Source organism: Larus michahellis, chromosome 2, assembly GCF_964199755.1.
Source record: "Larus michahellis chromosome 2, bLarMic1.1, whole genome shotgun sequence".
Classification (NCBI taxonomy): domain Eukaryota; kingdom Metazoa; phylum Chordata; class Aves; order Charadriiformes; family Laridae; genus Larus; species Larus michahellis.
This window is the reverse complement of record NC_133897.1, coordinates 131,548,032-131,679,803: the sequence shown is the minus strand read 5'-3', so window position 1 is coordinate 131,679,803 and position 131,772 is coordinate 131,548,032. Positions and strand designations below refer to the sequence as shown.

Below are 131,772 nucleotides of genomic sequence, written 5' to 3'. Positions count from 1 at the left end.
TGGCAGTAGATGTAGTTACAAGATGATTCAACCAATTCGTAAGCCTGCTGTGAGGATCATTATGAAGAACACTTTTATCAGGAAAACCCAAAGTGCTGGTAGTTTTGGCAAATAGTAGAAAGTGCCCTTAAAATACCACGCTGTCTCCAAATCATTCCTTTCCACCGACTTTGTTCAGTACACTTTGAAACAAAAATCTATGTTGTAGGATTTGTTCTTGTGAGGGAGAAGTTGTTTGCTCACTGAAGCTAAATTAAATATAACAGTTTGTGGACCAAATTCTGCTTCCCAATACATTTTTTACCCCTGTAAAATGTATTTCATATATTTCAGCATGTATCTCATGTCCTGGGACATATAAGTGCTTTTGCAGTCCAAACAATGAAACATAGGCATGAAAATTTGGCTAAACAAAGACTCTTTCCTACTTGCTAGTCCATATAATGTGAAAAAATGGTCTGTAAGCAACAAAACATTGCGAAGACCTGAGCCACCATCTTTTATCAAATACCAGGATTGTCTTCAGCAGTATAACAAAAATATGCCTGGTAGTCACAGTTTTTACTATTCATGAGTTAAATTACTCATTACAGGTAGCGGGTAGTTCCTTCTTGTGGTTTCTCTGATGTAAGGCTTTACTAGAAGTGCGCTAAGGGACATCGTTAATTCTAAGTTCTCTTGATGTTGGTGATATTATCGGTGCTCACAAGATTAAAATAGTTTCTGGTTGGTTTGCAAATGAGTAGGATTAGATTTCCTGTCCGAAGATTTAACGTGATTTTATCAGAATGCTGTATTGATGAGAAACCATGGAGATGAAACTGAGGAGGCTGCGGATCTGGTTGCAAAGTCTCAGACGGGATAGTTGGGAATGCAGTTGCAGGTGGATACCAAGTAGAGCCTGTTTTTTGGTTCAGAAGCCAGAACACAGATAGCTGGTGAGATAGCAGGGAGGTTGGGATGACTGCAGGTCTTGCGGAAAGTGATTGGTAGACCGTAATCTATTTTGATCAGTTGACTGGCTGTGACTGTGTGGTTTCACTGAACTGATTTTGGGTAAACAAAACAAAGCTAAGCTAATTTGAGGCCTTCCCAAGTGCTTGATGCCTATCTTGCTATGCATTAGGGAATCAGGCTGAAAACAGATTGTGATATGGTTTGCTTTTTTATGAGCTTTACAGTGACCTGATTTTTTTTTTGGAGAAAGTTTTCTTGTAGCGTAGTCTTAATATTAGAAATACCAGCAATGGTGTGGCTTGGTTTTGTTAGGTGTTTTTCCGGAGAATTTAAAGAACAGAGTGAGAACTTTATCAGATAGTGATGGAATGAATGGTAACATGTTCTTTTTCGAGGGTCAGTCCTTCTTATCACCTGTCTAGAGTAGACCTACTTTTTGGCATAAGATTACTTCTACGAGTTTAAAAAAAAGCCAGCGAACACATTTCCTTCTTTTAGAAGAAATCTGTCATGCACAGAGATTTGCCCTTGATTAATTCTGCACTTGCAACCAGAAGAACAAAAATGGTTCTTCTGTTCTTGAGTTAGGTTCATGGTTAGAAACATTGCCGACATTGGGAGTGAGATGGAACGTGTAAGTTCCATCTTCATCCATGACAGAAAGGATGTGCCATAGTCACCACTGATTTTTATTGACAGAAGGACACAAGACAAATCAAGTCAAGCAAAAGGTTCAATACCGTGAATCTGAGAGTAGGGTAAATCTCTGTATGTCCGCTGACAGTGACTGTGCCAGCTCCTGTATTCTAACACTTTTGTGAGTCAGAAACAATCCATTTTCCTTAGAAAAGGCTTCTTGGGACATGTTTTCAATAGAAAATCTCAGCCTTTTATGTGCATGTACAAATACTGCATGCACGTGATTAAGCCTATGCAGATAACAGCATTCATGTGTGCAAGAGAGATCTGAACGTTGATTTTTGCTAAGGGGAAAAGGGTGATACTTCATCTCAAAGCAAGACAATGCGATGCATTTAGGACCACGATTCTTCAGTGACTTATTGGGGAACTTTCAACCTGAGGCTGGGCATAGATCCAAGCATCATTTCATACACACATCACAACCCATTTCACGCCCTACAGCCGCCTGAATCTTCTCACAGTCCTTGCTGGTTGACATGGAGAGGTATACTGAAGTGCTGCTTGCCAAAGTGTCTTCCGAGCCTTGCACTACTTGACAGTCAGCAAGGAAAAGTCTCCCCTAACCCAGTTTGTAACCTTTTATCCTCCACATTTCCATTCATCAGCAAGGCTGATCAGTCAGGGTGGAATGTTGTCCTCAATGGGTTTTCAGACTATTTTCAGACTACCTTTAATACCAGCGTAATGAAATGTGCGTTGAAGGTGGTGTGATGAGGAGTGGGGAATGCGCATGCGGGTCCTGCCTTGAAGCAGCAAAAGCATTTGTGGGTGCAACTATGCCTCCCACAAACTACTTTGATAATGTAAGCTCTAAGTGTCCAAGTAAAAGATATTAAGTGCTGTGCTTCAAATTTGATGTTTCAGTTACATCGCTTGCAGTCACTTCAAGGTCTTGCTAATACATTTTCAGTTGACAGTTATCAATGAAAGGGGAAAAAGTCTTGGGTTAGATCTTTTTGTACACGGGAATATGGCACTTTATAGGTTCAGTCCAAGATATTAAGGATGTTTTGAACCACATGTAACCACAGGTGACTCATGTAAAACAAGAATAATCTGTAAACTTGTGTGAGCTTGTACCTAGGATGTATGTTGTGGTTCCGAGTAAATTAGGGGAATTTTTGTCAAACAAATATTTTTCATTTTGAATGTCATACAGCCTAAGGCTGTGACTTTACGTCATTACCCAGTGACAACAGATTTTGTTAAAATAGTTCTTGTACTGGAAAAGAAGTCCTAGAGATTAACGCAGTCAGTTCACAGGTTTGAGACCATGCTCACAAGGTAGCTGAATCAGCATAGCTGAGGGAGGTAGCTTCTGGGGTGGGGTGGGAGTGTGAAAGCATGGCTAGGCATTGGAGAGGGAACAGTGGTCTCTCAAACTGGCTTTATCCCTGAGGGAATTAGCCACAGCTTGACTCACAAGCTGTGGGGATGGCTTCCCTTGGAGTAGCAGTTGTGGTTCATGGATACAGCAGCCTACCAAACCTCTTCTTGAAGAAGTCTGTCTTGTAAAGGTGGCATAACTGCTCATGTAGTATCAGAGATCTCCCATGTAGCAACCAGAGCTTACAGGCTGGTGTGTTAAGGGAAACTGGCAGCAATTTGGGGTTACCTATTATAATATACTATAAACAAAACCAGTTTCTACATAGGTCACTCAGTCATTCCTGCAAAGAGTTTGTGAGCATCTCAGAGGAGTGGTGGTGGGGGATAACTGGGAGCAAGAATGACGTTTGCCACCACAAGGTAACTTCCCTGCTGCTGCAGAATCAGAGCCCTCACAGCTGGGACAGGGAATTCCCTGTCCTAATCTGCAGTCAGAGCTCTTGGGTCCTTGGAGGGGATGAGTGATTCTCCGAGCTGCTCAGAGCCTCCCCTCGTGCCACCACAAAACCAAATCAGCTGTTCTGCACAGTGCATCCTTATTCTTTTAGTTTTCTGCAGCATGCTTCTGTTCATCAGCTGCTGCACTACACGAAAAGGGGCAAACCTATAAAATGGAATAGAATCTCAGTTTCCAAAATCATTCTACAGGCACTGTGGGAACTGCTCAGTCTTTAATTTTCCTCAGTTACCGAGGAAATTTTAAGGCAGGGGCAGGGCAACTCTGTGTGTAGCAGTAGTTAGGAGCAATAAAATGAAAATAAATAAATATTTTCACATAAGAAATGAAAGGTCAAATGAAAAGATTTGCTTCTTTAGCCAAGAGTGCATGAATGGCTTAATCTACTATACTGTTAACTCTTGGTTTAAAACCTGCAGATCTCTCATACAACTCATGTTCAGTCTTTGCTATTGGGACTACCTGTTAGCGCGAGGTGCTGTATGGAAATAGGAGTGTTTGCTGTGCTGTGCTGTTGCTTCTTTCTCTATAGTATTTACAGGGCCAGACATGCGCATTCTCTAGCTGCCCAAATATCCCAAATTCTGAGAAAGGACACCTTCCTTTTCTCTTGAGGAAGATCCCGCACCAGCCCCCTTTCTGGGCTTCCCAATGCTTGCCTCGCTCCCTCCAGACCCATCAGGAGCACCTTGGGGGTGCTCCACGTAACCCCTCATCCGGAGTCTTGTTTTACCCTCATCCCTTTCCTTCCCTTCCATTGTTCCTCCTTCTTCACTGCATTAATGCCAACATCTCAATTACATCTCCAAGGCCTAGTATTTCTGCTGTGTTTACTTACTTGCTCCTGTATTTGAAGCTGTTCATCATAGTCTCTGCTCTACCCTGATCATGTCCGTTGGTATTTCTAATTATTTCGGTGATGCACTGAGCTTGAATTCCCTGGATTTGTGGGGCAACCTTGGTCCAGCCCACAGCACGTCTCTGGATTAGTTTGTTGGTGGACAGAACAGCCATGTGCTGTGCCGAGGTGTGTCAAGACCGTGTATTTCTTGTGCAGGTCTACAGAGTACTCCTGAGGACCTGGAAAAAGTACTTACTGAATTGTGTGAGTAAGCCAGGCTTAACTTCCCTATAATGCGCTGATATAAGTGGTGCAATAAGTTTGAATGGTGCGGTAAGTGGGAGAAACAGGTGGTGGTAAGTTTGAGAAATAGTTGGTGGTAAGTTTGAGAAAGAGTTGATGGTAAGTTTGAGAAGGAGTTGAGTTGTGAATTAAGCTTATGACTCAACCCTTATTGATGTTACCAGTCAATTAGAGGATCATGGAAAATCCCAGCTGTACATTTGGTGTGGGCAGTGTTACGTGTTGGAAAGCAATTGCTTTTCACTCACTTGGTAAGGCCTTTCCTGGGCTTTGTGTCCTACATCAATGAAAGCACAGACGTCTACAATTGGAGAAAGTAGAGGAAAGAAGACGAAAGCTAAGTGGAAAAATACTTCATAAGCGAGTTTTAGAGTATCAGTAGGGAAGAAGGAGGAGAGCAACATCTCTTTAAATGAATGGTTTGAATGATTGCAGCTTTTCCTTCACTCCAATTTACTCAAGCTGTGCAAAACAGCTCTAGATAAAGCATATTCTCATTATGGTTTTGCTGATTAGAGAAAGAAAAAACCACCCTGATGATGGTTTAGGACTGGACTGAGGTTATTCACAGACCTTGGGAGATGCACTTGGTCATGCTATGGGTTATTATGATGGAAACATCTGACACTAAGCCTGTGTGTTCTAAATAAACCCTCTAAACTCAAACAATTTGAACAAAAAGAAAAGTAGATGGATTCTATCAAGTATCTTAGTTGCTAAAAAGACTGGTTTTGGATTGGGAATTCAAAGATTTGTGTTCATCATCTCAGTGGATTCAGCAGCAGTCTTCAAGATGGCATGAGGCCTTTGTTTTATGTATAGGAAAAATGCACTTTGACTGCAACATTGATTGCTGTCCTTAGAAAAAAAAATCTCGTTTTTATATCATCACATTTGAGTTTACATTTTCCATGTAAATTATGCTATTTTAACATTACATACATATAGAAATAAAATATGCTTTGAACCTGCCTTCCTGCCTACCTTCGGCTAGGCACATTTGTTTTGCAAGCTAACTGCCTGCATCTTTGTTTGGATTTTGAAGTTTAAACCCAGGCAGATAAAATTAAGCATGAATTTAAGAACCTTATGAACTAGAGCTTCCTTTTAGAAGCCCACCAGGCTTTTTTGTATACAGCTTTGCTGAGATGTAATCAAACAGGACACAGGCTATGATTCTGAGTTGGTTTAATTATAATTTTGGAAAATTCAACAGATTGTTGCAAACTTGCTCTTTGCAAAATGCGCAGATGTACAAGTCCCCAAAATCACTTGAAATACTTCTTTGTTCTTCTGTCTTTCAGGGTGGTAGCATAACAATTTTAAAGGAAACGTTGCTTTCGGATTGTCCTGGTTTCAGGTGGGATAGAGTTAATTTTCCACCTAGTAGCTGCTGTGTTTTGGGTTTAGTATGAGAATAATGTTGATGATAACATATACTGTTTTAGTTGTTGCTAAGTAATGCTTATATTAAGTCAAGGGCTTTTTCAGCTTCCCATAGAAGCTGAGAGGGAGCACAGACAGGACAAGCTGGCCGAAGGAATATTCCACACTGTAGACATCATGCTCAGTATGTAAATGGTGGGTGGCCGGGGGGCGGGAATCCATGATCACTGTTTGGGACAGGCTGGGTAATTGATCATCAGGTGGTAAGCAATTGTATTGCATCACAATTTTGGATATTCTTTTACCATTATTATTATTATTTTCTCTTCCACTACTGCTCTATTAAAATGTCTTTATCTCAACCCATGAGGTTTTTTTGCTTTTTTCTCCCTCTTCTCCCCATCCTACTGGGATGGGGGGGAGTGAGTGAACGGCTGCGTGGTCCTAATTGGCGTCTGGGGTTAAACCACGACAAAGATTATGCTTCTGTCTAAAAAAGAATGGGATGATAGATTTTTCAGAGTCCAGAAGACATATTTTAACTTTAAATCCTTAGCGAACTTTTGCTGTGGTGGCAAAAAAATCATGCAATTTCATTACCATTTGTGTTAGGATAGAGAAGAGCAAAATATAGCCAGGTTTTCCTTGTGTTGTGAGCAGTGAGTGGGGCTTGCCAAGATGATGAGAGCTAATGCTAGATGAGAGCTGTTCAGACAACCCAAAATATGTTGCCCGCTACCTTGCTTCATCTCTCAGCTTCATCTTAACTAAACTTGGTGGGAAAACTGTTGTTTGCAGCCTGATTCAGGAAGGTAATCATGCATATGAACAGTCCTACCGATTTCAGGGTTTGAAGCAAGGTATGTATTTAACTGCAAGTTTTGAATGCAAAATCCTCCAATAGTCTATCTCACTGAGCAAAAAATCAGAAGGCCCTACATTTTCACCATGGTATCGAAACAAAGGAGCATACGTGTCAATAGAACGTGGGCTGTTGGATGTATATTTTGTTTTCAACGTACATGTCTTATGGGAAGCACCCCACAAAGAAACTTCGTGTATTTATTCTGAGCTTGAACCTTAAAGCAGGAAAGTGGAAGTCTGCAAATACCTTCTATGTTACTTAATAACCCTTCCGTGCAACTTTTAGAGTTTCTTAATGAAATTTTTCTCGGCTAACATTAGTACCACAGAGTCCTTGTGTAACTGCTGGCCGTGTACATCACTTTATAAGAACTGACAAATGAAAGGCCAAATGGTATGTTAATTACCTCCTGTTGAAATGTAAGTGCTGTTGTGACCTTTTTCTGTACGGTACAAACTGCGTTTTTTGCAGTGTCTAAGAGAAGTTATTTAAATGCATTATGAAAGCTATGCAGGACCTGATCCTGAAAGCTTTTATGAACCAAATTCTCCCATTGCCACAGTACAGGTCTACAGCCTGATCCTTGACAGGTGTGACTTGTCATTGCCTGGGGTTACATCAGTGTTGCCAGCTATGTGTGCACAGAGTGTCAGTGGGACTAATTAGAGGGCCACGGATTTACTGAATCAGGCCAAAGAGTTACTCTGTGTTGTTTGTTTCTGAGGGTACAGTTAGGCCGCAGTTAGTTAGGTACAAGGATGTTAATAATTGTCTGAGTATCTGCAAGGTATAGTTAGGTACCCTCAGAAGGTGCAATTAGGCTAAGCTGTTGAAAAGGGTATGTAAGGGGAAAATATCTTGCAGATAACTCAGGCAATTATTAACATCCCTGTAGCTTGCGTTACATACCCCCACAAGCACTGTGAATGAGCCCTCAGCGAGGCGGCTTTTCCCACCTATTCCCTACAGTTCCCTGGGATCTTTAGAAGTTTCCCCAAGAGAACATGTTGGTGTTTGTGGGCTGGAAGGATTGAGTCAAGAATTCAAAAATCACACACTTGCGACACTGCAAATGGCGAGGACCTCCAGAAATGGCACTGATGGTAATTGTGCTGCTAACCCATCCTTGTCTGTGGTTGGTTCTCCAGACTTTTTATTCTTGTTGCTGTCCTCGGAAAGCTTTCAAATATGCCTACATCTTTCTTAGGCTTTGATACCTCAAATGAATATCAGTAACATACTTCCCAGATATTGTGAATGGCCTTCCTTTTAGTACCCCAAAGAATAAGATGAGCTTTTTTTTTTTTTCCAGCATCACACACCGTTGATTCTTATTCAGCTCATGAGCCAGTATAACATCGTTTTGTGCACAACTGCTGCCTAATGAGAGGTTCCCCCTTATAGAATACAGCACAGTACACAGTATAATATAGTACAGTACGCAGCCAGTCCATATTAGATTAAATTGAGAACAGTAAGCTGTGCATCTCAGTAACATATTAACCCTTTGCAGTCCTGACCTGTGAAGTGACTAAGGCCTCACAAACAACGTTAATTTTTCTGATGTCACACTTGCATGTAGTGTCAGAAGAATATTGAACGTGTAGAGCAAGTGAAGAGCGAAATAGCAAATAGAGCAAGTGAAGCCATCTGAATCCTTCACTCAGAAGTGAAACTGGCAGGGAATTGGGAGAAAGCTTCAGAATTTTCTAGGGTGCTGTGTAGAAATGGCAGGGTGAGTGATCCCTCCCGCTGCCATGAGCAGCAACTCCCATAGTACTGGTGGTGATGATCAACAACACTTTCTTGTGGAAACATGAAATAGACCACAAACTTCTCAACAAAGACATTTAGAAATGTCAAGAATGCTGCAATTGACAACAGAATGTCACTTGGAAAAAAACACATCTTGACACCAAAGCAGATGGCGTATGAGACAATTGAGCATTATGTCACGTAGCTGTACAATAAAGTGAAGTCATATGAATTTGAACAGCTACCAGCCTAATTAGTAACTTAATAATTTGTCCTCTAACATATCGTCCTCTATTGAGGATAACTTCTTAAGCCAGGTAATAGACAGCCCTACAAGAGGGGATGCGATACTGGACCTTTTGGTCACAAAAGCAAGTGACCTGATTGGTGACATCAAGATTGGAGGCAGCCTGGGCTGCAGTGATCATGCACTGGTGGAGTTCGCAGTCCTGAGGGATATGGGTCAGGCGAAGAGTAAAGTCAGGACCCTGAATGTTAGGAAAGTAAACTTCCAGCTCTTCAAGGAGTTGGTCAATAGGATCCCCTGGGAAACTGCCCTCAGGGACAAGGGAGCAGAACAGAGCTGGCAGATCTTCAAGGTGCTTTCCTTAGAGTGCAAGAGCTCTTGATCCTCAGGTGTAAAAAATCAGGAAAGGAGTGCAAGAGACTGGCATGGCTTAGTTGAGACCTACTGGTCAAACTAAAGGGCAAGAAGGAAATGCACAGGCAAGGAGGGACAGGTATCCTGGGAAGAGTAGAGGGACTTTGCCTGGTTGTGTAGAGATGGAATCAGGAATCACGGAATCACGGAATCTTCAGAGTTGGAAGGGACCTCTAGAGATCACCTAGTCCAACTCCCCTGCTAGAGCAGGATTGCCTAAAGCACATCCCTCAGGGCTGCATCCAGGCGGGTCTTGAAAATCTCCAGAGAAGGGGACTCCACAACCTCCCTGGGCAGCCTGTTCCAGTGCTCTGTTGCCCTCACTGTAAAGAAGTTTTTCCGTGTATTTGAATGGAACTTCCTATGTTCTAGCTTGTGCCCATTGCCCCTTGTCCTGTCACTGGGAACCATTGAAAAGAGCCTGGCTCCGTCCTCCTTAAAACCACCCTTTAGGTACTTGTAAACATTAATCAGGTCCCCCCTCAACCTTCTCTTCTCCAGGCTAAAGAGTCCCAGCTCTTTCAGCCTTTCCTCATAAGGGAGGTGCTCCAGTCCCATAATCATCTTGGTTGCCCTTCGCTGGACTCGCTCCAGTAGTTCCCTGTCCCTCTTGAACTGGGGAGCCCAAAACTGGACACAGTACTCCAGTTGTGGCCTCACCAGTGCAGAGTAGAGGGGGAGAATGACCTCTCTTGACCTACTGGCCACAGTCTTCCCTATGCAGCCCAGGATGCCATTGGCCTTCTTGGCGACAAGGGCACACTGCTGGCTCATGGATAATTTGCTGTCTACCAGGACCCCCAGGTCCTTCTCCTCAGAGCTGCTTCCCAGCATGTCCGCCCCTAACATATACTGGTGTTTGGCGTTCTTCCTTCACAGGTGCAGGACCCTACACTTGCTTTTGTTGAACCTCATTTGGTTCTTCTCTGCCCAGCTCTCCAGCCTGTCCAGGTCACGCTGGATGGCAGCACAGCCCTCTGGAGTGTCGGCCACCCCTGCCAGCTTGGTATCATCAGCAAACTTGCTGAGGATACACTCTGTCCCTTCATCTAGGTCAGTAATGAATATATTGAACAAAATTGGACCAAGTATTGACCCCTGAGGGACACCACTGGTTACAGGCCTCCAACTGGACTCTGTGCCGCTGATCACAACCCTCTGAGTTCTGTCACTCAGCCAGCTCTCAGTCCACCTCACTGTCACCTCATCTAGCCCATACTTCCTCAGCTTCCTAATGAGGATGTTATGGGAGACAGTGTCAAAAGCCTTGCTAAGGTCAAGGTAGATGACATCTACGGCTCTCCCCTCATCCAGCCAACCCGTTATAACATCGTAGAAAGCTATCAGATTGGTCAGGCATGATTTGCCCTTGGTAAATCCATGCTGACCACTTCCAATAACTTCCTGTTCCTCTGTGTGTTTGGAGACGACATCCAGAATGAGTCGCTCCATTACCTTCCCAGGGACAGAGGTGAGACTAACTGGCCTGTAGTTCCCTGGGTCCTCCTTCTTGCCTTTTTTGAAGATTGGAGTGATGTCAGCCTTCCTCCAGTCCTCAGGCACCTCTCCTGTTCCCCATGACCTTGCAAAGACAATGGAGAGCGGTCTAGCGATAACATCTGCCAGCTCTCTCAGCACTCGCGGGTGCATCCCGTCAGGGCCCATGGATTTATGAATGTCCAGCTTGGCAAAGTGGTCTCTGACCCGGTCCTCCTCAACTAAGGGAAAGTCTTCTTCTCTCCCGACCTTCCCCCTTGCCTCCAGGGTATGGGATTCGTGAGGGACGGCTTTATCAGTGAAGACCGAAGAAAAGAAGGCATTCAGTAACTCTGCCTTCTCTGTGTCTTCCACCACTAGGGCACTCGTCTCATTCATCAGTGGACCTATGTTTTCCCTAGTCTTCCTTTTTCTGTTGATATACTGGAAAAATCTCTTCTTGTTGTCTTTAACTGCAGTGGCCAAGCTGAGTTCTGATTGAGCTTTGGCCCTTCTAATCTTCCCCCTGCATAGCTTTGTTATATCTTGATAATCCTCATAAGTTGCTAAGGCTACTTATGGAGCAACTTAAGGCAACTAAAGTTGCTAAGGCAACTTATGGAGCTGAACTTGGCAAGGGATGGAAAGAATAATAAGGACTCCTACAGGTGTGTCAGCCAGAAAAGGAAGGTCCAAGAAAGTATGTGTCCCCTGATAAGCAAGACTGGCAAATTGGTAACAATGAACGAGGAGAAGGCTGAGGTTCTCAACGACTTTTTTGCCTCACTCTTCACTGACAATCTCTCTTCCCACACCTCTTGAGTGGATGGACAGGTAGGCAGGGACTGGGGGAGCAAAGTCCCCCCTCTCACTGTAAGAGAAGTTCTGGTTTGTGACCACCTGAGGAACCTTAATACATACATACAGAAGTCTATGGAACCTGATGGGATACATCCCAGAGTCACAGAATCATAGAATTGCCTAGGTTGGAAGGGACCTTTCAGATCATCTAGTCCAACCATCAACCTAACTCTGACAAAAACGAACACTAAACTGTATCTCTAAGCACTATGTCCTGAGCAAACTGGCCGAGGTAGTTGCCAAGCCACTCTCCATGATATTTGAAAAGTCATGGCGGCCAGGTGGAGTCCCCTGTGACTGGAAAAAGGGAAACATTGCACCCATTTTTAAAAAGGGTAGAAAGGAGGACCTTGGGAACTACCAACTTGTCATCCTCACCTCTGTGCCTGGGAATATCATGGAACAGATGCTCCTAGAAGCTATGGTAAGGCACATGGAGGACAGGAGGTAACTTGAGACAGCCAGCATGGTTTTACCAAGGGCAAGTCCTGCCTAACCAACCTCGTGGCCTTCTATGATGAAGTGACTACATCAGTGGACAAGGGAAGAGCTACAGATATTGTCTATCTGGACTTCTGTAAGGCCTTTGACACAATCCCCCACAATATCCTTCTCTCTAAATTGGCGAGAAGTGGATTTGATGGGTGAACTGTTAGGTGGATGAGGAATTGGTTGAGTGGTCGCATCCAGAATGTAGTTGTCAACAGTTCAATGTCCAGATGGAGATCAGTGACAAGTGGTGTCCCTCAGGCATCTGTATTGGGACCATTACTTTTTAATATCTTCATCAATGATGGTGTGATTGAGTGCACCCTCAGCAAGGGTACATCATTTAGCAGATGACACCAAGCTGAGTGGTATGGTTGACACGCCTGAGGGATGATTTGCCTCCAGAGGGGCCTGGACAAGTGGGCCCATGTGAATCTCAGGGGGTTCAACAAGGCCAAATGCAGGGTCCTGCACCTGGGTCGGGGCAACCCCTGGTATCAATACAGGCTGGGAGATGAAGGCATTGAGAACAGCCCTGAGGAGAAGGACTTGAGGGTACTGGTGGATGAAAAGCTGAACGTGAGCTGGCATTGTGCACTTGCAGCCCAGAAAGCCAACGGCATCCTGGGCTGCATCAAAAGAAGCACGGCCAGCAGGTCGAAGGAGGTGATTCTGCCCCTCTGCTCTGCTCTGGTGAGACCCACCTGGAGTACTGTGTCCAGCTCTGGAGCCCTCGGCACAGGAAAGACATGGACCTGTTGGACTGGGTCCAGAGGAGGGCTACAAAGATGATCAGAGGGCTGGAGCACCTCTGCTGTGAGGACAGGCAGAGAGAGTTGGGGTTGTTCAGCCTGGAGAAGAGAAGGCTCCAGGGAGACCTAATTGTGGCCTTTCAGTACTTAAAGGGGTCTTATAAGAAAGATGAGGACAAACCTTTTACCAAGACCTGTAGTGACAGGACAAGGGGCAATGGTTTTAAACTAAAAGAGGGTAGATTTAGACTAACTATTAGCAAGAAATTTTTTACAATGAGGTTGGTGAAACACTGGCACAGGTTGCCCAGAGTGGTGGTAGATGCCCCATCCCTGGAAACACTCCAGGTCAGGTTGGAGGGGGCTCTGGGCAACCTGATCTAGTTAAAGATGTCCCTGCTCATCGCAGGGCGGTTGTACTAGATGACCTTTAAAGGTTCCTTCCAACCCAAACTGTTCTGTGACTCTATGATTCTTATGTGAAAACAGGATACAGGAAACTCATCTACTATGAGTAGCTGGGGCTGACAGGACCTAATGTAAAACTGTGTTCTGCTCTTTTTTATAAATGAAGAACTGATACTGGAATTGTCTTTCAAGAAGAGGGACTAAGCTGCCAGAGTTTTAAAAACGGTGCATGAACAAAATCCTGTATATTCTGACTCTACAAAGCATGCAGCCATTTAAGTATGGAACACTGCTGCTCTTCTCCTCTATTAAAGATCTTCCTTACCCTGTGAGTCTGTGATTCCTTATTCTGTTTTCTCGTTCGCACAGTCCAGTGGATTTAAATGGATTTACTTGTGATTCACTTTGGTGTAAATAAAATGGGAATTGGGATCCTGAAACAGGAGTGAAAATTTATGTGCGACGGCCTGATTCTCATTTAGTCAGACATCACTTTGCACTTCTCTATCTGTGTAACAGGATGGTGAAATGAATGTGAAGGTGATCTATATAGCCAATGAGATGCAAAATAGATTTTGTATCAGAAAGCATCAAGGCTGAAAATGCCTTTGCTCCTTAGGACCTGAGCATAGATAAATTCATTTCTTCTCACATATGCGCTGTTACAATGAGCCAGAATCTAACTGGAGGCAGTTAGAATTAGAAATTAGTCTATTTACATACTCAGAAACTTAGTGTGAAAAGAAAATGCGATTCACCTAGTTCCTCATTCATTTCCAGGTGTCTTCTTACTAGTACCCTTATTTTAGCAAGTACTTTGTAAAACATGATTAGTCTTTACAGAGTACTGAAATCTCTCTGATTTTATTAAAAACTACCTTGAGTATCACTTGCATAACAATTCATTTATTGTGAAGCATTACTGAGAAGCGTTTGAAAATGAAGATCTCTAAATATTTAAAATTCCAGTGCTGGAGAGGGTCTCATCACATTAGAAAGCAATCAACCATCTTGAGACAGGTTAATAAAAGCATCTTAAACTCATCATCAAAAGGCACTCTCGACCTCCATTATCAGGCACAGGACTCCTAATGATTCATTGATCACATTTTCTCTGTTGAACAAAAATATCATGGGCCTAAAGGTTTCAAGATATCCAACGTGAGAGATATTTTGTTCCTGCCTCACAACTACATTTGACAGATGACCTTTAGTCTTTCTTTCACATTAGTGAGATATTTAACAAAGATAATCCGGCTACATTTTTCACAATTATCTGATGCACATGCTCACAGAATCCTATATTCGGTACCACACGGTAAACAGCTAAAAGAGTCTTGCTTCGGTAAATGCCTTCATTATAAATAAGTGCCCTGCTTTCAGCTTTCCTCTTCCAGTTAGATCACAAGGTTTAACAGCCTCTGACTGCATGTAGTCAACCTGGTGCTGTTTCACGGGGAGATTGGTGCATGTGTAGATACACAGGAGGTTTTCAGGGTGGATGTGTAATCTGTTTCCATCCCTTTCATCCAGTGTGCCAACAACCGCACTTGCGTTTCCAAATTACCAAGAGGTCCCATGTATTGAGCATTTTAGTTTACACCTTCGCTGCCCTGCAGTTCAAGTGGCAGACTGTGGCTCGCCTTTCCATCCTGAGCTCACCTGAGTTTTCCTGGCTTGCATACAGATAACAAGGGAGCTGTGACATTGAGGAACATCCACAGCCAAGTGCTCACCCAGGGTCCTGGGCAGATTTGCACAGTCTGTGCAGAAATGCTTGCTGTCAGCACCAGAGCTGGCTGCTGAAGGTGACTCAAGTGTGCCTAGAAGAGCTGCAGTCACACCTCTGGATCATGGCAATCTTCCCATTTCCACTGCTTCTTCGGCCCTGGCAAGTGTTTCCTGCTGAAATGGTGCAGGTCAGAGGTGTTGTGGAGGGCACGAAATTGTACAAAAGCATTAAAAGAGCTACATCACCCCAGAGCTCCCCAATAGTACTTCAGTGATCCTCATCGCACATCCCTGCTATCTGTTGTGTGGGTAAAACCTGAAGTTATTCCACTAAAGTCAATGAGTTTGAGAAGTGTGGCCTTGTCTATCTGAAGGCTGTTCTCTGCCGTGCAGAAGGGGGCAAGGGAAGTTGTCCAATTGGGATGAGCTGACATCCCTGTGCCCTGCAGGTGGGAATGAGGAGGGAGGTAAGAAGTAGGAAGACAGCATCACAGAGCAGCTGGCGGAACATGATGAGCTCAAGGTCACTTGGCTGTTGTCCCAAATCCATCAAAAAATACTGAAAGCCAACAATTAGTCAGGCCAGCAGCCCCAAAAAAAGAAACAAATAGCTGAGCCAAGGCATTGTTCAGCAAGGGTCTGCAGGTTCTGCTAGCAGCCTTTTGAAGGCCACCATGGACATAAACTGGGACCATCGCCATTCATGGCCTAACTTATCAGTGTGACTAGAACTCAGCATCATTTTACTTGAATACCTGCCTGAAAACAGATTCAAAAGTACATTCTCAAATGGATCAGGAATTCCTGGTAGCTTTTCAGCTTCTCTTGGGACAAAGAGGTGGATGACCAAAGGCAGCAATGCTTTGATGCAAGATACCTGTTAGAGCGGCAAGTACAAGCTCCAAACAGGAGCTTTTCCCAGCACTGAGGCTTTTACAAGGTTCCATCAATTCTGAGATAGTTAAGTCTTTCTTCCCGCCTCTATTAATAAACATAAATGTGTGGAAAATTACCCTAATCTTCTTCCAAAGAGGATGTGCCTCCAGAATAACTTCCAGTACCAGGAACCTCAGAATTCTGCTGCCATATTTAGAGGCGATAAAAACAGCCCTTAAATTTCTGACCAAAATCCAAATATAGTCTATTTCTTTCTGCCAACTGAAAATGTACCTTTTTATTTCATTCAGTTTTGTTTAAATCAAACTTTGTTCCAAACTTTTCATTCTATAAATGTCTCTTTCACTATAATTATTTAAATAAAATGGGAAAGTGCCCAGTTTAGTGAACTGAATTAGTATGCTACTAAATACGACTGCTATTGTCATTCTACTAGGGCTTGTGCTCTGTTGCTGTTACATCTTCTCCCTGACTTCAGCGGATTTACACAAGAGCTGAACCCAGCCTGTGAAGAACGGATTACCACAGGCAGTTGTGTTTGACATAATTACTTTTTCTACATGGTTTACCGAAGTCTTCATGGTGGGAGGAACACCGGTTGCTACTTGGCCAGGCATTGGCTTTATGGCTAGAAACTGGCGGTGCACGTCAGTGGTGCCCTGGGACATCTAAGCCTACTTGTCTTGTGTGTTGTGGTGTGCCAGGTCCTGGTTTCCCAAGTGTTCAGCTAATCTCCAACTTGGCAGTGTGACAGCTTTTGTCTGTGATGGGTACCTCTCTCTGAGAAGTGGGAAACATGGAACTCGAGAGTCCTAGAGAACACCAAGAAGCAGAAGAGACGATGCAGGAGTGTGGGGGATGTTACCATTGTATTAACCTCAACTAGCTTTAGGTGTCTACATTATAGGCATGCACATAGAGCTGGTTGTTTAGGCTCCTTTTGGAGCCAGTGGAGAGAAACAAGAAATACTAAGATATTCTGGATAACTTATTTGAGACAAGGCAAAGCTTGCCTGGAAGTGCTTGTTTCTCTTCAGTAAGCTTAGTGGCAACTTGAGTAACTCAGGTAGAGCCCTCATTGTATAGGTGTCACAGGTAGCTGAGATGATCCTGTCTTTTTTGTGTGGGACCTTGACACATAGAGACCATTCGAAGTAGTATGTTTATATTCCCTATCCAGAGTCTTTTTTTCTTCTTGTTTCCTTCTTTTTAGGTCATCTGAAGAAGCTTTTTTTTTGCTCCTCCACTCTCCTTTCCTGTTTGTTTTCTTCCCTTGCTTACATTTTTACTCCTAGTCTATTTTTCTTCTGCACTTTGGTGCTTTGAGATGATGACAGTTCTATATAAATGGGTATGGCAATCATACTACTTAAGGAATTCCTTGAAAATCTTTACTAATCTTTTGAGGGCTAAAGGTGGAAAGCAGGACAGTCAACTGGACAGACTAATTCGTCTGCCGTTGCTGACCGCTCCTTTCTTGTCCCACCTGTGTGTCACCCACTTGCAGTCCTTAACATGAGGTACCAGATGCAGCGGTCGTCTGACCTGTGATCTGGAGAAGGGGTTGTACATGGCAGTGAGACTGGTGTTATCCAGTGGACCCTGTGCTCAGAGAGGCTACTTCAAGGACTCTTCTGTCCTTCCTGGAGCCTGTCATGGCAGCTTCACGTATTTCATCCAATGCCAGGGGTCTCTCGGACCGGGATATTCAGGGTGGAGTGACGATACAGCTCACTGGTTTAGGGACTGGGCGCTGCCAAAAGAGAGTGGTGGTGACAATTTCTGCCCCTGCCTTCCCGGTTGTGGGACCTTGCCACTTCCCATGTGCCACTGGTGCTCGCCTGACCTTGTAGTGAGTCAGCTCAGGGGACGGACTGGCAGAAAATCACATTAAAAATGAATGAGTTTTTCTCATGAGGGAAAGAGGAAAGGTGGAGATTTCTGTTCTTTGTTCTCTTTGAAACTGCAGGCTTTCAGGTACTGCAGCGCTGTGCTCTGGGGTACAGTATAAAAGCAGTATATTCATCTTTAAAGTGTCTGTGAAGAGGTAGTACACAACAATCCAGTCCAGCTCCCTCAGAAATTTCCTGTTGGCTTCAGTGACTCAGGATTTAACTCTGTTTATTTGCTGCTGTGTTTCCCTGGTGCTGTCAATATTCTCTTACTTGTTCTGCATGGTCAAAGACAAAGATGCTGTAAATATTTCAGTGCAACATTAAAAACAGGGGGCTCCCCACACTGGAATGAACTTATACAGCTATGCTTTATGTATTGTTGTTACACTTGGCTGCACTCTGCTCTTGCTTATGCTCTGTCTGTAGGTTAGGCCTGTGGATCCAGCCATCAAGGGAATGCCAAAAAAAAAGAATAAGGTCTACAATATCTTTTGCTTCCTTCTCTTGCAACCTTTGAGGCAGAAATTCGGTGTGGCCTCCCTGAGTGCTGCTGGGGTGTGGGGACAAGTACTGTCCTGACCTGCCTGAAGGGGGAAGCCAGACTGGGGTGTCGTCCTCACAGATGTAGCCAGGTCTCATGGTGTGAGAAGGGGTGTCCATTATTAAGGTCATTGGCCAAAGCCCCTTCACTTCTCCACAGTAGACCTGAGCCTGCCCCACGCTCGAAGCACAGTGCTCTTTGCTCATATTTGCTTCTCGTTAAAGAATTCACCTGATTACTTGTCAGAGGTGAGCTAGGAGTGTAATCCCAGTGAATTTGTTCAAAAATGCAAATCAATATTCACAGCAGGTTTTGTTTTTTTTTTTTTTTGGGGGGGAGGTGGGGTAGTAACATTTGTTCAACTGTATTCCTTACACTTGAGCTATAAAAAGCAGCAGATTAAGGCTCAACATGAAATCCACATAACATAAAATCAAAAAGTGACAGCAGAAATGTTTCGGTATCCACCCACCACTTGCACAAGAGAATGAGGAACTGTGTCTTGCTTGTTCCAGAAGGACTATCATGGTGATCCAGCCTAACAAGCTGTAAAGTCCAGTCCTCCTTAGAGCCCTTTACAGTTTTGCAAGTCAAAACGTTTGTTTTTCCCTACAGTTGTAAAGGAGGATGCAAGGTGGTTCCAGTCAGTCCAGTTTGAAGGGAAAAGACTGTAGTTCCTGCCTCCCTCCAACTCTAAAGGAAGGCTTTTAGCATGGTGGATTGAGCACAAAAACTTTGCAGAAGTGGACTATCACAAACCCATGGGAAAATGGTATTATACTTGTCTGCTTAAATGGTAAATTTCTTGTACATGATAACCTACGTGCACATTCAATCAACCTGTTTGCAGATGTGGATGAGCACAGGCGATGCATTCAGCACATTCTGTCTTTCATTGCAAGCCCCCTTTCTGCCTGCCCCGTTTCTGACATGATCTGGGTGCACACATTTAGGGGTAAGGATCCAGGGACTCGGTTCCCCAGCTGGGGCCACTTTCTTTTAGTCTGCCAGATCTTCCATTACACATCTCGGGGACACGCAGCTGTAAGCCAGTCTGCCATTCAGGCAACGTCAGAGCCAGACACACCAGGGCATTCAGCATCCACCACCTGAACGGTCTGTCCTGGGCTCTGTTCCTTTTCTGGAGAACTGCATACATTTGGGATTTTTCATTCCTTGCTATTATAAAATCAATTTCCGTATGATCAATATGTTTTGTGAAGCAGTTATATTTCCCTAGCCCTAACCCTGTGATACCTCTCAAAAGAGACATGAAACTGAGATCCCAGTCCGTCGAATTTTTACAAGCTAATCTCGTTTCATTAGCATAGGGATATGGACCTATCCAAAAGCCTTTGGAAGTAATTCCATTCTTCATGCATACATCCGCCTGAATTGTCAATCGCAAAAGCCATTTGTCTTCATTTCCTGTGCCAAAATCGGAGGATAACGTTACTGTGTACCAATTACCGCCGTGGACTGCTCTCGACCTCCCAGGTCAGTTTCAGGTCCACCTTGTAACTCTGTTCCAATTTAGAAATGGTCCCAGCAGCAGTTATACGTGCTAGGTGACGATCATAATCTGCCCTTGCTGCTCCTTAAGGGCCACCGTAATGGATGCTGAAGGCATCTGGAAGTCATTGCAGCATGCCTTACCGCAGGGTAAGGCCTCGGCTGCACCAGAGCTCCTGCAGCTAGAGCTTGCTTGCATGACCTCCCAGCACAGGAGGAGCTCATACCTTTAGAAGCTGCATGGAAAAACATAGAGGAAGCAAAGATTGTCTTCTGTAGGAGCAGCTCTGCTCACAGACGACGTTTTTTTGTAGCAATGAACCAAATGGTGAGAATTTGCACCGCAAGTAGGTATTGCTTTTCTGGAAACATTTGTGGCAGAGTCAGGAGCAACCTGAAATATATAGTGCTGCTTCCCTTGTGCGACCACCCGTTCAAGCACTTCTCATGGCTGCTGGTGAGGTTCTGCAGTTTCTCACCACACTGTGCACAAAACTGACTGAAAAAGCAGAGCCGAGTTGGGGTTCTTCTAAATTAATAGAGTGCTAGAAAAAAAAGTTAATGAAGTTCATAACAATTTGAATCCCTCGTTTTTTGAGTATACCTACTTTCATATTGGGGATATCCTGGTCTGAGAGCCCCTTCTGTCAGTATAGGGCTTTGGAAACAAAAGATCTATATAAATATATATTATTTCCATAATATTAAAATAAATTAGTTATTTCTTGCTTATTATAATTTTGCATTAGATAATTTTCTCTTTTGTTTTTTCGGATTGATGAGAAAAATCATCCTGGAACGTATTTCTAGGAAAAGAATCAAAAGTTGGTAAGTCAAATGCTCTGTTACTGCACCAAACAGAGGGGAAGCTGCAGAAGGAGAAACCTCTGATGGTGCCAAAAGAAAAGCAACTCAAAACCTCACAACATAGCAAATTAACTATTAGGTGCATCTGACTTGATGATTGTATCTGTACTGTGGTCTGGACCAGACAAAAAAATAAAACAACCCTGTTTGTCCTCCTGTGATTACTTCTGAAGCACTTTAGTACTGTCACATCCCCCTGGCTTTGCTGTTTTCATTACTCCTGACAGAACGTTTGGGTAAATGCAAGAGGAGAGAGGGGGTAGTATAGCAGTTTGACAGCTCTAATTATGAATATTTAAGAGCTGCTTAAATGTGCTCTCTTTTATCACCTAATTTCCTATCAATGACAGCATTGGAAGCACTTGTCTCATTTTTCAAATCAAAGCTTCCTCAAGCAAAATGCTTGAAGACTGAATAGCTTATGCATTCTATTAATCACAGAGGGTGGGAAAAGATCCATCAAGTGCTTCAGATAGTTTGAGAGTGCTCCATCCTTGTAGAGCTTTCACCTCCCATTTCTCACAGATGAGCGCGTTTGCCTCCTGTGAATGATCTTTGTGATTCTTCCTCATGCAGAAATGGTTTCAGATTTATTTTCCTTCAGTAGTGCGTCAAATGATGCCTGAATATTTATAAAAAAGAGTAAATTCTAATTGAGGTTAGTCATAGACAGGAGGAAAGAGCAGTCATATGGTGTTTTCTTAAAGGAGGAGCTCTTAAAGGAGCTCTTATTCTGCTTCCAGTGGGTCAAATTTCATCAAAGAAGTGTTACAGTTCAGATGGAAAAGAATAATTGCTCCAACTTTGAAGTGAACTTTCTTGATTTGAGCCAGAAACAATATTGTTGCCTGATGTTTATTCTGTGAGTTCTGTTACTTTCTGCACTTAAGGTTGACTTTGTCCATCATGGTAAAATGATCCCAATTAATTTTATTGGAGTTGTGTTCTTTGTGTATATACTGAAGAGAAGGGTCTTCTCCTTACTAGATAACATTAACCAGACTCTTCCCAACAATGACATTTAAATTCTGCAGGATGTGCTTAACTGCTGCAGCTGGAGAAGGGGAATATCTTCAAAGATGTGCAGACCATATGTGGTAATAGCTAGGCTGGCCCATCGCCTCCTGGGGCACTTGCGCTGGCAGAGCAGTGTGGTAACTCCCGCAGCTCTTTGAAGGAGTCTGTGTCTGCAGTGCTTGTTCCCTCCTGTTTTGTCCTTACAACTTGTCAATTTACATTCCATATGTTACTGAGAAATGACACGAAATGAAAAAAGTCAATACTTCACCGAGCAACATCCTGTGGTATTTCCTACTATTGCTAGAGGGGAATATCATTCCTCCTGGTCTTATCAAAGAGTAGGAAGTTTGATGGTATAGCAAGGAGAGCCGGTCTCCAGAGTGGAGATGTGTGGGATTCAACAGATGATGTCTTTCTCTTTTGTTAAATAAGAGCAGGGGAAAAAAAAGGTTTAGGTAGCAAAGCAAAGATAAGAAGGAAGCTGAAAAGAAATGGTTTGGGAAAATGAAGAGCAGGTTCAAAACTCCTTCCTGTACATTGACACAGCTGGATAAATTGCCCTTGAGCTCAGAAATGCCTAATCCCACAACTCCCACTGAAATGAGGAAGATCTGCATCCAGTCACCTAAGAGTGAACTTCTTCCAAAATTCACTTCCAGCTGAAAATTTTGGATTTTCATTTTCATAAAGTGTTGTTTTGTATCCTATATTTAGTCTGCATCTTCATGGGTCTAAACTTAGAACTATTTTGGTCCAGCTACCAAACGAGAGGGAGCTACAGAAAAATAAGGCTGTAAACCTTTTAAATAGAGTTCTGCTATTAACTCTTTCTAACACTTATGCCATTGATTATATTTCTGATTTTCCAGAAAAATCACATTTTGGCCTCTGAATGATTGTTTGAATTTACTTCTGATGTGCAGTCAGTTTTCATAGCACAACGATTTGTTTCTAACCATTTCTCAGTGTTTAAGGGAGAATCTGTGTACAATTTTATACTCACATCGCTATGGGCATTGCTGTAATAAACACATTCCCTCAGACTGTCTTTAAAAACACCTTACAACAGAGCTTACGACAGTTTTAATTATGTAAGGCTTTTGTTGTTGTTGAGGAAATGAAGACCAGCTAACAAAGAAAAACAGGATGCCCTTTGTTGGAAGGACAAACTATGTCCTGAAACAACTACCAGGATTGCGGATTTCCCACTGAGTGACAGGTGAGACTTTGTAAGAGGGCAGGTTGCAGCCAAATATTGAATTTGGCCTCAAAGAGAGGAGACAATCCTAGCTGCACTTTACAGATTGACAGAAATTAATAGAGACCCCGTGCATTTGGCTGTGAGGGAGAATATGAGTCTGCTTACATTTTTCAGTCAAAATTATTAGGTTTTGTTAATTGAAATGATTAGCACCCAAGGCATATTAACTGCTCTGTTCAGCCCAGTGTAAATGAGCTCACCGAATCATGTCCTTTATACAAAGTTTAAAGTGGGTCAAAAATAAATTGAATCACTGACCTTTTCCAGTAGTTTTCCCTGGGGCAAAGCAGAAAGTGTCATGTGCCCGCGTAATCTATTTTCTTTTTACAAGGTTCTCTTTTCTGCAGGGGTTTTCAGCAGTCTCCGAACTTTGGTGCCTGAGTTCTGCTGGTCACAGCTCGTGAGGCAGCCTTGAAGCACTTAGATAACTCTACTGGCACAATGCAACTGGTGCTCCTCTAGACCCAGTGAAGGAAATAACCACAGGCTCACAGAATGGTTGACGCTGGACCTCTGGAGGGCATCTGGTCCAACCCCCTGCTCGAGAAGGGCCACCTACACCACATTGTTGCCCAGGACCACGTCCAGACAGCTTTTGGATATCTACAAGGGTGAAGACTCCACAACCTCTCTGGGCAACAGTGAAAAAGTGTTTCCTGATGTTCAGAGGGAACCTCCTGTGTTTCAGTTTGTGCCCATTGCCTCTGGTCCTGTCACTGGGCACCACTGAAAAGATCCTGGCTCCATCCTTGTTGCACCCTCCACCTTTACATCGCTCCATGCCAAAAGGCTGTGTTGCTGTGTTAATCACCTTAACAAACTTCCAGCCCTGATTAGTGGGGGTGTGTGATGCAGGGAGCAGGAAGAAATATTTCAATAGGCTTTTGATGAGTTGATCTATAAAGAGGCAAATGAATTATGTAATTTTTACTCATTTTTCACTGGAATCCATAGTTACTTGGGGTATAAGAACAAGAACAAAGAACTTTGATACCACAACTCTCTGTGCCAATTAATGTTTGTGGTTTATATCAGGCAGCCATTTGATGAAATAAATAATAGCTGATGCAGAAACTGAAGTGCTGATTTCTCCTCTCTCAGATGAGTGCTCTACACATCTGATTAGATGCTCTTCTGTATTCTTTCTTTCTACGGTTTCTTCTCTCTGCCTTTGGAGAGGACTCTGGAGAAGTGGTATGTAGGGCTGAGTGCAGGTCACTGAGCACAGGTTTCCCATCTGCTGACTGAGTGTTGCTTTGACTAAATTTCTGGCTTAAAATGAGGAAATTGCTCCTCTTTGCTGTTTTTGTGTGGGCCTTTATGTATTAAGGCACACACAGCTTTGCTTCTTCAGTGATTCAAGTGCCGCAGACAAAAGAGAGAGCTTTCAGTTTGTAGATCCTGAGAGGATGCAGACAGGAGCTAAGGAGCCAGGAGTTAAGGTTGCCAGGGCTGGGGTACTTCTGAGAAGACCCAGGTGCAGAATTTTACAGTGTAGGTGTTCGTGCAGTGTAGCTGCCCTCAGTGTTAGTGAGTCCTTGCACTAGGATCGTGGGTTGTAGTCTTCCCTCAGAATCTCTTGCGCAGCCACATCTCTAAAGACAAAGGATGGGACACACCTCGTTCAACTTTAGCTGGTTATTAGACAGCTGTCTCGTCTAATCATTCATCTAGGCTACTCTACACAAAGAGAGGAAGGCACCTCTAAGGAGAGATTTATCCAAATTACCCCAAATGGGCTGAACTTCCTCTGGAGCTGCTTCTCTGTCTCACTGCTGCCGGCAGAGGGAGTGCAGGCAGTCAGCTGAGGCAGGGCACCTGGAGTGGGATTTAGCTGCAGATTACAAGTAGGTGTCTACAAGTAGGGCTTTCCATGGTGTGGACTGGTGTCTAAGCTCTTGTATTTAGCCACTTGAAATCCCTCAGAGAATCCAATGGGTTTAGGGCTGGCAGATATGGACTGACTGGAGGTCAGCAAATGTGCTGACTGGAGGTTAGCAAATGTGCTGACTGGAGGTTAGCAAATGTGACACCCATCCACAAGAAGGGCCGGAAGGAGGATCCGGGGAACTACAGGCCAGTCAGTCTGACCTCGGTGCCTGGGAAGGTCATGGAACAGATCCTCCTCAGTGCCATTACACGGCACATGCAGGAGAACAGGGTGATCAGGCCCAGTCAGCATGGGTTTGTGAAGGGCAGGTCATGCCTATCAAACCTAATATCCTTCTAGGATAAGGTGACCCACTTAGTGGATGAGGGAAAAGCTGTGGATGTTATCTACTTGGATTTTTGCAAAGCTTTTGACACTGTTTCCCACAGCATTCTCCTGGAGAAACTGGCTGCTCATGGCCTGGACAGGTGTACTCTTCGCTGGGTAAAAAACTGGCTGGATGGCCGTGCCCAGAGAGTGGTGGTAAATGGAGTTAAATCCAGTTGGTGTCCAGTCACAAGTGGTGTCCCCCAGGGTTCGGTGCTGGGGCCGGTTCTCTTTAATATCTTTATCAATGATCTGGATGAAGGGATTGAATGCACCCTCAGTAAGTTCGCAGATGACACTAAACTGGGCGGGCGTGTTGATCTGCTTGAGGGTAGGTTGGCTCTGCAGAGGGATCTGGACAGGCTGGACCGATGGGCTGAGACCAATGGTATGAGGTTCAACAAGGCCAAGTGCCGGGTCCTGCACTTGGGCCACAACAACCCCATGCAGCGCTACAGGATTGGGGCAGAATGGCTTGAAAGCAGCTCGACAGAAAAGGACTTGGGAGTGTTGGTTGACAGCCGGCTGAATATGAGCCAGCAGTGTGCCCAGGTGGCCAAGAAGGCCAACAGCATCCTAGCCTGTATCAGGAATAGTGTGGTGAGCCGGACTAGGGAAGTGATCATCCCCCTGTACTCGGCACTGGTGAGGCCCCACCTCAAGTACTGCGTTCAGTTTTGGGCCCCTCGCTACAAGAGGGACATTGAGGTGTTGGAGTGTGTCCAGAGAAGGGCTACAAAGCTGGTGAGGGGCCTGGAGGACAAACCTTATGAAGAACGACTGAGGGAGCTGGGGTTGTTTAGCCTGGAAAAGAGGAGGCTGAGGGGAGACCTTATCACCCTCTACAACTACCTGAAAGGAGGTTGTAGAGAGATGGGGGCTGACCTCTTCTCCCTGGTGACAAGTGATAGGACGAGGGGAAACGGGTTCAAGTTACGTCAGGGGAGGTTTAGATTAGATATTAGGAGACATTTTTTCACTGAAAGGGTTATTAAACATTGGAATAGGCTGCCCAGGGAGGTGGTGGATTCACCATCTCTGGAGGTGTTTAAAAAAAGGGTAAATGGGGCACTGAGGGACACAGTTTAGAAGTGGCTCTTGTCAGGGTAGGCTAAAGGTTGGACTCGATGATCTTAAAGGTCCCTTCCAACCTCAACAATTCTATGATTCTATGATTCTATGATATGCCGTAGGACCTACAGGAGACACCACCCCTTCTGAAGCAGCAGCTGGAGGTCAGGAGGGGTACACTAGGATATCCTAAAGGCACAAGATGGACAGAGGAATCAAACCCTTAGTCAGTGCAGGCAGTGAAGCTTGCTGTCAGGGACCTGTGCAAATCCCTCTGAATCCTGGGGGTCTGGCAGCCTGGGGTCAAGACCAGCTTAGATGTGGTGCAGCTGTCTGACCCTGAGGATTCTCAGCAGGGTCCTGCTCCTCCTTCACTTGGGAGCTCTTTCCCTAGTGTCTAACAGACCTGCAGAGCAGGGGTGCCCCTGCCTGGTCTTGCAGCTCCCTGAGCCAGACCCTGGCTCCCTGATTTGCTTTTCTGGCCTGGCCTCAGGTCTGCCTTGCCACTACAGACTCGCTGGGGGATCACAGGGCTCTTGGCTAACGCTAGTTCCCATCACCACATCTGCTCAGCTCTTCTGGCCTGTATGCTCCAGGAAAGTACCCAGTGTCAGCAAGGCCACCCCTCTGCCTGCCCCGCTGCTACCCTTGGCTCCCAGCTCCCCTTCCCAAGCAGATCAGACTCTTGCGGTTCCCTGACACTCCAGGTATTAATTTAGCGCACCAAAAAGTGAAGAACTTCTGGCTGGGCAGTTCTTTACCTCCCCTGACTGTATTGATTAGACCTCCACTGATGATGGTGGGAGCTCAGACACTTGTCTCCCATGGCAACATCTGTCATAGATAAATTTAGGTGTCTTAAAGCAAAGAGGAATTTCACTTTTACCATACAGACAGCCAGGACAGTTCAGTTTCTCTGGCATAGGCCTTCAGACATGCCCCACCCCGTGGCAAAGCTGGAGGACTTGTCTTGCTGGAGCAGCACTGGAGGCTGGGTGGCAGAGCCTAAGGGACCTCACATGGCACCAGGTGCTCACAGTCAGGCATTCTGCCCTTAAAACCTGTTTTTCTATGCAAACTGAACGTAAAATGCTGTTGTGCACCCTGCTGCTGGGCAAAGCCGGCATGACTGTGTGGGACCAAGCAGGGAGGAACCATCCAGGAACCCATCGCCCCAGCCAGGAGCAGGGCAGCTGGGGGACACGGGGGCAGCCCTGGGCATCAGGTGTATCCTTGGGGACAGATTAAGGTTGGGACATGATGGCAGCCCATGGGTGGGGGTCAGGATCGGGCCTGGTGGTCAGACACAGCCCAGGATGGCCAGGTTTGGTTCTGGCCATGTCCTCCTTTGGACAGTCCGGCAGCCAGAGCAGGGGATGCGCTCAGGGCCCTGCTGCTCTCATTGCAGCTCCTTGTAGCTCTACAGCTCCTTCCCCAACCCCCAGTGTGTGCCCACTGCTCCCTTTAAAACACCTGAGGAGCAAATTTCTGCCTCTAAAATGTACCTCCTGCACCTTTTGAACTCTGTAAAGATCAGAGCAAATTCATAGAATCTGCTTTCTCAAATGATAAACTTGCTTCAGATACATTTTGTTGTTTTTTGACAGAAATGACAGTATGGTATAAGGGCATGTAATTATTTTATGCCCTCTGTGTGTGTAAAGCAGTGCATAAAATCTGAATTCTGCTACATGATGATATTTGGTTTTATATGCAAAACTCACCATCAGACTGCATAATTTCCTATTATACGTTTCTGCATCATTAGTGAGGTTTTGCAACAGTTTTCTGTATGAAGATATTCCTAAAATAACTGTATGGATCCTGCATCTTATCCACAGCTGTATCAGGGGATGTGTAGGAGGTGTCAACAAAGCCACTAGGTGAATTTGAATATCTAATAAGTGTAGCAGGAACTTTCTTAATTATTTGCAAGAATGTAACTATTCTAAAATTTGTTTCAGATACAGCCTCCATGCTTAATTTTTGTTATGGTCTTCTATTACAGACAAGATAATGGCATTGAGGAAATTTTCAGTACACCCACCGAAGGCACTTGCTTGCCCATGATTATTTTCTCATTCTTGTATATGGAACAAAATGTTGGTTTTACTTTTTGATTAAAACATTTTCTCTGCCTCAGGATCCTGCTATCCACCTGCTTTTTGGAAAGGAAAATAAAGGAAATCTTCAATATTATTCAAGAAATAAGACAAATGAATTGGAATATTTGGGTATTTGGACAGGAGATCACCTCAATATTTTATGTAGGTGTATAAACCTTAAGCTGTATTTGTAATGTAGTGTCTTTCAGTTTTCCTTCAAAATACAGATTCTGGAAGGTAACCTGACCTTTTTCAGGTAACCAGCTATTTTTCAGAATAGGGCAGTTGTGGTAAAAGCCAATTTTGTAAGAAGGATAGGTAATTTTTGTGGCTTTAGGTCAGCAGAGAAAGTGATAAAAACTTTCATAGCTAACTTCTCCTAATGAATAGATTCATGAATAAATATGCTAGGATTTTTCCTAATTTTTTAGCAGTTTTTACAGAATTTTCCATATTGAAGATATTGCAATATCTTTTGAACGTATTTGACTCTAATTGCATCAAAACTGGTGTTCAAAATGTTCTACGTTAGTTGATGTTTTCTGCTGGGGAGTTATGGAAGAGACTGGTTTTGATTAATTTTTTTTTAATAAATGCTAGTTTAAATAGGACTTTTCCAAGTTGATACTCTCTCCAGTTTGAGTGTGAGTCTTCATTTAGACTTGATTGGCTCCGCATTTTCAATAAGGTCTTGCACCAGGTTATAAGAAAGGATGTGTGAGATGGCAGTAAGTGAAATGCATGAAGTGTTCGAGCCAAGGAAAAGAAGGGGAAGTCTCAACTTTTGCGATGATGGCCACATGGGGGATGTAAGGCTAGAGGAAATCAGATCATGGGTTACCTGCCCAGCCTCTGGCCAATGTTTCTCTGCACCCCCCAGGAAGCCCACAAACAAGGAGTGGCCCCAGCTGATACTGTGACCTCAGTTCCATCTCCCACTTCATGAGGATGCGGCAAACAGTAAGAACTCACATTTTTTAAATTTTAAAAGAGTAATTGGTGCCACAAAGTCTGGAGAGACCTGAGATTGCTACCTACAGTTTCAGGTAAATGAGAATTTCCTCAATGTTGGTGTAGGCTACATTTAAAAAAAATTGATTTTCATGGTGTGCTTGGCACTGATGTGAAGCGGTCGTGTTCAGCCATGCTATCTAGGTTTAATTCAAATTGAATTTTCTCTAACTAGCCTTAAGTATAGTTTTACATGTTTGCTCTTCCTATTGCCTAGGCTGAACTCATCTGTTTCCACATCTCTAGAGCAAAGGGAATCATATCCATGCCACATCTCTTCAATAAAACAGCAATCTATATCCAGTTCTCTGTTACACTTCACATGTAATTACTTTGTCTAGGGTGGGAGGGTGTGGAAGGACAGTATTACTTCTGGGTGAGTCTCCAAAATGAGTTTTTCTAGCCTTTTCATTTCTTGATTTCCATTTTCCTTCTTCTGCAGTTCAAGCACAACCTTTGAGGCAGTACTGATGGTGTGGCCATTCATTGCTCTGACAGCTCCTTTGCCTCCTGATTCCTTCTCTGTATGCTCTGCATGTGGAAAAAACCCTCCTTCTTTTCCTGTGCTAAAAGACCTTTCTACTTGTCTTGCTGTGTTTGGCTGGAATTTGATCAATAATCAAAAATGCATTGATTCCTAACCCAAGCTTTAACTATTCAAACAATCAAGACCCTCTCCCCCTAAAAAAAAAAAAACCACCCTCAAACCCAAAGCAGGAGACGTATTTGAACAGTTACATGGGCTAGGGGAAAGTTAGGAGAAAGTAGGGGCTGGGTGAAATACATACTAGCTTTGAACAAAGGTGGAGGGTCTTCTGGGTTCTGTGCAGTGGCAGTTCCTCTGCTGTGTAATCCAAGATGCTCTGTTGCACGAACAAAATTGACAAGAGCATGTATGTGCAATAGGTCATGGGTTTGGATGTAACAGGAAGGGGCTGCAGTACTTTAGGAAGGGGAGGCAGCAGGTAACAGACTGCTAGAAGAAGTTCTCTGGCTCCCAACCTGCCCCTGACAATGTTTCTGGGTCTTTTGCAGAAGATGGATTAGTCTTCAGGCTGGCTGGCTCTAACCCAAAGATTCTAGGTCAAGTGCCCCCGCTATACATCATCCACACAGGTGCTCAGAAGCTCAATTAGGCAGGCTGTTTGATACCTGTATTCATAGCCCCTGATCCACGATTGTGGCCTCTCACGTTGAGACTCCCAAGGAAACTTGTTCTGATGACACGTCAGGGTAGAGAAAGAGTAGGTACCTAATGCTAGTGAATCGCCTTTGCAGATGGTTAGAATTAGCAGAACTGTGCTGATTTACAGTACTTGATAATCTGGCGTCCTGTAAACTGGAAAAAGGTATGCATGATGACAGGACAAGAAGTACTGGACCCAAGTTATTTCAGCGAAAATTCTGTCTGGATGTAAGAAAAAAATTCTCCACCATGACAACAATTAAACGTGGGAAGAGGCTGCCCAGTGAAGTGGTGGCGTCTCCCTCACTACAAGTGAGGCGCTCAAGCCTTGGCTTGGCAGAGCCCTTGATAACCTAATCTGAGGCCCTGCTTTCAGAGGGCACTTGGACCAGGTGATCTCCAGAATTCCCTTCCCACCTTGGCTTCCGCATGCTTTGCAGCTGTGCTATACACTTTTTGAAGGAGGGACAGAACTGTCTGAGTGGAAGAAACAGACCGGGAAGAAATTAGACCAGCAAAATGAAAGGGACAATGTTGCTGTGTGACTACAAGCATGGGATGAATTGTAGGTAAAAGCTGCTTGATAGGACAGAGCCTCCTGCATCGCCTAATTACTCTGTAGTCTCCTGCTCTTTAGAAGCTGTCTCTGTCATGCTTATGTTTGTAGTTGCAGCAAGACCAAATGAAAAATTAGAGAATGGAGGGAATGCACAGAGAAATACTCCAATCTTCCCGTAGACAGTATATATCATGGAAACGGCTTTTGATTATATTGTCCCATTGCTCATGTTGAGACCAATATCTAAAAATAGAAATCCAATTAATAAAGATAAATAAGTGGCATGTTTAACACAATCAAATTAAATGTATGAGTCTTAAGCAAAGATCCTTGTAACAATATTAATTCATTAAACTCACCATGAGGGCATTATATCATAGTGTCACTTATTAATAATCTATTCCTGTCACTTCTGAATTAAATAATTTATAGAGATCCTGCACATTTCCTCTGTTGATTAAGCAACTTGCTATTACATACTGCTGCAGGAGGTAAAAGTCCTGAATATTATCAAGCCTGAAGTGATTTCTGATTTACCTGAATTGCATCCTGTGCTTCCATTTCATGTGTCCTTTTGCCTTGCTAGTAAACTACAGCTGGTAATAGGCTTAGTAATACAAATTTAGATTTAGACTACAAAGAGATTTTCATTTTAAAATATAAAAGATTTCAGAATTAGCTCTTGCATCATCTAACTGCCAAATTCCAAGAGTAGGATCTCAGGCAGATATAAATCTAAGCAACTGCCATTTAAGCCAGTAGATCAGTGACAGCTTATTCCTGCTGAATGGCCGCCCATGCTTACCTTACAGCTACAGGCACAAGCATGGCATGAGAAGAGAGCGGGAAGTGACGTGTTAGTGGGGGCCAGAGGCAATTTTTTATTTGAAAGTTCAAATGTGTTTGTAACAGCCCTAAAATTACACCTTGCTCAGACTGATGGACCTAAAGCAGTTTGGAGTTCTAGGGTGAAGTCAATGGTGAAACGTCTGTGGGTTTCACCCATGACCTATTCATTGAATTACGGTTTGGATGCTGAGAGCCGTCGTTCTGCTGGTCTGCTTCCACCTATTTATTCCATTCCCACTTCCATGTGCAGTTGTCTCCAGCTTGTCTTGCTGTAGCTTCCTCATCCCTGTTTCAGACTCACTGTCTGTAGGTCTAAATAATTTCATAGCATCTACTAAAGCCCTCAATTTTTATATCCAAACATATTCCTTACACCTTCACTTTCCCAGTCTGGTCCTTGTCCTCTGCATCTCAGGCAGGGAATTCCTACTCCTTTACACTACAGAGAGGCTATGTCTGCATTAGCAAACACAGTGACCTGATGGGAGCAGACCTTTGGAGTGAAACAATAAGTGTTCAGGACCCGTTGTCCATCCCATAAGCATTTCAGAAGATTTCTCTTTGGACAACCTTTCATAGGCAGGACCCTCCTTTACATTAGAACCATATCTCCGCTTAATAATTTCACTTTGCAAGAGTGTGACCCGTGCACTGTGAGACCACTCCACAAAATTAAGCGAAGCATGGTAAGTGATGGACAGACAGGGGATGTGCTGCAAGAATGTGCTTCTCATCCAAATAATAGTAGATGAACCTACGGTGATTCAGGGGAGGAAGGTGTCTCCAACAGTGACAACATGTTTGTCCCTGACAGTCCAGAAAACCAACAGCAGGAAAAACCATGCTCAGCCCCTATAGCCTAAGCTGGAGGGACCTTGAACCACAACATCTTTAGAGAATTTAGGTACCAAATACTAACAAATCTTTGCTGGGAATATGTGAATAAAGATTCTTCAGAATTTATAAATGCATCGGACAAGCATCTCCGATATGAGGACAAAATTTCTTCTCCAAGCCAGGGCTATTGAGTTTCTCAGTGTGAGATTTCTTTCAACTTGAAATATATTTCAAAACAATAACTTTTCCCTAAGATTATTCTCATAAACACCCAAAGCATATACACTGAATTTAGGAAAATTTATCAGTGTGAAGCAGACACCTGTGAAAAATATGAGTCAAAACCTGAAGTCTGTTAAAGAGGTAAGCATTTATAAGCTCTTAAAAGAGATTTCTGGGAAACGTCCCCTGGAAATCACCACATCAGATGTCTGTTCAGAGTCTGAACTTCATGTTGATGTTCACAGTATAACATGGCACTTGGTGCTTGTAGTTAGCCTTGAAATAATCAAAGTTAATAAATATCAATTAAGACTGTAGAAATCCCACCAAGTTGTTTTAAACTGTTATGTTGCCTAATGAATTGTGTAGTCTTGTGGTGGTGGTGGATGGAGACCTGTGGAAGGGGCTGTGTCCTGACAGCTTGCCTGCTTTCTCCAGCTCTCATGAACTCATCTCATCATAGTTTTAGTTTTCCAGGCTGTTGGGGCCCCGAGCACATCTCCTGCTCTGGGCCCTGGCTGCCAGGCTCGGGGCAGCTCAACGCCAGGGCAGACGAGGGTGGCTGAGGATGGCCCCTGGCCCCGTGGCCATGGGGGTGATGTGGCCAGAATTGAGCCCAACCATCCTGGGCGTGTCTGACCTGTTCACCCTCACTGGGCCTGATCCTGACCCCAACCTGTGGGCTGACATCCCACCCCACGCTCAGCCCATCTTCAGGGAGATGCCCAATACCCAGGGCTGGGGTACAATGGGATGGGCTGCCAGGACCTGCTCTGCCACCCCGCCACTCCCCAGGGGACCCCCAGACCCTGCAGTGCCCTGGCTCTCCCCAGCTGGTGTCTCTCATTTGAGCTACACCATTGATGCGGAGGAGTGGGGACCATGTACCTGAGCCTCCTGGCCCACTTGTGCTGTTACGAGGAGACTGAATACGAGCGACACACAATAATTAGGCAGCCTGGGCACCCCGGGCCTCCCTTTTTCTCCCCCCCAGCCCTGCTCAGCTTGGCAAAGAGGCCCTGAACTACCACTGTCAAACTCACACGGCCACTTATGACTGAAAAGAGATGGGGAAAGATCATCCCTGTCACCTCTTTATCAACAGTGATGACACATGTGAGGAAACTGCTGCCTGTCTCCAGCGAGGTAGCAAGAAAGCCATGAATTATTTATTAATTCAATTAGTTGACATGGGCGAAGGGTGGTGAGGGCTGTAAAATAATTACTTATTGATTTGCCTTTTCTTCCTCGAACCGCTTCACGATTTTGGTGCGAGACAGCGAAAGCACAAAGGCTCGGGAGCCCACTTGCTATCCCTTCTGGTTACAGTGGAGCTGGCATTACAAATAATGAGGCTTCAGCTCTGGACACATCCAAATATTGGTGCTGGCACAACAGATGGAATAACTTTATTTGCTACAGCACAGATGCTGTTACCCCATTATTTTCTACAGGCGTGTTAAGCAACAATCAATAACTCTCTGTCTGCTTATGGCATTTGGAAATCTCTGGGGACTGCTTATGACACTCATTTGTTTTTCACACTTGCCATTGAATCATATTCAAAATGCCCCAGACCTTCAAAATACAGCTACTTCTTGGGTATTTTTTGTGCATATTAAAAGGGAGCTGGTTTTTGTACATATTAATACTAACAAAAAAAATCTACCCAACTTCAGAAAATGACAGACCATAGCACTCTTACAAAAAAGAAGGCAGGGCTAGTAGCGTATGTTTAGATCATTCAGGATTCTGCACAGCTTCAGTAAACTTCTACAGTTACTTCATTTTTGTTGCTACATGGGTGATTAGCAATGTTGGTTACAGTTTGTATCAATGCCTATATCATAAGTTCATCAGCTAGGAGACAGTCTGAGACTGATGCCTGCTACATGCTTGTGGTGGTGTAGAAATCACAAGCACTCTGTTGTTGAATTGTCACCATAGCCCCTGTTCTTGGCTATGGGAGCTCTTCACTGAACCCTGTCATTAACTGTTTTGAAATTTAAAGTAAATTGCAAAACAAATACAGACCAAATGGTGAGCTATTTCAAGTAAATCAGAAGCTTTAATAACATTATTGAAAACAAACGAATCAAATCACCTTCTAATCCTGGTGGAAACTCATATCCTAGGGTAATGGTGTGACTAAGAATTTGTATCATGGCTCAGGACTTCTTGCATTTTGAAGTACAACAGTCCTTAATTTTTTGACTGTTGTCAAACTGCAAGCTAGAACATGACATATATACCATCGTTAGTCGTCACAGTCTGTGGTCAGGAAAATGTCAGGTCCGCTCAAAATCTTTCCTAAGCACAGAAGAATATGAAGACATTTCTATCGTAGGACTAGCCTGCGGAAGACAAAAGTGGATGTGACAAGCACTGACATTTAAACCTTGAATCAAAGTTACAGGTTTGAAGAGAGGAGCAAGATTTTCTTTAGCTGGTGACTACCATCTATTTTACCACATATTTGCTGGTTACTCAAACTCCTCGATTCAGGTAGCACAGGGGCATCTGTTTTTCTGTACTGGCCAGGGAATCGTCCTGATCAGATTCAGCAACGTGTTTAAATAAAAGCCAGCAAGGTGAATTACCCTTGCTGGCTTTACAGCACCAACAGTGTCATTTTTCTTGTTGTTGAGGTGCACATGATGAATGACCTCCTTGTATCCAGCACTGGCACACATTAAACATTGCCAACAACAGGAAAATCAAGCTTAGGATCTTCTGTGGTTGCTTGATCCTGGCTAGTAATTAAGCCCCCACCCAGCTCCTCGCTTGCTCCCTCCCTCCCCTCAGCAGGATCAGGGAAGGAATCGGAAGAGCAAAAGTGAGAAAATTGCTGGGTTGAGAAAAATACAGTTTAGTAAATGAAGGGAAGAGAGGAAAAAAAAAAAGTGATGCAAAGGCAATCATTCCCACGATGCCCAGCCAGTCTCCGCGCAATGGCTAGTTTGGCAAGTAGCCAACTGAGAACTGGTCTTTCCAGGTTTTATTGCTGAGTGTGCTGTTACATGGTGTGGAATATCCCTTTGGGTAATTTGAGTCAGCTGTCCTAGCTCTATGCCCTCCCAGCATCCTGCCCACCCCCCGCCTGCTCCCTGGAGGGCAGAGTGAGGAACAGAGGAAGCCCCGGTGCTCTGCAAGCACTGTTCCGCAACAGCTAAAAGTTTGGTGTGTTACCAACACTGGTTTAGTCACAAACCCAAACCACAGCACGAGCTGCTCTGAAGAAAGCTATCTCCATCCCAGCCAGACCCCGTACAATTTCGTACCTGTGCTTGCTTGTGAAATACTTGGACTGAGATTCTGGTTCGCCTTCAGCTCTCCCGCTCTCCTGCTGTAGGGCCAAATCAGAGCTTGACCAGAAGCTGCAGCTAAGGTGGGTCCGGAGGTGAGGTTTCTAGAAATCATGTTTGTTCCTGTCTTGTCTGGTGACTCTGTAGCGGCTGTTGTCCTGCTGATGGAGAATGTCACTGTGAAACAACACGAGAACATTTCCATTTGCTAAAAAACAAAAAAAAACCAAAAAAAAAAGAAAAAAAGCAGAGCTAGGAAATTACACATAAAACAACCAAGAAGAATACTGTGGTTGAAAGCTTCAAGCACTGAAAGATACAAAATGACATGATTAGGTTGCCTGTACAATCCCCGTACAGGGGATTATCACCGCCCCCCCCCGCCCCGTTTGCCCTGTGACTGTCTTCAGTTCCGCAGTCATACACCACTTTCTCCACAGACAACTTTAATTCAAGCATTTTCTTAAGTGCTTGCTTGTGCAACATTAATGTTCTCAGCAGTTTGTCTTCAACACGGTGTGGGTGACCTACAGATATTTGCAAGAGGTTTTTACACTTTTTGTTGCTCTCTCTTTTCAATAAAACGTATTTTCAGGAAACAGAATTGAAGAGCATTGTGTTAAGCAGGGTCAGAATGAGAAATGTCAAGATCTTATTAAAAAGCATTCATAGTCTGGGCATTCGGCTCAGCTGGTGGGTCTCCTATTTTTTTCCTGCAGTCTGTTTGGGAAGTGAGCTTCTTCAGCAAGTAAATGTTAGCAGGAAATTAGGGGAAAGTTTCCAGCAGTTAAGGGTTCTTATGTTCAAGTGTTATTTTGAAAATATTTCTGGTTAAGTGCTAACACATTTTCAAGTGTCATTTAACAGGTATGATGGCATTTCATGTGGGAGGTGAGCGTACACCAACAACAGTACTACTCCTTCAGCGTGACACATATGTTCATTTTGTGTGCTGGAACAGGGTGGTTTTACGAGCACCTTGTCAATACCTACGTTGGCATCATTCATGGAATAATCCTATGGGGATTGTAAATTTAATTACTGTCAGAGTGCTTAGAGGCATTTTTGCACATCAAATCAAAAATACATAAATAAACAAATAAATAAATAAACAAATAAGGCAAACTTCTCCCTTCAGTAAAGACACTTTCTACCAGCAGTGGCTCCAAGGTCTGCCTTTAGCTGCCTGCCAGCTCCTCAGTCCCCATCCATCGACCTGGGTGCGGGAGTAGATCCCAGCCACATCAGCAGCCACATCGGTTTCTGAATGCTCTGTGGACACAGCAATTTTTGCCAAATTGCAGGGACAAGGTAAACATAGCTGCTAGTAAATATGTTGGGTCCGGAAGGGGGGTTCTGACAGGTTGAGGGAAAAGGTCAGGAGCAGCCTTCAACAAGACCATCCATCCAGGTGGATGTTTGGCAGACCTCAGTGTGCTCCTGGGAGGGATTACGTGGCTTTTGGAGGAGAACTTCCCCTTGGGTCCTTGCTTTGTTTTTCCTGCAGGAAAGGACAGTCTTTACATCATTCTGCCCACTACCTTTCTCCTCAGTTATGCTAAAAGTCCTTCTTATGTTGACACCACGGCCTTTTTCTTCTTGGCAATTTTTTCTTATGCAGTTTAGCAGCTGGTAGCAGTGAGGTGTCAAAGGTCAGAACAAATACATGAATTTTACCTTCTTCTGTTCTGCCTGTACCCTCAGTGTTGGCCTGTGTGGAACACCAGAGAGGCAGTAAGTTTCTCCATTGACTAGTGAGTTTATGCACATTTTTCTATATCAGTATTCTGCCACTGTTTAGCTAGTTATAAATCATGACTGATTTTACTAAGTTAATATTAACACAGCACTTTGAACAAGCAAGCCTTTGTATTAGTTAAAGCTTGTAGCACACTCTATAAAGCAATATCAAAGGTGACATTGGATAAATATTTTTCCTATTTTCTTGCTTCTAAAAGTCTTTGTTATCATCTGTGGCCTCAAGGTTCTTGAGTAAGGATATTCTAAATACAGAGGCGTTTACGAATGTTCAAAATTAGGGCTGCATGACTACTTGATGGCTGGCAAAATGGGGAACAAATTGTGTTCAGGTTGAACCATGTTTCATTGTTTTCTTTTTCGTTGCACAGAACGGTAAAGCCTAAACATCTTGGTGGCAGCAGCTCCTGTTTTGATCAGTAACTCAAGGGCAAGAGCACTCACTACCACAGTATGGGAGATGCTAGGTCAGCCTTAAGACCTGCAAAGCTGTTTTGAAACCCACGGTTCTCACTGTCTCAGTATTTTAATACATGGATTTTGCAAGGTGGAGGGGCAGGCAGGAGAAGGTGGGAAGAGAAGAAGTTCTCCGTCACTTCTGAGAACTGCTGTGTACAAACAATGAAATTCCCATGCAAGCAGAAGCCAAACCCAGACGACCTGTCACCCTGTTGGGACAACCCATCACTTGACTGCCCACCATGCGAGTTTCTTGGCAATAGGGCTCCTGCGCAGTCTCTGTTTCTAAACACCTACTGCAAAATAGACCAGCTCGAAAGGAAAAAACTGGGTGGATACCCCTTGCCTACTTTTTGGGACATTGGAGAAGAGTGCAGTTGAAGGACGTTCATATCCACTGGTGGCCTTATTCAGGGTGGGGATTTCAAACGAGACTCCCCTGTCTCCCAGTGGGCACCCCAGCTGCCTCCAGTAGGCTGCTCTCAGGTGGTGCGATCGCAGCTGGGAGCTGTATAGGACACTGGGCAAACGTAAGCAGAAAGTGACTCGTGTGCCTCGTGTTTAGGCTCATTAGGAAGGTGAAAATTGTAGGTCTTTTTTTCCCCTCAAAAAATGTAATACCAAGCAATTAAGTCATTAGGACTTTTTTGCCTTCTCCATCCTCTGTTCCTTCCAAGTGGAGCCTGATGTTAATGACACTCTCCGGATTCCACTCCTGTCAGACAAAGGAGATAACTGCAGTCAGGTCTTCCATATCCAGCGAAAGATGAATCTCCTTTAGAGATCCCAGTCTAAGCGATTAAAGACTAGTGTACAAGCACTATTTATAATTTTAATTTTGAAAATGTTGGGATCGTTGACCTTTCCCTTCCCAGAAAAGCCAACCCTCACTGTATTGCCTAGTGTCTGAGAGATTTCATAGGCATCTGCCCAAAGATCTAGAAGGGAGCACAGCATCACAGTATGAAGGGAAGAAATCCAATAGACCTTGGGATCAAAGGAGTCTTTCCATCTGTTTCGATGGATCTTGGATCAAGGTCCATGACAAGTGTTGTTCATTTGTCACATTTATGAACATTTCACCACTTGCTTTATGCCTGAAAGAAATATGTGTAAACCCTGGTTGTTATACAGCATGAAAGGTATACTGAATTTAATGGGCGTCATTTGCTTCACTGTTAGCATAAATTTTTGCTGGTTATAAGCCTAGTGATATCACCGGTGCTATACACATGCCTCATTGAGGCAAAAGAATGAAGAATGAGGCTTATGGACTGATTTGTATTAGCTGAGGACAAAACTGGTGTGCTTTATTTTAACAGTACCACGAAGTTCCACTTGTCTTTAATTAATAAGTCACTTGCATTCAAACATTCGTCAGGAGAAGCCCCAGAGGAAAATTTTGAATAAGTCTGTTATCATTTCTACATCTCACATGCATAAACATTTGATGATATAAATTCTTCTGGCAATTAGCATTTAATACACGTAACACTAGTATATATTTTTTTTAATAATAAAGTTGCCGTTATCTTTTAAGGATAGAACTATTTGTTTTCCTTTTTCATCATATCCTAATCTGATATTTTTGTCATGTCTTTTCAGGTTATCTTTCTGTTTTACATTTCTACTATACATTCAGGAGCACCAGAAGAGACAAGGCATAAACCATAACATTTTACTTACATTTACTCAAATAAGGAAGAAATTACGTTTATCAGTATATTTCAGTATCTTGCCAAACGCAAAGGTAGAAGTCCTTTGTTTAAAGGGCAAAGTAGTGAAATGCTTGTAAAACAGTCTTGGTACTGCTGGCCTAAATCTACTTTGCATTACTTTGTTGCTGCTGTCTTTGTTTTCCTTCTCCTTTCTTTCCCTCCACGATTCAGTTTATTTTCTCCTCGGCGGTCCCCAAATACAGTGTTTTAGAGTGAAATGCCCAGAAGATGCAGGCATTTTAAGATTCAGCATCTTGGAACTGACAGGCAGCATCAGCAAAAGTCTGTATGCTTGGCCTCAGGGCAACAGGGGACTTGAATTTTGTACGCATTATTGGAGTAATAGTCCAATAAGGACAAATTTAAGGAGGGTAGTAGCGGAGAGTGAACAGGCATGCCAAGAGATCTGGGCAAGATCTAAAAAGCATTGTCACAAAAGACCTAGGATTGCAGGAAGCTTCAACTTGATGTGACTCAGAAACGCTGGCAGGATAAGTGAGGATTCCTGACAACAGGTCAAGAAATATGATCTTAAGAGCCATACATTGACTTGCAGTTGCTAAGTGGCAATCAAAGTCTCAGTACTGGCTTTCTTTGCAAAACCCAATTTCCTGCCATTTCTTTTGCAAGCTTTGAAAAATCCCGGTGTTTGGAGTAATTTTAATTCAGTGTTCTAACAACATTTCACATATGAGCAGAAACTAGCCCCTGTGAGCAAAGGAATTAGGCTCTGACGTTCAATGAGGCAAAAGTTTTTGAAAGGTTTGCTTTTTTCCATGCATACTTTGAAAAAGCTGGCGGGCCCTTTCCTATCTGTTGCATGTCTTTACACTGACCAAGGAGTGAACAAACAGTCTGAACAAGCTGCAGATTTATTTTTTGTAAAGCGCTGTGTGTTGGGAGTTTGTAAGTGAAATACTGTTGGTCAAATATCAGGAAGTGTTCCTGAACATCATGATGATGCGTGAGAAGTGTCAAACTGGGTCTGAATAAGGAGTCAGCTCGGGAGGGAGTCCTAGAGGATTTACTAACTTCAGGAGACGCAGAGTCACCTGCTTCATTTACTCAGAATTTCTGTGAGTATAAGGGAGAACAAAGTCTCCTCGGTATCTTAAAAGGCAGATTAGTGCTGAACGTGCCCAATGAATCTGGGAAACTTTGTGTTTGGCTTGGGAGAAAACCAGAAAGGACTTGCACAGACTGCAACAGATAGGTCAGTTCTTCACACCTCCAACCCTAGATGGGAAAGAGAAAACCATTAGATCGCTGGAACATGTTACAGATGCATTTAAAGTAAAGGTCACTGTTTTGATTTAATTCTGTTGGGTACTGAGCACCTACTCTTGCAGAAGTAGGTATTGCAAAAGTCAGCTTGAGCCTTTCAGGTGTAAGTACGGTGCATCATTCTGAGAAAGGTCAGAGCAAGCAGCAGCTCCTCTTCTTGAAAGGACTCAAGGCATAGACAGATTTCTATTAAGGTTCTGCAAAGTTATGCCTAGACTTTGAGCAGACTGTTTTCAGATGTAAACAGAAAATTTTTCTTACAGGAAAATTCCAGCCTTTCAGGTGTTTTAAGATATGTCGAGCCAGTCTGTGAGACAAGAGCTGCCTCATGATAAACCAATGCTATAAACCATTTTAAATTGAGAACATAATAGGATTACTTACTATGGTTACATTTATTTTTCCACCAGTAAATGAACATGAAACTTCTTAGATATTTTTTTTTATTCAGATGGAGCCACGCAAATTAAGAATTAACAGTGCAGGATATAGTCAATTTGATGTAGTTGGAAGAGTTTTTTTACTTCTGCTGTTGACTAAATAAACATTTATTAGCACAACTCACAAAGTATGGAGTACTTTGTATGCCAATGGTTACTCTCGTTGTTTAAAGTTGTAATTCCAGTACTGCCATTTTGTAACATTAAAATAATGAGTGATATTAAAATGGTAAACTGGAAAAGTGCCCATAGTTTCGTATATGCAGAAACAAAATTTATGAGGATGTCATACAGAGGCAGAAAAATCAGTTCAAGAGAAGCGTATCTGGAAACGAATAAGTGCTTTTTCACGTACAGATTAAGAAATTCTGTACGCAGCACACAAAACTGAGTGTTGTGAGCTTCTTGCTGTTAACTAGATATCTATGCTAAATACATATGGCATTTAAGGCCAAATTTAAAATCTGTCAGGCACATAATTTGCATCTGTGCCCCGGTAGGTTGTGAGCACATCAGACCTCATTTGCTGCGTAACTGTGGAGTCTCTTGCAAATTCAAGAATCAGTTCAGGAATAGGGTGAAAGGTTCCAGCTCTCACTTGTACAGATATTTATGTCAGACAGAATTCATATAAAATGCTAACAGGTCAGGGTAGTAGGGACATGTTGCCACCAGTGTATATTACCAAAATTTTACTGTGTTCAAGGTTGTGTCTCACTTGGCTTCTCTTGGCTGGAGCCTCTGTGCTGGCCCCATAGTTGGCCATTAAGGAGTAAAATAGTGAGCTGTTATTGCTGGCGGGATTGCTGAGACAGAGAATCCAGCTTTTTTCTGTTTGCTTTGGGTTCAAAGACACCATTTCTGGCAATATGGACCATAGAGACTCTATGGTTTGCTGTTGATAAGAGTATGCCAAGACCAACTGAGAACTGGTTTTAAGTGGACGAAAAGCAAAACAAGCTCATCTCTGCCTGCAGAAATCCATGCAGGTGTATTTGGCTGTTTGATGATCTGCTTCTTGTCTCAGTGGAGTTGGTTTCATTAAAGCTGAACTTCTTTGTCACTTCATTCTTTCTCTTTCAGATTAATACATCCTCTGAATGAATGATGCCCAGAGGTGCTATCAGAGTCCACCCAAAGGCAGCTGTACTTGTACAAGATTCATTCCGCTGAGAAATCATCCACCTTAGAAAACTGGAGCTCTTGAGCCATCCTAGTAGAGTTACAGTGACCAGATTATCTTAGCGTAGTTATAGTTGGGTTGATGGAGAAGTGCAGATAGCTGGAGAACTTGTTTTGAATCTGGAACAGAAGTAGGTCGCACTTGGACCAGGTACCTTGAGTATCACCAGCCTACATTCGTGTATGAGGATGGGCTGGTCATGAGTCTACACTCATCAAAAATCTAATCTCTTGGGTTTTGCATATATGCAGGGTAGAGGAGCCCAAAGAACATTATTACTGGCACTATTTTAGATTATCCTCTTCTATTAAGCTGTGGCACAAAGCTCAGTCTGCCAAATGAAATCTGACTGGGTCTTTAGTGGGTGCAAATCAATGCAGCTCCACAGAAGCTGATGGGTTAATGCTAATTTACATCACTTAATGGCTGCCCCACAATTCACTGCTGACGTCTTCAATCTGCTCAAATCTTTGGCACCTTGTGCCTCCTATAGTCACTTAAAGATTTGCTGAGGGATTGGGTTAAGATAAAGTGTTTTCCATTTACTTGGTACTCAGTGGGCACAGGTTCTGAAGGAGCTTTGGGATGCCTGAATCCTACTGAATTTCTTTAGAAGTTGGACATCTGCCTCCCACAGGCTCTTTTGAATATGACTTCCGTAGCCTCTAAGTCAGATGTATGGGTGGAGAGAGTGGGGCCCAGCATTGGCTAAGAACTGCAGTAATAACTTAAGTGACTTCAAGTGAGGTAAATACTAAATATAAATTTCCGGTTTGAGACAGAATCCACTGACAGCACCATAATCTGAGATCCTTTTATCATGCATGATTATAAGCACTCATTGGCATGAGGCACCTATCTGTCACATTTATAGTTAGAAGCAGTGGAGGCAGCTGACATCTGACAGGGATGAGGCAGACCTGACAGGCACCCCCACCTTGGCTTGCTTCTCTTCTCCCTTTCATTCCTGTCATTCAGAGGCTGGTATGATATCTCCTCCCTACAGCACAGACTCTGCCTGCCCTGGTCTCACTGCCACTGGGGGCAAATGTGCCTTTATGGGTTGACTTCACGACCTCGTTGCTGTCCTGATTGTAGCCATCAAGGGATAGGTGTTTGAAAAGGGGAAGTAATTCCTCAGGGAGCGGAAATCCATTTCAGACAGGGCACATGCACATTCTGTTTCCTTGTGGTCAGGGACTTCTCTCTCTGTGTACCCTTTAAAAACTCCGTGGTGGTGGATCTTTCCTGAATACGGCCTTGGTAATATCGATTGCTGCGGCTGTGTGTATTTATCAGGCTCCCATGATCCTTCCAGACCAAACTGGGTGCCAGATCTCTGCTGTGAGGAATATGCAGTCTATGAGCTGGTTAGCCCTATGGAAATCAGTCCTATATTATCAGAGAGGATGAATACCCAAAGAGTGACTAAAGAATTGTTTTAAACTCTGCTTTTTTTTTTCATTCCTTGAGTAGGATAATATCTGCCCACCCTTTTCCTGGCAAAGCTCACCTCTTTCCTCATGCTTGTTTACTGCTGGAAGTCATCACCTTGGTGGAGGTCATCATCCATCCACACTCACCCTACAGTGATTCACTCCCTTCCTATCAGCAAATGGAGAAAAGAATCAGCTCAGAAGCTGGTGGTATCCTGTTCCCTGAACACAATTAATATGATTATAATAGTTCCTAACTTTGCTCAACATATGTGTAAAATTGTCTATAAAATAGCTTCAACAAATGAAGGGAGCACACTGAACACAGTCAGTAGTGGATGAATGAATCCCCTATCAACATTAGTTTTATTTCGAGGTTGCCCCTTCATTTTTGCTAAAACTTGCTATGAAAAGGACTAGGAATTTCTAACAGTTTATTTCGCTGTATTAGACTGATGCTCTCTAAAGCTGAGAATTGTTAATAAAATTTGCCTTTGGTACCTAGCAGGCAACCATCTTACTTAGTCTTCTGAACGGCTATACCACAACCATGACACTTTTATGGTCTTCCCATTGCTGAAACAAGGAAACACAGTTTCCTCTTATTTTCTTACACCAGCATAAATCTAAAATAACACCACCATTGAAATCAGTGGCATAGTTTGGCCCATCAACATCTTGTGAGTTTTAAAAACAGCAAGGAATTGAAAAGAAGTCTGTTGTCTGCAACTTTAGTAGAGGAACTTTATCTATCAGGCAGCTGCTGTAGTCTACCTGCAGTTGATTGATGTTAGCTTAATAATGATGATCGATTAGATCATCAGTGTCATCCTTAGAAAGAATGTACTTTAGCTAATGACATCAGTTGACTAATAGATTCCTGTTTAAATGTCAAGGGGCCAGAGAAAGACACTCTGCTAAGTACTTACATTATACCTGTTGAAAAAAATCACATCAAGTCTACCTTACAAAGGACTTTTGTGCCATAGTTATAAGGCCTCTATTTCCTCTACTACCGACAAGCAAATTTTGCTTGAAGTTACAACTGTGTGAAGCTGAGAGTTACTCCATTTGTCTTCAAAGTTTATCTCAGTCGTTCTAGAAACCACCAGGTACAAGTCACTAAGCTGTAACCTGAACGTTTCTTTCCCTGTTGTTGTTACAGAGGGCACAACTTGAGCTCTGAAACCAGAGGTGTGAAAGGTGGGTCCTTTGTCCACTGCTGTCTCAGAAAAAAATGTTTTGGGTTGAATTTTCTCTTCCAGTGTGTTTGCTTTTGGAGAAACTCACATTCCCTTCTTCTAATTATATACACTTCCTATGACCATCTTGAGAATATCTTGCATCATTATTGCTGTAAACAAACTGCATTTCCTTTTCCCCTCAAGCATAACATTCTGAATAAAGCTTACATTAACGTTATGCACAAGTTAATGACTCCAGTCAGCTATATTATGCTATGAAATTTTCAAACATAACATCCAATTGATTTTTAAATTAGCATTCTAGGAAATACTTGTTTAATGCAGACTTAGAGTAGGTAAACATGAATGAGAATGCTATTCGATTACTGCCCTCTGTATGGATTTCTTACGGAGAGGTACAATTTATGACAAGATGTGACTAACATGTTCATCTCATATAAGGAGGTCGTTGAATGAGGGACATAGTATTCCCATAGTATTACAGATGCATAATTGCACAGTAGAAAAGAATTTTATACTTTGAACTTGAACCAAAATGTACATAACTATAAGCAGACCAATTCACCTTATTTTAATAGTATATCTAAAAGCTTTCTTACACTAAAGTTAAATTACCGGACAGATTTTTTTAATTCCTTTTCAGAAAATCATTGCCAGTATAGAAAGAAGTTGCAAAGCTGATAGAACCAGCATTTTGGGTACATATATAAATTTCTGTGTTCACAAGCAAGTATGCATTTAAATTCAGCTGCCCACCCAGCAGCAGTTATTTTTTTATAACTGGAATTTGAATGTGTTTAAGTGAATGAATAATTTGCATGTCTCTGGCTTTCTGTTAAGTCAAAAAACTTCATGGGGAGTCAGCCATAGGTGCTCCCTTAGCAAAAAAATCCAAACCAAAATTAACAGGTGAGGATACGTGCTTAGGCACTATCACAAATGTAGATGCTGCTGATATTCAATTTACATGAAAGCGTTCCTTCTGGAGCAGGTTGCTTGGAGGGGACTATTGCAGGCAGCAGCAAGGAAAAAGTGAATTAGCCCTGCTGATCCCCTGAGAGTCAGAGGAGAGTCTCTACCTGAAGGATAATCTTTAGCTGCCACTGAGCTCTCAGGGAGGTGGAGCAGGGTGAGGGCGGTGCGGAGGAGAGACACTCTTCTTTGTTTATCACTGCCCAGAACAGGGGAGGAAGGAAGCGAGGGAAGTAGATATGCAGGACAACATTCCATCATCCCAGCAAAAATCAGGAAAATGAAACACAGAGGATGGTGTGAGTATCCACAGCATTTAATTTTACATGTCCAGTTTAAGTGGCTAGGGTTATTCAGTGCAGGCTCATCCCCAAAAGACTATTATTGGACTGAACCCTGACTGGCAGTGGACAGAATCTGCTACATCCTGAATTTCTACCAAGGTTTTTCCACTGGCATCTTTGGCCCTCAGCCATGCCACTTTGCTCCATCAGCATGGAGGGTTTATTCACAATGTATGAGCATCACAGACTGGTGCTCACTCGCATCCAACTACCTCGCACTGCTGGGAAGGCAAAGACAAAGGCAATCCAGGGGGTAAAGTGGCCGTGACCTTCCTGGATGTGGAGAAGGGTTTTGTTTGTGCAGTAATCTGCTCTATACAGGGTGTGGTGTAACCTGGAGAGACCTGAGGAACTTTTAGATGAGCTAGTTCTACTCCCAGAAAAGCAGTATGGCACTCAGGGTAAAACAGGCTGTAGCCAATCTCTCCTGGATGTGACTCTGCCAGCAGATGTATTGCCCCAGCTTTTCATTGCTACCCACTCTTAGGGGCTATTGCTCCTCTGACCTGCTTACTCAACTACCTGTGCAAGGGCTACTGAACCCACCTCAATGAAAATGAGCAAAATAAATCTGAAACTGCTGTTTGAATTAGTCTGCTTAAATTGACCTGGCTCACACAAGCGGCTCAGTGGGCAGCAGTAGAGAAGCCAGCTCTGTAAACCAGGAGGTCATGGAAAGTGGGGAGCTATAACCATGGCAGTGGGCTCTAAGTGTGTTTGTATCTGTGTCTCCCGCATGCCCCCGCTCATGGACAGACTGCTCCCTGTGAGGAGAGCTGCAGCTCTATGAAGACATTTCGTGGTAGGCTGGAAGGGTCCAGGATCTTGTTTCTAAGAGCATGACACATCTCTCATATATGCCTGACTTCAGGGGACATGCAACTGGGACCAAAAACCAGCTCCTTGTGATTCAAAGATGCCGAGATGCTCCATAACACCCAACTGCTAGATGAAACAGCTGTGTACTCCATGCTGCTCAGGCTCTGCTGTGAGCTCAGGGGACCAAACAGAGTTCAGACAGAAGATAAAATCCTGCTATGGAGGTAACAGCTCAATAAGTAACGTGAGTTTGAAATTCAACCAGCTATCGTCATGAAAGTGATAACAATACAACTCAAAAGCTCTTTGCAATTTCAGGATAAGGAGAAGTATTTGTTGTCTCATTGCATGTTGCATAGCTTGCTTATTTCACCTTTATTTTATCTAGAGAATAAAAACATACTGAGGATGTCTTTTAGCAAGAAGAAAAACAAGTTGAAAAGAACATTTCTATCACTATCTACCTACCTACCTATCTATCCATCTATCTGTTAATTTAACTCTTTAAAAGAGAATCATATGTTACAACCATGAATCTGGACCTAAACAATGTATGAAGAAGAATTTGTCATTTTTGGAAGCATTTCTTTTTATTTTTTAACAGTTTTGTTTCCCAGGATGAAAAATTAACTGTTTTAATCATGGATTTTGGAAAAGCGCCTTTTTAAATTTTCTGCCCAATACATCATGCTATGACTCATGGCGTGGAGTTGTATAGGTCACATCAGACTTCTTTCTTTAAGGAAAACATGATGTCACAAATGTGGCCCAGTGCGATGTGTCAGAGCACATGAGAGGTCGTGCCTGAAGTGTGACAGAAACAGTTCTCAAATTCACTTAAAATCTAAAGACAAACAGCAAAGTGCTAGATAAAGCTGTCTCATGATGTTAATAGTATTAACTCTTATGCTTTTCTGTAGCACCTTTAATCCTGAAATGTGACCATCTCTGGAACAAAAAAATAAATTTCTATTTTAAGTATTGTTTAACAGGATCTTTTTTTTAAAAAAATTATTTTTCTTAAGAAATAATGACTGAGATTGGATTTCTTTTTTTTTATTGATCTACCTAGATTTAGGCAAAAAAATTAAATCTTGTGAGACACTGGGAGCCTTAGGTATATGGTTTTGCTTTCACTTGATGTAGTACTGTCATGCCTGGAGTTTTGCTTCAGTAATAACATGAAAAGAAAGGTACCACCTATGAATCTCCCTCCCCGAAGATGTTCAAAAACTGTCTGGATACAGTCCTGGACAACTGGCTCTGGGAGGCTCTGCTTGAGCAGGAGGTTTGGAGCAGGTACCCTCCAGAGGTCCCTTCCAACATCAGCCATTCTGTGATGCTGTGAAATCAGCAGCAGTACAAGGACCCACAGCTACAAACATATCCTGTGTCCATGACTAAAGACCCCTCACCCCTTTTTTTTTAACATTTAGACTCCCTTTGACGACCACCAGCCCTATGCAATGCTTGGGTCAGTCAAATACCTATTACTGGGGCTTCCCAAGTGCCTTGAGTAATGTTTGCTTTCAGATTCATTTTGTACAGAGTAGCACCAGTGACAAGAAGGAGGTTTTGGTCAAAATAGACTGAGAATTGAAATATTTAAATTATTCCCCATCTGAAGTCATGAACACAAGTATATACATACATTTCATGATTTAATAAAAATTTGAGTTTTATTCTTCTGGACATAGACACATAATTCTTCATAATATATTTTATGAAAGTAGTCACAGTCATCATCTCAATAAGAATTTATACGTAATATTTAATCCCAAAGTTTCTTACAAAAAAGAGGAATCCACTTTACAATATAACATTCTGATAAATCTTTGACCAGATCTGCTCAAAACTCTGGAAGGCATTTGACTTTGCTTAAGCCCAGGCCTGCTTTGATGCATGATACAGATTAGTTTCTGTATGTGGTAATTAACTGTTTCTAATTATTCATCTATAAACCATTGCAGCTCATTTTTCTCTCAGTTGTGTTGCATTCGTGCAATATTTTTTCCTCTTTACATGCACTAGGGCAAAGAAAATTATGTACTGTGTCCATGCCATGAGTCTATCAAACAACAGATCTATATTGCATTACTGTATTCATATTTTAAAAAATCAATCAGGATTTCTAAATATTCCTTAACACAACAAGTGTTAATGGGAATATTTGTCAGATGAAAATTATTATGTCTAAGTTCTGCGCTTATTAACATTTAGCAACTTCGTTGGAGTAATTCATTGTCCTTTCCTATTGAAAATCTTCATTGTTTGGTAAAAGTGCCAGTTTTTTTGAATTGTGAGACCAAAATTCATTTGATCTCTTTGCCTAAAAAAAAATCTTTAATTTCCTGACTCTTCTGTGAGAACAAGTGTGGTTAAAAAGGGCTGATTGCTCTTTTCTCATACTGCCATTGGAGTTATGTTCAGGGAGATGCAAGTCATCATTTCTTCTTCTCCTAAGCTCTTCTAAAATGTCACTCTTGACATATACTGTATATACACTGCAAAGTGTGCCCAGATCCCAGATCCAGGCTCGGATCCAAACCTCTGGTCTGGCCAAATTTTTGGGTTTTTTTACTGCATACAATCCACGCACGTGTCTTTGCTTCTATTCTGGTGCATCAGTTTGGAGAGAGTTTGGTGTGAAGGAGTGACAGGAATGTGTCCCAGACTCCTTAATATCCCCTTAAATAGAGCCCCTTGAAGGACTAGCTCATGGGAGAACCAGTCGGCCCATCAACTACCTCAGCCTGTGTCTGGTTTGCCCGAGGCTGAGCTTGGGCAGGCACAGTTTCCCATGGGAGGTCACTGGCCTTACTTAGTTCCCACTTTACTTGCTGAGATGATGAGGAGGAGGTGTCTGACTGTATTTTGCTGTAATGACACCCAGGTTTGGTCCAGCTAAATCAGAAAAGGTGCAGAAAGGGCAAGCTAGGCCCCACAGAGGGACAAACCGGCCGAGGGTGGTAAGGTTGGTAGGCGAGGCTGAGAATGAGCATGGGGTGGCAGGGGGGACCTGTCTCCTCTTCTCACTGGGCATCCCAAAGCAAGCATGGCATGCTAAATGCAAACTAAATCACAGAATGGTTTGGGTTGGAAGGGACCTTAAAGACCATCTAGTTCCAACCCCCTGCCACGGGCAGGAACACCTCCCACTAGACCAGGCTGTTCAAAGCCCCATCCAGCCTGGCCTTGAACACTTCCAGGGATGGGGCATCCACAGCTTCTCTGGGCAACCTGTTCCAGTGCCTCACCACCCTCACAGTAAGGAACTTCCTGATATCCAATCTAAATCTACCCTCTTTCAGTTTGAGGCCGTTATCCCGTGTCCTGTCATTACACTGACAAATGAACATGTTTATACACCACAGTCCTAGTGAGAAGGCAGCTGGGCCCATGCCCAGGGAGCAGCAGCCAGAGCTGTACCCCAATTTATAGGACCAGTTCAGGCACATCTGGGCAGTTCTTGGGCTACAGACTGAGTCACTAGCAGGTTCCTGTCTGACCAGTCTGGCTACCACAGGCTTTGCAATTTTATACAGATAAGGTACAGAGTCAAGAAAGATTAAATCCCAAGCAAAATACATTCACTCATCTTGAGAGGCACATCAGCTTCTGTGAACAACACTCCATCCCAAGCTCTTGTTTCAGTTTGTTCCCTGATCCTATCTATATTCAGAAGAAAATGTAAGCTAGCTCCTTAAAATATTTATAAAGCATTTTGTGCAACTAGTCTAAATTCTAAATTTAACTTTCCCCCTAAAGCCACAAAACGTTCTTGGTAATAAATTGTCTCTTTTTTTCCTATTTGGGAAGGAAAAAGAATTGTTTATTTTTAACAATTCAGTTCAGAGGAAAAATTATAGCATAATGAATAACAAATAAATTAGCAGTTCTCTCTATTATTCAAACCAGCAGGTCTTCTATTAACAAGGGCAGTTTGTGGCCCCTGGATTACGAGATCAATCAGGCAGTTAATTTTTCTTTAATTTCAGGGAATTAAGTAATTGTGAGTCAGTCAAAAGCCAGCTATAGGACCTGTATTTACCTGTGCTGAGTTGATTTAGCCGATTTAATGCCACTTTCTCACTCCCTCTGATTTATTTTCTGAAACTGGGGTTGCTGATTGTGGGTAATTTATCCCAGATTAAGGGCAGTTATTAAAGACTCTCTCCAGCAAATCTGATGGAGACAACACCTTCACTCTCGCTTTAAGAAATGTGCTTAGACAGCCTGACACTCAGCCAAAGGGATGTTCATGATACATAGGCTGGGAAAGGGGAGCTATTCCATCTACTCTGTTTTGTCTGCTAATTTAATGGCAGACTTTTTTTTTTAATCAGGCATATACATTGGCACATAGAGCAGCTGGTGGGTTAGCTGGCCAAGGAAGCTCAAATGAAACTTAAATGCAGGAGTCAAGTTTCCTGTCGCCCTTGTGAAACTGGGTTTTATTCAATTGCAGTAGAAAGCTTGAAGTAGTACATAGGAGAGGCTACCATTGTGCACAATACATGTGTGGGATTGAGGAGAAAACATCCATCTTTGTGTTTTCTCCTTCATAAAAAGACAGATGAGACCTAAATGAGTTCTTCTTTACCTGTAGGTCTGTACTGGCCATACCTAGGAAGCAGGAAGCCTTGCATTTGGTTTCTTCTAGATCACTTGACTACCCATAGACATTCGCCCCATGTCAGCCTCCAACTTTATGGGGCAGTAGCAGCTACATGTGTACATGCATCTCAAGCTCTTGTTCTGAGTTGGTGTCATTAAGTGGAGTCAGATTCAAACCAGTTGATGCTGAGAATCCTGGAGTCTGAGCCAGGGAAAAGAGGAGCGTGGAGTGACGATACTACAGCCATTGGCCTCACCAGCTCCTGCAGCCCTAGAGGGACCTGAAGCCCAGCAGAATTCAAGACTGGCCTGAAATATGTCATGGTCTAAATCAGTTTCTAGGAGCCAGGGGTGAACTGAAGTAGTGTGAGGCCATGCTGGTAAACTCTAGGGTAATTGAAGGTGCAGGACCAGAGATCTCCCTTAGAAATTCAAACAGCAGTCAAGTGCACTGCTGGATTGCATCGTTCCACCTCTGAAGACTAAAAGAATTGGATGGCTGAGATTAAAGTATGCTTTTACTGCATGAAGGCATACAATCCACCTACTCAGAGAATTAGATGAGTCATTCAAAAATTCAGTGCATTGATACATTATTTTTTAAACACAAACAAAATCTGAATTAATAATGGCAGCGAGCTTGAAAATGATGTGAATGGGCACATACTTGCTTATGAACCTTTGGTAGAAAACATTTATTGTGAAGAGGATGCCAGTTTAAAAAAAATAAAAAGTTTTCTGGTAAGGCTAGCATCAGAAGAGAGATAGTAAATGTATTTCTCAAGGCCAATCCCTGCTGCTGGTTCTGCACCATCAAGAACAAAATAGGTATGAAGATGGATGGTATTTAAGGCCAGAAAACATCTTTAGATCATCTAGCCTGAAACCCTTTGTGCATCACATACAGGCAGGTCATTGTCACCTCTAAGTTGGGTTCAGTAACATGTTTGATGAAAGACCTTCCAGAAAGGAGGAGCCTAGCTCTTGACTGTGACAACTGCTAACCCTACTTCATGATAAAAACGGTGTGTCTCCACTCTGACTTGGAGCTGTGTGGCTCACATTTACCTCCAGTGCCCACATCTTCTTAGGACTTTCCCCACTGGATTAGAGACCTCAATGGATTAGAGCAGTAGACACTACTTTTCTGTGGATCAGATGTTGTATTTACAATGCCAGCTGTATGGGTGGTCCAGGAGAGGAGCTTTGCTGGAGCACCGAGGGCTGTACCATAGGGTAGGACTACTCTGCTGCTCCTGGGAGGCTGCATTACCCTCCGCAACTGTAAAACTGAAATTGTGCAAAGGCGAGGCAGCTTTTTAGCATCTGGTACCTCTGGGACAACAGTGTCTCTCTACGCTGCCCGCATTCTTCCACAGACTGCAGACTGCTCCTCCACCCTCACTGCCCTGTGACTAAGGGCAAGGTTCAGCCACAACTGAATGGCAAACGTAAAATGTGGCCAGCTCCAGACTACACAGTCAAATCACCTCTTTTTGGCAGCATAAAAGTTCTTCAGTGCTGCTGTGGCAATGCAGAGGTACCTTACAGTGAATAACAGTGAATAACTCCTGTATTTTACATTCACTTGAAGGGATCTTTTTCTTGTCAAAGTAGCAAAAGGAGGCCATAACTGAGATGAGAGCTGACATTTTTAGAGGATGCATCTATGCTATGCAAAGGAACAAAATGCAGAAGTTCACAGGGCAAGTTCTCTGACCTGACTAGTACCTCCACAATGTATGGGATGGTCCTGTGAAGCAGTACTAGCTTGTGTCGTCTGTGGGAGCTAAGAAGTCCCACTTCTCAGCAAGGTTAGGAGACATGGCTGTAGTGCGTAGTTGACACAGTTGGACTGCTGCTGGTTCTTGAATGAGCTCAGTAAACACCATTCCAAGGGACTACATAATACCCTCAACAAAGCGTTTGAATCAGTGTGTTCAAAACCATGTGCTCCAGCTTTTGGACTTGCAAATGTTAGCAGTCTGTAGTTTCTGTGACAGAATACGGGTGTGTTGATTTGGAGGCTTTTGCTACCCTCTTCTCTTTACGACAGTGTATAAATGGTCTACACTGCCTGGGCCTCATCTGGAAAAGAAGAAATCCAGCTGTACATGTTCTAGTGCTCCTTCAGCTCTGCTGCCTCATCCTCGGGATGACACGCGTCGCAGGTGATATAATGTTTTCTTCCAGAGCTCAGGAGCAGACTTGTTAGTCACTGGAGAACTCAGCACAACTCAATTAAATTTCTTCCACTACCTAATTGACATTTAGTCAGCTAGGAAGAAAACAACACCAACAGAAAACAGTCCTCACTTTCAGTTAAGATGTTATGAAACTTCATAACATCCCAACTGGTCAAATGTGAGGAAGAAATGAGGAAAATCTAATTAGACATTGCATGGCCTCTCCTCCGAGATTAAATGTAATATATTTGTGGTTACAGCTTCCCTTGAGGATCCTCCTACTCATGTCAGGCATACAAAAGTGTTAAAACATCTGTGACAGCGTGGTGCATAACAAGATATGTACTCTGTGGTCACAAGATCGGTGTTAACTGCCAGCCAAAGGAGGCAAGATGTCTGCTGAAGGCTTGAGGCTCTGACCATCTCCAATAAACTTAATCTCAGCAAGTGGGATGGACATGCACCACCATTGGCATAGTAATGTGAAGCATGCCTCAGCTTTGAACACTGTAGGAGATTGCCTTCGAGAGCAATGCAGGATGGTGCCTCCATCTATGGGAACAAAACCTTCTTGCAGTTTCCAGCACTTAGCAACTCCTAACCACCACTCTTTGAGCTATTGTTCTTTTTCCTAACAATTCCTGGGATCATATAAACTTAAGAAAGCATACAGTCATGAGGACCCTACTGCCTCTTAGCCAAAGTACTGTGACGCTGGGACACAAAACATATGAACTCTCCCTTTTCTCCGGAACATGAGGAGGCGGTTAATCAAGAAGAAACAGATGAAACTTGACTCCAATAGACTTTTGACACTGTCTCAGGGGTATTTGTCTTAAGCAGTGTAGGGGAACCTGGTCTAGATCAAGTTTCTTTCTGGTAGTCTGTGGACTAACCTCTAGTCTTTTGTAAGATATCAGTAGTGAGTTGCAAAATCATTACTAACAACAGTTAAAAAGAAATGTGTGCACGTTCCTATGCATGCTGGGAATACAAAACAAGGAGGGAGGAGAAATAAGCTTTCATCTAGTTTTCACCACACCTAATTCTCATGTGGTGACATTGCAGAAGATGGTCTATGTATTTTTATTTTTATTTTTTCAAAAGAGTTGAGTGGTTCTTCTTGAATAAGGTTGAAGAAGATTGCTCTGCATGAAAATGCAACACAGCCAGTGCAAATGTAGTTTAATAAACCTAGTTCAGAGAGTAGTTACGATTACCTTTTCAACTGAGGAGATGCATCCAAGGAGTTATAACCTGAGCTTGATACTCAGCTTTTCATTAATGGTTTGGATGATGGAATAGAGAATATACCTGTTAAACCTGCATATGACAACCATCTGGGAGGGGCAGCATGAATGGCAAAGGACTTAAGTGCTCTTGACGAATTGAAAAAAACCCCACTGGACTAAAAAGCAAATTTCTTTTGCAAAAATAAGCAAAATTCTATTACTAAGAAGAAAAATGCACAAACTTAAAATGAGGGTCTTCGGTAGACAGAGATCTACTGAAAAGAGTCTAGGAATTACAGCAGATCACAACTGAACTTACATCAACCATGTCACACTGTTTGGGTAAAAAAGCAGGTATTGCACCAGGATGTGTGACAAGGAGTGCTTTAATGACTAATGAAAAGGCTTCTCTTTAGTCTTGTGTCCAGTCTTGTGTCCACCATCCTGCAAGATAGATGTAGGGTCTCGAGGAGAGTAGTCTGGGTGATGCAGTGCTAGGAAACAAAGTGTATGTGGAGAGACAAAAGCAACTGAGAGGGGTTAATACAGAAAAGACTGAGTGAAACACAGCTGTGGTCTCCAAATAATGTTTTGATAGGATGAAAACTCATGGGCTATGTCGGTATTGCAGCTAGGAGTTACAAAACCTTGTCAATGATAAGGGAAGATTGATAGGAGAGGATGTGGAGTCTCTGTGATCCCACCTTGAGGAAAGATGATGGTCTGGTGTATCTCAGCCAGGATCATCAGACAGGTGAAGCTGTCTGGATGCACAGCGGTCAGCAGCATAGTCCTATCTACCTCCTGCTCTGCCACAGTCAACAAGGAATAATTTGTGATGTATTTTATATATTCTACCTCCCATTTTCACTTGGATTGAACTTTCCATATCCAAGGTGCAGGGTTTTCCATCTCACATTTTCACTGGTTGCCTCTATTTTAGCTGCTGATCACCTGCTTGAGAACAACTTTTCTGTACTAGTGCTTTATGATTTCACACCAAATAGGAGCTTTTAATTCAGCTTCTGAGACTGAAATGGTAGCCAAAAAAAAGTATATTTCACCGCATGGTTCAGAAGCCACAGAAGCAGAAGGCCTCTACTGTTCAGATATTAGAGAGTATACTAAGAATTACTGACAAAACTGAGGTTCACATGGCCTGTAAAGCAGGTAGGGCTCCTGAGTATGTAGGAAACAATACTGGAGGCAATTTGCACTAAGCAGAAAGTAGCACTTAAGAGTAGTCCCTTGAAGTAAGTACGTTTCCCAGGTCTGGCTGAGGGAAAAAGCCAGGCTCAAAGAATCTTGACTCATGTTACATTATCATAAGATCGGCTTCAGCCCCAACGGACTTAAGCTTCTCACACTGATTTTGATTAAACTCTTGTCACATGTAATATTGATTTTGACTGAATTATTTCTCTTTACACAACGTGAAAGAGGCGGTCTGTCCCTATGAGCATAGAAGGTCTGTGCGTCCTTCAGAAAATATATAGAAAGTAGTCTGCCCTTCCAGCATTGATTATTGTTTCAATACATGCAGCAACAGGAAAGCATTATGCGTGTGCATTTCCCAATGGCTAGTTTCAGCACTAAAGGGAGAAGTAACATTTGCATTCCTTAAAGAACTGATTGAGATTCTAAAAACAGATTGGAAACTTAATGGTAAGAAAGGCACAGCTTGAAAGTCTTTACTTTTTGGCATGAAAGTGTGGACCAGATTGACACAATCTGTGACGTAGTTTCTAATGAAGCATTTGTAATGAGACATTTAAAGCAACTCAAGAGGCCTCTCTATCCTGTTGGGAAAGGAACACAAGGAGCACATATTTGAAATTCACTCAGCAATGAATACATAAGCTGATCTTGACATGAATTTAGAGTAGGATTCAATTGTAGATAGGTGCTTGGGGAAGAAGTTGCTTGTAGCAAAAAAAAAAAAAAAGAAAAAAGAAAAGAGAGAGAGAGATATAAATTAAGAGCTAAAATAGTTGGAGGAAACTCTTGGGAAAATTACCAAGAAGAGAGAGAGGTTTCTGCTCATTGAACTGTTGAATGATGGAACTGATTTCAGTTGGAAAACTTTGTGCTGAAATTTCATGCAGAGGCAAATTTGGTTTTCCTGGTAGTGAGGTGGGAAGGGTGGAACCTCCTAATTTCTGTTTCTCATTCACATTTTGCTTACCCCAGGCAGGTATGTGTCTTTGGTGTTCACTGACATGCTGTAACGAGCTTGTTTTAAACCTCTGCTGTAGCTGGGGGGAGTGTGATCTAAACATTTTTTTTCCTTGGTGTTTAAACGTTTATTAATTAAGCAACTCAAAACATCCCACTAGGCCTGACCTCGACCCACTAACATCTGCTAAAATCATAGTTTACCTTATTTCCCTGTTGAAAAACACCCGATTCCCTAAAGAAAGCCACAACGAATGAATGACTGTGCTGTAACGATCTGACCTTGCTTCTGTAGCTCTGTTTTCTGATCCTAAAATATTGTTTTTGCTTGCTTCGTTTGCTAATTAGTTAGGGATTAATTTTCTACCTAATCTGCTTGTGTAGCTCTTTGAATATAAAGTGTTTTTAAGTGCCAAATATTGCTGTTACTGCTGATTAGGTTATTAGGTAATAATCAGTAGCTGAAATAGGACTTCCCAGAATGAGAAATAAGTATGGCACTCTTCCATCCTCTTTCCCGTCTGCGGAGCGACTGACTCTCTCTGAAGCGCCCTTACAGCTGAGGTGTATATGGCTATAGGACATAGCCATACACAGAGGTGCATTTTAACACCTGATCATGAAATTAACTTTTGGATGCCATGGCAGCTATGGCTTTCAATGACTTGAGTAGCACGTCCCACTCTGCAGCCTTCCTTTAGGATGATAATCTAGAGATGTGAAAACCTGAAAAGACTAATGCCTTGTTTCGCGTGGTCTGACTTTTGCTCCAGTTTCTGTGCCTAATATTTCCTCTTGGCTGGCTGCAGGCCTTCAGAGGTGCTAATTGAAAACACTAGGCATGAGGAATTAGGTGGAAGTGGGACTGAGTGAACCTGGGCACAAGCTGTCTCCCTTAGCACATGGATGTCAGAGAAATGGCTGATTACAAAAGCTATCATCTTCCTCAGTAGTCATGTAGCATGGGCAGAAGGGAAATTCTTGTCTAGGAAAAACTTTTTGATTGATTTTGCTGTCAAGATATAAGTCAGGAAGGCACTCCCAACTCGAGCCTCGAAGACTAGGTAGGTCTGCAGTGTCTTTTAGGCCTGGGCCGATGGTACTCTACAGAACTGCGTCACGGAAGGAGCTGGCTTTATGTTGTCAAGTGTAATAAACCCAAATGTTAGCATGAATTTGCTAACAAATTAAGGTAATTGAGTTCTTTAGCAGGGAATGAGATGACAGATTTTACTGTACTTCAAATATCAGTCCCAATTACTGTAAATACGATCATGATGCAAAACATTAATTAGGAAAATCTGAACTGTTTGAAATGTAGAGTCCCATATGAATGATTAACTACATGCAAAATATTGTGCCTGATTAGAGGCATTCTACTGAGACATCCGTCTGTGAGCTCTGAAATAAACCTAGTAGGGGAGGAGGAGAGATCACAGCACTGAGGGACTGGCATGGTTGAGATGACCTAGGGAGCTATTGGACCATGCGTATCTCATGTAGGGTCATAAGGCTTCCAGGACAGTAATGTCTGTGTGCCCTATATTCTTTACTGTAAGCATCTTCAGAAAGAATATTTCAGAGGTAAGGACGTCAGGCACTGGAACAGTACATGGCTTGCTCAAAGCCACCTAGGATGACAGCAGCAGAGAAAGGAACCGAGCATTGGTCTCCCAAGTCTCAGCCTAACTCTAGTTATTGTTCCTTACACAAGGGCAGAAGTGGCGGTCCACAAAAAGGTGGGAAATAAAACTTCTCAATAAAGACAAGAGTGAACACACAATTATGAAAAGACCAGGAATTCCAAAATTGACAGTAGGTCACCCCAAGTTCTCTTTCTGGTGATGGAAATTCTTGCGATAACGCATTAACAAGCATTCAACAATTGCTAATGAAAGAACCCGCGTAGAAATGCTGGCTCCAGGTATTTCCTATGGGATAAACACGTTTGCCTTTTACCTCCACCGAGTCATGGGCAAACCCTAAATGGTGAAGGATATTTTACCGAGATAAGGCCTTTGGGAGGTAGCTCGGTGACAGAATAGATTTAGGGGGGGAAAAAAGAAAAGAAATAATCTCCAATCCTATTACTTTTATTTGTATGTTCTTTGGCAGAGAGAGGGACCATGAGGGCTCAAAACACTTTATCTGCTGGTTTGTATCTTATTTGAAATGCATTGGTCTTCTCAGTTCATTAAAAATACTAAATAACTACGCTATTGCTGTTTTGTTATGAAACTTGGATACACATTGCCAAATGGGCTATTTTAAGCAAAATATTCTGTTGTAGTCTAAATGTACTATTGTTCCCCATTTGGACATGAGTCCATAGCCACTAAAACATAAAAGCTGACAAAATCGTGTTTCTTTGTCAAAACCTTGGTGAAAGGATCAATTGACAAAGGATAATTGTTCGTAGTTTGGATGCCTTTTCCAGTCAGTTCTTAGCCTGAAAGTCCCCTCTCTTTTTTCGGTGGTGGTGCCACATTCATTGCTGGTAGAACTGCTCGCCACCAGATCACCCACTGATCCAGCTGGAGCATGAATATATGCTCCCATTTCTGTCAAATTACTCGCATCACGTGCTGTGGTATTTATACTGCCTCCATCTTCGGTGCCAGCGTTAGGGGGAACAGATGATACCCAGAGCAGCACAAACCCCGCTGGTACAAAATTAACTTGCTTTTGAAGAATTTTGATCCAGCAGCACTTTGCACCAGGTGGCTGCGGCACTTTTGATCCAACACTGGCAGGCGCCAGGTCAGATTTGCAGTGCTGAGTACCGGGAGCTGTGTGCCCAGAGCTTGCTCTGATCATGCCATGAGAATTCTGCTTTTCTTTCTCAGCAGCTTTAGTCTTCTCAGCCTCTTTCAGATAGATGGCTTTCCAAAAACAACATCCAATAAACTTCCCCTTCTAGTTATGCTGATGTACGGCTTTATTGGTGACGTCTGCAAGTTTTGGGGACAGAGAATAGTGTTGTTTAATTGTCTGATTCCCTAGAGTACTATAATCGATGCTTACATTTGTCCCAAAATAGAAGGTGGCTGTTAGATTAATTTGTTCGAAGAAAATTGGTTTAGTGCATAACAATGCGATGTTATACAAGTTATATAACAATATAATAATGACAAATTACGTAATATCCTAGCATGTGAATTTGTTATCTCAGTATGCTCTTTTTACGATGAAATAAAACCAGGTTTATTCACGAGCAGCTTATGAAAATTTCACTTCAAGTGCTCTATCAGCTAATTGTTTAGGAGTTCTTCAAGAAATTCCCCAACCATTGATCAGGATGCTGCAATTTCTTAGCTACCTCTTGTTGATTCTGAAGTAACAGTCTTTAGTGGGCTGTTTTCATAGAATAAATGAAGTTGATGAAGGAGGCTTAATTGTCTAGATTTTAATGGAGGTAAGTATAGAAAACACGCTGGCAGCTATAAGAGAAGGGTTCTTTGGGGGCCTTTTAAAATCAGTTGCTGAAGGGTGGTGCAGGTAACAAGCGGTAGGTACTGTTAGCTGATAATAAAAATGGTTATTCACTGCTCTTGTGATCTCTGCTTAGCTTGATTTGGAAAGGTCTGCGCTGCAAAACTACTCCTAAAACCTCACTGTGTGGTTCTCTCAGCAGAGAGGTACCTGCTCTTCCTAACGTTGCTCAAACTTCCACTGGCAGCACCAAAATTTCCCTTTGAGGATGCCTGCATAGAGAGAAAAGTTCCCAGGGGACCGATTTCCCAGTTCGGCCATACACCAGCAGGGCAAGAAGAGCCTTGACTATGGCAGATGCTCCTGTCAATGATACTGTAAGTGTCTCCGGTGTTCTTGTTGCTTTCTTACTCAAGGCCCTTAACCCGAAATGTAGCGCGATTATCTGAAAGAGAGAGTCACTGAAAGAGCTTGTGGTAATTCATCCCCAAAGTAGGACCTTTGTCACTGATGAAAGGCCTGGTGTAGGTTTCAAGTATGATTTGACTCATGCATATTTGGTAGTGTTTTGCTCTAGTGCTCAATTTAGGGACAATGAGACGAGATTAACTCATGAATATTTGCATCTGAGGTAGTTGCTCTCATTATATTGATAATGAGTGCTTCTGGATGTAGCTGGGGAGCGAACAGTTTCAAGACCTCTAGGAAGCAAGCGGGAAGAATTGAGGATGATTGCTTTCCAGAACAGCTAGCCCCTAAAACTACAAAACAGGTCATACTCTGCCTAATGCCACAGGCAGCTGAGAGAGACTAAACAACATAGTTGGAAATACTATAAAGCGTAGCGAGTGCAGCCATCTTTTGCATCTTTCCACCTGAAAACCAGATGGAATAAACATTTGCTGGGTACAAGATAACTGAGTTCTAGCACCACCTCTTGGCTCCCACCTGTAGGTATGGGATGATTCAAGCTAAATAAATGAATAATGGGCAATCAGGAAGCTTGGACTTTTTGGATCATTCTATTCTCTTTTTCTTGGAGAGATGCTATTTCCTCAGCTAGAGGCACAAAGCAAACAACCTACCAGCCTTACAAAGCACTGATGGAATTTCTGGTATTTCCACTGGAAATCTGAGCTGAGGGTGATCATCCACATTGTTTATGTTGTGGAAGAATCAGGACTTCTACAATCAATTACAAAATCAGTTCCTTCCTTTTCCAGTGTAAGGGCAGCAATGTCAGATGCAAAGATGTCTTTCCTAGGAAAAGATGTCTTTCCTAGGAAAAGATGTCTTTCCTAGGAAAAGAAGGATCTCGCAGGTTTTACGGATGAGTTGTATAACTGAAGTTCTCTTTTTCCTATCACAGTCACGTTACATGTTAGGATCTGTTATGGGGCTTGTTTATTTTTAATGCAGGTGTCATTCACAGACAGAGCACTTCTCAATCAATCTTTGTTCAGACAGATTCCTGAAAGAAAACTCTATATCGTTCTATTAACATTCTGTTCTGTTAAACACAAAGCCTGACACTGCATCACAAAGTCCCGGAGCCGCAGACCGCTTCCCATCAGAGCTCCTGCGCAGAGAGCTCCGTGATCAGGCCCTAACATGTGGAGCAGGGGGCAGAGAGCACCGTTTAAACGAAGGCTCAGTCAAACAAGTGACAGACCCATGCTGTATTTGTGAAGTACCGTAAGCGCTGTAATAGTCGTTACTTCTTCAGCACTCAGAAAGATAGGACAGTTGAAGATAAGGATAGTTTATGGCTAGTAAGTGAGGAGTCTGGTAGTTCCCCAGGGAAAATGAAGTCAGGATGAATGCAGTCAAGGAGGTGCACTCTGAGACTGGCATCCTGGGTAGTGGCATGATACTGATGCTGTGCCTGGCAAATTGGAGAAGGCCAGTGCCCCATCTGAAACTGTGCTATCAAAATATCAAAATATTGCTTTGTTTCTCCAAGCCACCAGGAGTTACACATGCCATGATTTCACAACAACCCAGTACATTCACTGTTAGAAGAGGCAAGCCAGCGGGAGACTTCATCTTAGTCTGTCTCAAGCTACACCCTAACCATACCTGAAGCCTGAAGGATAAGTGGACTATCTGGTTTTGATAATGAACAGAGACTGCTTAACAGTAGGTCTCAATGAGCGTGAAAAGATTCACTAGACTGCTGTTTGCAACTCCTCTGCAGTTGGCATCGTTCTTGTCCAGTTCTTAGAAGACAAAAGTCAAACCGAATAGGACCTCTGTGGTGCTGTGGTGGAAATACGCGCAGATGGAAAGCTTATTCCTCGTGGCTCCAGTCATAATGACAGATAGCATGTAAAGACATTTAAGCTACAGCACTCATTCTTTGGAGCATGAGGTGTCTCTGCCTCAAGCTCCGTGTAGTATTTCAGGCAGAATCATGCAGAGACAAGGCTGAACTTCAGGGTGGTGTTCAGGATTTGAAATCTGGCCTTGATCCCAAGGTGGGACTCTGTTTTCATTACAAAGAGTCAAATAACGCCTTGTTTTCCATCAGCCCATTTTGACTCTGCTTGGTGTTGACTCTAATGGATTTTTGAAGGGATTACTATATAGCTCATTTTTTGCAATAAAGACCTGTTCTGAGGGGACAAAACTGGGATATTTACCCCTAAGGTTGGTATCTAGGGTGTGTTGTTTATTAGAAGTTTGTCCTCACATGTCACTAAGCAGCTAAAGGGGGGAGGATAGTCCTTGCGTCTGCAGCAAGAGATACAGTTCCCAGCTGCAAAAAAAAATCGTGTGCCACAGTTCCTTCAGTCTCAGAATGGATTAATACCTCCTTTCCTTGCTCCCTGAAGGACCTGCTTGAGTGTTTCCTGTGTCTAGATAGACCTATGCTGGAAATGTTGGTTGTTTGTGAAATGTACAATATTCCTTCTTGCTCATTTCTTTAATTTGAGGTTTGTTTGATAATAGAAATAGCAGAAGGATCCAAAGAGAAATTCCACCTCTTAGGAACAGTCACTCCCGTAGTGAAATTGAAGGGTTCCTTGAGTCACACATATGTACCTACTGTCATTACTCTTGCTGACGTGATAAAGAAATGACGTTGCAGTTCAATCACCTATTGCCGTGTAGAAGCCGGTTCATTTACTGCTGCTCTTCTTTTCCAGCTCACCAGTTTCCCGTTATTGGCATCTCCTTTCCATTCCTCTTCTGCAACAGTCAGCCAGCCTCCATCACACAGCTCTGCCAAAAGCTCTTCCAAGACAAATAGGAGGAATGTGTGTGCTTGTCAGTTTGGGGCCAAAACAAGTTTAATTACAGTCAGTGTCAAAACCCTAGATTTCAGGATACACAATTTCGTCCCCTCTAAGTCAAAGCCAGTACCTTTTCTCCCTCAGGATCATTAATACAGGTAGGACAAGCAAAGGACTGAGACCTGCTCCCCACATTACACCGAGGGACCCTCTTCTCCTAGTAGCAGAGGGAGAGACCTTTCTCACCTCAAGCCTAAGAGCAATTCTGACTAAACTCAAAGCACTTTTGTGTCAACCCTTTTATTAGATGTGTTTCCAGGTTCCTCTGAATCTGTCTCTCATGGTAGAGGCATCGCTGAGCAGACTTCCTGGGGTGGCATCTCTTGGAAGTTCAGATGAGCTGTCTGGTTGAGCCAAGGATTTTTAAAATCTTCCCTGAGCACGAGATACTCATAGAAAACTGAAGAGAGACAACCTCAGGGAGTTTATTATTATTCACGCTGCTGTCTTACAGCAACACCCAAAAGTCAATGGCACTCACTGTTAACACCTTAAATTTGGCGGTTCTAAAATGATTTTTCACACAGCCTTCACTTGGGGAATTGAAAAAGCCGTATAGGGACATTCCCAACCTTTGTATGCCCATATATGCGTCTGCCTCAAAAGAGACACTATCAACTCAAGTATTGCTTAAAATTAGACTTTATTTACTGATTACAGTTCTGGTGTTATTTTTTAAGTTTAAAGAAAGCTTTGGCCCCTCTGGTAGCAGCTAGCTGTCTTCTCCTGTTTGAAAGCATCCTAGGAGGAGCTGTGAAGTTGTAGCTCGTAATGTCTTTGAGGCCATCCTATGCTCTCTGCTTTAGTTATTCACTCCTAAAATCTCATCCTTCCTCTGTCATTTAGTAAAAACCTCATCTGTATGAGCCAGGTTACATCAGAGGTGGGTGCTGAAGAGCTCTTGGCATTTACCCAGATGGTTTTAGCCAAATTTCAGTTTAACTGTGGATCCAAGGGCATGTACAGCAGAGCACAGTGGGGGATCGCTGAGCTACTGCTGCTCCAAACCCATGTGCCTGCTCTTGCAAAGAAAAGCAAGGAGCCACCAGCCCTCAGCAAGACTCTTATGTGAGACGTGGCATTGCATCTTCTGGAGCAGTATCATGCAAGCATGGGTAGTCCAAGCATCTCTGTGCCCATTACATGAGGTATTCTTGCCTGTAACACCCCCATCCTGCAGCCTTGCTTGGTGACACTATCCATACACACGTCCTGGTGCTAGTTTTAGCCCAGCCTGCAGGCCCTGATACTGGGTGGTGTTGGACTGTCTCAGTACAGAATGCAATTCAGCGCTAAACAAAATTAGTTATATATGCCTATTCATTAACTTCATTAACTTCAGTGATAATATTTGCAAAGCAGTTCAAGATCTGCTTCTTATCTAGTGGCCTGATGTCAGGCCACTGGCAGTGCTGTTTCCTGGTGAAGGAGAAATCAAAAATCTTAGTGCCTAAGAATATTCAGTCTATCTTACTTAATTTTAGTATCCGCTAGCCTTGGGTAGAGAGGGTTTTTAATGATATCATCAGACTGAAGATATACCTGCTTCTAAGTTTACTGGAAGCTTCTAGTTGTAGAGGAGCAGCTACAATACCTCCATTGCTACTCGCCTTTTCTCTCCCAGCATCAGAAGTTAAGAATAAAGCCAGTATTTTCTTCCAGACTAAAATCTTCCTCTTCTGCTAAAAGAATAAAATATGATGTATGTGTGGCAGCGCCCTCCGTAGCCCCTGTCATTACATCCCTGATGTAATGATGACAAAGCAGAAGAGAGGTGAAGGAAACCATCCAGTGAGTAAATTCATTAAGCATATGCTTTGCAAGAGCAGTAACCCACTGCGAGAATGGGAACGGTTGAGAAATCTGGAGATTTTGTCTGGTGGAGACTGATCATTTCTTCCACTTATTGGCTGGCATGGTTTGTGTTTTCTGTACTGTGATTCCTTCACCTAGTCTTTCATCTTGGCTATATCAAAACCTAGTCCAGTGCTTCCAGACACTGCAGCCCTGAATTAGAGGAACCAGACAAAAAGTCCTGCCAAATTCCCGTAGTTTTGTATTAGCATTGTCTTCTCCTCATAAAAATGAAGCATTTTCAAATAAAACTCCATTGGCCTCTGGCTTCGAGAACTGTTTGTTGATCCTGTACATCAGAGATGCTGATGAAAACCACCTTCATGTTCCCAGCTAATTTAATACTACTATTTACTATAATGTACTGCTTGAATTGCAGTAGCACTTAGGATTCCTAGTCACAGACTAGGGCGCCGCTGTGCTAGACACCAGGCAGACGTGGAACAAAAAAGAAAGTCCCTTCCCTAAAGAATTTGCAGTCTTTGGCATGAGGATGGTCATTATAAAGATAACAATCTTTTTTTCCAAGAAGCGCCTCATCTTGTTCATTATCCCTTGCAATTAGTCTCATGGGGCTCCACTTCCAGCAACACGCACCTGTTGATAAGTGCAGCCTCGTCGGAGCTTGGAGAGACTTTGATTCTTCCATTTTTTAATGAACAACAAATGGTGCATTAGAGATGTTTGCTCCTTCAAATATGCAGACATCTGAATTTCTAATTGTTTAGCATTAGTCATAACTTAAGTAGGACAGAGCAGATTCTATATATAGCTTGTTGCCCAGCCATTCAAGACAGATAGTGTGTTTGTGTTTCTCCCCATATTTCCTCACTTGAAAGGAGTGAGAAGGCAGTTGCAACATCTCTAGCCTCAAGTATTCCAAAATTATGCTGCCCCCATCTCCTTCTCCCCCAGATATTGAGATTGTTTTCAGAATCATGAGATTTTTAAAGAAGATGACATTCTCAGCTCTTTTGGTGTTTATTTGAGGGTTCTCAGCCCTGAAGGTGTAGCTGGGTGATGTCTTTAATCTTAAAGACTAAACTTTTTTTTTTTTTTAGCAACAGTTGAGGTTGTAACAGGATTCCAGAAGCAGGAATCGCCCTTGGTGTCACAAACCTCCTTTAAATTGCACTGATCATTTTCCCTCTCTACACAATTTTCATTTCTCAGTCTCATTCTCATGTTGTATATGCTCTTACATGTGAATGTATCATGTGTCTCACATTGCGAAGGAAATCCATGTTCACAACAAACACACAGTGGATGTTTTGCCAATGAGTGAGTGTTTCGCGTTCTGCAAATTTCAACTCCAATTTTTCTCCCACTATCTTCTCCTCCGGTGGGACAGCACTGTGGGTTGGCCACTGAAAAAAAAACATCACCCCAGATAGATAGTTTGCTCAGATTCCTTCTGCCTGGATGCTGGAAAATGCCACCCCAGGCCGCCTGTGCTCAAGTGTTTCTCTTGATTTTCAAGTGGTGCTCAGATCCATCACTTCAGCAGCATGGTTTCCCCATGTTTGTGACATCGCTACAACTTCACAGATGGATTAAATACATATTGCCAGTGACGCTAATGGCTAATGGCAGGGCTGGTGCTGCACGTGATGACAGCAAGGCAAGGACCCTGGAGACAAGGGTGTGTTTGATAGCTGAAGTCATCGCTGGCTCAGTGTCCCTTTGCATTGGGATGTCTTAGCTGGAGAGACAGGCTCTCATCTGCTCCCGGCCTTTGGTGGGCAGTTCCTCGCAGGCTCCCTGGAGCAAGCTCTCAAACAGCCATCAACAGCTTGGTCAGAGTGTTGTGAACCCCTCTCTGTGCCCCTCTCCCAGAGCTGAGTAAAGGGGCAGCTCTGGGCTCTCACCTCCCAGGGGCAGGGACGTGCCTGGGGAGAGGCAATGTGGGGATTCCCACCTGCCCTTCCCTGCAGGCCCACCCTGGTCTCCCCTACCACCCCTTGGCTGGTGGCTTGGGTGCCTGATACCTGCCTTCCTCTGGTTCAGCATCCCCCCTCCCGCTCACTGGAGCCCATGCCCAGCTGCCCACACAGGTTGTGTGTGTGCTCATCTCTGCCACTGTGAAGTAGGGTGAACCTGGTGACTTCAGATGCGTGCGAGATGCAAACCCAAACCCTTGTCCTTTCCCCGGTCTATGCCGAAGACAGACGGACAGATTGGATGCTCAGCTAATCAGCAAAATTTCTCTCATGGCAAAATATACCCAGACACCGAGACAACCAGGAATACCGATTCCTCGGTGCTCTCAGGGAGCGCTTGTTTGATGGATTTCCTTGTTGCTACCAATAATTGTGAGATGAGTTTCTGCAGCATTATCATTAACAGCATAGAGGGTTCACATGCGTACCCACGCAGCTTTCTCCAGCCCTTATTTGAGAGCAAGAATAGCAACTGACGAGTCTTGTGAGGTAAATATAAAGGTCAGCTGTTGCCTCCCTGGATGAGGGCTGTCAGAGGAGTGAGGAACAGCCCTCACTGCCTGCACGCTTCTCCCAGCTTGTGTCTGCAACTTCCCTTCGCTGCTCAGAAGGAGAAAGCGAGGCCGTGAGACCTCCAAAAGTGCTTTTTGGTGATGTCCAAGGGGGTACAGGCACAGCTTCACCGGTGTTACATGCACCGGTGGGAATACCTGCCTGGTCGTGAGGGGCTTTGGGCACAAGGAAGGCTCTTGCTGGAGCAGAAGGTCCGTGCTTGAGATTCCTGAGTGGCGTGTGCTGGCCTCTGCTCAGCTGGGGATCAGGCTTTGGGAGGAAAACCATCCCTGCAAATCCACCCCTGTGTGTGAGACACTGTGAGCGGCTGTGTTCTCCCCAGACACGGTGGAACCAAGAGGATATACCCGAGGAATGTTTCCTGCTGCTGGGATCCTTAGCCCAAAGAAGTGTATCTTGTGGGCAGCCATCTGGAATCAAGAGTATGAACATTAAGTCACAAATGAAAATAGTCCTCTGATTGAGCTTATGAATTTGGTCTCAGAAAATGCAAGATTCACTCCTGCCTTGTACGCAAATTCTTGAGGGACACTGGGTACATGTCTTCATCTGCTGACGTTTTTCCCCACTGGAAAGTTTGGGAAATTGAGGTGCTTTCCTCTCTCTCACAGGACTGTAGGAAAACCTGTTATAAGTTATAGGTGGAGCTCTTGATATGACAGTGAGACATTGTCGTGGTTTAACCAACTAAGCACCACGCAGCTGCTCGCTCACCATCCCCCGTGGGATGGGGGAGAGAATCGGAAAAGTAAAAGTGAGAAAACTCGTGGCTTGAGATAAAGAGAGTTTAATAGGTAAAGCAAAAGGTGCTCGCACAAGCAAAGCAAAACAAGGAGTTCATTCACTGCTTCCCGTCAACAGGCAGGTGTTCATCCACCTCCAGGAAAGCAGGGCTCCATCACACATAATGGTTTCTTGGGAAGACAAACCCCATCACTACGAATGTCTGCCCCTTCTTCTTCTTTCCCCAGCTTTTACTGTTGAGCATGATGTCATATGGTGTGGAATATCCCTTTGGTCGGTTGGGGTCAGCTGTCCTGGCTGTGTCCCTTCCCAGCTTCTTGTGCACCCCCAGCCTGCTCACTGGTGGGGCGGTGTGAGGAGCAGAAAAGGCCTTGACTCTGTGTAACCACTGCTCAGCAGTAAATAAAACATCTCTGTATTACCAACGCTGTTTCCAGCACAAATCCAAGGCATAGCCCCGTACTAGCTACTATGAAGAAAATGAACCCTACCCCAGCCAAAACCAGCCCAGGCATACCACAGAAAACCCCTGTGACACAAGAGTGTGATTCCCTCCCTGGAGTGAGATCACTGAAAAACTGAAAGAGAAATTGAAACTGAATAAGAGGATTTTGGAGAGTTCTGGGCTCATAATAAAGGGCAGATAGCAGAGTTCCTTATCAGTTTTATTCATCATCCTGACCTAGAACATACTCTTTTGTATTTAATTGATTTATTTTTATTTATTTTTTTTTATAACTCACTTTAGTTGAGGTTCTCTATGACTGGTCTAGCAAATTCAGTCTACTGAGGAATAATAGGCAAATGTAGTTTGTCCTTAAAATGATTTATCAACTTCAGGCATAGTAAGATACCTTGATTTTTTTTTTTCTTTTTCTCTAGGTCACCCTATAATCCGTAACATTTATGACCATCAGATTTTGATTTCTTAGCATCCGGAATACCAAAGGGTGAAATGGAAATGTGATGTATAGATGTGCCAGTGGATGGCTGCTGGCACCTCAGAGTGGGTGAGATCCACTGGGTTCACCTGAAATAGTCACAGAATGCAAGGTCGCATATTAGAGAGCTCATCGCAGGGACCAAGTAACGATGGTGATCACATGAAGCGGTTATGCGAGATGACATGGAAATGTTTGCTGAATTCAACACTACCAGAAATCCTTACCACCTTCTGACAAAAGCTGGAGTGGTAATGAAATATTGCACCATGGTAGGAAGCTGATCTACATGCAGCGTGTGTTCTTCCATGTTTGTAGTTGGACATCTTCAAAAATACCTGTGGTAAGAGCCATGCCCTCAGTTTAACATCATCCCTTCTGTACTGCTGTTTTTAGGACTGTGTCTGCTATGGTCAATCAGTGAGGAGGGGATTCTTCTCGCCTCACATTAGCTATCTAAAAATTCAGTGACTAGGCGAAGGTAGTTGTCTGCGCTCCCCTTATAGACAACGGAACGAGGTGAGCTTCTCCAGAAGCCTGAAGGTGCTATTTTGTGATAGGATGTATCATGCTCTGGGCATGCTTTTGCTTTCCATTAGCCACCTCAGAGTAGCTATAATTGCCTTTCAGTAGGTGCCTGAGTTTGAGATCACTGAGGCTAAAGGGCAGGTGCACCCAGCTCAAGGCAGCAGAGAGGAGATGGGCCTCGCTAGCGCTTTTTATTTCGAGACAAAGCTATTTTGTGATTCACTGCAAAAATTCTGTTTGCCCCCAATGTTTGCAGAATGAGTCAAACATGAATACTCTTCTTGTGAAGGGTATGCTAATCTCAAACTATATCATTAAACATAAAACTCTAATCCAGATATACCTGATATCGGCCTTGTCTCTCTCTTTCACCCCTCTGGTGAGAATCCAGGATTTCTTCTCAGGCATGACAGCTGAGATTTAACCCAGAAACTGGTGACTCCAGAGAAGGGATTTCTATGTTCCTAGGCAGTCAGTTCTTGAGGGAAGTACTTTTTGGTTTCTGTATCTGTGATATTTTATACTCCTCATTATCAAGGCATCCAAACGTCTCACAGTCTTCCTTGCGTTTAAATTCTTGCAAGCCTTCTCACACATAATTCAGGATCTATGGGGGAAAATGAGGTAATATGACCATTTTGGATTAGAAACAAATGTGTGTGAGACACTGCAGACCCTGCTCCGAGACAGAGGTCAGGAAAAATTGGAGAAGAACCTGGCAGGTTGTACAGCTCTCGTGAAAATTGCAGGAGCAATCCTAGCCCACACTTATGCTCTATTTGCTATGCCTGTAATTTTTCAAGGGATGAAAATGTCTGCCTAAAGGCACCTAAATAATATCATAAATGATGAAAACCATAAAATAATCTAAGCCAATTCTCACTGGCATCAATCTTTTGGAGAGATGCAGTTCTATGTCTTATTCAGATCTCACCCACGACACTAAAAAATATATTTGGATCAGAATGTTTCTTTCTTTACATTTATGGTCACATTATTTTAAGAAGTTTTGTGTCTTTAAAAGGTATATTAAATCAAAAAATGGAGACACACTGGTAAAACCCACTCTGGAGTACATCTGGAGAGTCTGAGTTTAATAAGTGCCTCTTGCACTTTCCATCAACTGATTGAACTTAGCTCCTGTTTCTTTGAACCTCTTGTTGTTCTCACTGAAAGCTGTGCTGACATGCTTTAAAAGCATACAAATAGCTTCTGCTGTGACTATCTACACAATATATTCTGTTCTGTTTTCTTTGTAATACGCATTTCAGTTCATGAATGCCTGAGCTAACAGAGGTAATGCAGAGATAAATCTCTGGTATTACTACTTGTTTTTCCATTTGTTTCTTTATGATGCACAAGATCTGATTCTTGGCACTTCACCAACAGCGTCCAAGGCTGGAGGTAGGTATAACAAAAGTTAAAGTATATAGCATCCCTAAGGAGATGCTCAGAATTGGGCTGTGGCCAACCTCATATATTAAGTTGTTTGAACTTTGTTATTCTTTTAAGGAAATGGATTTCAGATTCATCACTGATTTAACAGTGACAGCATATGACCACCTTCCATGGTCTGTTGAAACTCCTCTCTATGGTGGGAGGCATGCAAATACATGACTCCAAGCATTTACAGTCTAGGCAGGATAAAACCGGTAGGTTTTCTGCACAATTTTCCAATTTAAAGGGAAGGACTTGATTAATGTTCCAACCGAGGCAGTTGAGAAGCAGGACTGAGATGCAGTGGCAAGGCTGATGGGATGCAAAACCTGAAGAATGCACATTACGCACGGAATGGGCGTTGGGCAGAAGTTATTTCTATAGGCAGCACTGCCTCATGGAAGCGCAGATCTGAGAGTAAGCGACCCACCTGGGGACATTGGTGGAATATGGTCTGGAGCATGTGGACATAATGGAGACGGGAGAGCACTTCAAAGGGAGCTCAACGTGGGGTTAGGACATCCTGGAGTGTAGCGCACATGGCCATAGGGATGAAGAGGTGGGGAAGATCAGCTAGTAGTGTCGGGGGGGAGAAGATGGGGGTGCGGAAAGAAGGATAAAGAGCACTTGCTACCTCCACGTAAGAAGTGGGAAGACAATGGAGAGAAGCAAGGGCCAGGGGAGGGAGCGGGAGCTGGCATCGCGGAGGCCGGGACGGGCCGAGCAGGCGGGGGAGGAGGAGCGGCCGGAGCGGTGCCCGGGCTGCGGTCCCTGCCCCGGCAGATGCTTCTGCGGCGGCCCCGGTGACGGCACCCCCGGCCCTCCCCGCCGCCCTCCGGGGTCTTTCCGCCCCCTCTCCCGGCGGCGGGGCTCCGGGCAGCCCCTTGCGACGTGACGGTGTCGGGAGTGCCGCGGGTCCCTCCCGGCACCGGCATCGGCACCTGCCCTTCCCCGCGGGGATCGTCTGGGCTCCTGCCCCCTTTGCAGGGGGAACCGCTGCCCCGGCTCGGGCTGGCCCCAGGCACGGAGCAAAGACGGAATTCGCGCAAAACCTGCGCCCCGCGGAGCCTCCCGCGCCGGCCGGCCGCAGCCGCCCCGTGCGGGCGGGCCCGGGGGCGGCGGGGGGCGGGGGGCCGGTGAGCACCGGGGATGGGGGAAGGAGACGGCCGCGGATAGCAGCCCCGGTGCCGGGCGGGTCGGGTCCCTCCCCGCGGGCCGGCCCGCGAGTGGAAAGTTTCCCCGGAGTGACCTCTTATAGTACGCGCCCGCTAGGAAATCTCATTCAAGTATTTTTGTCAATGGGGTGGTGGTGGTGGTGCTGGGGGGGGGGGGGGGGGCACCCTGCTCCCCAGCCCCCGGCCCGGCTGACGTCACCGCAGAGGCGATAAATATCTGTTGATATAATTGGACGTGAGATTTGGGGTTGCGATAGCGAAACTCGGCCCATCGCCGCTCCGACGGGCCCCCATGATTTATTCAGCAGTGGATCGGGGCACGCAATCGGGCTGTCAGGAGAGCGTCAGCTTATTAGGCAAGTTCTGCGTGATTCCAGGAGAGGGTCTAAGCTATAAAAATCCCGCGCCCCGGCTCTGATTAGGACCAAATCTGATCCCAAGTTCGCCGGGAGCCGGCTCCGAGGGAGAGCGAGAGGAAGGGACGCCGGGCACCGCCGAGCCCCGCCGCCGCCTGCCCTCCCCTGCCACCGCCGCCGCCGCCGCCCCAGGTAGGTGCGGGGCCGCGCCCGGGCGCGGAGAGGGCTGCGCTGCCCTGCGCCGCGCTGCCCTGCGTGGGGCTGAGCGCGGCGTCCCGCGGGAGGCGGGGAGCTCCCCCGGTCGGGCAGGGAGCGGGGAGGCGCGGGGGAGCCGGGCGCTCGCATCCCGCAGCCCTTGGGGACAGCCGCCCCGCCGCGGGCACCCCGCGCTGCCCCCCGCCCCGGGTGGGCGAAGAGGCGCGGGTCCGCGCACACGCGTGGACTCTTTCCGCGGGGGCTCAGCCCAGCCCCGTCCCTGGGAGCCGCTGCCGGCGGGGGATGTTCCTTGTCGGGGGGCGGCCGCCTCGACGGCGGGGGCCGGGGCTGAGCGCGGCCGGGCCGCGGTGTGCGGGCGCGGAGGGGCGCGGAGAGGCGCGGAGGGGCGCGGAGGGGCGCGTTTCAGCACCGGGACAGCGGCGGCGGGGGGCGCCCCCCCCACCCCTGGCCCCGCGCTGCCCTCCCCGCCGCCGCTGCTCGGCTGTGTAAACCCCCCCGCCTCCCCTCTCCTCCGCCCCCCGTCTGCCCCCCGCAGGTTTGGGCCCCGACCATGAAGATCCCGCTGCTGGTCTCCACGGGAATCCTGCTGGTCGCCCTCCTGCCCTGCCAGGAGTGCAGAGCTCTCAGCAAGAGCCCGGCAGCCACCCACGGGGCTCTGCACCAGCCAGATTTCTTCCAGCAGCAGCAGCAGCAGCAGCAGCAGCAGCAGCAAACTCTGCCCGTCCTGCTCCGCATGGGAGAAGAGTATTTCCTGCGCCTGGGCAACCTCAACAAGAGACCCGTTGGCTCTTTCTCCGCCTCTTCCAGCGGCACCAGCCACCTACACCCCGAAGCCGCCTCCGCCAGCAACTTTTTCCGGGCGGCGGTGCCACAGCTGCAGCAGCTGCCCGAGCGCTCGCTGGGAAGCCCCGAGGAGGGCGAAGCCGAGGGTGAGGCCGTGGAGAGGGAGAAGCGGTCCGAGGAGCCCCCCATTTCTCTGGATCTGACTTTCCACCTCCTGCGAGAAGTCTTGGAGATGGCCCGAGCCGAGCAGTTAGCGCAGCAAGCTCACAGCAACAGGAAACTGATGGAGATAATCGGGAAATGAAACGGCCCCTCCCCGCCTTGCCAAAGAGATTCCGCAGTTAGCACAAGAATAATTACACCGTCCGATGTACCATAGTGCTGCTCTGATGTCATCTCTTTATTTTTATATAGCTTTAAACCTAGAAGGGTGTACTCCGAACAGCCTCTGTCCCTTGACTAGCATGCACAACCGTATACCAAGTGCAGAAACACGAGTGTCGTTCGTAACCTCCCCTACCTTTATTTATTTCTCCATTTCCCAGTTATTCTAGTGCCATCGCTACGTAGGGATGTGTGAGCATTGGAAGAAATGGTGCCAAGAAGACAGATAACTTTTCTGCTGGGGGCAGGGAGGTGGGAGGGGGAATCTCTGTAAGCTACTTTAAATCCACTTTTTTTCCTGTAAACATTTTCACAAATAAAACATCTTTTCAGCGCTCGGTCGATTTTGTTGTGTAAGAGAATGTTTAATATTTATATTTTTAATAAAAGCTGCAAAGTAACGATGGCTGGATAGACTTTCTTGCCAAGACGCCTGAGGGCTGCTCCGCCTCCCCCAGCACTTACCGGGGCGGGGCGGGGGGGGGACACCCAGGGCCGCGGACACCCAGAGCCACGGGGAGCCCCAAATCACCCCCGGGGATGTTTTTTCCCCCTGCCCGCCCCGGGGACGCCCCGTCCCTGAGGGATCCCCCAGACCCGACGTGCCGCTGGTCCCGGGCCCCGGGCGGGGGCTGCCCCACGCCGCCCTCGCCACCGGCTGCTCCCGGGGACGGCGGCGGGGGGTGGTTCGGGGCCGGTCAGTCGCCCCCAGCCCTGCCGAATCCCACCTCAGTAGTCCCCCGAGGGGGGTCCCCGGCTCCTGCCGCTGCGGACCGGGCCGGGCAGCCTCCTCCGGCCATCGCGCAGCGCTGGGAAGCCGGGGAGGTGCTGCCGCATCCCTTTGCTGTTTTTTTTTCTAGCTCTGCTCATCCTCCCCGCACCCCATAAAGGGCAGGTTCCCCCCGCGCTTCAGCTCCCCACCCCGTCCCGGCGGCGGTGCCAAGCAGGGTCCCTCCCAGGGCCGCTGGGGAGGGGGCGATGCGTGTGAGGAAACTTCCTGGTAGAAACGAAGGAAAATCTGCCAGGGCAATGGGGAGAAAATAGGAAATCCCTCACCCCAAAACGTATCCCAGGGAAAAAAGCTGCTCCAGCAGCCAGAGGCGATGCAGTGGCAGCAGTAGTGAGGAGCGGCTGGGCTATCTCAAGGCTTTGCACGGAGCTGGCCTATGCAGCCCTCCAAAACTTCCCTCGCGGGAGGGTTTTCCAGGGGAAACAGATACAAATGAGGGGGGATGAGACTCTGCCCTGTAGCAAGGGATGGCCAGGACTGGGGCTTACCCCTCGCAGCCTGACAACCAGGCACTGCCTGGCGTCTGCACTGCCAGCTGGGGCTGGTCCTGCTGAGGCGCAGCGCAGCCCTATGCCCCAGCATTGTCCCCTGCCAAAACAGTGTGTGTTCAGGGCTCGGGGCTCCTGGAAAGATCCACACTTCACCCTAACACAGAGCTTGACACCTGGTCCCCCATGGCACCGGACACTCCCGGCAACCTGCCAGTCTCTGTTAAACACTACTGAGTGCTGCCACCCTGTCCCCAGTGACAAAACTTGCAGAGCGTCACCTTCAGTACAACCTGTAGAGCTTCTTTTAAGACACAAATTTGATTTCATTAGACGGCTCAACATCTGCCATGCATGCGGAACAGGACATTTGGCATTCGCCTTTTCTACAGAATGCCATGGGGCTTTCAAATGAAACCTTGAATGAATACCTGTGACCACCTCACCGCATCCTGGTTTCATGCAAGAACATGCCCCTTGTCCTACACGCACAGATGACTGAGAAGATGTAGACACAGCTAACAGCTGGACAGACATGGGCAGCACTCTAGTGTCTGCCCCACAGGCTCAGAGTTGTGTCCCACATCCATGCGCAGGGGGTGGACAGTGCTTTTGGCATGTGCATCTTCCTCGTCCCTGTCGCTGGGCACCTTCCCTACAAATAACCTGTTTATGTGAGCGCTGTGGCTTAGCAGGGAGAGCAAGTGCAGGGCAAGGAGTGGCAGCTTCCCTCTCCTCTCCCATGCCCAGCCTCGGCAGCCGGGGAGGCACCGGTACCGTGGGGACTACGAGTGACTGCGGGGAGCTGCTTAGACGTAACCCTGACTTGGGGCTGCCAGGGCTGTGATAGTGCCACTGAAGTCACCAGCATCGATGAGGGGGGACGCAGGAAGGTACTGAGGAGAAACACTGTGTTGGCAAAGGAAGCTACTAGTGAATGTCATATCAGTGTTTGAGCTAAGAGCATTGGTGAAGCATTTACACCTACACAGGAACGTGCCAAAAAGTGAGTAACAAAACACTAGCGGTGCTCAGCCTACAGCTGTAAGTGGTGCTATTTCCCCCATGGAAACAAGAAATTATTGGAAAACACTCTGACTACAATACAGTATAGCAATTTGTCCCCATGCTTCCATCCCTCTCAGGACTGTCATCTCAAGGGCCGGGTACGACGTGGAGGTCAACTAAGTTCCTGGGAATGAAACCTGCTCGGATATCCCTTTCCAGGCCAGTTTCTTTGTTGATTAGACCCAGGCTGCCTGCGCTCGCGGTCCCTCTGAGGAGAAGCACACCAGAAGCCAGCCGGAGTGAGTCATCATTCATTCAGTGAGTTCAACCAGGAGAAGGAGAAGACATGACGAGCCGGCTCGTCACCCCTCTCATTGCTCACGGGAGCTTCCTCCACTCGTCCTTGAGGGGATGATGGTTCAGAACCAGTCTGTAAAGGAAGGGAAGGTTGACAAATGGAAGAGGAAAAGGTGAATTGCATTAAAATCCTTAAGATTTCACCACACGCAGAAAAGCAGAATGAAGTGGGAAAGAGGGGAAAAGGCGGGGGGGTGAAAATTTGGGGAGGTCAGCCAGACTTCTAACGCCAGAGAAATTGGAGGGACTTTTGCCACGGGCAACAGCAGAGGAAGGATTACGCCGGGTGAGCGTGTCGCACCTGTGCAAAGGGCTTAGCCCTGATTTGGACCTTGGGAATATTATTGCACCAAAGGTGATAACTGCCTGTTTAGAAGTGATCCTGAGCCAGCTTGGCTTGTGTAGCTGGGCCTCCAGATTGATGTGGACTGAAGCCAAAAGTTATTGTCAGTGCATTGCCACTCAAAATGATACTTGTTCTGCTGTCATGAAATATGCCTTGGATGTGGTTTTTTTTCCTTTTTTTTTTTTTTCTTTAAAGTCTTATAATGTTTATTTCACTTCAGTTTCACTCAGACCAAGAACAAGAAATAAATAATAGAGAGATATAAGTTTCTGCTTATATCCCAGGCCAAATTCTGCTTTTGTTTGCACAGGTATCTACGCTTGCAATAAAAACAGGAATCTGGACATGATATGCTGTAGCTGCTAATCACAGGAATTATTATTATTTTTTAAATTAGCTGAATATTTAACAGGCCAGTATGATACACGGAAATATTTTTACTAGTTCCAGTGTTTTCAGATCCCTTTGGCAGAGAATGAAGACCAGCTTTGTGATAGTATCAGAAATCCTATTAAAGATAAAATATACAAAAATGGATTATTAGATAGCTTGTGTCTTCATCATTAAAATCACAATTTAACGTGCAATATACAGGATTTTTTCCCCCCTCAATATTCCTAGACATATCGTACATTCTTAAAAGTAAAATAGCCAATACTGCCAGCCTTCTCTGTGCTCCTTATGTTGGGAACTTCAGCATGATCTCAGGAGAACTATTTGATGTCAAGATACCACTTGATAGAGGGAAAAGAGGGGACAGAGCAGCGTCCTCTGAGTTTTAACACATCTCAATCATTTATAATACTGTCCTAAAATGGAAAGTTACCCAAGCAGTGATGCTAACAGACATATCCAGGAGCAAACAATGAAGCAGGGATGCTTGTGAGGAACTGAAGCATGGGGTGGATGGTTTTCCTGAGCGTTTTTGTACGTGCTTAATGTTAAAGTGTACCACAGGAATTAGTAAGAACTAATGGTATGTTAAGTATAAATTGGCTACTGGGCTTCATTCCAGTTACTACCTTTTTGAGTGTCATGACACCAACAGAAAAGACAGTGTGGGGGTATGAAAAAAATAGCTCCCTGTTTCTTTATTTATATCTAATTAGAGTTTATAGCTCATTTTTAGACCCAGATCCTCGGTTGCTCTGGAGTGGAATAGCCCTACTTATTCCAGTGAAATACTATCTGAAAATCTGCTTTAATGTTTGAAATGTGGACTAATCTTTGACTTACATTTGTATTTTCAAAGCAAGGCACTTGCTGCTACTCGCTGCAAAACACCGGGCTCAGAAAGGATTTTTAAGGACAAGGATCTTGCAGAAGAATATAGCTTTTGCTTGCTAACTTTATCAGGTACTTTAATGAGAGCGCAAGCATGGTGAAAAATCTGGGAGAAACAGCTGCCTACTTGAATACAAAAGTCCGTTTTCAGCAATGCTGGTGAGAAGGGTTGTCTTGGAGGCTTATGCAGAAGTGTTGTAAAGAATTGGGGCCATGGGGCCAGATCTTCAGCTGAAAAGGCAGGTAGCTAATTGAGTCCTGATTATAGAAGATCTGCCTCTCAGCCCAGGGAAGTGCTGAACGCAAACCTCTCAACCCGATTACAAAAGTCAGGTATCAGCAGTAAACAAATGGCTAGACTTTCTGAGTCGTAAGGGATTCTGCGCTCCCTTCGTCTCGGTAGATGCAGGAGCGTAGGTGGTTTATTAGTCCTCTGTGGTGTTGAAAATGTTGCCTTTTATTTTTGGAAGGACAGCCGGAGTGCCTGGACTAGCTAAAAGTCATTTTGAAATTGGTTGTGCAATTTTGTGCACCAAGCCCTCGGCAGTGTGTGCAAGCAGGCATGGGACAGCCCTCCTCACTTCTCCTCACTCTGCAAAGGAACAGGACTGGCAAGAGGTTTAAAAAAATCATTCCCTGCATTTTTATTCTTTTTTACCTAAAACTACACTGTCACCTCGTCATTTCTCTTTCTGTGCAAGACAGGCTTCCCTTAGCATTTCTGCTTCAGAATCTTCTGCCGTTATCCAGGCACATACATTAAAGTAAGCTTTACTTCAAAGCAAAGAGCTATCTATGGGCTTAAAGTAGGTTGTTTCATAGGATTTGGACCTATACATTTTAGAAGAAATAACACAATGTAATGACTGAGACTGGCCAGGTGACTGCATCACCCTGTTAACCAACACAGCTGGTACTGCTTTTCAAACAAAACAATCTTTGTCTGCGTCACTGCCAAAACTGTATTTCATAACGTGTTAACTCCTTCATATTCTGCTGTGATGACATTTTCCTGTGTCAGCAAAACAATGTTGGGGCTCCAGTATATTCCCACTGGGCTTGGCTGGATGAAGCATTTACTCCCCGCACCTCGCTGGACTCAGCAGGCTGCCAGTCTGCAATACCTCGATGTGCCTTTCCAAGAGCAATCATTTGCCATCACACCCAGCCGGGAGTGAAGCAAGCGCAGAACTGACAATAGAGCCTATTCCTCGGCTTTTACTCTTGTGTTTTCACACCTGTGACTTTTTAATATTTGTGCTCCAAGTCATACAGTGACTGAGGGACGCTGTCCTCATGTGAGGCAAGAGTCCATAAAAAGGTGCCAGGAGCAATTCTGTCCACATTATTAAGCCCGTTCCCCCCTTCCAATGGCAGCCCATACGACTCAGAGTTACACAGTGTGCTGCGATTGCCTGAGACAAAGATTTCACCTGTAGACTTTTACAGAAAACAACTTTTTTTGAACCAGGAGGTGATTCAGAAAGGTAGAAAGCAGAAGTAGGTTCCCTCAGCGCCAATGGGATTTGGGCACCCGGCCCCTCTATAGGAGCTTGCAATCTCATTCCGGATCACCTTGGTCTCCCTGTTACCGCAGCCCCACTCTGCCGCCAGGGAAAAGTTTTCTGCTGATCACGGCAGAGCCCTTGGCACATGCCTTTCAGATGGTTCAGATTCAACCCTTCATTGTGTCTGTTCATTGCTATTAGGTAACCGTTGTTAAGCTTCTACCCGACCTTTATCTTAGCCTTGGAGATCTCATGGGTAGGGCTTGTTTTTTCACATTACCTAGAATAACAAGTCCCAACCCTTGATTTGGGTCCCTAACAGCAATAAGGAATAACTAAAGTGTTTACCTCAGATTACAGTAATCACATTGGGCCAATGCTGAGAGAGTGCTGAATACTTACACTTTGATTTATATTTTCCCCAGTGGTGTCGAGTGACAACAGATGATGCTTTCAATAAGCACCAGGAATTTTCACCAGGCCAGCTCATGAAGCGGGGAGGGAAGCACACCCTAAATGACTGATGGTTGGATTTGTTTTTCCCATAAGCAAAGTCCAGGCTGGAGTTTACTTGCCAATTCTTTGGAGCTGCTGAGCAACCACAACTCCCACTGAGCAGCTATTCAGCACTCCTCAGCATCTGGCATGCTACAATTTGCATGGATAAACAGTATAAGGATGTCAGAGTTTAACCTGGTGAGCTGTATCAAAGTTGCAGGTAGGTATTCAGCATCTTTCAGCATTTGCTTCCTTAAGCAGAGCACTACTTAAATCTGTATAAGGGTCTTGTAAAGGGCGTGGAGGGGAGGAAAGGGATGAGTGGAATGGCTGTGTCATGTTTTCATTAATTAGGGCCCAGCAGTTATCCTATATATGCTGGAGAAAAATAGGCAGTCTAGGCCTTCTAGATATCTGAAACACAATGAAGTCTACACACTGTTGTTTTTTTCTTCTGCTTTACCACCACTAATCTTCATAGCCTTTAAGTACCAAAGACTGGGATCCATGTTACCAAACTTCAATCATCCAGAAATGAGACATCTGCTCAGGCAAACTGTATTCATCCCCTCTAATGGGAGCGAAGAAAGAAAGGCACCACCAGAGGGTGATTTCTCCCATCCTAAAAGAAGTGTCTATAGGGTGGATTGCCCTCTGGAGGTGCCTGTTTCTCTCTACTGACTCTAGAGACGCTCTTGGTGATCAGGTTAGACTAGGTCTGGCTTTCCAGTAATTACACAAGAGAGATTCCAGCCAAATACTTCAGGATATCAGAAAACTGCTTGGTAGGAATTGAGAACTTTGACTGCACTATCACTTTTTACTTGATCAGTACCTCTTAAATTTAGGGAGTGGGGAGGAAAGGTGAAGGGTCTTCATAGTCTTCTTCAGGTTGCTTTTTGTTTTGGCATTTTTTTGGTTATTTTTGATGACTTCTGATAAGGTAGGATCTGGAGAAACTATTGTTATAATGGCCCTCTCGGAGGTTATATCAGACCAGCTTGCAAGATGTGAGATGTAAGAGAAATGAGGGCTAAAATCATTGTTTCCTCCAGGGCTGTAGGTCACCTAGCAGTATATTTTATCTGGACTGAGCATAACTAGATGATCACAATTTTTTTAATTAATCAGAAAACAAAAATGGTTGCTGGTTTTAGGCCAGCCACAGGAAAATGGATTATGCCTTTGTTGGCAAAGCAAAAATGACCTCCTCACATTTTTTGAACAAACATGGTTCTACCTAGTGAATCTGTAGTAGTTGAACACTTTGTGTTACCCAAGTATGTTATTTCTGACTTACTGCTGAATTCTCCAAAACTATATTTACCATCTTGTGAAGTCATGGTCTCAGTTTTATCTGAACTAATGAGAAAGGTCTAGATTTACAGTGAAATAAGTGAGAAAAGAATGCATGAAGCTTATTAGAAGTCAGTATGCCCTAGGATAGGGGGTTTCTTACAACAAACAATTGTTTATTTCTTACAACTATGCAGATGGATGGGATTGTTCAATACAAATATCCCTTTCATGCAGCTATATGAAAGTTTTCTGAAGGAACAACGCTAATGAAAGCAGGTCCTGCCCCTTGTCTCCCCATTTACCTCTTCCCGCTTTGCCTCCATGGTTCACGGCCCATTTGCATTGCTGCAGCTGTTTGCAGGGCTGTGCTAAGAATGGGAATGTCACTGGAATGACATCAATTTTTTGTTGTTTTTTGAGGTGAGGGAAGGTATTTTTAACTTGGGCTATTTGAATGATTTGATTCCAACACGGCCCAACAAACAGCTGCCTCAGCACAAATACCATGTGAGTGGTGGCATCTGGGCAGGAATAAGAAGCAGGGCCATTTGGCAAGACACTCCTAAATCACCTTTGCTGCCTGAGAAAAAAACAAGTCTACACCCTTAGAGGCACGTGAACAACCCAATGGCTTCATTGCCACTTCTTGATCCAGCAGGCATGAAAGAGTGGGAATTTGTTAGAAAATGTGGGTCTTGGAGAGAGAAGCAGAGAAAATACAAGCTTCTTGCTTCTACGGTTTCTGTAGCCTCAGAAAATGAGTGAGAAATTAAAGTTAATTCCCATATTTTAGCTGGCTTGTTTAGAAACAACCCCTGCTGTTGACAAGAACAGGCATGATTAAAAAATGCTAGCTGGTCGCAAAGCCATCACAGAATCTGTAGGCTATGTTTGTCTGCCTCAAATGTCAAGTGTTACACTTCTGGCACTCAATACTTCCAGGCAGCGGAAACAAAGGGAGCACAACAGGTTATTTTTAAATAGTTTAAACTTTAGTTCAAGCATTTTGTTTTCATATTTTTATGCAGTCTAACTCCTTCAGCGTAACACCTGGCAGCTGTCACACATATCACAACAATATTGTTTCAAGCTAAGAAGCTGCTTATTTTGTATGGATCTTTTTTTTTTATTAGCGGTAACCAACAGAATATTCTCTGAAATAATTGCTACAATTACCTGCCATGGAAATACATATGGTGGCAGACAAAATAATATGCACAGACAAGCTCCATCAGTCACAGTACTAGATACATTACTCCCTTAATAGTGGTCAGTAATGAATTTTAAAAGCCCATTGGTTGGAAATGCCTTCAACAGATTCTCTTTATATTACAATTAACATCATGTGCTTAATGTCTAATGCAATGTCTCTTACATAATGACCTTAAAGAGACCAAATATAGTTCAGAAGATACCAGCCCGGCTAGCTTATTTTGGTATAGGATCTGCACGTCTCTCATGGGATCCAAAGGTCCAGACACTTGAACCAGTGGTGGAAACAGCTTTGGAGAATGGTGTGAGAGAGCAGCTTTCTTCTACCTGTTACTTGGGACAAAGGAAATGCAATTCCCTTATTTGTGTCACCTATCTTTTCCATGACTCAAACAAAACCCCCAGAAATAAGATACTTGTTTAATATTTCACCCACTGCTGCCCCTCACCGGCATTACTTTTTGTTGAGAGTGATTAACTACAGATTTGCATAAAACCTAGTCCCACCACTGTCCAGAAAAATGAAGGAAACCCACGAGGTGAACCTTACAAACACATGAATGTCAAGGCTGCATGATCAGAACAGTTTTTCCTGAATCTATGCACACATCATTCTTCATTCCTCTCAAGTGAAGTTTTTGAAGACCTCTTGATCAATCATCCATCTATCACTTCTGCTCCCTTCCAGCCCTGATGGAGTCTAGTAAAGGAAGGATCATCCTGAGAGGCTGTCGGGGTAAGTGGTACACACTAGCCACCAGTGCCAGAAAGCTACGCACGGCTACCAGTTCTCCTCTCTTCCTCCTACTTCTGCTTCTTCAGAGAAGTAGTTATGACTTCAGATCACCAATTTAAACATGAAGTAAGGACTTTCCAAGAACTTCTCTGAGGCAGTAACCCATCTAGTCTACGTCAGAGAAACTTTAGCTTTCATAGAGAAGTAGCAAACTTACTAATGGCTTAATGTCATGTTTGTCATGTAGTCTTTCCTTTGAGTAATACAGTGTTGTAAATTAAAGCTTTTTCTTCCTCTGCAAACGGTACTTTTGTAAATCCAGTGAATGAGACAGAGTGCCAGTTCAGACTGTGACTCACGTCAGAGCTCCATTCACTGGATCAGATAACGGACGCAGCATAGCTGCGAGCTGTGTAGACACATACCATGCTTTGGAGGTTGGAGCACTGCTCGTATCCTGAATGACTGACTTAGTTGGGCGTTGTGAAAATGCAGCAGGTAGTATATGTGAGCTGTGGACACAGCACACCTTCTCTGAGAGACAAAACCTCACTGACGGAGATGCAGGAAGAAAAACTGTAACATCAGCTAAAGCAACAGGTTGCTATTCTTTAAAGCCACCATGTAACAGAAAAAGAAAGTCTTGGTCACAGTTAAACCATTTACCATTTTCCCTCATCACCTGTTGCTGCTGCCCCTTTTCCTTAGTGTGCTCATTTTTTTATGTCTTCCTTTGCCTGAATCTTCTCCTTACTATGACCACAGTAACTGAAGCTGGTAGCCAAGAAATGACTTTGCTCCAACAATAATACATTGCTCAGTGAGCAGCACCGTGACTTCCTGGACAGACGTCTGTCGTATCACGTCTCACATAGTAATCTCTGCTCACCCATTAGCAATGCTGTCTTGCTTGCACAGAACTCGTCCAACTGATGAGCAGGATATTAAATCAAGCTTCCTTCTGCCCATCTCGCACGGTTCCCAGGTGAAGTCCAAGGAAGCTGTGATAAATACTGCTCTTAAAGCCTTGGATTCAATCACAGTTATTGACTGGGTTGTTATGGAGTATAGGGCACAGATCACAGACAACTGTCACCAGAGACAAGCTTGGAACCGACCTGCATCTGGGCAGGCACCAAGTCCATTTAAAAAAAAAATGGAATAAATTTATTTTATAAAATTAAATTATGAAATTGTGCAGAAATATAAAAATGAATGTATTTTAAAAAACTAAATCTGGTGCCAGACATTGAAAAGCTTCACCATCACTGATGCAGGAAAAAACTACCTTTCCTCAGTAAGGCATTTTGTAATAGAGCAGGTCAAACAGCAAGTGTTTCATCATGAAAAATAGCCACTTCTTCTGCCTGCAGAAGTGCTGAGCCAGGAATGCTCTAAAAGACTGGGTCTGTATTTTGATCACCACCTTCGGTGCTTAAGATAGGCTCAGGCAGATTTTATAGGATGGTCTCTAAATTAAAAAGAACAGAGAGAAATTCAGATCACTTAGTCTCCAGGACTGTGAGATCCTCATTCTCTGCTCAGTCAAAGGTGTGACATCTATGTTGGAGACCTGTAGCTTGGGTTGAACATTGTGGTACCTACCTATCTCCATTGGTTGGTAGCCTGGGATAACAGACTTTCTGAATCAGTCACCGGTCTCTTACTTAATGACCTGAAGATTATTATAAAGATGTCAAGAATATATATCACCTGAGAAGGGATCTAAGACCGATTCCATGTTCTCTGATATGTCCCTCACCTTTTTTTCTGTTTCATTTTGGCTGTACAGGCAGCCACCCAACCTGTAATCCCATTTCAAACACCACGTAGGTGGTCACCGAATCCTGCAGGGTGCTGCGATCCAGCCCCTCCCCTGCTCGCAAGTCAGGAAACCCTAGGGGTGGCATGATACAATACCCAAACACAGGCCCAGTTTACTAATTACTGCCAATGGGATTCTCAATCAGATGATCCATCTCTAAGGTTACAGGATTACAAGCACTGCTTTCCACAGACGAGCGTACAGCTACAAGGAAAGCCTGAACTGTCTCAAGGCAGTAGGATGACAACTAACCGAGTACTTTACAAACAGGTGGCTTGTGTTGTTGTGACACAAATCTACTGTAATGTGATGTAAACCAGCAACAGTTCGTCCATGATTAAGAAGTATTTTTTGTTTAAACTCTGTTTTCCTTTCTGAATGCCTTAACAATGAGCAGAACGAGCGATGCGTGGAGGAGGAGGTCGAGTGGAGGTAGGGTTCGGTATATAAATGAGCTAGTGAGAGAAAGACAACACCTAGGTGAGCCTGGCTTTGTGTTAATTTGAACAGGAGAAATAATTTCGTCCATGCTGTCATTGTGGAGGTCCTTTTGCTAGTAATGGACTGAAATAAATGAAATGTACATAAATCAGATGGCATCTATGACTCACCAGACAAATCACAGAGCAGACTATTTGAGGTAAAACTTCAGGTGAAGTATTTGCCAGTCATATTAATTATGGGAAACTGTTGTCTGAAAGCCAGTCTTAATACATTGCCCTCACGACTCATCACTGCTGCCTCTGAATCACTCAGATAATTCTCAGAAGCAAGGGAGAGAGAGGTGTTTAAAGAGGAACAATCAAGACTTTCCTGATTTTCTCTGCATGTATTTGCTAAACTGAGGGGAAGAAAAGTCTCACCTGGAGCACAAAGTCAAGATGCAAAATGGAAATTTACAGGCAGAGTTTGCCACCAACTAAACATCAGCCCGAGTGGCCTCAGACCCAGCCACTATAACTGAGACTTATAACTAAATCAAATTACAGAGAAGAAAAAGCAGAATTTTTGGACTGTTAACTGAGATTCTTGCATTTAGTGTTTGCCCTGTATTTCAGCTACAGGCTGAGCACTTATTTTTTTTTCCCCAAGTGAAATTTAAGAGATATTTAGGAAGAAGCTTCAAACAGAATTTAATTTGGGCTGATTCATGGGTCTCCTACAAAAGGCACAACTTCACGGAGGGCAGATGACCCATTTTTCATTCAGTCCAAATGTGTAGATTTTTTAACCGTAGAGAAATAAACCCATCCAGTTTTCTACCTAAGAAAAGATACAGTACAAGCATACCCAGACCTAGATGGTAAACGTCAGGTTGACTTTTGCTCTTTGCATTCCCGGATGTTTTATTAGCACTGAACACCGCTGTCGCAGGGAGCAGAGAGCCTTCGGAGCAGCGGCTGGCTTCCTGGGAGAGAGCTGCCTGGGATGTGCCCGCTGCTGATGCTAACAAACTTCTTGTCCCACTCTGGGGGCAAACTGTGAGAAGGCCATGTCAGGTGGGCCAGAGGGGAGGGAGACCCTCACTTAGCATCCTTCCCACAAGATCCGGCCTTGCAAGACTGCCTTCTCTTGAGCAAGCAACCCCTCTCTCTTGGGGCAGTTGGCTTGAAGAGGGAGACTTAGCTTCCTCACCTGGCAGATTGGCAAGACTGAGTTTCCAGTTCGGAGAAGAGGAAGGAAATTATTGTTTGCGTACCACCGCCACGCTAGTGCAATCATCCCAGAGCAGCGCTGCACTAGAATGTGGGACCATACCTTTTATAGAGCGGTGGAAAGGCAGAGGTACATGGGCAGCAAGCACAATGTGATCTCTCTTGGGCTTATTTTTGTTTTAAATGATATTATTTTGTCTGTGTTGTCTGCATATTGACATGACAACCAATTGGCTAAAACTTAGCTAAGTACTGACCTCTCTGACATGTGATTTAAAGCTGTGTCATAGAAAAATATTTGAAGGATCACCAGCTGAAATTGAAGTATTCAGCAGCAGGGCAAAGAGAACTACAGTACGTGCATACAGAGAGGACTCTCCCTACGGTAATTCTGGCAGATGGCATAAGGTTGCAAGCAAGTAATAGAAAATTTTAAAACTAATGAAACAAGATTAACATAGGCCACTCCATTAGTATTTCTCCTCCCAAACAGCTCAGTCCTGATTATATTTTATATCCTCATGGAATTAAAGCACTGTACTTACTGGCAGCAAAGGGAAATTAGATCAGAATACTGTTTGTGGATGATTAACTTGCATTTCCTTTCAAACTAAATGTATGCGCTTGAGTCCTTTGGAGCCACAGACAGCCTCTACTTTGACTGGGAACTTGAGCAACAGAATGTAGGGTCCAGTTCTTCAGCTTAGGTGAAATAAACTGGATAACCAGAGACCCAGGTGATGAATACAAGACTTTCATAAACTCTCATGTTACCACATGAGAGATGTTGCCTACAAAAATCTGTTTAGGCAAAAAACCAAACAAACTCTTCCTTATGGATCCATTGCCCTCTATATTTTAACCCGACTGAAATAATTTGAACAGTTACAAGGTATTTTGGGATCTGCCTTCTTCCAGTGACAACACAAGTAAGTTTTGTTATAAAACACCCGTTTTATAACAGGTTGATTTTTGGGATTTCTCTATTACAAACCAAGGGATAGAGTGGTTCTGCATGTGAAGATGTTTTTAAGGACTACACATTCCCAGAAAGCGGTTTTACTGTTCTTGATGTGCATGGCTTTCTCCAGCTATCAGAGGTCTGCGCAAGGGAATTGAAGGGCAGAACTCAGGGCCAGCTTTTCACATTTGGTTGCTTAATACCGGGCTTGTTAGCTGGGAGCGTTGAGCACTTGCACTGTTAGAAGTGATAAATGCTCAGCACTCCTGCAAACTAATCATACTACTAAAGATGACTCAATGCACATTTAGAAGTCATATTTCCAAGAGCCTGAAGGGCCGTATACCCCTTCAGGTGTGACAGTCTGACAGGTAGATGTCATGAGCATTTACAAAACACACACACATCATTCTTCATATGCCTAAAGCTCCACACCTATATGCCTTGGTAGCATACTCCAGATATAAAGAGTACAAAACCACATGCCTGAGTCCTGAAATGCCAAACGAGTGAATGAGTTTCTGAAGTCTAATGCACAAAATACATATTCTTCTTTCTAGCTCAATGAGCCTGCCTTCTGAGACTGAACACTAGAAGACAACGTAAGACTTGGTGAAGGCTTGCTTCACCTCCTTCTGTAGCTCATCACACAGTCTGTCTCTAAGCTCTCTAAGTGCTTGGTTTGGACTCCAAGATCTCTTTCTCCCTTGCACTGGAAAGGGCTGCTTGTTAATGTCTATGTCACCCTCCACTAATACATTACTCCCCATGGTGGCAAGGCAGCTCATCGATGCTATTCCCACTCCCTGTGTTTTAATCATTCACTCCCGGTGTTTTAATCGTTCCCGCCCGGTTGTCATCTGCAGAGGCTCAGATTAAATTCAAAACACTCCCCCAACTTTCAACCCTGAGCAGAGGCACCCGGTTTTAGAGCAATGACACCTTACACTCAGCGGGCAGATGTGAAGATGAGCCAAGTGAGAACCAGCAGCAGCTGGTGAACTGTCTCTCACTGGAGATGCCTCTTGTCCTCCGTCAGACGCAGGAGCAGCCTGCAGTGACTATACTTCTGACTTAGGCACTCCCTGAAGCGGGATGTGGCTCTCTAGCGGGGAGTTAGCTATTTTCTTCATGCTGAATCATCTCCTTCTGTCCCTTCTCAGACCAAGCAATCTGTACACCCGTGGGCTGCACCTACTGTTGCCGTATCCCTGCTGATACACCCTCCTGCACTCTGGAGGAAATTTCTTGATGCATCAACACAATTTCTTAGAGTGCAGCAGCCCTTAAATAAAGTAAATTTGGGGGATTAACAGGTGGAACTGACCTCTTTTTGCTGCTCAAAAAGAAGGAAATCCCTATCAGTGCATTCTATTAAAATAGCCTGAAAATAAATTATATGCTGCTTTTATGATGACAGTCAAGCAGATCTATATTATTATAAATTATTATCACAGGTATTTCCAGTAATTTTGTTATTTGGCTTTCAGGGGCTTATGACACAAAAAGAAAAAGGGGCAGTGACCTGATATCTCACATGAAAGATAAAGACATGTAAACTGTCTAAACGGCCACCTCACTACACATGGAGAAGAAAATAGGTTTTATGCAAATAGAGGCTGAGACCAAAATGCCTTTCTCCCTCACCTCCTTTCTACTTCATGATTAAATAAATCATAAAGCTGTCACTGGAGACTGCACAGAAAGAGGTCTCAAGTGGTAGAAATGAGAGCTTTCTGCATTTCTCTATTTTTAATTTCAAAAGGTATTTTGAATTAATAAAGACAGGGGGGGTAGGGGGGTGGGGGGGAAGAGCATAATGCACTTCGCATGCCTGATTTCCCAGGAGTACAAACAAGCTCTATGTCCTCTGGTAATAATACAACGAATTTTCAAAACCAAACACAAATAAATGAAAATTAAACTATGATCCATAAATTTAATTGAGATTCACAATGTCCGATGCTTTTCAAATTCAAATTACCACCAGACAGTGCATCTTTTTTGCATAACTTGTGCAGCTAAAGAGTAGGTGACAGCTGCTTTTTTATATGGAGAGATATACTTCAGTCATAGTGCTGGAATTTTGGACACAAAAGCTGAATAATAATTTATCATTTTTCATAGATGCACCATATCATGTTGTACAGTGCTTAGAGTACAGTACAAAAAGTGAGCTGGGAAAACCAAGCATTTTTGTCTCAAAGAATAGACCAAAATTGAATTCTTCTGTAATAAGAGCAAATACCCAAAGGTAACTACAGTTGTTTCACATCAGAGGCCTTCGGTCTCCAGTAAATAAGATTAAACATCCCAGTGGAAACACAGAATTCTCTGCAGATAAGCCATATCCCTTTGGAAATTGAGTATACACATATGTCTTACCTAACAGGAGTGGGATTTTGGAGCTGGAAGAGCTAAATCACGGACAGTGCCTACCAAAAAGGAGCTACTCCACAAGAGATGTTATGGAATAGTTAAGGTTTAATTTACAATATTTGCATTCAGGACAACTTCACTGGGTAGTGAAGTTCTTAGTCCTTGATCTTGTAGATATTTCAGCTCTTAACTAGTGGGACCTAAGGAAAAAAAGCCTTTTCCTACAGAAAAGCATTTTTTTAACAAGGATATTTAAAAGCACACACAGAGCGTTGAGTGTCTAAAGCGTTGGGATCCCCCCCTCAGCCACGTGGGGGTGTATTTTAGGGCCGTGTTTGGTATTCCACACTCACTGGGAATGTGGGAGGGGTGGCTTCGGATGCCTTTGGGTGGAAAAAGGACCTGAAGAGGAGTCCCCACCGTGTGGGGTGGGCTGTGTGTCCTGGAGTGTGAGGGTACTCTCTCCATGGTGGTCTTCCCTCAGGGATATGGCTCAAGCCCTGCTCCCCAGAGGTCCCTGAGGGAGCACCGTTGGTTTGCTCACAGCGGGAATCCTGGCAGCAGTGTTATTCAGTGGATTTTTTTCTTCATGATGTTTACCCCTCTGATGACAACCATTGCTCTCCAGATCTTCCTCCCCCATTTGTTGGACTGAACAAGCTCTTCACATGTCCTGTCAACCCACAGGTTCTCCATCCTGCTGGTCACCTGAACAGCAACTGAAATATAAGCCCATATATCTGAGGGAGTAAACTTATCTTTTCATTTTGAACCAGGGAGATGCAATGTTTAACCATGCAGGAGTAAGCTGAAGGGTGGCGTTTCAAAGGTGTGAGGAAGAAATGTTTTAGGCAGCTTGTATGGTAAACTAGCATGATGGTTTTGGATGGGAAGAAAGGGAAAAAATCCTTTAAAACCATGTAGGAACATCATCAGAGACACTATTTTAACTGTTAGTTAATGGTAAAACAAAATATTTCCTACCCATGAAAGTACAAATCATGTATTGAATCAGTTTCCAAAGATGATGTAGTATGATAAGAAATGCCAAAATTGATATGCAGAATGCTAACTCCTGTGAGAAAATAAGAAGAGTGCTTCACCAGTGTTGTCACGACACGAACTAGTCATTATCACTACGTTCAGCGAAAAAGCTCTGTTTCCACAGCACTTTTCCATTATATTCTTTTAATTGGAGGAAGGCAGTAAAAACAGTGGTGTGAGGAACAACAGCTGGGGTTTCAAAAAAATAAACAAATATGGCATTTCAGAGTGGGCTGTGTAAAAATCACATGCAGGAAAAAAACAAAGTTCAAGTTCACGAACTTAAAAATGATCACTGACACACGACAGAGGCCATTTTGCTTGTGACATAGACACATTTCAGCTCAGATCCACAAACCTGACCACGGCACCATCTCGCGGCAACACCCTTCCTAGATTGGTCACTCTGCCTTTTCTGTTCTTCATCACACCCTGCACCTTTCTGCTTCCTGAGATTTTCTATCCCTTCCTCTGTCTCCATTCCAGGGGCAACCCCATCCTCAGCTGCTTCTTCCTTCCCTCGTCCTCAGAGCCACGTGCTAATCTTCTCAACGTACGCCTTCTCCCAAAATGTCAGTGTCACTTGTAATCCGGGAAAATATCAGAATCCAGCGTCTCCAAATTCACACGCCAACAGGAACTGACATCTTTCCCATGCCCCTGTTTTTATTCCTGGTTACCCAAGGATGAAGAGAACCGGGTACCAGATTGCTGCTTTGCTGTGCCTGAAAACCACTGCCGCTGCTTTTCCCAGACAGTTGGCCACGTCAAACCTTAATTTCGCTCCTTTAATTCCTGCTGGTAAATTAGGAGCCAGGGAAGCAGACCACAGCCAGGCAAGCTCCCAGGGAATTTACCCAATAAGAATTTTACCTGCCTGCAGTGAAGTTTGGCTGCCGAGTCATTAATGGAACTGATACGGAGAAACAACAGCAATTAATTTCATGGTGAATTTACCTGCTTTTGCCAGCTTGGTTGAAATATACTTAAGAAGACAAGATTATAGCTGATTTGGTAATTTTAAAATACTCTTTTGTTTATTTCACTCAAACATTCTCAAATCAAACCCTGAAAAATAACTACTGAAATTTGGGGATCAAATGTTGCTTTTGTTAAGACTGAAGTTAGCGAAGATCCTCCTACCAAATTCAAGTGTCACTGACTAAAGCCTCCAGCTAAAAGATAAATGCCCCTTTTATCATATCTGTATGAACTCCTTCTTCTTCTAACTTTTTGCTCGCCACATGATGGTTTATCATGGTAGGGCTGCTCATGTCTGCTGAATGGTCGACTCTAAAGGAAACAGCATGAAATACTTACTACCCACTTGTGCTTTTTCACACACAGACACATAATCTCCTCTCATCACACTCATACAGGTAATGGCTTTGTTAAAACATACGGCTTAAGCCTGTAAATCAGGATGGTTTAATTTAGAGAGTGCTGCTCATGGGCTGGTAGCCAGGCGCTACAGCAGGAGCAGGTATAGCGTGCAAATGCTTCACACGCAGGTCCCTCAGCTCTGTTCCTTGGATATGTGACCCATGTGGAGTTTGTGCCCGTATGCAGAAGAAGGAACATCCAAATTCAGGTTATCCCAACTCTAACATTATCACTGTAAGGGAAACATCCTTCTGTACCCAACACATCAGTGTCTGTAATCCCACCATGCCGCTGGTAGCCTAATACAGAACTGAAATATTTTATCTTCCTGCTCTTCTTTAATCAAGTCCCAATTATCCTTGGGGGGAACCCTCTTCAACAGATCTGAACCCAGGAAATCACACTGCTTACTGATAGGCAGTCAAACAGACAAGAAAGCTCCGGGTACTTGCATAGCTTTGTGTTCACACGGGGAAGCCGTACGCTGCAGGTGCAGCCACAGAGCTGCAGAAGGTAAAGCCAAGTAAGCCACAGCTGCTCTACCAGTGGTGGTAGGATGGCATGTGGTGTACACAGGCTTTCAACGGGTGACGAGAATGATCCCATGCACAGGATTTGTCTGCTATTAATGCATGCAAATATCTGATTGCGCAGAGGCATCGCCGGCCTCGTCAACAGCTCCTGAGCATGTGCGTGAGCAACTCAGATAACAGGCTTGCACAAGCGAGGTGCACTGGCAGTTAAGCACAAGCAACCATCGGCATGCTACTCTGCAGCTGAAAAGTCAGCCTGTCACACATTGGAACCATCTGTAAATCCAGTGGATTTGCTGAAATGACAATTTACGTTGCTTCCATATGTCTGAAGTTATTCTTTAGCATGCAGAGGAAAATTAAGTCACATTTTCCTTAACAATTGCCATTCCCGCCTTGCTGTGCGTCACAGCACTCTGGGGTGACTTCGGTAGCACTGACCTTGGACGTCGCTGCGGTGGCATTGCTTTCCTTACCACTCCCTGGTGCACTCTCCTCCATCACTTCTGCTGCCGGGGCTTCTCCCTTCTTTGCACTTGTTTCCAGAGAAACAGGAGGCCCTACTTTTCCCAACCCACTCACCGGGGTTGAGCTTGGACTGCTTGATTGTCGTGACTGAGCCTTATACCAGCTAGGGTAAAACAAGGGATCGATGGTTTCTGCTGTGGCCGTCACTTGAGTCTCAGACTCTGGGGTCTGTTGAGAACCACTTGGTGTCACAACCTCATCCTTAATCAGGACAGATAAAGAGAAGAACAAGCAGAGTGTACCACGTTACCTTCCTGCCGTAGCTACGTTGCTCTGCATGCCGTGTTTTTTACATCTTGCTGCAAAGAATAGATTTATCCTAATATATGGCTCAAAAGAATTACAATCAAAATGTGAAGCAAAAGCAACTATCATCTGAATAACATAGATATAGGAAAGAATATATGTTACCCAAAAACCAGAATAGGAGGGAAGGAGGAGGGATTGAAATCCCTGGGGAGGGTATGCTGACTGCAAAAGGAGTGAACAAGTGGTTCCTTAATTCAGATAAACACCCAATTCAACCCTAAAGATATAAAATCTTCATAAGAGCCTCATGAATCGGTACCAGCCACGAATGACAGGTGTAGGTACCTTTGAAAGGCTTGTTGGGTTTTGGGTTAAGAACAACACATTTGCCAATGAATCTGTTGATATAAGCAGTCAGAATAAGAGGAATACAAAGACACTGGAGATAAACCTTTGCCCACCAGTCTTGCTATCAACGCTATAAGCCAAGCATGGTTGCCCTGCGAGGAAGAAGCACAGCCGACTGAACTGCATCTCTCTGCCTGCATCAAGCTTTCGGGGCTCACCCACGTGGTACCTGCTATCACCACAGCATTTCTGCTTTGCCTTTCTTACACCAGAAGGCAAAAGCTGAAATACAGGTATCCCACACCCTGCAACACCCACATGCCACGTCTGACCATCTCCTAATGGCATGTCACAATTGCTGCAACAGCATGCCGTACCTTTGCCATTTTAGCCTTAGAAGTGAGGGCCTTCATGTGAGTGTGCAGAATTACTTATGTCTAGGCTCTTGTTTGCATGAAAACCTACATCAGTTAGGCGACATAAGTTTAGTTAAGTCAGTGCAAATTCTCAAAAGACAAACTTTGGTTAAATCAATAAAGACTGCTTTAAGAGTATCTTCACACAACAGGTGCAAACTCACATATGTTTTTAAATCAAAGCAAGAATGAATCTATAGTATTTTTTTTCCCTTGGTTTATGTGGGGAGCTTGCTACAATCAAAGATTCTTTATGTGCTCTCTTCTTTTCACATGGCCTCCTCAAATATCTTCACAGCAGCCTTTACCCGCTCAGCAACTTCATTGGGTAAATTGCATAAGGGGAGAATTTGCTAAGTTAATTGTATGCAAGGACAGCTAAACTAGCACATGACGTGTATTTTTTTATGTAGGTCTTTTAGAATATGTGGCAATTGTGGTCTCATTCTAATCGCATTCCTTAAGAAAAAGTGCTGGCCTAAATTATTCACACCCTGAATCTGTTTGCGGCTAGGTTGTAAGAGGCAGTTTCCTCTCCTGTTTGGTGTATGATATCCCTGCATCCACCTACACCATAACCTTAGGATGACCAGAGCAGAATGTAGCAAACGCTATTCACAGAAAACAGATTAGAAGCATGATTAAAAATTGGTGGTGGAAAGCTCACTAAACCCAGTGGGAATGCCAAATTCTCTTACTATAAATATTTTAACAACCATTTCATATATAATAGTTAGTCTGAGTTAAATCACAGCAAGCAGAACATCCTTTGTAATGCACTTAATTCCCCAACTGAATCTCTTTTACCTATATCTTATGTATCACATATATATCTCAATTTATCTAGCAGCGTAAGTTTTTGCCTATCAAGTGATATATGCGCAGGTTGAGAGGACAGGATACGGTTGTGTGTATGTGCACAAGGGCAATAAACAATTTTGCTCTCCAGTGCACCAACTCCCTTTGCGGTGCTCCTGACGTGCGGTGCCTACAGGCCACAGGGGAGTGATTTCTCTCTCTGCCAGGGCACACTCAGCATAGCTGGCAGGGCAGCAGGGCACAGGGGACACTCACCTGACCAGCCGGGGTGGTGGGCTGTGGCACTGGAGCAGGTTCGGCCGGGGACTCTCCTGCTGCGTTCTGCGGTTCAGGGTCCTGCTGAGGTGGCTGTGATGCTCTCTCAGCCCCTTCCTCCTCCACCTCTTCCTCCTCCTCCTCTCCTGATGACTCAGTGTGGACTTCATCCAAATCTTCACCATCCACCGTCTCGTCCTCTTCCTCTTCTCCCTCCTCCTCTGGTAGGACATGGGTAAAAGGACAGGACTGAGCACCATGTGAAGATGGCTATAGTCTTTATGTAATTAAAAAGCCATTTACAATTGCATGGCAAAGCTACTGATAATCTGCTGCCTGGCAGAGGATGCAGGCTGGGGAGAGGGCATTGGTGAGGAGCCTGCTCCCACCAGTCCAGACTGGGCACTGCCTTGGAGCTGCCAGCAGGCGCTTCGCAGCAGGAAGGACACCAAACACACACCATTGTTGGAATCTTAAGCTGGCCTTTTCCATGGGAAGAAGGACGGAAAGTCCTGCCAATGCAGTTATCCTCATGAGGGATGTGCAGCATGGCCCTGTACTTTTTGGGGAAAGGATACCTGGTCTGGCACAATCTGCCAGGAAAAAAGTCCCTCTTGCAATTTTAGGTATATGTTTGTTTTAAACACCATTGAAGCCATCATCATAAACCTTTACCAGGTCAGTGCTTTGCAGTACCTGACCAGAGGTTTGGGATACCAATTCCTGAAACCGGACTGTCAAACTTGGTCAAACCGTTGCTTTTGCATCATCTGACACATCCTGCTGTCAGCATTCGTGGCTCGGCTTGTTTCTAGAGGAAGCCCTCTAACAATGCATTTTCTTTTGCGTAATCAGACTATTCATCCTCACAAACACCGGATGTTGTTCAGAACCAGCCTAGCACTTCAGAGAAATAAACTTAGATGGGTGCATTAACCCAAGCTCCAAATTGGCTGCACATTTTGCACAGGTTATGGTTCTCCCTGATTACGTAGAAGGAATGTAGATCTCCAAATTAAGTAACGCCCTCATAGCGGAGAAATATTTCTGCAGACAAATACACTCCTATAAGCAGAATGCCGAATCTCTGCTTCCACGTCCCCTGGCCGCAGAGGGCTTCCTTGATTGTAGAGTAGGAGTTTCAAATGCAGGACTGAACTCCCGGTTGCCAAAGCCCTTACTAATGCCTTGTCCCCAAGAGGCGGGTGTCACGTTCCCCATCACATGGTGGGGAAGTGTGCCTGGAGCACGAGGTCACGATCTTGGCAGATGTACGTGCATGGCAGCAATGTGGCAGCTGTGGCTGATCACAGGGATGAACAGGGGCACAAGGCAGTAAGTCTGGATTGTCCCTTCCAGGACAGATCCCTGGAGGTTCGTGGCCCTGCGAGATGGCACCTGCTGCTCTGCTGCTCACTGGTGCCACAGCTGCTGTCCCACTATACGGACCCCTGTGCTAAGTACCGCTTGTCCACGGGTCCCAACCTACAGGCCGCACGGCAGTCACCCACGGTCCCTCGCAGGGAGCAGCCACACACTCTGAAGTCAGTATAAGTTGTAGCAGGGAAGTAAGCGATGGGTAGTATCTGCATAAGACTTAATTGGGCTGATAAAGGTAAATGTAAATGCACTAGCAGAATCCAGTGCTAGCAAGAAAATTAGAGATATCCAGATGACTGTTACTGCTGCTTTTTAATAGGAGCGATCTGCTTATTTGAAACATTTATCTCCATTAACTTCTTGTGGCTTACTCTCTAAGGTAAAGCATAGATGAGCCCAGATTTCTGTCTACTTTGGTAAATAGAATAGAATAGAATTACGATGCCGCATTATTCTATAGATATATTAAGCATGTTTAGTCATGATGTCATGACAAATGACATGACACAAGATGTTTAAATGCATGAAAGATGATGGCAATTTTTGCTTCCCTCTGTAACTCTTTGCTCTTGAATTTCGATTATGTTTGTTACATTTCTCAATTATTATAAAAAAGACTTTAAAAAAGTATCTTTCTTAAGTACTTTTAGTAGTAAATATTCTGTTTCTTTAATGACTTCTTTGAATAGACAGGCCATACAAATATGGCATCTTTTAAAGAAAAAAGGACTTTACAGACTGAGATAAAAGCTTAATTTTGTGGTCCCTTCATACGAGGAGTTAGTAAAGGCCATGGGCTTAGGAAAATGTTGAGGCCACACAAAAGGTAAGATTAATGGTGTCAACAGGTTATGTGGTTTTTTGACTGTGGTGGATTTTTAATTTTGACTATAAAATGGTCTAGTTATACTTCGGGATGGAGAGAAATATCTGATTCAAGTTTTCCTACTCAGTATCATCATGTAAATTACACAGAGTTGCAATTTAAGAAAGAAATTTAGGTGAAATAAATATCATACCTCTGTCGAAATCAATTTCTCGTATTATCTTTTCTTCTCTACTGAGGTTCACTGTGAATTGGTTCATATTTTCATACCCATCCTCTATTTTTTCCATTTGAAATCCTTTAGATGCTTCAGTAATTCTAAAACAGAGAGATTGGTTATTGGCATTTAGATTTGCAGATAAATCTGTAATTTGTAATTCATTATAAAGATCAAGAGTCTCAAGTTCAAATACTTACTTTTGTAGCAATGTTTTGGCATTCTGTGAAAACAAAAAGGAAATAACTTACTTCTTAAATTGTTCCACTTTTTCAGAGATCTTATGCATTGAGATTTAATTCTTACACTGGCTGCTTCTAAACGCACTAATATGGATCTCATAAATGACAACCATGAGATCTATGAATGAGATCAAATTTGGGTGGTAATTAGTATACAGCTGAGTAAACCTTTTAGTTCATTGAAGACTTCTTAATTAAAATATGAATATGATGGGAAACACATACAACTTCTACAAAAATGAAATGGAAATATTTTTGCTCTTTGTGTGTGTGTGTGTTTGTGGTGAAAAGCAATTGTTCCATTACCATATTTAGTCAGAGTAACTGTATCTTTGGTTATCCATAAGGGCATACTTCTGGAGCCACAAAATTTTATTTGTCTGGAAAGAATATTGTACTCTTTGAAAGCAATTCTTTGATGAAAATAAGGTGCTTTTTTTTTCGTAGAAAACACCCTTCCAGCCTTTAATATAGAGGAACTGTAAACTTGCAGGACAGAAATTCTATACCCACCAATTCAGTGGACAAACTGCTAATTGTTTCCTAATCAGCTCTCCTAAGTTTATAGTAAGAAAACAGAAGAAAAAAAAATGAAGTAAAGGCATAAAAATGTGACTTAGAACATAAATATTTATTCTTGCAAAGTTAATCAATCTGTCAATATGCAAATGAAACATAACTCACAGAAGTTCATATACACATATATTATACGTGGTGGGACAATAAAGATATGTTGGAAAATGTTAAAATTCCTGTTTCTTCTTTGGGGACCAGAAATTCATACACAGAATAGTATGTTTTGGTGCAAATAGCAAATACTCACGTTCTTGGTTTGGATACTATTCACAAGAAGACTAGTCATTTGTCTGTGCTGATGCAAGTGTTTAAAAAATGAGTTTGTATAAACATTCACTCAAAGATGACCAAACTCTGAATGTGCCTAAAATTGAGAAATGCTTAAATAGTATTGCGATAAACCCATCATTCTTTTTCTATCTCTATTTATAGACGCTATACCTGCAAAAACACAGCCATTTCTGGTTCTTCCATGAACTGGATTCCCGATTCAACCAGCTTCGACACAGCTTCCAAATGATCCGCGTACTTCTTCATCAGGGAGCGGACGTGTTCCAGTTTCTCCTCTTGGGTTCTAGTGATTATTTGTGTCATCTCATTTTTTCTTTCTTCCAGTACAGAATAGAGATAATCAAATTTTTCACATAGCTGCTCTTTCTGTCGTCTGCAGCATTCCTGTGAATCATTTGGTTTATGTTAAACTTGTTATGTTCTTAAAAGAGTTTCTATTTTTATAGTTACTTGGAAGCATTTTCATCAAAGAAATTCCTCTTTCTGAACAGTGCAAAGGATTCTGAATGACCCCAGAGACTTTTATAATTTTCAAAGTCCAAGCTATTGGAACTATAGTTTTAAAACTGTTCTCGAACTCTGAGTTTCAAGCCACTGAGAGCCCCCAAACAGGTTATTGTATAACTTGTCAGTCTGCTAAAAAGTTGTGCAAGGTATTTATGATGTCTGCAGCGATACATCAAAGTCTGCAGAAAAAGTCACCACCCCCACCCCCCCCCATATTAGCAGCTGTGTTCAATTTCATGAACAGAATGGTTTTTAAAGGAGCAATCATCTCAAATCAGCTCTGGAGAACTTTCTTCTTCTACCAGAGAACCTGGAACTGTCCTGGCTGGGCTTGATTTTCACATACGCCCTCTTAGACTCTATTTTGACAATAGGTGTCCTTTATATTCCATTTACTGTGCACTGAATGAGGTAGGGGTACCACAAAGAAAATGGTGTGTGACAAAAGCACAAAGACAAGAAGCAGGAATCAGTTGCAACCCTACCTTCAGGCACTGATTTTCACATTATTTTTTGCAACGCTTTTGTTGTCCTTCCAACCAGGCAACATAGCATATTTCACTGAGTAAGGAGGCTGGGTTTGATGACTGCTTTATTGAGCGCTCTCTAACAAGAACACACTGCACTTGCAAGGGAGGATTTATGGGGAGGAAATCAGAGACAGGTTATCTATAATGTCTGAGGTCTACCAAACAGAAGTACTTGAGTCATCTGTGTGCCCTGGGGCACCTGTGTAACCTTATTGTGATTATATCTGGTTGTGGATGGTGGTGATTATTTAAATCTCTTTCCTAGGAACTGAGGCTGAATCAATGCCTCGTCTTCCTCCCTTGAGGCATAAGGCAGAGATCCTGGCAGCACAGGATTATTAACAGTCCCACAGTACTTTGGGAAGTGATAAGACTGATTATTGATAGCACTTGGCCAGAGAGAATCCCACTTTTTTCTTGACTTTCAGCCATAACTCTTTCCTACGAATGGTGACAGTCTGCTCTGTATCATTCAAAGGAGAAAGCCATTTGAAGATGGACGTGTGGCCAAAAGTCACTGTCTAGGTTCAGGGGTGGGAAGTGAATACAGTTCTTGTTGCATTGTCCCAGGTATCCACCTCTGCTTCCCAATGAGGAAGACTAGGCTAAACAGGCGCTCCTAATTTAAAACTCCTTGTGGAGGGGCAGGGTATTCCTGCCCTTCTGGAGGTCCTTGCCACTTCCCAGAAATTCCTAAATTAGTGAATTATAGGGTGGGGATAAGAAAGCTTTCAAACCAAGTGAGCAATGGTTCCTGGGTGCCATTCTGTCGTTCAGACCTCAACTAATCTTCCTCTTCTCTTTCACTCCTCTCCTAGCTTTCTCCCAGTGTTTCCAGCCATTCTACTTGCTCCAGTTTCCTCTTTGGTTCAGTCCACAATGAACTCCTCTGAAATGTCACTCAGATCACTTGTTAAACAACCTTAATTTCAAGACAGGTGTGCGCTGCCTTGGCCATTTGACACAGGACAAGCGTTAGGGGAAGAAGAGCAAGAAAGTGACAGCAGGGTGCCCTGAGACGTCCTTCTCTATCTCTAAACTCGAATATATACTATTTCCTGCCAGCAGATATTACAGAGTTGTGAACCTCAAGAGAGTGCAAAACAGGTTCTTAACTGCAAATGCTGAAATATTTCCGAAATATTCTCTTTCTTTATAAAATGGTCCTATACGAAGTCTCTGCCTGATGGAATTACGCTAATCAGGTTCTGAGTAATGAAAAAGGTTAACAAATACATGACTTTCCATTCTAAAATGTTCTCAGCCTTTTTGTTTTTAATGTGTGGTTACAGGGGAAAAAAAAAGGAGTCCCTGCCACTGAACATGAGTTGCACTGCTTGTTCTGAAGTAGCTGTATTCACTGGCCTGCCCTATTAGCATTTGAAAGAAACACTGTAATTTTTGCTTCATTATTTGACTTCTATCGTTTACAGGGCTAAACTCTACTTAATTATTTGTTATTGTTTTCCAGTATTTAGTATTTTATATTCCCTTTTTTTTGTTTTCAGTATAATATGTGAATTCGGTCTACCTTTCAATCAGTCAAAGTCTATACAAGTATTAATCAGGTTTTTCTCTTTGTTTTTCTCTTTTTTAGGCTTGGAGAGGAGCAATAGCTAAAGATAGAACTGTAGACTATTTCTTGCTCCAGCTAAAAGGAAAATGATCATGTATTTTCTGCTAGAGCAGATATTTATTGCTCTCCGCAAAGTGTTAAGTAGAGAGAAGAGACAATCCTGGATTATAAGCATTATTTCCACGTGCTCCATAGATTTCCATTTAAGATCCAGCTCCAGCTGTAGCTTTTCATCTTCAAGGACAAACTGATGTCAATTCAGACAAAGCTCTTGTATGGCAGGAAATGTGATTTGCTTGGAATGTAACATGGAAGTGCCAAGGTAAGATCTAAGATCTATTTTCTGCAATCTTTGACTTTAAAGGTGAAAAGCCTGTTAAAACATCTGAAGGTAAAATGGCTGCACTTTCTTTGGGCTTCGAGTTTAAAGGTTAGACTTTAAACTGAGTGGATGACTCTGAGGAAGCTAGTTTCAGAAACTGTTGTATTTATGAAGGTATTTTTAGCACAGTGTTTTCTCCATACTTCAGACTAGATGTTTGAAGTTTTGTTTCTGGTTCAGCTAGTTCAACTTAAATGAGTATAATCTTTTCCTTTTGTATCATTCAAATTTCTGCAGTTAACCTACTTGAAAGGCTTGTTTCTGTCTGCAAAGTCCTGATAGCAGCCAATTTCATCCTGATAGCAAGATGTGAAGGCTTCCTGACTACAAAGTTCTGATTGCTGCTAATGCGCTCCCTCATTTACTTGGGCTAACGGTTTTACGTTCTTTGAACCAAACCTGGACATTCTCCGTTCTTCTTTGCTCTGAGGAAATAGGAGCCTTGGGCAATCGTGTACATAGAGAGTGGTATCAATTTTTCATACCAATTAGAATCTATACGTCTTGGATTAACTTCTTTTTCTCCGCAGTTTCTCTTTTCTGCTCCAGCTCTGAAGGGTCAATATAATTCTAATTGGGCTGAGAGGGATGCAACTCCTTCACTAGATGCTTCATCAAACTCTGATCATAAAATCAATTCATATGAGCTCCTTTCAGCCTATTGCTCTGTGATGCTCAAATTGGTCAGAGCTGATATTTATATTTGCTTTGCCAGTGCAAGCTTCTTGGAGGAAATGAACACCACTTCTGCTATTGAACAACAGAAAACTAATTCCAGCTCTGTCAGAGCAAGACCTTTAACCAGAAAATCCCGATTTACAGTAAGAACCCAAACTCTTCCCTCCCATGAGCAACAAAACAAGGCGCCTTAAAGGACAACATAAGTATATTAAATAACTGCTTCTGCATAGCAGGCAAAGTAAGCAAAGACAGAGCTCACTGACATACCTGGGAACTGTGCTGCGGCTACACTGTGGCTGGGACTAAGGCTCTGCTCACGGGACCAGTCAGGCCTTAAACTAATCTTTTACAGCTTTAGCAGCTGATCTTAAGATATCAAATGAACTGGGAGCTGATGGCATTCTGTTGGATCTGCTTTTAACTTCAGTGATATCCTATGCCACCGAGAACGCTGACAAGACATGCTGATGTGGATTATCCTTACTCTTTGTCCTCAGCCACGTGGCCAATGTCAGAGGCAGGGCACCAAGCACAACGTATCTTTAGTTGAGGCAGTACAGCTGACACTGTACAAAGCCACAGGTCATGGTTTAGCAAAATGATGTGGGAATGCATGTGGGTAAAGTGAGGTCTATTAAAGAATGATCAGTTTAAAAGATGCGACTTCACACTGAAATATCCGCGTTTAAAGGGTTGGTACCTACCTCAACCGTCTTGCAGGTCTCCTCCAGCTGTGTGACTATCCCTTGCACTCTGTCATTGCTCCCCACCAGGACTGCAATGCCATCACTCAGCTCGGACTAGGCAGTAAAAGGAGAGCAAGCGGTAGGGGGTTAGACATCATCACACTTCAGGGTGTCACATCTAACTGTGGGGAGCAGGGGACGAAGGAGTCGTACCAGGGTATTAGCTCTTCTTTCCACCAGAACTGAGGAAAACTGGAGGTTTGCCTGCCCATAAGTTACCCACTAGTACTTTGACATTTGTTTCCTTTCCCAAAACACTGCAAAAACATTGATATTTTGAAACTTTTCATGGAGGAGAAGATGCCATTTGGAAAGGAGGAAGCACTTTGTTCTAGGAGGCCCTTCTAGATGCTTTTGTCCGAAGTGCTGCGTGTTAACAGGCCCAAAATATTCCCTTTGGGTTTCCTGAGAGAAAAGTCTTTGTCTCTTGAAGGATTTTTTCGGCGTGGGGGGGATGTCTGGGTCTAGACACACCACTGTGGTATTTCCTTGATGACTGGTAGCTCTTGACTCTGGAGAGAAGAGGTGGCCCATTGACCTGGAGGGATCAGGGTATTAGAAAGCCCCCAATGTAAGGGCAGTGGGGCTGGGGCAGTGGTGAGAGGGGAAGGGAGAAAAGGATGAGGAGAAGGTGAAGGCTGAGCCACTGGCACGAGGGAAATGAGTGGGAGAAGGGAATGGCCTGAGTGTGGGGAGGGGGATGACTGTGGGGTGTCTTTAGAAGAGGAGAGACAGAGAAGCTAGCCCCTAGGGAACTTGGTGAGGGTGCTGGGGAGGGCGAGGGGCCCTAGGCACACAGAGGTAGTAACAGAGGCAGCCGTGTCCATGGCCTCCACAGCTTTGTAAAGGATCCTTTGAAGCACGCATCCAGCAGCCTCCAGGTTACGCCTCCAGTCTTGGGCATCACAGCCCCTTTCTGCAGGCACGCTGGGAAAGAAACCACTGCTTGCAAATCTCCACACAAAAGGGAGTGATCAGGGACATGGATTCAGTCCAAGAAATTTCTCCCCCTTCTCCCTTCCTTTTTGATTGAAAAGCAGGTTTGTAGCTACTTTCCTGAAGTGGCTTCTCATTTGTAGTTTCCACACACAAGCATCTGTGTGACAAAGTTGGAGGCTGGGATTGCAAACTTGGCCTGTCTGATTGCTTGCCCCACTGGGGCCCTCCAGAAAAATGAGCTGTTTATCTCAGGAGGATAACCCAGTGAGTCAGGTTTTAAATTAATACTGTATTAAAAATAAACAAGTCTTGTACTGGTGACAGCAAGGGCAGAGGATGTTAGGTACATCCTGTGCTGCCAACTATTGAATATTCCTGCATTCACTTGCAGAAGGAGGTTTTTCACTTAACTTTTCTTAAAAATGGGATGCGTAAAGGCAAAAGTGCCTGATAGATAACTATTTGATTTGTAATGGTCTGCTCTCTTTCCAGTTCATGTGTCAGAAATCCCACTTGTATTTCTGATCTAAAAGCATTGACAAAAAGAGATTTGGAACCTCAGAAGAGGTATCCTCAGCTTCATATCAACTCACTGTCTAAAATGTTTACTCACTATACTAACAAAAATTGGGACACTCTCATAAATTTATTTTTCTGTGTTTCTAAGCAGTTCCTACAGATTTGTGTGAGCCTTTCACTCACACACAGGAATGGCAAAGGCACCCCTAGGCCCCTTTGGAAAGTCCCAGGAAGCCCACAGGAATAATTCCCTGTCAATTGTCCTGTAAGTTGCTGGGAGGACTATGTGATGCAAAAAGATATTTACCTTCTGTCGCTGGTAAACGTTTGTGAGAGGAGCAACTTGACAGTCTTTGTGGGCACCAAAGACTTTGCACAAGGAGCAGGTGGGCATTTCACAGTTCAAACAATAGATATTAATTCTCTCATCTTCGTGCTCTTCGCACATGGGCTGGTCGCACTTCCTTTCGGGTCTGTGAAAGAAAACAAGTTTAAAGCAAGCTTCGTGGTCATGAGTTTCTGATGACAACACTTAGGGTATCAGCACGAAATAGGGTACATTTGTACAGCAGTGTCTGAGGCTGACCTGAATACGCAGCTGTAGACTTAAACCTGACACACAGGATGACTAAATAGATGGTGGTACAGCTTAATGTCCTGACACAACAGGATGTGATGGCAATATAGGAACATGACTTCACGTGGGGATTCCAGCTGGGAGTGAGACTGAACCTTCGCTCATATTTAAAAATGTAAATAACCTCACTAAGACTGATCTCAGACTACTCACGTACTTTAATCAGCAAGTTATCCAATATCTGTCTGAAATATGAAACATATGTGATTCCTTTAGAGTTCATCATGCAAAATGTTGGTCACTTGGCCTTAACGCAGGAAAGCTCTTATTCAGGGGGCTAATTTGAAGTGAGAGTTGTAGGTATTGGTGGACCTTTGTGCTCTTAACTTTATATTTCTGCTGATGAGCTTTGTGAGACCCAGGTCAGGACTGTCAACATCAAACAGAACTGTGTCCGTATGGCCTTTACACTAGGCCAGGAACCAAAATAAGGTCTCACACAAATTAATTTTAGCTTGGTGGCAGGTGTCTAGCTTGTACAGTGTTGAACCTTTTAACAGTAGCTACTCAATTGCACCAGCCACCAAGGGCACGGGTTACACAAGAAGTGCTCCTCTCCTGTGCCAAGCCAGGAGCTGTCACCAGACTATAGCTCCGTCCTGATATTCTCTTCACTAAAATGATTTAGCCATATACACACAAGTCAACCCCTGCTATTTTAGTTGCAGCTTCCTCTAAGTGAGCCACTTAACTGACATTCCCAGTGCAAGTGAAAGCTCTGGTCTAGTCGGCGTGGGCAGGCTGATGCGTTTCTGAGCCCATGCTTCAGGCTTAGCACCCTGAGCAGGTCTGCGGCAAGCACCTGATTGTGTGAGGATGTGGTACCAGAGCACAGAGTTAGTAGGTTGATGGAGAAAGCGTACCAGGGGGTTCAAGCCTCCAAAGGTTGCCACTCCTACTGTGGCAATGTTAAATCTTTCCAATATAAGCCACTATCCCTTTCTGCTACCATTTGGAAGGAGTACTATGGCTATGACCAGTAGCAAGTGGAGCAATGGCATCATAGAAATACATCTTTTCATCATTAGAAAATACTTTCCAAAACTATAGAATTTAATGGAATTAAATGGCAACGATTTTTTACAAGCCATTCTACAGAGCTCTGTAGCAAGGAAGCAACCAGTCATTCTATTACAAGCATAAAAAATTATGGAAAGATCACTATTTTAGATTATATTACAATAGAGTTTTTCCATACAGTTTGGTAGAGTGGACATGGCACTTATTTTTTTAATGACAAAGTGCAGGTTTTCTCTTCTGAAGAGAATGGAATGCGATCCATTCCATGCATTTAAAAAAAGATCAAGCACCAAAGAAAATGTCTCATGCATTCATATTTTTTAATTTCAGGAGGGCACTGGAATTTAAAGGGTTCATAAGGAAAAATCTGTAATCTGCAATATAACACAATATAACAGAACAAAACAAGGCTGAAGGAAGCCTGTATTATTTGCGTCCAATTTCCAGCATACCTTCACATAAGGCACTCAGTGTGTCAAATCCAGAATCATTTCAATGCTGGTCAAAAGAGGTGTGTCTCCACTATAAGGAATGCTTTACATTGTTTTCAGATGACTGCAAAGAACCCCTAATATATTCATGCACCAGTGGGAGGGCCTGCATGCAAAAGCAATAGCAGACAATGAATTTCAAAGTGATTAATTAAGCCTGAAATAGCTGTTCTTCCTGCAAATATTTACAAGACCAGAACCAGAAACTACTAGAATGTTATCTGACACTGGAATGGTGCCACCAGCTTGAAAGACACATCGCACGGTGCAAAAAGGTGACGGTGTCAAGCAAGTTCAGCAAGAAGTAGTGGAGCTTCAAAGGTGCTGCAAAAGGCTGAAAGAAACCTGGCAGAACTCCCTGAACTAGTGGGGCCCTCAAAACAGTGACAGAAGACTAGAAATAAACAGATCTATTCCCTAGGCTTTGCAAAAGGAGAGAGTTTGAGCAGAACATTCCTTGAATTCAGAGATCCTCTAGGTCTATGTAGCTGTAGCAAAGGCCAAAACACAACCCCTAAGTTTAAAATGGTGGCTGCTCCTGAAACGGATGATTAAAGAGTAGTCAGTAGGAACATGACAGCATGGCTTAGGTAGAAGAAAAGATTTATCATAAGTGTGCTTGTGAGCAAAGAAATGGCAGGCAGCTTATATGGCCTAAATCTTTACGCTCTTGTTCTCTGACTCTGCTCTTTGAGATGCTAAGCCTGTGTTTGACTGCTACAAGCTTATTCTTTTCCATTAAAATTGGGTTTGGACTTTAATGTGAAGAGTGTTGTGCATTTTTTATGGAAAGGAGGATTCTCAGCACTGGTGAGGCCATACCTGGAGTACTGTGTCCAGTTCTGGGTTCCCTAGTAGATGAGAGACATAGACATACCAGAGAGAGTCCAGCGAAGGGCCCTGAAGATGATTAAGGGACTGTAGCATCTCTCCTGTGAGGAAAGGCTGAGAGAGCTGGGACTTTCAGCCTGGATAAGAGAAGGTTCAGGAGGATCTTAACAGTGACCTTGATCTTATCAATACCTTCAGGTATTTAAATACCCAAAAGGAGGGTGTAATGACAATGGACCCAGGCTCTTTGCAGTGGCACCCAGTGATAGGACCAAGAGGCACTAGACACAAACTGAAACACAGGAGTTTCTCTCTCAACATCAGGAAACACTTTTTCACTGTGAGGGTGACTGAGCACTGGCACAAGTTGCCCAGAGAGGTTGTAGAGTCTCCTTCCTTGGAGGTATTCAAAAGCCATCTGGACATGGTCCTGAGCAGCCGCCTCTAGGTGGCCCTGCTTTAGCAGTGGGTTAGACCAGATGCCCTCCAGAGGCCCCATCCAACCTCAGCCATTTTGTGATTCTGTGATTTGGTGAAGAAATGCAAAGTTGCCAGGAAAATAAAGCAACACAGTTTAATTATGGACATAGTAAGACCTTAGCCAAACTGCTGTTCAATTAGAAGACATGTTTTCCTTAGGATTTCTACAAATCCAGAAAGGTCTCTACTGAAATCCTGAATCCCACTTTGGTATTGTTTTTACTGAGGACCCTAAGATAGCTGTAGCCATTCCTGTACCATTACATCACCTAGTGCCTGCACCTGGTTCCAGCCTGGATGGAGAGAATCTACATGACTGTATGAGGCACAGTGAGGTCATTAGTGAATGTATTAAACTGTATTGGCCCCAGTATCAATTTCAGGCATACACCACTAATGACTGGTCTCCACCTGACTTCATGGTGCTCACCATAATCCTTTGAGTCTGGCAGTTCAGCCAGTTTTCAGTCCACCTCACTGTCCACTGGCCGATCTATACCTTAGTTCATCAGTTTGTCAATAAAGATGTTACAGGAGACAGTGTCAAAAGTTGAGATAAACAACATCCCCTGCTCTCCTCACGTTCACTTAGTCATCTCACTATAAAAGGCTATCAGGTTGGTCAGCCATGATTTCCCCTTCTTAAATCCCTACTGACTATTTCTAATCACCTTCTTGCCTTTTATATGTTTGAAAACAGTTTCCAGGAGAGTTTACTCCAGCAGCTTTCCAGGAACCGGTGTGAGGATAACCAGACTGTAGTTCCCCGGATTCTCCTTCTCACACTTCTTGAAGATTGGAATAACATTTGATTTATTCCAGTCCAACCCTCAGGAACCTATCCCAATTACCATGACATTTCAAAGATTGTTGAAAGTGGCCTTGCAACGACATCAGCCAGCTCCCTCACCACTCATGGGTGCCTCACATCAGGGTATCCATTTTTTTTTAAATATTCTGTAACCAGATCCCCCTCCACTTAGGGTAGGTCTTCCTTGCTCTAGACTTTGCTACTGGTCTCAGGGGCCTGGGATTCCTGAAGGCCTATCTTACCAGTAAAGACCAAGGTGAAGAAGGTATTGAGTACATTGGCCTTTTCCATGTCTTTTGTCACAGGAGCCCCTGCCCCATTTAGCAGTGGACTCACACCTTCCCTAATCTTCCTTTTGCTGATGATGTACCTGTAGAAGCTCTTCTTGTTAGCCTTCACGTCCCTTGCCAGATTCAGTTCCAGGTGGGGTTTGGCTTTCCTGACTCCATCTGTACATGCTTGGACAGTGTCTTAAAATATTCCTGAGTCACTAGTCCATCTTTTTTTATCTTCTTTTTAAATGTTTTATTTTTATCAGGAACTTCTTTTTAATCAATGCAGGTATCTTGCCAGCATTGCTTGAGTTCCTGTATATGGGCATGGACCATTCTTGAGCTTGGAGGAGACAGTTCTTGGAAATCAACCACAATGACGGACTCTCCCAAAAGCAGTGAAAAGCCCATCAATACTCAGGGCAGAAATGAGGCTTGAAAAATGAGAAGACAAAAAAAGTTCATATGGACATAGGGATTCCTGCAGCTCTGTTACACTATTACTATCATGAATGCCTGGCCCAAGAAAACCACTGGCACAGGTGAGCTTGGGGCCTTGTCTCTGGGGATTTGGAGAAGATCCAGGTGATCGCTCTCCTCATGGCACAGTCTGTGGGTCTTCTGCAGCTCCCTTGCTTGGCAACCTGTGGGCAGGGAGCCCATCTCCCTGGCCCAGCCTATCTGAGGTCCCCAGGCATCCCTGCAACCTGTCCTGAGAGCCATGTCCTCCCTTGGGAGCTCTGGCTGAGGTCTCTGAGGTGTCAGGGATAGCTGCTCCTGGTGGTGCTGGCTACCCCATCCTGCAGCACGTCACCACCATTGCAGAGCCCACGCACGCTGCTTTCAGCCCAGTGCCTGGTCCCTCCTGTGCACACTGCTGCACACACTGCTCCATCTGTGCTCGGGGCTGCAGGGCCAGCCTGCACCTGGGGCTCTCCCTGGTAGATGCAAGGCAGAAAAAGCGCTTCACCCTCTCTGATCAGGTTTCAGCTGGAAACAAAGCACTTTTTGATCAGGAATAGCCAGCCAAGCTTGTTAGAGGCTGCCAGAGCTTGCGACAAGTCACAGCCTCCTGTTGCTACTCTTTCCTGGTGGCAGCAGGCACCCTGATATTCCTCAGATGGTTCAGGTAATCAGTGGCCTACAGACTTTCAAACACTGGTTTAATTTTTCAGCCAACTCTGTTTCCACTGGGTTCGGTCTTTTGCCCTCCTTTAAAGTTTTGTAAGAGCCACATCCTGTTTGAAGGTTTCTTTCCTTGCATTACTACTAGATTCTAAATTGGGCAACGGGCTACGCTGCCATCAGCTGGAATTTGATGAGCAATGGGATAAAAGACCAGATGATGTGATTTTTTTCTAATAAGAGGGGCTGTGTGTGAAGGCTTGGGCAGACCCTCTCAACCCCACAGCCCAGATCCTGTCCCAGCTTTTATTTAAAAAAAACCCCAATTCCTTAATTCAAATAGAAACTCAAATTTAAAAAAAATATTTTTGAAATAAATTATTTTCACCTAAGCAGGAGACAAAGCTTGCTCCTGAGCTGAATTCCCCTCACTCTCTCCTAGGTTCATGTGAAATGCAGCTAGGAGCTGGCATCATTCTGGCACATGCAGTTATGGTGAATTGTACCCACAGGAGGATTTGGGGGTGATGAGGGCTCTGACTGGAAGTCATGGGTGCTGCCAGTTTGAAGGGATGTCTTGGGAAGAAACAAGGAGGCAAAGGTCACGTCTCACCCCTCCTCTTATGTACCTCTGCCAGACCCCAGCCATCCCTTCGGAAGAGACTGGTACAAAAGGAAGAAGCGGAGAGGACTTGATTTCCCTTGACTTGTTGGGTTTGGTGGGACTGCAGAGAGTAAAGCCATGGCAGATCTTGCCTACACTCTCATGGGAGCCTGAGGAATGTTAGGCAGAGGGAGATAAGCAGCGGAGGCATACAAAATACCAAATAGTTTAGATAATGCTGCTATGCATTGTCGCTGCTACGTAACCCTGATTATAACTTTCATCCTAAGGTCATATGTGAAGGTTAAATAAGCACCTTAGCAGACCAAATAAATGAACCTTTTTGGACAAGTATCTAAACTAATATATGCTCATATTTTTTTTTTTTTCTATTCTCACCTTTTATTCATCATGTTGTGTTTTACTTTTGTGGAATTAAAAAAATATCTACTAAATCTCTTGCATTTTTGTTTAACTGAATTTTGTTCCAATTGCCCATGAACTACATAGGAAAAGAAGGTGCATTTCTTTATTTTTGAAGTTAAATACAACTGCGAGCTGAAAAAAAAACAACAACCCAAAACCAATAAAGACATGAGGTACACATGTCCAGCTTATTTGGTCAAAAGCAAAGTCCACCACCACAGCTTTGCTGATTCATTTCCTCTGAGATTTTCCTGACTAAAATAATATTTGGGTATCAATGACACACACAAGGGCAGCTGACCTTCTCTTGGCACTGAGTGTGAAGGGCAGCAGAAAGGACAATTTTAAGCCAACTTTGTGCTCTCTGAAGCTTTGGAGTTCCAACCTATGCTCAGTCCCCGATGGGATTCAAACAGCTGAGAACAGCCAAAGCCACCATTGGGCTCTGAAACTTCCTCTCTGCTGGTGACTGTCCTCCTCTACCGGAGGAGGGTAGAAGTGCCCTAAGTCACCAGAGGCTCCAGGCTCCAACAGTTGTGTCCACCTGCTCCAGTGATATCACTTCATTGTGCCTGTGAAACCCAGCCCTTTTCTGGGGTGGGATGGGAAGACTGTCAGAGAACATGGCCAGAATTACACCTTCCTTCAGGTGTACAAAACACCTTGCCACACGAAACTGGCCCTATGTATGCACGCTGGTGGCAACAGGTGGCTTCCCTGGGTGAGAGCTGCTTGCTTGGCATCCAGGGACCAGGCTTAGCCCCTACTAAGTTCCCCAAGGTGGTACCATCTGCCCGACCCATCTCAGGGCAAAAGAGATGAGAGCGCAACATTTTTCTATTGCTGGATCTGTTACACATACAATGCAGGCAATTAACATTCAGGAGTAATCTTACTTTTTTAGAATTAACCCATTCCTCTGCCCTGGGGGTCCTGATTCTTGTGCACAACCACACAGTGCTGATATGTATTACTTCTGGCTACTCCTTCTCTTTATGGAGTCCTAAATATGGCTTGATTTCATGAGTTCACATCCCAAGCTGACAGGAATGGAATGGAGGTTTTTTTAATTGAGTTTTGATTTGACATTATAATGCAGGGTATCTTCTGAGGAAATTCACTTTTCTTGTTTGTGCTGTCTGTCCCTCAGGATTTTCTAACAAGATTTGAAATTTCTTTCCCTTTTTTAGCATGAGAATACACAGGTTAAAGACAAATAAGAGTCATCTGAGCTGCTTTTAAAATAAACAATGCAAACCTAGCTACTTTTCCCTTATTCGTGTGAGTAACCGTGCTGACCTCAAGGACTGTGCTTGCGTGGGTAAGTGTTCGTATTAATAAGCATGGCACAATCCTCTGCTATAAGTGGAAGCAGGGAAATTCAGCATCTATTTGGACGTGGTTTTCTTCACTCACTGAGAGCTGGCTTCATTGCACAGCAAACAGCAGGCACACATGGCAGCACGATCCCTTTCCCCACTTGTGGAGAAAAAACTTGTGGAGAGTCAAAACTTGTCCTCACTTGTGGAGAGAAAACAACTAAATCAACCTCACATGTGCCAAAGCAGAAAGACCAAAAGCCACCAGTCTCCTAAGCCATGTCTGCTTTTTGTGGCAAACCTCCCCTGAAGGGCACACGCTCACTCGTTACCTTGTGGACTCCTGCTTGTAGATGTCGATGATGTTCTCCACCAGCAGATTCCTCTGCAGCCCGTAGACGCCGTGCCGGTCGAGGACCACTTCGTGCCTGCAGGAGGGACAGCGAAAGCGGCCCCCCGATGCCACGGTTGTGCCTCCCCTGGTCGGCAGGTAGGGGTTGGAGGCCTGCTCTTGCCAAGGAGCACAAGGAGAGGTGAGTAAGGCCATGAAAAAACACAAAAAACTCTTTCAAAAAGCACCTCTGCCAGGTGAGGGGCTGTTTCCTCAGGTCACACAGGTGGCCATGCCTCCCCAGCCAACAGGTGACACTTTATCTAATTTAGGGCGACCAAGATGATTAGGGGATTGGAACACCTCTCTTATGAAGAAAGGCTGAGGGATTTGGGTCTCTTCAGTCTGGAAAAAAGATGGCTGAGGGACCTTATCAACACTTCTAAATACTTAAAGGGTGGGTGTCAGGAGGATGGGGCCAGGCTCTTTTCAGTGGTGCCCGGGGACAGGACAAGAGGTAACGGGCACAAACTTGAGCATAGGTTCCCTCATTCCACCTAAACATGAGGAGGAACTTCTTTACTTTGAGGGTGGCAGAGCACTGGCACAGGCTGCCCAGAGAGGTGGTGGAGTCTCCGTCTCTGGAGACATTCAAACCCCGCCTGGACGCATTCCTGTGTAACCTGCTGTAGGTGACCCTGCTCTGGCAGGGGGGTTGGACTAGATGATCTCCAGAGGTCCCTTCCAACCCCTACCATTCTGTGATTCTGTGTAATCTGCTGTGAGCTCAGCCCTGGCCCCTGGGGACACTCAACTTCTGCTTTAAATCACACACGCCCCCCCACCCCCTGCCCCCGGCCTTTGACTGTTAACAGCAATCAACCAAAATATGTGGAAAAATCAGCTTTTCCATCCATTTCAGCCAGTGCCGCTGGGGAAGCAGGAGCTTTCTGCGGGGAGAAACCTACCTGGAAAATATCGCTGGCGCATTTCCGACAGAGGTTGTGCTGGCAGGGGAGGATGACCACGGGCTTGGTGAACATCTCCAGGCAGATGGGGCAAATCAGCTGTTTCTCCAGGTTATCCATGGTTTGCTGCTCTTTGGAGAAGGACTTGTAGCTCAGGGAGGTGCTCATCCCTAGCTTTTCCAGGGGCATACGCTCAGGATCAGGGCCTCTCGGAGGGGGTTTCCGGGTTAATTTCCCTTGAAATAAGTCCAAGGCTGTGCGGCGATCAGGGGCTCTCTGGGTTGCTCTGGCCGGAGGACATTGTTTAAACGAGGGGCTGAAGAGAGCGGGGGCTGTTTTTAGCAGCGCAGCGTCACGAGATGCCATCCTGCCGTGCCCATATAAGCGCGTTGAGAGGAGGACAGGCTGGGACAGGTGACGGCTGGACGGGGCGACGGGGGCGGGGGGGCAGCCGGCGGGGCCCTGGCTCTCCTCACTCGCACATGGCGGCCTTCACCCCTCAGGAAGGAGGAGGAGGGTGAAAGATAAGCAAACGCCACCCACTCTCCCCCTTATCTCTGCACGGCGATGGAGGGCTCAGGGCTGCCCCAACCTGCTCAGCCACAAGCTGCCGCCTAATAAATACTCTGTTTTGAGCAAGCAGCCATGGCCCTGAGATGCAGGATGTAATTTTTTGTAACTTTGTGTTTCGGCAGGCTCCAGGATCTCGCCTTTCCAAGGTGCGAGGCACACGCGGTTGCTGGAGAAGACAATAGGAGCGATGGGCTCCTGCGCCGCAGCTCAGACACTTCAGGGTATAAACATGTCACCACCTTGAAAACTAGTTAAAAAAAATTGCCTGCCTATAACTGTGCTTAGATGTCTTCCGGTATGATTTTTTTTTTTTTTTAGGATCTGTAACTTAAGAATCTAACACGACTATTCAGGCCATTAACTCCACAGTGGCTTAAATTTGCACCAAAAACATGATTTGAATTTCCTGATGAGAAAGAGACAGAAGAAATACAGTATGAAAAGCTTTCATTTGTACTGCTAGAGAATAGGTGCTAATTTTATGTGCTCTCTCAAAGCTTAGTTTATTTCAAATATATTTTAGTTTTGGGCACTGCTGTGTTTATATCTGTTTATTAGACACTGATATCCCTCTCAGCTTGGCACTTGTTCCAGAGTTATTTTTAAAATGACAATTTCCCAGATAATTTGTGGCATGTGATGCCTGATCTTAAGGGAAAGCCATCTGTGCTTCTACTTGCCAATAATTTATCACACAACTGTACAAGCAATGCATATCTCATCCTCATGTTTAAGCCAAAGTCCCCGCATGTACTGTATAAAATCACTTTGCCACCGTACTGTACATGTAATCAGAATATTGTCTTCCCTTTTAATCAATAACTAGAATACTTCCTCTGTTAAGTGTCTTGTAGAAAGGACTCATGTTTATTCTGCCTTATAACTGTATAAGGCTTGCATCTGAAATATGCTATAGAATGGCTGAGCGAGTTCCCTGCGCGTCCAGGGGCAGACCCCAACTCCAAAGCAGGGCCCTTTGCATGCAACACCAGTCTGGAAACTGAGCAGGGAAATATAAAAGCAAAGGTTTTCATTGATTTCCGCATGAAAATGAATACTATTCTCTGCATGCAATGCCAATAAATCACATTCGATTGAATGTACTATTGACTATTCTATTCTCAATGCCTTCCATACTTTTTAAGTGTTTGGGTGAAATCCTGTACCCACTTGCAGCCCACCGGGCTGGAATCTCCCCTACGTAAACATACCCATTTGTCAGCAGTCACATGAAAGCAAATAGATTTATTTCTGAAGTCTTGCATTCACGGGAGATTTGTGATAGCTTAGTTAAACCCGTTTGAAATCACGCCTTTGCTGTGACTGCCTGCTGCAGGCAAGAGCCCGGAGCCGAGCGGAGAAGCTGCTCTGGAAGCTGAGCTGCTGACAGCTGGGGCTTTGGCAGGGCTGGCCGGGAGCCTTTCTTGGCAACAGCGAGAAGATATTTCTCTTCTTCCCCTCCCCTCTGTGGCCGGGTCAGAGGTGACTTTTGCATCTGGAAGAATTTGAACGCCTCATTCCTACCCTCCTAACTCTGAGTCAGCTGCCCCTTGTGCATCAAAACCTGCTCTAATTAAGGGGCTTTGAATTAGATGAGGAAAGCCGTCCTCGCCTGGCGAGGCAGGCACTTCCACCTCACTTCACAGGCAAAAACATAGAAATTCTGGGAGGAAAAGCTGAAGGTTAGAAATGTCAGCGCACAGCAACACCTGCATATGGTGATGTAGGGAAGAGGGTGTTCACAGCATGGAAAAAAGCTGGGGGATCACACCGCTGTGCCAGCCCTTTGGAAAATGAACTGAGGAATCTTTCAGGGTGCAATGTGCCTCTGGGATGTAGTTCTGGTGAATTTACACTTACCTGTGGTAGTCCACAAAAGCCTTCTGTTAAGGCAGTGTGACACCTGATGCATCTGCAGAGGACACCCGATGGTAGCAAGGTGAGGGACAGTCTGCTGCTGGTTTTCCCCGTACTGTATGCTGAAGCATGCTAACATAGAACAGATAATAAACAGCACAACCACAAAAAGGAACTGATAAAACAAAGATAAACCCAGCTTCTGCAGCCAGGCCTAAGATGAAATATTTTTCTGTAGGAATATGTAATTCAGACACGTGAAAAATTAGTACAGGTTTTTCTGCCAAAGCATTACAAACCACAGCAGTGATTTCTAGGTAAAGAAATGTGGAGGCTTGGCCATGCTTACGAAGGCTGGATAAGAAGGGCCAGAAAAGCCATGGGTTGTATGACCATGCTGCAACAAGGAGGAAGAGAAGAGCAAAGCTCAAGAGGCTGCAGAGCCACAGGATGGTCCTGCAGACGGTCTTCAGCAGGAATGGCTTACACTGGACTTTGAAAGACTTGCACCAAGAAAAAGCCCGGCACCCTCCTGTCTCTCTGGCAGCCCTGTCACCCTCCGCTTCCTCCCCTTCCACCCCCACAAGGGAAGACCACCAGCACGCACAGCTGTCCACTCCAAAGAGTAACCAAGCCGAGGCATCTCTCAAGGGACTAGCAAAGGGCAAGAGGACCTGCTTTAACTCCACTCCTGGACAGAAACTCTGGATGTCTGCCAGCCATCACCAAGAAGAAGATAAAATTTTTTAATGTGGTTTTTTTTTTGCAGTATTGCTTGCCCAGGAACGTTATCTGGCTTCGTTGACACAATCAGAACACTAGTTCCTAGAGATATGCTTGCTCTTACAGACATTGCTTCTAACTCCCCTATTTTTGCAGATGAATAACAGCTTGTGGGCTGTGGACTGGCGGCCAGGAGAGCCTGGAAGGCTGGCTGCAAAGCAGAGGGTTTAGGAGAGGGATTTGGAGGAGGAAGGAGAGGTTGATCGATGTCCAGGTTCAGATTTCAATGCCATAATGACATCTCTGGATTTTGCATTCGCAGAATTCCCCTTTGCAACCTCTTATTTTGTACCAGTGCTGTGAAGCTCTCGTGTGTCAGTCACAGAAGATCTGTCCTGTGGCTCTCTTGCATGACTGGAAAACAAAGAGAAAAAGTGTATTTTTGCCAGACGATAACTCCCATGTGACTTACTGCCCCACTGAGCCTGGCAGAAACAAAACCCGCTCTGCAACCATCAGGCTCCTTGTCCAGGCATCCTCACATGGACGTGGTGGGTGGCACGGAGCATCCTGATCCACAGGACGATGGGCAGCCCTGGTCTGCTGCCACCCCACCTCTTGCCTGTCCTCAGGGACAAGCAAGAACCCTGCCACCCCTGCCACCCAGCCCAGGGCAGGCAGACACCTCTACTGGCAGCTGTCTAAAGCAAATGGGCAGCTGCCTGTTGTCCCCAGGGCAGGGATCGACACTTGCCCCCACCCCGCTGCGCTCCCAAGGCTGGTGGGACTCACCTGAGGGCTTTGCACAAGAGCTCTGCTGGAAGAGGACAGGGCTGGTGGGTGCCCTTGCGGGGCCACTGTTGTTGCATGGGGGGACCCCCTGACCCACATGCCTGTCACTCCCCGGCTTTGCCCTGCCTCCTCACCTCTGGCGAGAAATCCTGGCTGCCCCAGCAATACAACATCCTAACAAAAATGAGGCCGCTGCCTCCATTTCTGCCCACCTGAATGGGAGATTCAAAGTAAAATGAAAATGTGGCCTTCCCCTCTCCCCATCCTGCTAACTCTGCTTGTTATTTTGACTCAAAATATTTGCATTTTTAGCCAAGCATCCCTCAGGGAGATAGGGGGAAAGCTCTCCATCCACCTCACCTTTCAGCTGTGCCCATTTACCCTGCAGTGAGCAGTCCTCAGCAGCAGGTTGTGAGCACCGGCATTCCCACCTACAGCCAGCGTGTTGCAGAAACTCAAATTTCACTTACATTTGCAACAACTTACTAAGCAGATGAGCCAGCTATAAGATGAAGTCCTCCTACCTATACAAGTGCAAACTGCAAACAGTATCTTGCATTTCATGATTTTATTGTGATCACTAAACATCCCACGATAAATACCAAAACTACCCTTGTACATGACTCAATTTATGCAGCAAAAGAGCCTTTACAACAGAGACAAGAGCTTTTAAAAACAGTTTTGAGACTGACTTTTTACCACTCAACATATATATTTGTCTTTGTGTACCTCATATACGATGATAGGCCATATGTAGTCACTGTTTGGAGACCTTCTAAAAGCAATGTAAGAGACATCTTCAGATCTCCAGGAAAACAAGGGCCAGCACAGGAGGTAAGGACATCTTTCAAAATTTCCTTTTGCACATACAAAATCACAGCAGCAGGGGCAAGCTCAAAGCATGTCTAAGGGCGAGTCACTGGGAGCACATCAAATGTGCAGGAGCACAGGACTGCAGGGACAAGCTACAAAGACCAGTCAAAGAGATGACGTCTGCCCTTTTTCAAATAGGGGTTGGACACTGACTTCAGCTGAATCGTGCTCGAAAGCAGCCTTCTCTGGGCTTATCCATGCTCAAGGAGATTCCATGGTTTGCAGCAGACAGACAGCAACGTAGGGTAAGAGGGCAGATTATGATGACATTATCATTTTCATTCCAGATTCATCAGCAGTACCAACATAAATTACAGCAGACAAACCTCAGCGATTTGGATTAAAAGACTCTGAAAGAAGGAGAGTCTGTGGATGAAATCCATTGGGAAGTCACTTCCACGCACCATGGCTTTGCCACCAGTGGGACACCAAGACGTGGTGTTGCTGCTCCCAGCTGCCTGCGTGGGAGAAGGGAGGTCCTGTGGCTTCCTGCTGCTCTCCAGCAATGCCAGCAGGCCAGTGCGGACCCGAGCGTCCCCCAGCTTTAGAGACTGCAGGGAAACAGAAAGCCTTCCCAACAGAAAGTCCTGGTCTCCTCACAGTCCTCGAGATCAGGATGAGAAATGGTGGCCGGGCCATAGCCTTCACGGAGGCAGGGTGAGCCTGAACGGTGATTAAGACGAGGCGTTTATCATCTTCCCTGCAATTATCTGTATTCTCAAAAGTCTCAAAATTGGTGAGCCTGAAAAGACAGACTGCCGGTGCTGTGGCATAACAAACATGAGATTAGCCGTTCAGCCACTCCTTGAGCCATACACAACTTTTACAAGCCCAGAGGTCCCCAAACCCTCATCCCCTCGACACATTACTGCTAGAAAGAGATCTACACTTCACAGGCAAGGCACAAAAGCATGTCTGAAGCACTGCAGGGAGGAAGTACCGCATGCGGGGAAGAAATAGCCCCGCACTACTGCCTGCCTAAAAATAGGTCCTCTCCAGGGTGTGGGACACGTTTCACAGATAACAGGCACAGGCTTGCTTTTCCACACCCCCAAATACGCCCTGCAATGAGAATGAGATATGAAGGAAGAAAGGACATAAGTAAAACCAAACCAGTTAGAAAATTGGGAGAACATACCAGTTAGAAATGTGGGAGAATCCCGCTTCCTGTTGGAGAGTAAGTGACCAAGTGCTTTACTATTTCAATAGTCCTCTGCTTTTTAAATGCAGCCCTGGCCCTTTCCCCTCTACTTTGTCGTCACAGTGTCCCATGGGAGCCTGTTTGTAGATCATGGCTACATGTCTCCCCTGCTAGCAGAGAGGAAGGAATGATGGCTCCTCCCCGAACTCATGCATTTTATGGAATAACACGGGTGTTTAGTGCTGGGTGAGCAGCGGAGGAGTCAGTGCTGTGACATGGGGCTGGACACATGTGGCACAGCCGGGGCAGTGCTAGGGGGCCTCCTGAGCATACCAGAATCTAGGGAAAAGGGAATCGCAGAGTTTTAACAGCATGAATTGTGACTGAGGGACAGACTTGATTTCTGCTCTGGCCTTAACAGGCCATAGCACTCCCCTTTAAACCCCACTGCCCAGCAACCCCTCCATCACTAGGAAAGGAGAGCGATGTTCAATAGAGACGCGACTTGTGTTTCACAGCACGGATCCAACTCAGGCTTCCCAGCTGGCATCTGCTCATCACTTTGCAGAGATACAGCCCTCTCCCAGTGTCACGTTTCTCCCCAGCCTTGGTCTACTCAGCATAAGCCACTCTTGATGCTATTTCAGTAAGTCCCCTCCATAGCTCAGCTGGCAGAGCAGAGGAGCATGAGTATTTTTCTCTCCAGGACAATGCTGAGGTCTGTAATTCAAAGGAGAGACTAGTTTTAGAGTTATACTCAGCACATGACTTTACACCACGTCAGAGACCTGCTGAGACTCCGTCCCAGCTCCCTAGGCTGGTCTAGCTTGTGTTTTCATCCATCCTCATCTTGTGGGTCATTCCTCCAGGAAAAATAGAGATTCAGTGCCGGAAGGTAAAGGATCAAACATTACAGGATTACAGCTAAACAAAAATCCTGTGTGTTGGGGCAGGAAGGTTTTCACACAGCAAGGCATTACCAGAACTGGTCAAGTGCCTGCTTGGTGCATAACTGGTGATAGAGGTGGTACCTCTGTCCTTTAGCTTTTTTTCCCCAAAACTCCTCTGTTTTCCTTTAATGTGTTCCTTTGTTCTGTAACTGTTCTTTAGGCATATAGCAAAACCAGCATGGCTATTCATTTCTGAGTGCCAATGCCTTTTTTCCTTTTGAAAGTCAGATTAGAAGAGCAAGTTTGCCTTTTGGCCGTTTTCCAGCCAAGTTCTTTCCCCGACTCCCTCACGTGAGATTCACGTGAGCATAGGGGAGCACAGTGCATGAGAGAGAGACGCAGGTGTTTGCAAGGACAACAACAGCTGGAAACGCCTTCAAGCTAGGCAGGAGTTGAATGAACGTGCTTTAAGCTATGATCAGGGATGCCATCCGCTGTGACATTGTGTTTGTTGTACCAAGCAGCAGTCTATTAGATTAACATCCTTTCGAATTATCACTTCAGGAAGCATCTCAAGCACGCCGGCCCACATCCACACATGCGGTGTTGTGTCCCCTCTGCCTTCAGGCTGTTCCCCAGGAGTCAGCCTTTCTGATTCTGGCTGAGTTTAGGGAATGCAAGGAAAGAAAGGGCAGACAGGAAATCCTTTGGCCACAAACCAAATAAGATTTTGGTGCCTCTTCAAAGGCTTTGACCTTGCCACGGAGGGGCAGCTTCACAGAAAAAAATCTGTGTTTTGCACAGGCTGCCTGAGGATGCACATCTCCCACCGTGAAGTCCTACCCCCTGCAGTAAGTGTGGGGCAATATGAACAAGTAGTTCATGGCAGCGAACTGCATCATAGTAATGTGATACCATGATCTGGGCAGAAGACAAAGAGTTTGGGGCTTTCTCTCCCGTTTCTTCCCCCATTCTGCCTCTCCCTCCACCTCACCCAGCCGAGCACAGCCTGTCCCCAGCCCGGAGGGTGACCCAGCCATCAGCAGGGAGGGAGGCTGCTCTGGCGCAGGTACAAAGTCAGTCCTCTGATGGATCTACTTGTTGTGAGTTTTGCCTCCTTGTGTCACTTGTGTTGCTGTTTTTCTAATGCTGTGGGGTCACATCTCCCTCACCCTGTTGCAGGTGTGCAGGGAATCTTACTTCAGGAAAACCTTGGGAGGTGACAAGCTGGAGCAGTTACGCAGCGTGTTTCTGCTGCTTCTGATAATCCCAAAGACTGTAATGCAAACATGAGAGGGGTAAGAATAGATTTATGTATGGCTAGTCTACAAATCACATCTCTTCCAGTTACCTACGTAGTATGGCCTTGGTGCTATTTCCATCCCTTATCATTGGGATGAAGCACTTCACAGCCAAGCGAGAGTAGAAGTCATATTGTGCAGAAAGAACATCACATTGTGCAGAAATTTGTATTCAAGGTACCTTTTAGGCTTTGGTTCCCCATATCCCAGAGTGATGCCTCTGCCACTTGCCATCACACTGACAGGACTGGGGCTGCTGCGGAATCCTGCCGGGAGTCTCTCTCAGCACCACTTCTCTCATCCTTCAATAGCTCAGCTCCCAGGGTGGAGGGCTGTGGTGCTTTCAGAGTAAACCATAGTCACTTGTTCCAACTCCAGCTCAAAAGAGAGGGGGTTTAGGAGTAGGCAGGAAGGTTCCTGCTCGTCACTGGGATTCTTACTGGACCCCTGACAGACACCTTGAGGAACCTCAGGAGTTGAGCGAGCCTGGGGACACTCTCTCATTACACACCAAACAGTGTCCCCAGTTACCTCTGCCAGCAGAGGATGCCTCTGCCATCCCTGACCTCCATCAGAGACCTCGCTCCTGCAGCCAAAACGGGGCAGGCATGGCTATCACTATCCTTTAGCACTATGGAGAACATGTCAGGAGCCTGACATGAGCTAGGTGGCCACAGGGTGACAGTTCATCGTAACCTTCAGCAAGCAATTCCAGCAGGCAACCAGTAACACGGAAATCCCACTCAGTCCAGTAGGGATAAAGCAAAATCACAAATAAAATCATTTATCTATGACAAATCCATAGATATCCATCCAAAATAGATGATATTTATGGAATACTTTAAAAAGCTAAACAGATTCCAACCCTTACCCATCTTAAGCAGCAAGACCTCTCACCTGTCCCCGGCTGGTGTGCAGTGATTACCCTGAGCAGGTACAGTGCTTCCTTAAAAGCTTCCTCTGCACACCATGGCTCAGGTTGCATTCATTAGGGTGCTCCTGATATGTCAAGACTCATAGTCTGTTCCTTGGCCTCCTGGCAGACTTTGATCTGAAATGCTTCCAGACTGTCTGCTCGCTCCCAGGAACTGAATTCAGCCCTGGTTCACTTCCAGGAAAGTATAAATGTGTCTTTATCAAGCCAGGTGTCACCAAGTCAAGCATCAACTTCTTCCTCTGAAAAAAGGTGACAAATCTCCCATCCTTCCTCTGGTGACTTCTTAACGTGTTTGCATGTGAAATGCTCTTTACACCTGACCCTCACAGGTTGCATCAGGCTGGAAATTGAGAAATAAAGCATCTGAAGGGAATGATGTATAGGGCAGTGTTATGGTTTGAGAAACCCATACCAATTTATTGTTGTTTAGACAATTATTCTATCACCCAGTGACTCCTCCCGACCCAGGACAGGGAACTGGGGAAAAACAAACAAACACGAGGGTTGAAATATACATAGATTTAATAGGATAAGACTAAATAATTATCAATAATACTGAAGAACCACTATTGATCCTGATACTAATATAAAATATACAAGGATTATACTCAGCCAATTCTATCAGCAGAAGCTGTGCACTCCCAGCAGTGGACAGCAAATGTCGGACACTGCGAGCGCTGTGGCTTTGGAAGGAAGGGAAGGGCTCTGGGGTCTGGCACTGGGGCAAGGGAGAGAGGACTACACTGCAAACTTTCTAATGTATATTGAATGTGACGCTCATGGTGTGAAATAGTCCTGTTGACCAGCCTGGGTCAAGTGCCCAGGCCTTGCTCCTCCTCATCCCTGCACCTGGCAAGGTTCAACAATACCGAGACCTTGAATCCCACACAGTCTAACTGGCTGTAAAGGAAATCTTTTCACAAATTCAGACACTAGAGTCTTCTAAAGGTGCAGTTTTCCCAAGCATTAGAAGAGAAATTAGTCCTGTGTCACTCAATCCAGGACAAGCAGGAAGCTCCACCTTTTTCCATCATGGTGTTCCTGTTTCCATCCTGTCCCTCACTTTACAGCTGGGGATCGTTTCTGAGGGAAGCGTGCCCATCCACCTGTCCACTGTGTGAGGGGCAGTGGGATCAGTACCTCTGCTCTCCGGCACGGGACTGGTGTTGTCCCCATTCCTCCCCCAGTCCCACAGGCTGCAGGAGATGTGCAGGGGGCCAGAAAGGCACCTGGGGCATTTCCTTCCAGTTTAGGGAGGAAGCTGTGCCACCAGCTGGCTAATGGGGATCTCTCTGTGCTCTCTATGTGAGGCCAACTTGGAAAACTGGAAGGAGAAAGTTTGCAAAGGCAAGCGGAAGATGTGAAGAGAAAAAGACACAATAACAAGGTAAGAAAGGAGACCGCATGCACACATAGCGGTAAGTCACAGGATGTCCTCTGCATTGAACAAGCCCTTTGAACTGATTCTTCAAGCCCAGCACAACTGTCCCACCTCCTCTTCTACTTTGCAGCACAACAGCAACCCTCTTTTTGTCCTTCCCACTTCAACATTCAGTTCCTTTATCCTTTTCCATGAAGGCCATGGACTGTCTCACCCTCTCCCTGAAAAGACGAGTCCCATCAACCAAAGAGCAGTCTCCGTTTAAGCAGGCAGAAACAGCCCCCCTCGCTCTTGATCCCACCACTAGCTTGAAGCAAGACATCCCTCTGAACCAAGGCAGACTACCTGCACACACTTTGCCATATGGCTACCAGAATAATGATAGCAGGCAGGGCAAAGAGAAGACATTTACATTATTACAGAACAAAGAGTTTAGGGTTTTAAAAAAAAAAAGAAAAAAAAGAAAATGGTGGCATTCAGGTATCAAGCAAATATCTTTCCCATGACATCACTCTGGCTTCGCACTTGAGCCAAGGCATTGTTAGCTGGCCAGGTAATGCTAAAGGAATGAAATCATTCTTATTTTTGCCAAGAGGAAGGGCCATCGTGTCTCCTGGACAGGGAAGAAATAGGAGAAGTTCCATACTAAAGTGGTGGACCTCCCTGCAAGGGAAGAATTTGGGTTTTTAGGAGGAAATTAGACATGAGAGGCGCTTTGTCCCCCCACAAGGAAATACTTCTTGGTCAACGCAGCCTGAGGTGTAAGGTGTGGAGGAAGATAGGTTCTCGGCTCCTCACTGTATCAGGAGAGCCTGCGGCAAAATGCCTGGATATGAGGGAATAGCCTTGCTGATTTAATCTTCAAAGCCAGTAACTGAAGCCTGGTTTTCTCTCATTTCTCCACCTACCTCTTTTATAAGTTTATCTACCTTGGCAGCTGTGAGGAAATGTTTTTATTTGCTTTTTGTCTTAACCTGTCTTGAATTAAGTATGATTTCAGTGTAATTGGATACTAATGACTCGTTCCTTGCCAAAGGATGTGGTAAATCTCCACGTAGAGCTTGAGGCACCTTACAAGCACTCTGGGTTGCCAGCTTGTTCTCCATAGTATCCAAAGCATTGCTGAATGTGCCATCCCTTAACTGCAGGGCCCTGCTGGACCCGCAATAAGCAGGGGGGAAGAGGCATCTTCTAGGGATCGGAGCAACCAGAAGACCTGAATCCCAGGGGCTTCTGTGGGGTTTGTTGGAGGATTTACGGTTTGGTGAAAGAACATGTGGTTCTTGCACCATGTGCTGAGCAAGGAGAAAGGAGAGAACGCCTCATCAGCCAGAAGTGAACCAGTAACTTCATGTTTGTAAAAAAGCTACGTATATTTGTGGCCCGCCTCACTGCTAGGAGAGCTATCAAAAGAAGTTAGGAGAAGCCACCAAAGGTAAGCTCAGCATACTGTCAGGCACACCCATCCTTCCCTACCTGCCCACCCCTTTGTATCACCCCTTCTTGTTTCCAGCTTTCTGGATGTATTTGTCCCCTCCCCGGGCCACTAGCCTGATTTCCCAGCTCTGGCTCCGGCTTCCTCCAGGCATGAGGATGGTTCCCTGCTTGACCAAGGTTTCACCTCAAAGTATTATTCTTGTCTGCAGCCCTGTCCTGGGTTTGAGCAGGGCCCGTCTCACTGGGACGTGCTTTCCGAATGGCAGGGCACCAACTGACAGCTGTTTTTGCATGCAGTATGTGTACCGTTAGCCAAAACTGAGTGACCTCGCTGTGCTCAGAGCAGTTCTCTTAGAAGAACATGGAAATCTGCGAAACTACCCTTTTCTAACATCTTCCTTCACCACATCATGGCAGCAGGGGTAACATCCCTGGGATCTCTGAGCAAATATGTAGGATCCCTCTATCGTGCCTGGTGTGGGCACACGGTTGATGATTTCTCTGGCTGCCGACTGGAGGAATACCTGCAAGTCCAAGCTGCCCAACTAGAAAAAGGAGCTACCCCCACCCCTGCGAAATCCTGTTTGGAATTACATTCTTCCTGTTGTTATATGCCTATCAGCCATTTGGACATGCTCACCCATTCACTCTGTGGTTTTTCATGATTAATTCAGGGAGAAAAAAACCCACCAAAACCCATCTGCAAAAGAGGAGCAATTTGCAAGTCTCTGCTTATGAAGGAGCTGCTCCCCTCAGTGCTTACCCCTCTGCATTGCCCTGAGGCCACCAGGAGGAATTTGGCCTCATCTTCACCACCCACCTTACTAGCTCCTGCAAAAAATAAAAAGAACAAGATGGAAAATGAAGAGAGGATGGAAATAAGAGGTCAAAAGGGAGGTGCCTGTGAAGGCACACAATGGCTCTACTTCTCACCTGCTGGATACCTTCTCCACTTCTCACACCTTGCTCCCACTCCATGTCTTCTGCTTTGTTGTGTCAGCATGACACTCCTTTGGGCTGCAGTTTGACAAGCAACTGCAGGCAGCTGAGCTGCTCTGGCCTAACAGGATGGGGCAGCCTGTGCCTCTTGCCTTCCTTGTGCTGGCCCTGGCTGCAAGGTCCTGTCCCCTTTTTTGCACCAGCTGAGCTGATTCACCTCACTGACCGTAAGAAAATTACCCAATTCTTTGCTGGATTAAGTTGACTCAGGTGCCGGGAGCAACCACAGACTACCAGAGCAAGGACAAAGCAAGTTGTGTAGCTGAGTGCAGTGGGGAAGAGGGGAGGAGAAGTGGGACCTCTTTACTTTGGAGCAAGGAGCTGCTCAACTGGCTCATCCTCCTTTCAAACTTCACTCTAAACATCCTCGTTATCCAGAAAGTAATAGCTTCGGTACCCCACAAAATGGTCCATGACTTGCTCATAAGCAAGTCAGGCCAAAAGCCATCACTTATCACAGCAGTCTGGCAAAACCACGGGTGCTGAGGGAGGTGCAGTAGCAATGTGTCTTCAGATAGGGTTGCAGTGATTAACGTCTGTCTCCAACAGCTCCCGGCATTTTCCCTGGCAGCAGGTTACGTGAATCCCTAAGGAATCCTGCTGCTAAGGAATGGAAAAAAGAGCTATTCACGTTTTTTCATGCTCCCTAATGTCCAGCGCTAGCTAACTGGGTTTGGTTTTTTTTGTTTGCCTAATGAAGCTAGGCCTAAATATGCAGAGCTTGTTTTCAGTAGCCAGGCTCTCTCTGGTACAGACCTGTTCATGAAAGCCTGAATGGACAAGTGCCAGGCCAGAAAGCAAAGAGAAATCAAAGGCTACCATCGGAAAGAACCCAGCAGCTCAATGACACCCAGGTTATTATCAGTGATGGGCCAACACGTTTGGCTGCTATAAGGTCAGCAAAGGGCTCAGAAAAGCAATCCTGAGACTGAATCCAAAGTGTTATGGATCTGTGAGGTGTTCTCTGGCTCTCCCTGGAAAAGCAAACTTTACTTTGTATCTGATTGACAAGAAACACTGGAGAACAAGTTCTGGGATGTTGTGGCCTTTGTGGAGCACATCAAGTGACCAAGGCCACAGCCACCAGGGCACTGGTCTCCTTCCTGAAGCACCAACGTGGTGCTCTGTATGGATTCAAAGGCAAAGCCCATCTTGGCAGACCACAGAGAATTGGCTGAGCTGCAGGAAGAAAATGTGGGGTACGGACCAAGAGTAACTCAGAGCTCAGGGCAGGAACTAACGTGCAGGCGTGAGTCAGACACGCTGTAACGGGAGAGGTATCGGTGTGACAGTGGAGGGGGGGTTACCTAGAAGACAAGGCGCTGATGGTATCTTCGTATCTTCAGAGCTGCCCTTATCCCTCTGAATGGATCAACTCAGCGCTGCACCACACAGCCTGTCCCAGCCCGTCCTAGCCCTGTCTGCTCTGGGGTCCTTCTGTGGAGGCAGGAGCAAACTTGGGGTGAAGGCTACAAGGATCTGCTACAGCATCGTGGAAGCTGAGGCAGATCCTACCTCCTCCTCCCACCAGCTGGAATTCCTCCTCCAGACACCACGGGACCAGGCAGGCTCTGCTGGCTCCAGGGGCTGCTGGGGTTTGGGGCAACAGAGTTCATGGGCATGACACAACTCCTGGCATTTGGGAACTGGATGATATTATGTTTTTCTTCTTTTCCTTTTGGCATAGATGACAACAGGTGACACGATGCGACTTGTTCCCAGCTTGCAAAGCCCTTCCTCGCAGCGGAGCAACACCAGATACGGAGCTCGGGGCTGGACGCCAGTAGGAAAATGGGATTCCCACTGCACGACCTCCACCTGCTGCTGGAGAATTTTGGCCCCCCCCCCCCAAAAAGCCTAAAACCCCAACAACGCAGCAATGATTAGTGATGGGAGAAGCATCGGGGGCCCAAAACTCTACTTCTGCACTGAAACATCTGCCTTTTGGCGGTGTTGGACGTCGGGATCAACCCTCAACACCGCCCACGCTGAAAGCACTCGCCGCTAGGGGCCAGTGGCGCAATGGATAACGCGTCTGACTACGGATCAGAAGATTGTAGGTTCGACTCCTGCCTGGCTCGATGGCTTTTTTTTTTTTTTTTTTTTCCCGTTTTCCCTCCCATGGATGGTGGGAAACCTGGCGGGAAAACAACCTAACCAAACAAAACATGTGGAAAGCTGGAGATGCGGATTCCCTCATGAAGGGATTCGTTTAGTTAAGTTGGTACCCGCACATCCTGCTCCGCATCCTTGGGAGCTTTCAGCTGCGTCAACTCAAAATAGATTTATTTTTTTAAAAAATCTT

General features: G+C 44.6%; 2 protein-coding genes and 1 non-coding gene across 9 annotated transcripts; 2 read left to right on the top strand and 1 right to left on the bottom strand.

The window, feature by feature from the left end:
* Positions 1–74,139: 74,139 nt before the first annotated feature.
* CRH (corticotropin releasing hormone) lies at positions 74,140–75,911 on the top strand. Its single transcript, XM_074577168.1, has 2 exons — positions 74,140–74,724; positions 75,284–75,911. The coding sequence occupies exon 2, from the start codon at positions 75,299–75,301 to the stop codon at positions 75,833–75,835; it is 537 nt and encodes a 178-aa protein (XP_074433269.1). The 5' UTR covers positions 74,140–74,724; positions 75,284–75,298; the 3' UTR covers positions 75,836–75,911.
* TRIM55 (tripartite motif containing 55) lies at positions 75,911–116,914 on the bottom strand. Of its 7 annotated transcripts, none has more exons than XR_012585746.1 (12): positions 116,564–116,914; positions 115,597–115,769; positions 107,556–107,721; positions 105,749–105,844; positions 101,519–101,752; positions 100,460–100,482; positions 100,236–100,360; positions 97,837–98,057; positions 95,663–95,950; positions 93,246–93,336; positions 76,797–78,631; positions 75,911–76,153 (listed from the first exon to the last, which is right to left on the bottom strand). XR_012585746.1 is itself a non-coding variant. In XM_074577163.1 (12 exons), exons 1-11 carry the CDS (start codon positions 116,750–116,752, stop codon positions 79,360–79,362), a joined length of 1,659 nt encoding a protein of 552 aa, XP_074433264.1. In that variant the 5' UTR covers positions 116,753–116,914; the 3' UTR covers positions 78,231–78,631; positions 79,346–79,359. The 7 variants fall into 7 exon arrangements, 4 of the variants coding, with proteins under 4 accessions (XP_074433265.1, XP_074433264.1, XP_074433267.1 ...); XM_074577163.1 differs by lacking the exon at positions 75,911–76,153 and adding an exon at positions 79,346–79,412 and having other exon boundaries at positions 78,231–78,631; XR_012585745.1 differs by lacking the exon at positions 93,246–93,336.
* A 14,561-nt stretch (positions 116,915–131,475) lies between these two features.
* On the top strand, positions 131,476–131,548 carry TRNAR-ACG (transfer RNA arginine (anticodon ACG)). The gene has a single exon. It is a non-coding gene; the product is annotated as a tRNA-Arg (tRNA).
* Positions 131,549–131,772: the final 224 nt, after the last annotated feature.

Bases quoted from the DNA above. Each gene is read 5' to 3' on its own strand.
- CRH (XM_074577168.1), top strand. From the start codon at position 75,299: ATGAAGATCCCGCTGCTGGTCTCCACGGGAATCCTGCTGGTCGCCCTC.
- TRIM55 (XM_074577167.1), bottom strand. From the start codon at position 116,752: ATGCCCCTGGAAAAGCTAGGGATGAGCACCTCCCTGAGCTACAAGTCC. The intron at 105,845-107,555 runs GTAAATATCTTT...TTTACTGCCTAG, and splicing joins ACGTTTACCAGCGACAGAAG to TCCGAGCTGAGTGATGGCAT. The intron at 92,981-93,245 runs GTAGGAAATATT...CTTATATTTCAG, and splicing joins CATGATTTGTACTTTCATGG to TTGCTGTTCAGGTGACCAGC.